Source organism: Stylophora pistillata, chromosome 5, assembly GCF_964205215.1.
Source record: "Stylophora pistillata chromosome 5, jaStyPist1.2, whole genome shotgun sequence".
Lineage (NCBI taxonomy): Eukaryota > Metazoa > Cnidaria > Anthozoa > Scleractinia > Pocilloporidae > Stylophora > Stylophora pistillata.
The window spans coordinates 10084067-10212771 of record NC_142523.1 but is presented as its reverse complement, the minus strand read 5'-3'; the positions used below and the strand labels follow the sequence as shown (position 1 = coordinate 10212771).

Genomic DNA, 128705 nt, shown 5'->3' with positions numbered 1-128705 from the left:
TTACTAATGAGTGAGCTCTGTTGTGATAAGGCTATTTCTTTGATCTCACATAGCAATTGAGGTTCCTTTAATTTCCAAAGAGTGGCCCATTTAATTAATCGAACTCTGTCCTTAGAGACCAATGTGAGAATGTTCTGTCCATGAACATGAAAGGGAGTGTTCTCTGACTTTTCTTTTTGATTTTCAGATCTGACTGGAACTCCAAGAAGCTTTAAAACCGAATGCCAGAATTGACTTTGGTATCTCTGATCAGCTCCCATTCCAAACAACTTCGGAAAAGTTAACCACTCTGCTCCATGATCTTTGATGACTTTAAGTGCTTCGTGTAACATTGGCCTCTGCACTTGTTTGTGGTGGCTATGTGATTTTGGCAATCTTTGAAGGAGACGCTCAGAAAGCTGTAAACAAGCTTTTCCATACCTAAGATACCACTGGAGAGTCTCATGATAATATGTCCACCTTGTGTCAATGAGTGTCTGAGGAAGGGGTGGCTCTTTACTAAGAATACCTAGAGAAACATACATAAGTTTGTATTGGCTTGGACGCTCATGATGGAGCCAAGATATTTTATATAGCAATTGTAAAACATGGGGGTTACTCATGTCACCCTTTGCTCCAAACCCAGCCTGGCACATTCTTCTCAGCATGATGTTTAGTACATGTGGGTAGCATCCTACAAAGAACATTTCTTTTCCAAAAATTTTGGTGTTGTTTGCTTAGAGACCATTTACTTTTCCCTTTTGGGTAGAGGCATTGTCCCCAACCAACCCCGAAACATTGGTGATGTCATATTCATTTTTCACAACATGATAATCCACATCAGACTGGTGTTTTCCAGACCCGCATGCTGTAAGGCTGTTTGCTAAGACATAAGCTCGGGGCTTGCTCTCTCTAGGGCACCAGGTGTGAACATCCACTATGTGCCTCTCTTCTCCTCCTTTGCGGGAGTCATCGCTCCAGAGATGAAAATCATACTTGAAGTTTGAGAAGCACTTGCGTAAAATTAGTTTGTCTGCCTCACCTAAGAGAACATTCCAGTCAGAAAGTGTACTTGGGGAGACAACAAAGTTTGTCGGGGGGGGGGGGGGGCGGGGCTACAATCAAACAAAATATTGAAAATCAGATGTAATGCCACAGGTGTCTTTTGATAAGATAACAAAGATGCATGTTGCATGTATCTGACACAAGCCATAAACATCAAAGTTCTTTGGTTGTATCCATTGTTACCATGTGCAAATGTCTCCACAAGAGAATATCCCTTTTTGACAAACTCATTGTTCCCCTGCAATTTCTTTTTTAGTTTTGAGGAAGCAGATCTTGTCCCTCTTAACTTGTTGCTGACTTGTTTTTCTTTTTTTTCAGTAGACGTAAGTTTGTTTTGACACTTTTTGAGTTGAATTTGGAGCCTCAGCACGTCCTTTTTCAATTGGATGTTCCTTCCTTTTACAAATACTGAAATTATGAAGAGGTGACAATTGAAATTAGTCAAATATAACTCACGGATTTCACATGATAGAGTATGGAAACAAAGAATGCAAAGTAAAAATATCCGACTAGAAATCCTATCAATGAGGTATGTTTAGAAACTCTCGATACTGTATGACACTTAAAGATACGCGTCGTTATGATTTGCTGACCGAAAAATTAACTTGCCTGTACATTTTATTACTGACCATGCGGCCATATCGACTACTCTATCTTAACATTCAAGAGGTTTTTTTTTCGGCTTCTGTTTGGTGGGAGTGTTATCGGTTTATGATTAAAACCATTTAAAAGTGGTGTCAACTACGATCGCGCAAGTTGCAACCGGCGAAAATTCAGAATGGGAATGAAAATCAGTTACCGTAATTGGTGGCTCAGACAATCTGCAGTAGTATTCGTAGACATTTGCAAGTGTTTGCATTTCCATTCCCTCCTTAAAAACACTTACATAGACTGCGTCTTAGGGTTTTGACTGTTCCTTTTAGATTGGCGTTTTCGGACCTCAAACCCTTACACTCTCTCTCGAGTCGATCGAGTTTTTCTTCACTTAAAAAGCTGCACACTTGCACTGCAATGCTGCTTTTTTCTATTTCTTCGGAATAATTCACATATTTTCTCGGCTTCTTTTTGACTGGTGGCTGATTTTTGCAAGAAAACTGGCTGCCGTGAGCTCTTTTACGTGCTATCAGGTCTCACCGTCGGCGAGTCGGCCGGAGATTAATTAACAAAAATCAGTAACTTTGATGTAAACAACTCACGGCACGAGCCCGCGTTCCTTTTCTCACGCAGTGCTACAAAGTAATGTAATTTGCGCATGTCTTAAAATTTCATGGGGTTACGGTTTCCATGGGTGGGGTACCTTTCCGTGAGGCCTAAAAATGGGGGCTCCGATCGTTAATGCGCAGTTATTAAAAAAAATTGTCCATTAATCACAGTCAGCTAACACCAGAATAATAGCACAATGATATCTTTTTTTTTCCTGCCAACAAGTTAATTTAGATGTCCTTTACATTACAATGGCGTTGCACACCACCTGTCAATAGGGAGCTTAAGCAACGACGACGTCAAGTAATCGCGGAGGGTCTGGAACGAGGACGTCGTTTTTAGCGGGAAAATGAAACTTAAGCAGTGAAGTTGCTCAAGGACGACGACGTCTGAAATCTTGTTTATTCTCGCTTCGTCAGTTTAAGAAATGACAGCGTTCATAGACGTCCAAAACCTTCTTCTTCTCACTCATGGATCAAATTTCCACATATATATCGAAAGTTCGAGAGTAGGTTATTCAATTCTTGAACATCAACAGTCAAAGGAATTATTAAGCTTTAGCTTTATTTACAATAATTTACGCATCGCAAAAGTTTAAAATATTAAATTTTACGCAAGTTGTTTGAGATTTCAACTCAGTTGTAAGTGTTGCTGATATAAACAAATCTATTTTGCACAAGGTTTGTCTGATTTTCAACATGCTTAAGCCTGATATGTTCTACCTTTGATGCTCCTTCCTTTGGCGAGCAAACGACGTAAGTCTGTCAATTTAATCAATGCTAGCTAGCGATCGGCACAGATAGCAGTCGTAGCGCTTCACCTAAGAATACTATTTTTTCCCGTGTGATTTTGTCGGAATAATTTTTTATGGCTGTAAATCTATATCAAACATTTTGAAAATAGATTCGGAAAACCTAACAGGTATTCAAGCTCATGTTAACACACCGATCTGAAGAATTCTTTGTTGTTTAAAGCGTCTCGATTGAAGAACAGCAACACGCAAAATTTTTAAGTAGCAATAATCCGGCAGTTCCATACACAGCTTTTGACCGAACGCAAAGGTGTATTACACTGCCATTTAAAACTTTGCATTCAATAAAAATGATAAACAGCACTCTTTCATAAAATATACTCAAATATATTTAAACCTTACGTGGCCGCTTTCACCGCTTGACTTAAACATCTGTCACGGTGAGGAGGAAGGAATATGAGTTGGTGGGTTTTCGAATTTTATTTGCTTAGAAAACTGAACAAGGTGGTTTAAATCAAACGAAGAAGCGAATACAAACTCCAACCAGCCATAGACTGTCTAAAAACTGACAATAAACCCGCACCTTTTGATGAGAAAAACTGCTTTGAAGTTCGGAAGTTCACGACGACGTGAAACAGGTCCTTCTCAAGTCGTCGACGACAAGACGAAGACGGAATTCTAGGTTCGCGCTTGCGCAGTGACGTTCCTGCTACTTCCGGTCGTCGTCCTCCGTTCGTCGTCGTGGTTGCTTAAGCTCCCTATTATGAAAAACATTTCGTAGTAAAACGTACCATCTTATTAACTCAAAATTACTGATAATTGTTTTATGTTTTTCTAAATTGTCTGGGTTTACTTCATGTTGAATAAGATATATATATCAGGCCACTAAAACCTGGACAAATCAAAACAGAAGAGTACATGAGTAACAAAACTGGTTTAGACGCACCAATGGATAAAGATAGCGGGCTTTGCTTGCTGAACCGTGTAACGAATAAAAGTTCGTCGATTGGTTGCGATCTGCTAAGCCAGTTCAATAGTACATTGAATTAATTTTTTTTCTTTCAAAGTTGTCTTTTATAATACAAATGCTCAGGAACCTGGCTTTCCTAATCGTGCGATTAATAATACAATTTAGCTAAAATAGTTTTCCGCGTAAATTTTTTTTTCCTGTAGGCAGTCTTCGAAATTTTCAAAGAAATGTCGAAATTTGCGATAAGACTACCAATGCTAATTTAAATCGATGTCGAGTATTGTTAAGAAATAAAGCTGACTGTGCACACCTGTCGATAAAAACTGCAGATATTTCTCGCCGGAGTACGGAGAATAAATGATTGGGGTTTAGTTGCAGTCTGCTAAACCCAAAAAAAAGCATAATTATTTTTTAACACAAAATATATTATCAAAACATTTACAAATGAGTCTAGAAAAAAGAGTCAGCTCATTTGTCACTTCGACTTTGGTGAAGAAGAGTCTTTTCGTGTTTGATCTTCTGGTCGAACGGTAATTCTGCAGAAAAGATTAAAGGCTTTGTGCTCGCCTTGATTCTTCTTTGCGTTGATTTCACAAAGAATCATTGGGTGCGGCATTTGAACGCAAACTTGGCCCCTGAGCGGGAATTTGAACCAGCCAATCCTCAAAAATTCAAATGCTTCGGGGTTGCTCGGGAAAGGGGGATGTTGAAGCTTTGAATTGATCGAGGCATAATCCTTATTCGTGTGTTATACTCTTCATATATCACAGAGTTACAGAAATTCATATTTTTTTTGAGATAAAAACGGTTGCCTTTTGATTCCATTCTTGATTTTCTTCTTTTAGATGAAAAAGGAGGCTCTTAGAAGGAAGCAGAAAGGGATATCTCAGGTAAATCAGTGCGTCGATGTGAATTGTACCAATTCTAGTCAATTGAGTATTTTACGTAGAGATTAGAAAGATTTCTATCAAGGGAAATTGTGTTCCAAAAGATATAAGATGGGACTGGTCATTATTTAACACCTGAGAGGGGATCGGAAAATTTTGGTTGTGTCGTAATAAAAAAATACCCCTGCCCAGCCTCTATTTTACTCTTATGATCCACGATCCCCTCTTATGAGCAGTTAATTGGAAGTTAATTTTCTGTAGTCCTCCTCTTTATTCTCTGTTGGCGAAGACGGATCACCCCTCTGGTCCCTCTGAGAATCATGTGACCCCCCCCAAAAATTCTCCATTCATATACTTGTGAATTCAAATAGACTTGCGCTGTGCGTTCGTTGACTTTGACATCACGTGCCTGATTTCAGATCAAATTGCGCCCCGCTCTCTTCAATTAACATTATTAGCTCTCCCTCTTTTGGTTACAATGAATATATGAAGTTCATGTATTTTGAACTGCAGTATTAGATACGTCTGATGTACGATCCTCACAGTAGAGAGCGCTATTTATGCAATAGCGTAATAAACCCGTGATTTATCATTACGGGTTTATTACGAATCAACTTAACGGCCTTCTCCCAGTTGGTTTGTTAGCTCAATTGGTAGAGCGCTGCACTAGTATCGCAGAGGTCAGTGGTTCGAATCCCGTACAGGCCTGATTTTTTCAGGTCTGATTTTCGCTATTGCATAAATAGCGCTCTCTACTGCGAGGATCGTACATCAGACGTCTCCCTCTTTTGTATGATTTTCAGAGTAAAATGAAATTCAAATGGACGGATCTATTTTGAGACGCAGTGAACGTAAGTCAAACTTTACCTAACTTTACCTAACATTTTTAGTTTTGATTTTCTACAATCGGTGCATTGTTTATAAAACTTAAACCGCCAATCAGGGCAAAGCTAAAACCAGTCATGAATTGTTCACTTCCTTTTTCCTGCGCCTCAGGAAGTTCGCTCGTATGCTTTGAAAATTGTCTTCGGCTCCTTAATCTGATGGCTGTTGTGACTGCTACGGTTAAATCGATCAATATCAATCGATCAATCTCCTCATTAATCAATCAATATCAGTCAGTCAGTCAGTCAGTCAGTTAATCAATATAATTAATAGACACATTAAATACTTTTATCTGTATTTCAATAATTTGTTTCAGACATTTGTTTTTTTGTGTTTCTTTTACAGCCTGAATCTGCGCTAACTGCACGTCGCTGGGTCCTGGATGATGTTTTATATACAGGTATGACTATTGCTCTGGTTGGGGTTGTCGTACTAGCGGAAAGTGCACTGCTAGTAATTGCGTTTAGTGCTAAAAATAAGCTGAAATTTTTCTTGCAAAATCTGGAGTTTTACTAAGGAAGTGATAAATAGGACTTCTCTTTAATTCATTTTATCAACCGGGAGGGCGGTAGCAGGCAACGGTGATATAGTAGTGTGTTCCTTCACGACAAATCGGAAAGCAATTTACTCAAACTCGAACTCTATTTACGAAGTGCTTTTAGTCAAAGCCAGAAACATGGAGCTCCATTTCTCATTTGCAGACCTCCCCGTACCATTCCTTTAGATCCGCAACGGAAACATTTTCCAGAAAACAGTTTATATAATCATAAAAACTTTTCAGCCAGGAAGAGGAGGTTATCTTGATGTAATGCTACATTCTCATTACGATATAACAAAGAAATGTTCAGCGGATTGAGGAGAGAATTACAAACTGCATCTTAGAAACTAAATGGTTGAGAGTTCTTAAGCGGGGCGTGGTTAGAGTGCTGAATGAGAGTTCAATCGTAGAGTCAAGCTATCTATTTTAAGATATTGACGTTTCGACTGCCTTACTGGAAATCTTAGTCAAAAGAGTGGTACCATTATGGCAGTCGAGACCTCACGACTATAAATTGGTAGCTAAACCATATGAAACCGGCCACCGATATACTTTTACAAAAGACGACGGATGAGTTACTATCAGTATAGTTATCACTGAACTGTCTATAATTGTGATTGCTCTTTACTCTGATATTGGCATGCTCATATCCTTTGTTTTCTCCATCAGGTGCCATTTACGTGATGGAGAAAACAGCCTGATTTCAAGTCTCCTATCAGAGGGAATCGCACTTAGCACCAGCCTGATTGTAGTCGCATTTTGTTTTCAATCTTTGTTTTTTGTTATTTTGTTAGAGAGTTGTAGATCAAGAGATTTTCAATGAAGAGGAACATTAAGAGTGTCTTATTTCAAGGAGTATCTAACAATTTTTCTTCTCAATTTTTTCATTACATTGTATGTATCAAGAAAGGACACCTACCATCGTGGGTAGATAACAACTTAACCAACAACATGTTACGCGTTTTGACTCGTGAGAAAAAATTTCCCACCATAGGCATGAGAGGGGTGAGAGGAGGGGGGGTGGGGGAGAGGGGTCACATACTTGAGTGACACTTTGGGACACAAACATATCATAAATGATGTTATGAAGTATGTTATGAATCAGTCATGCTATAAACTGTAACTTTCTCCTCAGTAGGAGGATCTCACCTTTGAACTCGTCCCCTCCGTTAAGTCTCACTCTTGATTCATGTCATTGAGCGGATTTTCATTGACCGATGGAACATGCTGTATAATTATTGATTTGGTTTCACAGAAAGTGTTGTCTCGTCAAGTTTCCATGTAATCTGCGCTTTCTTCTAACTTCATAGCTCTATAAAGGCTCTGGTCTTTCGCCACTTGAAAGTGTAGGGTGCATGGGGAATTTGAAATTCTAGAGCAACTTTAAAAAAGCGATCACCGTTTTAATTTCAGGTTATATGTTTATCGTGGATTTTTGCAAAGCAGCCATCTATCCTCTCTTGACGATATTTTCCCGTACTTTGCCATTTTTCTCTCCAAGTGTAAAGGAGGTTTCATTTCATTTCTTGGTAATTTGATTAATTTTGGGTGTTTTTGTAGAAAACAGTGGCTTGCCTGAGTCACTGAGGATAGATAAATAAAATCGGGACGAAAATAATTCCAAACTGTACGCCTTTTAGTTGTCCAGTATTTTTTTTAAATCAGCTGATCCAAGTAAGCCCTTACCACTATTATTTGTTACCTGGCAACCTTTGCATGTTATTTATATTGGTCAATTGCAATTTAGAATTGATTAGTTGCGTATAAACTACAATCTTTTCTTTAAAGCACTCTCCAGTTTCTAGACCCCAAGCCAAACAAAATATTTGAACACCAGACCTGTCTGCACACAGCTCTATGGAAAATAAATGGACACAACCTTACTGCTTGTAGCATGTATAAATGCTATTGTTACTCAGGGCTCACTGGGATGAGAATAATTTTGCAAAGTCTAATTTCCTGCTCAGTCATATGTTGCCTCTGGTGGTTTTTGAAAGATGTCACAAAGTACGCTAAAGTACCCTCCCAGAAACGAAATCGCTATCGGACTCAGAAAGCTCGTGCGGTCTGTCTTTGCATTCGGAGACCCTTTTTAGATAAAACTTTCATCAAAACCTCTCCTGACTTAGAGATGCCTTTTTCAGAAGGCGTTTCAGAGATGCTTTTTTCCCTTAACTCGTGCTGGGCCATTTTTCAAAACATTTTCAAAACCTCAATCAGAGCATAATTATTGGTCTGATGTTGATTCTTCATCCTTTTTTATTACTTTGCCTGTAAACTACAACTTTTTCTTTATCAACCCTCGCCAGTTTCTAGAGACCACACGAAACAATATGTTTTAAAAACCGGACTTAGCCAAACACAGCTCCAGAGAGAGAACACAAACCATAACCTTCGGGATTGTTAACTGAGCGCGCGTTGTGACGAGAATAATTATGCATCAGTAAAGAATAAGAAAGATGGTAAGTTTTGAGCTCGGTGAAGAAATATGGAAAAATGTTTTCTGTCCGTCACAAGCGTGGGACAAAGAGAAAATTTCTGAGTCCCCATGAGGAATTGAACGTCAGACCTTCGGATTTCTGCCACTGAGTCACAAAGACTCTATGGTTAGCAAAGCTCATTACGAAATTCATATTTGACACGCGTCCAGCATACTGCTAGGATCAGCAATGTCGGCAGCGCCGGCCATGTTTTATAAAGAATAAGAAGGATGTTAAGTTTTGAGCTCGGCGAATAAATGTAGAAAGATGTTTTCTTTTTTTGTTGCTAGGATCAGCAATTGTCCGTATGTAGGACTGTAGTCAGTATGCCTGTATGCAGGACTGTAGTCAGTATGCCGGTATGCAGGACTGTAGTCAGTATACCGGTATGCAGGACCGTAGACAGTATGCCGGTATGCAGGACTGTAGACAGTATGCCTGTATGCAGGACTGTAGTCAGTATGCCGGTATGCAGGACTGTAGTCAGTATGCCGGTATGCAGGACTGTAGTCAGTATGCCGGTATGCAGGACTGTAGTCAGTATGCCTGTATGCAGGACTGTAGTCAGTATGCCTGTATGCAGGACTGTAGTCAGTATGCCGGTATGCAGGACTGTAGACAGTATGCCGGTATGCAGGACTGTAGACAGTATGCCGGTATGCAGGACTGTAGTCAGTATGCCGGTATGCAGGACTGTAGACAGTATGCCGGTATGCAGGACTGTAGACAGTATGCCTGTATGTAGGACTGTAGTCAGTATGCCTGTATGCAGGACTGTAGTCAGTATGCCTGTATGCAGGACTGTAGTCAGTATGTCGGTATGCAGGACTGTAGTCAGTATGCCGGTATGCAGGACTGTAGACAGTATGCCGGTATGCAGGACTGTAGTCAGTATGCCGGTATGCAGGACTGTAGTCAGTATGCCGGTATGCAGGACTGTAGACAGTATGCCTGTATGCAGGACTGTAGACAGTATGCCTGTATGCAGGACTGTAGACAGTATGCCTGTATGCAGGACTGTAGTCAGTATGCCAGTATGCAGGACTGTAGACAGTATGCCGGTATGCAGGACTGTAGTCAGTATGCCGGTATGCAGGACTGTAGTCAGTATGCCGGTATGCAGGACTGTAGACAGTATGCCTGTATGCAGGACTGTAGTCAGTATGCCAGCATGCAGGACTGTAGACAGTATGCCGGTATGCAGGACTGTAGACAGTATGCCAGTATGCAGGACTGTAGTCAGTATGCCGGTATGCAGGACTGTAGACAGTATGCCGGTATGCAGGACTGTAGTCAGTATGCCGGTATGCAGGACTGTAGTCAGTATGTCGGTATGCAGGACTGTAGTCAGTATGTCGGTATGCAGGACTGTAGTCAGTATGCCGGAATGCAGGACTGTAGTCAGTATGCCGGTATGCAGGACTGTAGTCAGTATGCCGGTATGCAGGACGCGTGTCAAATATCAAATTCGTAACGGGCCTTGCTTACCATAGACTATCTGTGACTCAGAGGTAGAGCATCGGAACGCAAAATACGAGGGTCTGAATTCGATTTCTCATGGGGACTCAGAATTTTTTCTTTGTCCCACGCTCATGACAAAGACAGAAAACATCTCCCTATAAGCATGTAGCTCTTATGTTCCCACTCAATCATATTTTTGCAGTAGCGGTCTTTGAAAGTTTAATTTCTCCATCAAATTTATTTCAGAAGCTTGTTCATGATCCAGAACATACCATGCCTCCCTTCTTTCTTGATCGTCTGAGGGGTGAAAAACATGAAGAAAATCCGCAACAACACTGTCTATATAACGTTGAAGAAAAACACGATGCAGATTCATTTTTGGAGGGGGATTGGTAGTGGAAGAGGGAAAAGAAGGGGCACAGGGCAACCCTCGTGATGGGGGATCGAAGGGAAGTGGAGAGATATAGAAATACACAAGGTTGTAACACCAGATCTTCGGTTCGAATTAAAAACCTTGCAGTGTTGTTTGTTTTGGTATGATTCAAGTGCATTTCCTCTCCAGGGACTAGTAATTTCCGAGATATTTTTGAATGGCATTCATAAACCTACAGTTGAACCAGGATAGCCCTAAGACAGGGAAGGTTTTATCAAACACGGAGGTTGACGGAACAAAATCTATTGGTTTTTTTTTTTAATTAGCTTTGCCCTCCTCCTTCGAGAAAAACTGTCCCCGGATGTCGCCACTCCTGCTGTTCTTAATGCTAACGATTGAAAGACATGCCATAGTATTGCATGGTTCACCCTTCCTGCAAATAATTTGACACATAACTAGCGCACACACATTATAAATTGCGGCTTTTTCTCCATGTTCGGAGCTTACCAGAAGAAAGTGGGCATTTTCTCACCAACGAGCAAGGTGACCAATAACTTTTTTCTCTTTCTTGGAATTGCGCATTGGCGGTTTTTTCCAAAACGGAAATGTAGAAGTATCATTTTGTAACTTTTTAATAATCAGCCTACTTAGTTGAAGATTGTTGTAAGTTTTTTTGCCTTTAATCATAAAATTACAATACCTAGACCACGCCAAAAGCTATTATGGTTCATTATTTACTTGATTTAAGCTATGAACAGTTTTATATATTGTTAAGGATCGCCTCGATATCAAAATTAGAGACTAAACTTACTAGTTTCCCAAGGAACCATACTACGAGAAAATTCCAATGTTCATTGCAACAAAGTCACAGACGACATTTTAAGCAGTCACAATTGATGTCTCCACCCTATGTAAGAATTCTGACCGCAAATGACAGGTTTTGATTCTATATTTCATAGACTGAACTCAATAACATCTGCGCATGTCACATAGATGCCTATAAATCCATATTAATTCATATAGCGTAATTTTTAAAAAAATTGTAAAGCCTTAATATCCTTGATCCATTAAGACTACTTTTTTATGGAAAAAATATAAAAAAAAACTTTCGCTGGGGACCGCCCAGCTCACGTGTCGATATCAACGTAGCAAAACTTACTCAAAATGTATTTTGACAATCGAAATAGAACGGTTAATTTCAGCAAAGATGACACTGTGGTGTGCATATTTCGTGCCCGTTTTGAGAGACACGTGAGGCGAAAGTTTGAAGCTTAATTTCTCTACTAGTGTCGTAATCTAAAGGAAAAACCGAATCGCGTTTCAATTTTTTAAACTATTGTGCCATTTTTAGTCGAGTGTTGCTATGGTTTAAAAAGTGAGCCTGCAAAAGTTCCTGAGATTTGAATATGGTTTTCAGCTCTGCTTTTTTACAGATCGATTTGCCGCACGTACCAAATGTAACTGACCGCACTCTGATTGGCACTGGGATTCTAATCCACAGACATACTCCCCGTAACCCAGCTGCCGGTGAACATACTTCAGGTTGCTGTAAGAGATTGCAACATCAACATCCTCAGACTCAAGCTTTATTAGCCGAACATCCAGTGCTCGCTCGTGCAAGTATTTTGCCAGCATTAGGTCACCTAGCTGCTCGTGAACAACGCCCAGGTTATTGTAAGACATTGCGATATCAACATGCTCAAATCCAAGCTTTCTCAGCGGAACATCCAGCGCTCGCATGTGACAAACTTTTGCCTGCCTCAGGTCACCCAGCTGCTGGTGGACAAGAACCAGGTTATTGTAAGACATTGCGACATCATCATGCTCAGGTCCGAGCTTTTTTAGCCGAATATCCAGCGCTCGTTCGTGACAGCCTTTCGCCTGCTTTAGGTCACACAGCTGCTCGTGGACAACGCCCAGGTTATTGTAAGACATTGCAACATCAACATGCAATGCAAATCAATCATTCCGTTACCTCACTGTTTGTCATCTAAATGACATTGCGACAAGGGTAGGTGTAATTTTTGCTAATGATACTTTTTGCTGCAGTGAACTGTAGTTGTGTCCAGGAAGAGTTACTCCTATGTTACACGGAAAAAGACAAAATGACAGGATTCAAAAAGGGAAGGAAAAAATAAGGGCAAAGACAAAGATAACTTCTTGAAAAACTTTTGAGTAAGAGAGTAGAGATCTGAAGACCTTTTTCCAAAAGCAAGAAAACCAGAAATGCGATAGGTGCAATGTTCACCTGAAAAAGCGCCCAGAATCTAAGTCAAACTTAGTGTTGACTGGCATAATAACTTGTTGAGCATGATGTGAATCTCACAAGACACGGTTTTAACATGATTATAGCACCAGCACTCCACTTAGTTTCAGACATTCCAGTAAACAAAGAAGCTTAAGCAAAAAAAAAATAAAAATAATAATAATAATGTACTACTTTTACTAGCGCAATCTGTAAGGGTCTATACCCTCAAACAAAGGGAAAGGAATACTGTTCGTTACGAAGGAGCTGTTAGCTAAAGAACGGCTGCGAAGGAGATGTGGCATTTTCAGGCCAGCGGAGACAAACATGAGACATGCGCGCAGGAGGATGCTCCGAACCACACGCGACAATCGTCTTTCGAGCACTTACCGACCTCTTCTAGTGCCAGGCTCTGTTCACCTCAAACAAAAGCAGATTTGCTTTGTAGAGCATGACACAAATTCTAAAAACATTATCTTGGTTGAGTGGGCATTGAATATAACAAAGAATTTAGATCAAGAGAAAGCCTTCGATCGCGTTAATCGCACCTTTCTGCAAAGCCTCCTAACCGGTTTTGGTTTTGGCCCGTCTTTTTGTTTTTGGATCAACACTTTATATATGGGGCCAATATGCGTGTTATTGTTAATGAATGGCTAACCAATGCGATTCCTTTGTCTCGTGGGGTAAGACAGGGGGCCTCCCTGTCTCCCCTGCTCTATGTTTTGAGCGTTGAAACTCTCGCATGTAAAATCCGAAATAATCCTGAAATCGAAGGCTTTCTCCTATCGGGCGCACATGGTCTCTGCCTTAAAGTTGGAAATTATGCTGACGATACGACCTGTATAGTGAAATCTTATCGCTCTCTGCAAGTTCTCTTCAACATGATTAATATTTACGAGCGTGGCTCTGGGGCACGCCTTAATGTCACGAGAACAGAGGCCATGTGGTTAGGGGCGTGGCGTACGCGCGACGACCATTCACTTGGCCTCAAATGGGGGACAAAAATTAAAATTCTAGGTGTTGTTTTCGGCTGCGATACTGAATTAGAAAACTGGCAGCCAAAACTAGAGAAACTAGAAAAACATCTCAACTTATGAGAATCCCGCTCTCTTTCTCTTGTCGGTCGATCACTCATCGTTAACACCCTCGGAATTAGCAAGCTCCTAAATCTCTCTACAGTTTTTTATGTTCCAAAATGGGTAATTTCTAAGGTGAACGCTTTGATATGGCCATTTGTCTGGGGTTGTCGAATTAAAACGGTTAGCCGAGCGTCCTGCCACCAATCTCTTAGCAGTGGCGGTCTCGGCATTTTGAATTTCCTGATCAAAGGTAAATCTCTTAAATTAGCCTCAGTAATTTTCAATCTAGATGATCGCGAATCAAAATCCTTTTATTTGGCCAGATATTTTCTAGGCTCTAGGCTTGCCTCCTGTCGCTCGGAGTGGAGCTCTCTTCGAGATAACTCCACCCCGAGTACACAGATCTTGACGCCCTATTATGAGAATGTTCTCTCGGCGCTCACCACTCTACGTGGGATTCTCTCCCACACGGAGTGGTGCGATTTTGAATTTTCTTCCGAGAAATGTTATCGAACTCTCTTGAAGGAAAACTCCACATCTCTAATTCTTCATCGCTTTTGGACTCCCTTCCTTCCGATTGACTTTAATCTTGACAAATTTTGGAATTTAGTGCGAGATGACTTTTCTGAAAATTATAAGAACGACCGTACTCTGGAAAATTGTACCTCGCGGTATTAAGGTCTGCGATTCTCTAAAGAATTGGGGATATATCGACTCAGATAAGTGCCCCTTCTGTTCCCGTAAAGAAACTATAGATCACTGTTTTCTCAATTGCCCCCGTGTGAAATCTGTATGGACCCACTTTTCCCCTATTATCTCCTCTATCCTTGGAACTAGATTTCTCCCATCCTGCATCTATGTTTTCTTTTTTCGTTGGACCCCCGCTAGTCCAAAACAGAATCGTATTGCCCGCTTTCTAATTAAGACAATTCTGTACAGCATCTGGAAATTTCGAAATAAATCTACCTTCCACAATGGGAATGATCCCCCTGAGGGTATAATTCGCTATGCCCTCAGCGAGACCAAAAAAATTATTGCGTGCGACTACTTCCGACTCTCGTTATCTACCTTTAGAAACGGTTGGGAGTCCCCATCAATCTGTACAATTGATGGGGACTCCTATAGAGTACTTTTGTAAATAGATTACCTTAAGCTTTAGTTAACATTTGATTAAATCAACTTGGAATTATTTAAAACTTAGAATTACCATTAAACAATCCTAGAGTTCCATTAATATTAGTCTACGTTAGCCCTAGCCATACCAATATTATAGATTAAGCTTATATTAATATTAGTTTACCTTAAGCTTTAGTTAAAATTTGATTAAATCAAATTGGAATTATTTACAACTTAGAATTAGCATTAAACAATCCTGGAGTTACATTAATATTAGTCTACGTTAGCCCTAGCCATACCAATATTATAGATTAAGCTTATATTAATATTAGACCTAACTATTTTGGAATTATTTATAACCTTACATTGATATTAGTAATATTTAATACTCGTATATAATTAACAACTCTTTAACTTTGGAACTTTGGACTGTTTATTAATAATTAGTTGGGGCCAAGCCCACGTGCGTTAGCACTTTTATTTTGTAACTTATGTGGTTTGTTATGAATAAACCCTTTTTAAAACTTAAAAAATCGAGCAAGCACGGTACTTTCGAAGATGACAGAATATCGTTTTCGACAACCGAAAACCTTTGAGGAGGAGGAAAAGTGTGTCGTTAATGCAGTTCCAAAGTCGACGCAATACAAAAACAAATCGGTGGCTCGTATTTTTGAAGAGTGGGCAAAAGCCCGATTTCCGAGAGTAGCAACTTTGGAACCAGGTGGTCTTTTTAAAGAATATGATCTGCACAGAGTTCAATCGCTGGAAATTCCTTTATTCCAAATGAATGCTTTAAGCGTGAATTATTGGCTGACGAAGTTTGTTCAAGAAGTTGCCAAACCGTCAAAGGAAAGATACCCACCGAAAACGTTATATCAGATTGTGCGTGGATTGCGTCTCTTCATGGAGGAGAAGAATGAGAAGATGGATTTTAATCCTGTCGATGCTTCGGATAAAAGGTGCAGATTTGTTGCTGTATGTAGCACTTATTATTCATTTTACTTTCAATTAATGTCACTAAATAACTAAACTTCTTGTAAATGTCTCGATAGAGAACATTATCTGTAATTATCATTTGTTGTCAATAAAGTTGTTTATCACCACGTGTTTTTCTTGCTTTATCAGTATGCAGATTAAGAAAATTTGCATCCGTGTTTGAAATCGTTTCAAACACGGCCGTATTTTCAACTCGTTTTTCATTGGGTTTCTAAATCCATCCACCTGACCAGAATAAGATGCTCTGGTTGGGTAAGAGCAGCATGAACAATTAATGAGTTTGAGAAGGGGGTGGAAAGTACTACAGTTGCTTGATCTCTCCCCTCCCCCTGAAAAAGGAATACCTGACTGTAGGTCAGGGTTCACTTCGGAATCCGGTCAGTGTAAAACGAAGACTGCGGACTGCAGACCGGGGGTAGAATGCAGACTGAGGGTAAAATGCAGACTGCAGACTGCAGACCAGGGGTAAAATGCAGACTGAGGGTAAAATATTAATAGTAAAAAAACGAGTCTTAAGGATGAAATAAAGAGTGTTCGTACCCGTAAAATAATTTCACGTCAGGACTCACGAAACACACAAAGGCCGCTTCACGCAGTGCAAAAGTCACGTCGTCCCCAAGTCACATGGCACTATAAAATGTCGGAAAACGAGGACGACGATCTCATGGTAATTTTCGATAATTTGCGTTAATGTCTTTCACAAACTATGCTCGATACCTACGAGTTTACCTTGCCTTTTTGTTGTGTTGTCGTGTTTTGCTTGCCTTGTCTTCTAAACAATTCCAAGGCCATATGAAGAATTTGAACGCTGAAAGAGTTACTCGGTCCCAGACCTATTCGCGAAAGCACAATTCAAAATGGCCGACATGTAAACAAAGGTAAGATGCATAGCATTACGATCAGTATGTTCGCTTTTGGGAAACTTGGTTCAACAAAATGGGGATTTCAAGAACTAGAGGTTGATAATATGTTTTACTAAGGCGAATAAACGCCTTTCGGTTTGAGTTTTCGGGATTTTGAAATAAAAATTACGGGTACGGGTAGGAACACTCCCAAGTCTTGTTTTTTATTACTAATACTTTATTTTACCCTCAGTCTGCATTTTAACCCCGGTCTGCAGTCTGTAGTATGCAGTCTGCATTTTACCCCTGGTCTGCAGTCCGCAGTCTTCATTTTACCCTCAGTCTGCATTTTACTCCCGGTCTGCAGTCAGCAGTCTGCAGTCAGCAGTCTGCAGTCAGCAGTCTGCGTTTTACACTGACCGCTTCGGAATCAGCAATTGGCTATCAAGTCCATGGCCCAATCGGGAAAGAGGTCATGAACATATCCGTACATTTTTAATTCGAAGGAAAATAAGAGTTAACCCGCGGCCAAGTAATGCCTTCTCAGGGTTGTCATAAAGAGTTTTAGAAACTGGACTCTGATACTGAAAGCAGGCGGCACCATGAACAAGTTATATTTCCACCGATATCATGCTTCCATGCTGAAAAATTACTTCACAAGCATTCGGAAGGCGAGAAACTAGCGTGGCGTGTATCACCCTCTTCTTGTAGTTTTACTGAGTACTTGTCACCCAATAATAATCCTAATTCCTTTTTTTTTTTATGCAGTCTCTCCAGTAGATATTGAACGAGAAATACTGTCTATTCCTCGAAACAAAACCTACGGTCTTTACTCTTGTCCAATCCATATTTTATCTGGTGAAACATATTATGTCTGGCCCTCTATCTAAAATTTTTAACATCTCTGTGCAAGAAGGTGTCTATCCATCCAAATTAAAGCAAGCGAAAGTTATTCCTGTCTACAGTGACGATGTAACTGAACCCGGGATTATCGGCCTATTTCGCTATTATCTCTTTTTAATAGAATATTTGAAAATTGATGCACCATCAACTTAAAACCTTTCTTGACAAAAACGATATCTTATTTAAATCCCAGTATGGCTTTCGTGAAAAGCATTCGACTCAACACGCTGTTATTGACATTGCGAACATCATACAAAATAATATGGACTTAAAATTATTCACTTGCGGCATCTTCTTAGATCTAAAAAAAGCCTTTGATATCGTTAACCATTTAATCTTACTAAAAAAAACTTGATCATTATGGTATCAGGGGCATCATTAATGACTGGTTTTCCTCGTACCTTCTTGGTCGTACACAAGTGACTGAATTAGATTCTAATCTATCCAACATTAATAAGATCTCGTGTGGTGTCCCTCAAGGCTCTGTTCTTGGCCCTTTGTTATTCTTAATTCATATTAATGATTTTCATCACTCTTCTTCGAAATTCTCGTTTTATCTTTATGCAGAAGACACAAATTTGTTGTATGCCAATAAAAATCTCAAGACCCTTGAATAAACAGTCAATAGCGAATTGGTCAAAGTATCTGACTGGCTCAAAGCAAATAAACTAACTTCAAATGCTAAAAAATCATTTTTCGTCCTTATCAACGTAAACTGGACCTTAGAGTCAATGTTCAAATGTTTGATAATAGTAATCATTCTTTTACCTCTCTTGAATGTAAGGATCATAGAATATTTAGGTGTCTTGTTGGATAGTCATCTGAGTTGAAAATTTCACATTGACAATGTGGCAATAAAAATAAGTAGAATAAATATAATATCTTACGAGACGTTTTGTTGTGTAGTATCGCTGAGTATTTTTACGAGTTGTGCCGTATTTTGACGAGCCCGTAGGGCGAGTCAAAATACAAATAACGAGTAAAAATACTCAGCGATACTACACAATAAAACGTCTAATAAGTTATTTATTATCCAATACGCCAAACTGTTATTTCAGTGCGGGCGAATTTCGCGAATGTTTATTTATGGGGAGTGCGTGACAGAAGTATGCGAAGCGGAACGGAATTGGCCCGTTGTTGTGCTGCTGTTTCTATTTTCTTCATTAAATGAAGAAATTTTCTGGTCGTCAAGCTGTTTTTCTTCGTTCGATTCATCTAATGAACTTGGATCTATATTTGCCAGCCATTCTGACTCTTCGTCGTCGGAAATATGATTCAAATTGTCTGCCATTTGTTTTTTTTTCGCAACTACAATCCAATTCTTCGCTTGCACGATGCGAGAAAACCTGTTTAACCGGTACTCTACAATAGACGAGTACAAATACCGCGTGATATTTGTACTCGTCTATGGCGTTATTTGTACTCGTCTAGGTGTAGTTGGATAATAATTGGAATTATTGCCCGCCTTCGGCATCTCTTACCTTAATAATAATAATAATAATAATAATAATAATTATTATTATTATTATTGTTATTGTTATTATCATTATTAGAGTTATTTTGGATCGTTTTTTACGCTGTTAATATTTTGTATTGTAGAGGATTTTATGGAAATTATTGCTAAATAAAATTGTTATGATAATAATAATAATAATAATGATAATAATAATAATGATAATAATAATCTTTAGACAGGGTGCGTTCTCACAAAAAGTGGTTTTGAGAACGGCCCTGTAGTTTTCAGAACGGCCCTGTAGTTAACGATTTATCGCTCTTTGATCCTCCCTTACCTATCCTATGGCGTGGCTGTTTGGGGCCAAGCTGCTAAATCACATTTACCGTGCGTGATTAAAATCCTCGTCCAACAAAAACGTGTTCTTCGGCTGATATATTTTTCTGAACCCAGAGCACATGCGGTGCCTTTATTTATCTCCTCAAAAATCTTCCCCATAAATATGTTATACGTTGAATTAATCAGTTTCCTCAATTATGTTTGACGTCTCATGTCTAACTGTACCTACCAACATTAGTAATCTTTTAATTAAAGCTACTGGAAAGCATAATCACGATACGAGGTTCTCTTCTTTCAGCAATCTTTATATTAATCCATCGAGACTGAATCAAAGCCAGAGCTCTTTTGCTAGCTTCGGAGCTAAACGTTGGAACTCTATTTCTGATGCTCTTCGTAAACTCCCGAAGACAGCTTTAAAAAAACTCTTCAAGGACATGTTATTTTCGTTCCTAGAGGCTGAGAATACGACTATGTTGAATCGCCCCCTCTATTTCTAAAAATTACTAGTTATAAACTGGCTTTATAATTTATATTCTACATTATAGTGTTACTATTTGCATATGTTTAATGATGCAGTTGTATATACGAGTTTTAAGTGGCTGTCTTTTTCTGGAGATGTTATTAATTTATGTTTAAGCTTTATTTGTACTCTATCACCACTGCTGTATCTCTAATTCTCGCCCGCCTTGACTAGCTCCTGCTATTTGCGGGCGTGAACGGTCTTCATGAACATGAAAGTGTAAATTAGATCAATAATAAAGGCTGATAGTTTCGAAAGAAACTGTTTGGGGCTGCGTCGGTGGGGGTAACGAAATAATTTGGATATATTAACAAAGTTGAAATGGTAAATTGGCCACCGTAACGATCGATGACAAAAGCTGACGTTTCGAGCGCTAGCCCTTCGTCGGAGCGAAGGGCTCCGATGAAGGGCTAACGCTCGAAACGTCAGCTTTTGTAATCGTTATGGTGGCCAATTTACCATCTCAACTTTGTTGATATATCCAAATTATTAGATCAATAATAATCAGATTAATTAAATTAATTAGATTAATTTGTAACTTGTAATTTTCTTATTAAGCTTTCTTTCTTATTTAGCTTCAATAAACTGTATTGTAAACTGTTGTTATTCAAATAGGTGTATAATCAACAAATTTGAATTTTTTTTTAATCGGAGAATCCACTTCAGCTGGTTCTCTTGTTTTCACTGACAATCATTGTGACAATCAATTGTGACAATCAAAGTAATCTTGTTAGTACATGAACAGCACTTCTGACAAGTGCTCAAGGCTTGAACATGACTAAGGTAGAAAATGGTGATTTCAAAAGCAAAGGGGGGAGCTAGCATGAAAGTGGATTGGTTGATCAGCACATTTTAAGCTTTCAAAAACTGATGGATTAGGATAGGATACCATATGTTAGCCAAAACCAGCAAAGGAAGAGGACTATAGTTAAAATATAAGTACCCCAGAGGAAAAAACATGATGTACTCTCAATAAACAGTAAACTTACACCAAAAAAAGAAAAAGAAAAAAAAAAGAAGAATAGCCTGCGCCTTCTTTTTAAAATTGACGGTAAAATGTTTCGAATACCAGCTCATAACAACCCTGCCTTCTGTACAAATCTTCTCTACCATAATTATCTATCACTTTTTACTTCAAACTTTCAAATTCTGAATAAAGACAGAATCAGGGGACGGATTGTCTTACTAGAAGCATACACTTATTGATCAGTCTGGATTCTAGTCTCCCTCGCAGCCGTTTTTTTTCATGTCACGCAACGCTCCCCAAAAAGAACTTTTAGGGGAGCGTTGCGTGACATCCAAAAAAACGGCTGCGAGGGAGACTATCTGGATTCTGAAGCATCTAAATTTCATTACCGGCTCAAAACTTAGAATGCTGATCGGCGTGGCTCGCGTGTTTCGATCCGGCGAGGAATGTGAGTGCGAGTGAGGTCCGCGTAAAGGCAAAACATCACTTTCATTTCCATTCCTCATTCCCCATTTCCTATTCTCGTTCCTGATTTTACCGGCGAGAATTTTTATCCGAGCTTGTCCGATTTTGCCCGATTGATTTCCGACATTCGTGTCGTAGTTGTTTGTTTATCAAAATCGCCCCATGCAGTTCTCCAAGAACACTGCGAGAATCTTGAACTGTTATTAGAGGCTTTTGCATACTGAAATCAGAGTAGAAAAATGCTATGTTTGCAGAAAGTCGAAGGGAAATCCTATGATCCATCTCTGCAACCGAAAAAAATTTTGCTAAAACCGACTGTCACTCGTCTCGGACGCAGTAGTGAACACTCGGATGTTGTTATGGACAGTGCCATGTGTCCTTTAATGATTAGTCGTGTTCACGCTGAAATTCATTTCAACGATGGAAGGTTCAGGATTAATGGTCAAGGACTGAACGGGCTGCTAGTAAACAAAACAAAGCGTAGTTCTGCTGTCCTTTGCGATGGTGATGTAGTTGTCTTTGGAGGTGCAGGAGCTACCCTGGTGAAAATCCTGTCCAGGATCCTGTAGGATCCTGTAGGATCCTGTAGGATCCTATAGGATCTTGAATAGGAACAGGATCCTAAGCAGGATCCTGTATAGGATCCGAATCCTGACTAGGATCCTAAAATGATAACAAATCCTGAATCGGATCCTAAGTAGGATCTTAGAGATATAAAGGATCCTATGTAGGATCACTTTCCTGACTAGGATCCTAGAATGATAACAAATCCTGAATAGGATCCTAAGTAGGATCTTAGAGATATATAGGATCCTATATAGTATCACTTTCCTGATCAGGATCCTGTGCAACAATAAGATACTGGATAAATATAGGATCCTATGGAGGATCACTATCCTGATCAGGATCCTGGGCAAAAATAGGATCCTGAATTATAAATAGGATCCTATGTAGGATCACTATCCTGATCAGGATCTTGGGCAAGAATAGGATCCTGGATATATATAGGATCCTATTTAGGATCACTATCCTGATCAGGATCCTGGGTCAGAATAGGATCCTGGATATATATAGGATCCTATTTGAGATCACTAGCCTGATCAGGATCCATGGAAAGAATAAGATCCTGGATATATATAGGATCCTATTTGGGATCACTATCCTGATAAGGATCCTGGGCAAGAATTAGGATCCTGTATAATTAAATACTAGAGGGATCCCATGTAGGAAGACTATCCTGATCAGGGGTCGAGAATCCATCAGTCTTAGGAGACTATGGAGTTGCGCACTGGGTGGTGATTCTGATGCAGCTTCAGGATTGGGTGTGACTGGACAGGGAACTTGAGCAGAAGTAGGATACACACTAGATTGTTGTAAGGATCCCCAATATTCTTTAATTCAAGATCTGTCTATCCAACTAAGGACTCAGTAAAATAGACTTAGTATTGGTGTCATATTGCTTAATTCTTTGATAATTTTTGATGATCTTTCATACTTACCACTCTTTCCAGAAACATGTGTACAGTTTGTTTTCAATCAGCCAGCACAGTGGAGTGTTTGATTTGTAGAGGGTTTGGGTTAGAACAAAAGGAGCCACGTGAAAGCGTTCTTTATCGAAAACTCTAGCTTCCAAATTTGTGCGATGATATTAAATTAACAGACTACGCATGCGCATGTCAAATGAAATAGTAATTTGCCTCAATTTTACAGGTTTATGGCTGTTTTCAGTGGTTAGGGTTATTTGCTTCAGGTTCGGTGAATATTGTCCAATAATCCCCTTCACTTTGTCTCATGGATTATTCGACGATATTCACCCTGCCTTTAGTGAATAATTGTTAAATACAAAATAACGTTTTGCCTATATTGAATATTGCAACTAGCTTCAGTAATTATCTAAATACATCCAGTTTACATGATATATAAGCTAATCATGTTGATAGCTTTTTAAAACCTCTGATACATAGCCATCGATATTAGGCTCATCACTCTCCACAAAAACCACCCGTGTCTCGATCTGCACACAACGTATCAGTTTAAATCTCCTTGTAAATCGCACTGCAACAAAGTGATGCCCTAAGAAGCCAGATGACCAAAATGTTTGAACAACAGGATCTCTTGGCGGATCAATTCCTGATGAACATACGTTCAAACCAATATTATCAATCACTCTGACAACAGCATAGCCATCACTATGGCAGTCCTTAAGAAAAAACTGGACCTCTCCAAAACAAATGTCAGACTGTGATAAATATTTCACAAGATAGCTTGCTGATTTGGCTTTCCTCTTGTAGCACAGGCTGTGAAACACCTGACCTCTTTTACGCATTCTTTCTGACACACTGACTTCTCTGTCATCATTGAAGTATCCCTCTATTGGATTACCAACATAAGGGACCTTGTGTAGCATTGGTGTGAAGAGCTTGACATCTTCATCATTAACCTCAACAGCCTTAGGGGAGTTTGATGTTAGCATTCCTTGTGCAAACTCACATGCTTCATCATTTCCTGCAACACATTGCTGTATGTATTGCTTAGAATGTTGTGCTCTCGCTAGTCGTTTGCAAATCTGATCTGGAATGCCTCTGGTACCATGGAACATGCGCTTAAGATGAGCCAACATAGACTCAAATACAAAGGTGGAGTGAAGGATCAGTGGACCATGAGCCTTAACCTGTGCTGGTAGGTGATTCAATGAATGAGAGTTGAAAGTACACTCTCGGTTTGAAAACAATGAGGGAATTAATCTTGTGTAACTCTGGATCATGGCTTCAGCTATGCTAATTTCATTTTCTGATATTGAATCAGAGCAGAGCATGGTTACACTAGTGACTAGAAGTGCGTGATGGTAAAACACTTCAGAAGGAAGCAAGAACTTCAAAACAGGAAGTCCAGCATGAAGAAAAAGGGCCTGCTTCTCGCTTGCTTTCCATTTCGAGAACTCTTCCAAAGGCCTAAATTTTCTTTTGAAGTCATGAGGCAGTTTGATGTTAAAAAGAGCCTGGGAAACTTCTTGGTCATTTTTCAGACTTGTTTCACTAGGGCAGCTTCCATTGAGCCACTTTGATATCCTTCTGGTATATTCTCCCTCGAGAACTTGGTGCATGTAATCAAATAACAGCATTTCTGGAATTTGTAAGATTTCATGCACAGGAGAAGGGCCTTTTATTCCAAAAACAGCATCTCCAGTAAGACAAGCTAGTTCAGCATGATTTAAGGAATCTGCATGGTTTCTACTTGGAAATTTACCGGGTAGGTATATTCTTACATTTCCCCTTCCAGGTAATCTTTGTCCAGGGTGTAAGCAGGAACAGCATCCAAACTTCCCATTGAATATCTTAAAATTTATTGATGGACCCTTGGCCATAAGATCAGCTGCTTGTCCATTCACATTAAGTTTGCACTTGGGAGTTTTCTTAATGTCTAAATGAAAACCCTGTTGAAGGTTTTTCACCTCGTTTACGAATGTTTGCTGAAATGATTCCATTTCAGGTTTTTTCTTTCCATACCATAACCCAGACAATATAATGTTTTTGTAGGAATACCGTAAAGCAAGTGGTAACTCGGGAATAAAACTCTGTATAGGCCATAGTGAGACACTTTTGGACTTCAGTGCAGGGGCTCCATCCAAATGCCAATACAGAGAAATGCAAAAACTGCCATCTTTCTTGATTTGAGCACTTTGCTTCTGGTACACTTCTCCATCTATAATGTCTTTATAAATACCACGAGTGTGTTTATATGTTTCAATAAAGTTTTTCACTGCAGACCAGTTTTCTGTAAGTAAAAAAGCTGCTATTGTTATAATGTATTATTTATACTAATTTTTAGAAACTGTAGCCAATACTCTTAAAATGTGCTTAATTAATACACAGGTGTGTAGAGCAAAATATGATATTTTCAAATGACTAAGATGAAGCATGACTTGCTATAACTGAGTTTCATGCCTAAACACTCTTCTGATGAGTACAGCTAAACACGAAACTCAGAGTTACAGAGAATCATGCACGTTTCACCTTCGTCATATTAAATTATAATATATCATATTTTATTACTTCATTAGCCTTAGTGATAAAAATAAGAAAGCTTATATTTTGTGTGTGATTACTGATTAGTTTTGGATTTGCTCAATCCGTCTCTTGGATCCAAACTATTTGATCACACTAACTGTGGTGAACAAGAAGATCCATACCATTTGATACTAAAGTAATGTAAATTTGTTATAAGTGGTAACTTTTGATTTTAAAACTTTGCTTACCAGAAACTACTCTTTTAAGCTCTTGCTCCAGATGAATCACATAAAATGTGCTAGAATTATCTCCAACTGAGTGAGTACCATTTTCAGAACAGATATCATTTATACAAAGATCATTTAGAAGTGGTTGTTGACATTTGTGGCATGTTATATGTTTCACATAACTGTAGCCAATGTCTTTAAGTGACTCGTCAAGCCGATAGGAAGATGAAGGGCATCCATTTCCATTTGGTAAGCACATCTTTATGAGTTTAAGAATGCTATCAGTTGCTTTCGATGACAGATTATGCCTCTGAGAAAGAGCCAGGAAAGCCCCCTTAAAATTTTTTAGGGAAAGAGAGGAACCACTAAAGAGTGGAGAATTTTCAACACTGCTATCCAGATAATGATCATTATTACTATCTGATTCCAAAACAGAATCACTGTCACACGAGGATGCACTGTCATATGAGGATGCACTGTCACATGAGGATGTACTGTCACATGAGGATGCACTGTCACATGAGGATGCACTGTCACTGGAGGTTTCTCTCTGATTAACCTGTGGCAAATCTTGTCGTTCATCTGAAAATAATTGTAAAACCAAAGATAAGCTGGGACTGTTTCATGGCCTAATTGCAGCCTAATGTGCAAAAATGTTTTTGGAATGTTTTAACTTACATTGGGGTTTTCTATTTTGTGGTAACTGATTCTTTAGAAAAAAAATTGTTACCTTCATTAGCTCTAGCTATCTCGCTTTCAAATTCAGAGATTGTGCTGTTAAAATTACTTGTATCCATATCAACTGCTCTCGTGGTTTCTGGTGTTTGTTCATCTGCCGCGTCGATACATAAGCGTTTCGAAGGGGGATAAAACAAGTCATCGGTACACTCTTGATAATAAACTGGACTGCTACACGAAATTCTATCAATGGAACTGTCTGAAGTTGAAGATTCACTGGAGACACCTACAGTACGAACAACCTCAGTGTCAGATTCAAATGAGTCGGAGTTCTTGCTAGAATCGTCGTTAAATTCGCTTCTAAAACGTTTTTGTTCTGTATTTTGCACATTACCAGACATTTTGCTTTTGTCGCCATCGCCAACTTCAATGTCACTGTTTTCAGATTCAAAGGAGTCGGAGTTCTTGCTAGAATCGTCGTTAAATTCGCTTCTAAAACGTTCTTGTTCTGTATTTTGCACAGAACCAGACATTTTGCTTTTGTCGCCATCGCCAACTTCACTGTCACTGTTTTCAGATTCAAGGGAGTCGGAGTTCTTGCTAGAATCGTCGTTAAATTCGCTTCTAAAACGGTCTTGTTCTGTATTTTGCACAGTACCAGACATTTTGCTTTTGTCGCCATCGCCAACTTCAATGTCACTGTTTTCAGATTCAAAGGAGTCAGAGTTCTTGCTAGAATCGTCGTTAAATTCGCTTCTTAAACGGTCTTGTTCTGTATTTCGCACAGTACCAGACATTTTGCTTTTGTCGCCATCGCCAACTTCAATGTCACTGTTTTCAGATTCAAAGGAGTCGGAGTTCTTGCTAGAATCGTCGTTAAATTTGCTTCTTAAACGGTCTTGTTCTGTATTTCGCACAGTACCAGACATTTTGCTTTTGTCGCCATCGCCAACTTCAATGTCACTGTTTTCAGATTCAAAGGAGTCGGAGTTCTTGCTAGAATCGTCGTTAAATTCGCTTCTTAAACGGTCTTGTCCTGTATTTTGCACAGAACCAAACATTTTGCTTTTGTCGCCATCGCCAACTTCAATGTCACTGTTTTCAGATTCAAACGAGTCGGAGTTCTTACCAGAATCGTCGTTAAATTCGCTTCTTAAACGGTCTTGTTCTGCATCTTGCACAGTATCAGACAGTTCGCTATCGTCACTTTCAGCCATAGATCATCATTCTCAGACCACCAAATATAAAATATGAAGATCAACCGCAAATCTAACACTTGTCTAAAAGACAAAGCTCATGATTCCCGCGAAAGAAAAATATTCGCGGCTTTTTTTCATCTTGTTCTGTGAGTGGATAGAGAATAACGTTTGATTGACCAATCAAATACCGTTGAACTTAAACTATGACTGTGATAGGCTAGCGCGTTATTGAGGGCCCGGATGTGTACGTGCACATGTTGGTCAACCTTCCCGCCTCATGTTAACGTTGCCGGCACGTTCCTTCAGCTTTGACGAGTAGTAGCGCGTTTACTCTTGATTACGAACTTTTTAGAAATTTAGTCTCTCAAGTTACTATAAAATGGCAGATTCAATACCAACCAGTTTGCGTCTTCAAAACCAAGCTAATGGCGGACAAATTTCCAGGTAAGTTTTCTTTGATATCTTCATAAAAATCTCTGGTTTTTTTAACAACTTTTTATCCTCACAGTTACTAGTATGAACGAAAAATCTATAACATAAGTCTTCAAATAACTCCCAATAAAACTTATAATTACCAATCTTAAAAAGTAATCGAGATGTGAAAGAGGCCTGAGGGTTTAATGACTATGATCGTGCAAGATTTTTTAGATTTCACACGGCCTTCCATAGTTCCACGTGCTTTGTGGTTATTACTAGTTTAAGCTTTCGATCTCCTTATTTTGAGCAAAAGAGACCTGTTCACTAGGTCGTTTTAACGAGTATAAAAATGTTGTTATTTCAGTACTACTTGAGACTGTTATGTTTTCTATAAGTGAAATCCCGATTTCTCAAACCTCCCGATATCTCGAACCAAACCTTGATTCCCTTGGATTTGCTTCACTTGTAATTTCACCCCCGATTTCTAGAACCAATTTGCGTTTCCCCTGGAGGTTCGAGAAATCGGGAATAGTTTGTGAATCACTCCGAGTGTAGGTTTATAATATTTTAACGTATCTGTCATGGTTGCTGGCATTGAATAAGTGGATTCTTGAAGGTGCTTGCCACGCGCGTTCATTGTATCGCGACTACTTTGTAGTTAGGGTTAGATTTCGTTCTTTTCTATTATTTCGTTATGATAAAGTCAAATAATTTCAAAATTGAAGCATAATCGTTTGCCTCAAACTATAGTTTTACGTTGCTTGGAAAACCTTAGAAAAGCCTAAAATACAGGCCCACTCGGGAAACTTGGAGATCGTTAAGCAAACATTTTTACACTGACAAGGATTCTTTTGATATCATCTCAATGCCTTCACATTCTGGTCAGATGACAGTGTCTCATGAAATTATATTGAAGCAACATCCTTAGATAAAAGTAAAAAACCGTAAGAAGTTCCTCCAGCTAAATTCATCTGGGGAATTCAACGACGTGCACTTGGGCCTGGTTCACGCGCGCCATATAATGACATAGCGTTAAAATGCAAAGAATTCCGAGGAACACAAGATATTACCACCACAGCAACCACAATAATGTAAACTGATTGGCTAAAAAGCCCAGTTATTAGACCGGTTTGGGTGCCTCTCCTTTTAGTTGCCATGGAGTAGTTTAACTTCAAGGGCAAAAAATGGGTTTATGTGGCAGTTTACTTGTGTGACCAGGCTAACAATTGTGCATGACATTGCAATATTTTTTTATAATTTTAGAATTACATCTTCAGAAACTATTTCCTATGATAACTAAATTATCACACACACAAGATTTGCATCATGAATTTCCTTTAAGTCGCATCATCACACCTAACTATTTCCTATGATAACCAAATTATCATACACACAGGATTTGCATCATAAATTTCATTTAGAATAATCACACCTAACTTCCAAAATTTTAGAGAATTTCCTGCTATTGTTCGATTCCTTATAAAAGAAGTACAGTTAGTTTAACTCAGTCGTTCAGAGTGTCAAGACCAGCACTTACAAGCTCAGAACCTCTTGGTCACAGAAAGAGTAACTCCAGTGCATGTAACCTCACGTTAGTGACCTATTTTACAGAGGATTTGGTATGTCACATTTGACCTATAATTGTATGTCTTACAGTTTGAGTTCAAGAATAATATGGTTCATGTGTACTTATCTCAATCCAATTGTTTAGTCTTTGCTTGAATCCATATATTCGTTGATTCATGTTCAAAATGTGTCAAGATTGTATTCAGTTTTCAGAACATTGCATTTATCTGTATACTTGACTTAAAGTTCATCGGTGAAATCAGATATTTCACTAGTCTTCATTGTTTAGTCCATCAGTAATGACAGATGTTGTCCTGTTACTGAATGAGACTTTGCCAGTCTTCCTAGTTTTAAGTCAAAGGAAAATATGAAATTGTGATTGAAATTAGTCTTATCTAATGTTATGTTGTTTTCAGCTATTGCTTTATCAGTATTGACTTGTTTCCAGTCATTTCATGTATGATTCTAAGAATAGCCCACCATTCAATAGTTCTATGTTTAGTTAAGAGGATTAAGTCTTTTAAGTGTCACACAATGATTACTGTTCTGTCATGCAATGCTTTAGGGTTGTCTTGTTAGTGCCTTGCTATTGTATGACAATCGATTGTATTTTTTACTAATTGTTTTATTTCATTATTTTAAATTATTGATTTGTTATTTGTCATTTATTGTTTCTTTTAGCTTGCAATCACCCTTTCTTTTTATCAGTATTATTTCTCTTGTACTTTCCTGTATAAATAAATTGTATTATGGCTATAAGTCTGTCTTATTGTTCAAATAACAACACCAGAACCTGCCTTGGTCACACTAATATGCAGTTTAATTGTCTACATCATATGACTTAGATTCACATTCCAAAAGTCATGCTGTAGTTTACTTTGTGGAAGAGGAGAAGTACTCTGTTGTGCCCTCAAAGGTGATCCAAGAAAAGAACTTCAGAATTAAAGAAAAAGTCGGAGTGAAAGATGCCAGGGGTGTTTGGCCTGGCCTAGTCATGTTTCAAGGTATGCTAACTAAAGCCATACAAATTTGCATAATGTGTCTTGAACTTGTAACAATAAACTATTCCTTTTCCTCTAAAGAATAAAATTAATTTTCACACAGGAACAGAAGATGCATGCAAACAGCGACAAAGTGTCCTCGCAAGAGCTTTAGGGGTAGATATCGAAGAAGAAGATATTCCTCTTCAGCCTAAAAGAAAAGGTGAGTAACTAATGTTAAATATCTTTTGAAAATATTTGTTGATGCCAACTGCAAATGATTACTGTAAACATAATCAAAGGTAGTCTGTCTGTACCAGTTAAAGATCTTCATGCTGTGAGACTAATAGTCCATCTGTTAGAGTAAGAGTGTAGAATAGATCTTGTGTTCACAAAATGTTCAAAGCTCAGTACAAAAGTTTGCTGCAGAGTTTCTACACAATAGTTCTCTGGCAAGTTCATTACTACAGTAACTAGTTTATTATATATTTTAACTTTAACAACCTCTTAGCAAATGAATGTAAAGAAAAGAAAAATAAGAAAAGCAAAGGCTTGCAATCTGACGAGGAGGATGATGATGGCAGTGATTACACTTTTCAAGGTAACATTTTTCCCTTCAATTGCAAAGTGTTGACAGTATGTATGATGGATATATGGATGTATTGATGAAAATGATTTTGACCACTATTGGTCCATAAATTTGGCAATAGTCACCTGATGCAGGACAATTTTATTAATTTCTACTTATTGTAGTATTGGCCAATTGTAGAACTTGATCTAGTTTCATTTTGTTAATTTAATACATTATTTAAACAGATATTGGTGCTGAAAAGGGGGACCTCCTTGAGGAACAAAAAAGAGTAAAGGAGCTTTTGGCTAAAAAACATGAAGTGCAGGTTTGTCTATATCAAATTCAAGGGGACAAGCATCAGTTTAAAACAGTATTTTTATTTGTAGTACCCTGAAAAAACAGCTTAACATCCTAATCCAAACAAAAGGTTTTCTGAGATAGATACAAATGTACTTCACTTTAGCAATAAAATTTTTCCTTACACTACACAGGTTTCCAAATTGGCGTCAACCATTGAGGTTGAAGGGGTTGACGAGAAGCCTAATCAATTCCAAGAAACAGTCTTGAAAGAATTTAAAAAGATTTTCCTAAAATTGGAGGAGATAGAGTCATTGGTGAGAGGAACCTGCGAAACAAATTTGGAAAGCAATAAGGTTTACACAAGGCAGGAAGCAGGGTCTTCTTCACAGGTGCCATGATCTCATTTGTAATTATATTCTATGTACATTTTCTAATATTCAGTGACATATTCTATAATCTTTGATACAATCCAATAAATATTGTCATTATGTTCTCAAACATATAACTGAAAATATTAAATTTGTTTAATCATTTTAGGACAGCCTAAATAGCAGTTTCACTGGAGAAAGCCCGCATCGAGTGAAGTGCGAGTTGCCCTCCAACCCAGAAGAGGAAACTGAAATAGAAATTGTAAGTATTCAGGCACTGAGGGAGGGGAAGGGGTAAGGGGGACTGCAGCCCCATCACTTTAAGTGCACACCACAGGGTCAGTCCTTTGTCTTATGCATTATTATTAACAGTTTTCAGTCATTAGCCCCTCTTACTTTTTCAAATGCTCTGAGGTTCTTGGCATGTGGAGAATCTATGGCAGCCATTGCATACCCAAACTTATCACCCCATTAAGTGGTAGGGATAGTAGTGAATGAAGTTCGTTTTCCTGCCATCATGGTTTTCTTCTTGGTGTTGTGATAAAATAGTGAATTTAGCATTAGTGTGTGATACACATCAACACTCAAAATTTGTCTAAAATAAAGAATTGGTTCTATGGTTTTCCTTGGCCAACATGGGGCATCAGGCCATATGACAGTGGAACCTCGATTTAATGAAGTACCAAGGGACTGGGGAAATTGATTCATTAAATCAAGGTTCTGCGTCATCCATTTTACTGTAATTTTTGCTGGTCAGGAACTGAAGTATTGTATAGAGGCTCGTTAAATCGAGGTTCCACTGTATTGTTGGGAGGATTGTAATTTATTTATTTTTATTTGTTCACAGAAATATAATGGAACAAATCTGCTCTTAGATGTCCAAGCAAAGCAGAAGAAACCAAAACTTTATGCAACAGCTCTCCTCTCTGTGTTATTCACAGATGAGGAGATGAGAAATGGCTGTGTGGAGCCCAAGGATGGTGGGGTAAGGAAGCCCCCACTCGATCAGTCTAAGATAAACATGATAAAGAGTAAGTATTCAGGAATACTCATAACGATGATTATTAAAATATTGTTGACTTCAAACTACTCTACAGTGATACTTTGTCTGTTGAAGTATGAGGGGCACCATGTATGTGACAGATCTGTAGGCTGTGAGACTACTGATTTGCCTGTAACAGTAATAGTGGCATCATATATGTGATAGATCTTTAACTGATTTTCACGTAGAATTCCCCAATAGTTTATGAACATTCTGTGGAATAGGACAATGTAGTAATACACACAACTAATAAATTCTCCATGAATTGCTTATTTGATAGGATGCATAAATGTCAAGTATGGTGCGAAAGTCTTGGATAAAATGTGGAGCGACATTCGAGTATCCCTGAACCAGAAGTGCCTGGACAAACTAAAGTCCTATAAGAGCAAACATTCAGCTGCAGCAAGAAACTCGAATGAAGATCAATTGTAACGGCTAGATTGCAGAATACCCAGCCACTCATTTACATGTCATTGAATTAGAATAGCCTCTATTGTGTTATGCGTCGTTCTTCAGAGTCAGATGGCCACTCATTTACATGTCATTGAATTAGAATAGCCTCTATGGTGTTGTGCTTCATTCTTGAAAGCCGGGTGGCCGGATATTCTGCAATTGCTCCATTGTAACCATGTGTTTCTTTAAAAGTTCAACAAATATTTATTTCTGTAAATGTGCTAATTGTTAAGTTATTTTGAAGGGATGTGGGTTAGCCCACCTCACAATAACCTTACAGTTTGTAAACTGTATATAGTTGTTTGCTAAAGCCTGTGAAAAATGATTCCAGTGTGCTTTGCTACACCTCAGCTGTTTTGCTACTTTTGTCAATACATGAATCTTACTACTTATAACACCAGAACACTTTATTTCATAGGTGTTTGCAAATGACTATGATAAGTAATTATTAAAGGCATGACAACAGCCAATTTCAAGTAGAAAATTTGCAACCTAAATGAAGCATAACTTTTTAATTGGTCTACATAAAAATAGTTGATAAGACATTTTGGTTGGCTGTGTTTTCCCGTGCACTAATTTCACAATATACTTGAATTTAAAGTATGGTTTCCATTGTGGCATCTTTTATATCAATTTGTAGAAAAGATTATTCTCTATGCCAGTGTGTTACTTCTTCCTACTAGAGATGCAATGCTTAATACCACAATTACACAAGTCTAATGCATGATCTATAATTTATAGTTAATAGTTATATAGATTAGGTCACTCATCACTATTGTCATTTCATTGAAATATAGATTATGTCTACAATTAATGTAACAGTTGTAAACATGAGATTAAAATAAATTTACAAGACGCATCTACTTTATTTTTGTGCATTGATATGATCTTGTACAGAATTCGTATATATCCTGTAATTATGTTATATATCCTATAGAAGATCCTGTATGATCCTATAGGATCTTGTACTAGATCCTGTAATATCTCATAGGATCCTATTAAATCTTCAGGATCTTGTAGGATCCTACAGGATCTTGTATAGGATCTTGTACAGGATCCTGCAATATCTCATAGGATCATATACAGGATCCTATTAAATCTTCAGGATCTTGTACAGGATCCTGTACAAGATCCTATATATATAATCCTATACAAGATCCTATAGGATCTTGTACAAAATCTTATAGGATCCTGTACAAGATCCAATAGGATCTTGTGCAAGATCCTGTAGGATCCTGTACAAGATCCTATAGGATCTTGTACAAGATCCTATAGGATCTTATAGGATCTTGCACAAGATCCTATAGGATCCTATAGGATCTTGCACAAGATCCTATAGGATCCTATAGGATCTTGCACAAGATCCTATAGGATCCTATAGGATCTTGCACAAGATCCTATAGGATCCTATAGGATCTTGCGCAAGATCCTATAGGATCCTATAGGATCTTGCACAAGATCCTATAGGATCCTATAGGATCTTGCACAAGATCCTATAGGATCCTATAGGATCTTGTACAGGATCCTATAGGATCTTGTACAAGATCCTGTAGGATCCTATAGGATCTTGTACAAGATCCTGACCAGGATTTCAGGTAGGATCCTAGTAAGGATCCTATCAAGATCTTGAACAGGATCCTGAACAAGATTTTCACCAGGGTAAAACGAAAGAAGGACAGAGTTTGTCAGCGTACGATTCGGAACTTGTTTATGTTTTTAGTGAGGTCTGCCAAAATGATTCTGAAGAAGTGGGCTCCTTTGGAGAAGGAACTAGCGATGGGAGTGTGCGAAGGCGAAGCAAACGGAAAAAGCCTGTATCACCAAGTGAACTACAGAGGTAGGGGTACATAACAGAGAGGTAGGGGTACTTTGAAAGGTGTTAGTAGGGCTACTGGACCCAAGGAAAGGAGTGCGGACTAGAAAGAGAGGTGAAACATTTTAAAGGGGGGGGTTTTCTGGTTTTAGATCCTTGAAATATGCTGGAATAATGAAGTATTATAAGAAGTCATGGAAATAAGGGGAGAAGAATTCATGTACTGTAGTAGAAGGGTACCTGTTTACAAGTTGCCCACAGAGAGGCAATTTTGTTATGTTCGAGGACACGACACATTGTGCTCTCACAGTTCCTCTCCCCACCCAAGAGTGTGAATGGCTAACAGACAAAGCTGTCAGGGGAAGTTGATGAACTACTGAGGGGGGAGGGGAAAGGGACTGAATTGCAATGGAGCAGACTTCTTAGAGAAAGTACCTATACTGTGTTTTCTCTTTTATGTTGAGCATGACAGGTGAAATAAAGTTCCAAACCTGAGGAGTATTCTTCAACCTGTTGAATTTTCAAGAATTTCAAGCAATTTTATAGGACATTTATTACTTTTCTATGGAATTCTACATCAAATTGCACTAAAAAAAACTGACACCATATTGGGTTTAACGGATGGAGGTCTTCTAACATAGTCTTACACTCCATTGGTGCTCTGAACGTGATAGGGTTGGATAAGAATATTACTAGGAACCAAGCCCGTCTTTCTATCTTTCAATCACGTGCTTGATTCAGCTAAAAACTGAAAAGATGATTATAAAGAAAGGATTTAATTACTACAGTAATGATATGAAACAGGGGGTGTATCACAATGCTAGAAAATTACTAAATATTTCGAATCACTAGTGATACCAGCAATAATATCTAACCCAAATCTAACTAAATCGACAAGCATGCACAATAAACTACAAATCATACCTCTTTCTCCAATCTTAACACTTATTCTTTAAGTCTTTTATCCTTTGCTCCGTTCGTTCTGATCGGATGTGGTTATGGAAAAGGCTAATTTGATCTGATTATCTAATGTTCCTTGCGTGACAATGGAAGTTACGTAAACACTCTTAACTATTACCTGTTAATCAGTTATATTGGGTTTCAAGTGCAATTGAAGGCAGAATTCATGAGTGACGAGATGGAATTTCCTTGAATCGCATAATTGACTGCACTACTTACAGTTGTTATGTATACATTGGTGTGAAACATGTAAAAGGTTGAGTTGTGTTTTAATGATTTTCAGTTCTTCTCATGAAAAGAAGGCAAAAGGCAGCATGGAAGGCAAGCAGGTCAATTCTTGACTTTTTATAATTAAAAGGCATCAGTTTTAAAAACAAAATAATGATACTGTGAAATCTTAATTTTTAATTTGTAGCAGATATTTAATAATTTGCAAATCAAAAGGAGGAAGTTCAGTTTTATGCTCCAGAAAAGGACATGATACTATCTCAGTCATCGAAAAGACATTTGAAATTATGATGCTACCTGTTGCGGTATTGAAATAGGAAGACTAATCTAGCCTTCTGAAAATTTTCTCTCAATGTTCTTTAAATGCTCTCATTATAGATGCTAGTTAAGTGTTGTTCAGGACAGTAATGTGTTGTTCAGGACAGTAATGTGTATTTCAGTTAAGTCTGGATACTATTTTTGTCATCTTTTGGCAATCAGTGTTAACAGTAAGGGAAACAGCTGTTTTTGCTTTTTCTTGGAAGCACATTTGAAACCTTTATGGTAGAGATAATTATGTGGTTTGAGGAGCATTCTTCTCCTTTAAAAGAGATAACTTATACAATTATTAATTAAAATTATTTATTCTTTAAGGTATCTGTTTATACTGCACAGTGTTTTTGGTGACTATCATGATCATTAATATATTTTTCAGGTTTTGGAAGGTGATCAAAAGGTTGATCCACTGGAAGAAGTTAAAATGGACAAAGGTACATTGAACTCCAAGAGGTGAATTAAACACAACTTCATGATGTATGATGCAACTCTCCTCAGAAGGCATTCTGTATATTGAAGGAATATGTGGAAAAAAGCCCTTAGTGTCATTTATGGTAAAAGAAGGTAGATTAAGTCTGTACTGGAGCCAAGTGGCCCACCCAGTGGGAGATTATCCTGGTTTCCTTAGCATGACGCAGCTAGGAGTATCACTTAACTCCCCCCTGGATGGGATGCTAGTCCAGTGCAAAGTTATCCCCCAGCATTTCATCACACTTCCCTGTTAACTCTGAACAGTACTCAGTCATTCTCCTCTCAGTTCTGATAGAAAGCTATATTCTCCATTAAAATTGATACCTCAGTGTTTCTCAAATTGAACACAGGGAGAAATGGTTATGGCATCTTATTACACGACTTGGGCAGTCAGAGGGCCAATAACTAAAATCAGCCAATTAAAATGCTCTATTGCCGGTCAATATTCTCTCAGTATTGGACCGGGCACTGTCCTGAATGGTCCCAAATGATACTGCACTTGTGTCCCTCTGAACTTCAGTTGTATAATAAATCTCTTATTAACCAAGCTTGCTTGGGACTGTACTGGAAGAATATCGGCCCTCTGTCTTTTTTTGTACAGACCTCGCTGCGCTCGGTTGGTACTGTCAAGACCTTGGGCCAATATTCTCCCAGTATGGCCCTCTTGCTTGATTATAAGATATATATATTAGTAGTTGTTTAGCCAGGGCTCGTGTTAAATTCTCCCCTCAGTTCTGATAGAATGCTATATTCTCCATCCAAATTGCCGAGTATTCCTCTAAAATAACACACAGGGAGAATTGTTTATGGCATTAACAGGGCTCATGTTAAATTTCCCTTTTAACTGGTAGATGACAGCAGATCAAAGAAGTGCCTGGAAGCTTTAAATGAGGAGTTACTTTGCTGTATCTGTCGCGAACTCATGGTATTGGCACACACTTTGCCTTGCTCACACACGTTCTGTTTTGGTTGTATCAGGGACTGGCTTTGGTAAGACATGTTACAGAACATTTTTGGTTTCAGTTCAAAATTCATCTCAACCCTTTATCCTCAAGAGTGACTAATATCATCCCTGTATCACACATAAATGTCAGGAGAATTAGGAAAATGATCACAAACAAAAGATATAAGCTCTTCAATGTTGAACAAATTCTCCTTATCAGCACCTTAGGTAATGTATTGAGAACAGTATCTATGGAGAATATGCACTGATGTTAGGGTTAAGGTAAATCTATTTACAGTAGTCATGTCAAATTATTTTACAATACATTATTTTATCACTCGCTGCATGGTAAGAGTAGAAATTTTTTATTCAAAAGTATAAAAATAATCATAGGCTAAACAGAGTCATTCATAAAAACTTAATTGTTTACTTGTTTTCTGTGAGGAAAAGAACCAAGGCACAGTTTTTGTGTTCTCTTCAGTTGCAAAGGCATGATGTGTGAACTGTCCAGTTCAGTGCTTTAATTGAGGTGCTAACCAATCACATTTTAGAATTTTGTTTAGGGACCATAAATTGTTGAAGTTATTTTTCCTGTTTCTTGTTAGTCATTCAAAAGACTGTCCAAACTGTAGAGCAAAGGCTCAACTCAAGTCTGCTGTACCAGTGAAGGTGAGGTAACAGTTAAAGAGGTGTAGATTAGACCCCTAAGGTTATTTTTGATGGAACACCAACTTCTCTCTCTTTTTATTTTTTTGTCAGGTAATACATAACAATTTGGAAGGAGAACCTTGTAGTCTATCATAAGTCAGTCAGGCCTTTTTTTCTCTCAACAGTTTTGCTTGCCCAACTAGTGAAAGTCTAAGTGAATTGTACTTGTATCCTATAAGACATTCTCATTAAGTGAAAGTCTAAGTGAATTGTACTTGTATCCTATTAGACATTCTCACGGTCAGCCTTAATGTTTTGACAAAGTGTGACATCCCGGAATAGGGGTGCAGTTTTTAAAATACTGTTTCTGATCTATATGCTCATCTCTCAAGACTACTCTGTTTGTGCATGGTCTTAGGGATTCTATGTGAGTTCAATATGCTGAGCTGCACTTAATTCTTATTCACATGTATACAAACAGTTTTTTTTTCTATTTCTGTGACCTTTCCACTACTTTGCTGACCAGAAACAAGAGTGTAGTTGTTATGACAGTGGGTAATTGTTGAGCTTTCTGTTTGACCCTCCAGGTGCTAGACAATACAATAAACAAAGTAGCAGAAGAAGTTCTTTCTCCAGAGGAACTGGGAGAGAGGCATCTAAAAATTCAGGTAAGCAGTACGTTATTTGAAACAAAAATCTTCAACTTTTGCTGTCCAGGTTAAGTTTTGTATTTAATCTCTGACAAATTCTGGTGAAATGAAACATGTCTTTCTTGTAGCATTTTTCTTCTCTTTCAAACAAAAGTAAAGCAAATACACTTGTAAACAATTAATCACCGTAGTGGAATAGAACAATGGTGGGTCCCTGGTGAAAATCTTTGGAGGATATTTAAGGATCAGTAAAGATCTTCATGAGGACCTTTGAGGTTCTCTTGTGTTTCTTCATGAATATCCCTGAGAATTCTTTGAGGATCTTCACAACGCTTGTTTAAAGATCCTCAAGGATCTTGCATTTTCTTGCCAAAATCTTCAGAGATCTGGCAATTTCTTGCCAAGGTCTTCAAGGATCTTGCATTTTCTTGCCAAGATCTTCAAGGATCTTTCATTTTCTTGTCAAGATCTTTGAGGTTCTTCTATGAATCTTCAAAGATCTCCAAGAAGTCTTGTCAAGAATTTCAAAGATCCTTTAAAGATGTTGGCATGAAAATAAAAGATCCTTGAAGATCTTTACAAGAAAATAGAAGATTCTTAAAGATTTTGGCAAGAAAGTGAAAGATCCTTGGAGATATTAGCAAGAAAATAAAAGATCTTCAAAGATCTTGGCAAGAAAATCGAAGGAAAAAATTAACCAGTAGTACTTTTTAATCTTATTTTACTTTCCTTTATAGGAGATGAGCAAAGAAGCAAAAAAGAAAACTCCAAAGAAAGTTGTGCCTGCTTCATCAACCAGGTCAGGGCTGGTTCAGTTGTGTTTTTTGCGTAAAGGCAACTTTTTGTCTAAACGTAAGATAAATCATAAATAACTTCTTTTAAAATTTGCTTTGATTCTTTTTTCAATTTAGTGATAGTGAATCTGATCAAGGAGGTAGTGACAATGAGAATTATTCAGAAGAGGTACTGTTGATTCAAGTTGTTTTTGTCATCCTGTATTTGGACTATTTGGTAATCTTACACAACGGTCAAAGTCCATCCTTCATATCTCCTCTCAGCCCCACTCTGTACAAGTCGTTAGACCGAGAGGGACTGTGACTGGATCTGGGGAAAGGGCCGAAATATCTCAGCAAGGGTATTTAGAGCTAAACGTTACTAGAATTGTTACGTAGACTGCTTGCTGTTTAGAAGAGACAGAAAGTGTTTTTGTTCACTAAGTTCTTTCTTTTGTCACACTGAAAAAATAACTTGCTGCATAGTTGTTGATTTAGGGTACTGTGCGTTTTCTGAAGTGAAAATATGATTGGTTACGCGTATTTTGCCAGGAAATTGTTTGATCGTGTGGTCTGATAATCCCGGGGGGAGAAGTCCAGATAAAGACTGTTGTAGTTGGTAATGACTGACGTTTCCACGATCTGAGCGTAAGTCGTAGTGAGCGTTGAATGGCTTTGATGTTGACTTCCGCTACCAACAATAGTCATTTGCATGACCATCAGACTACACGATCATATTTTTATTTTGAAAATCAGAATATCGATGATTTAATTGTTTTTCACTTCTTTGTTCAAGGAGTCTGACCACTTTGATTATTCTTACGGTGTCGAGCATGCGCGTAGTGGTCGAGCACAATGCAGAACTTGCGGCAGCCTCATTCCAAACAGGTAATTTGTTGTTCCTAAGAATACGTACCAGCCCCCCTTCCCCTCCCCCACCCGCCTGGTCCATTGCACGAGGTTCTCAATGGTGGCTTTTATGGCTAATGGTTAAAATTTTCGCAAATTTACGGCTGTCACCAGAAATTGTTTTTACGGTTAACTTTTCTTTCCCCTAACGATTAAAACTTGTCAATTTGTACGCCAGACGGCTCACGTTTTAGGCCATTTAACGGCTATCAGTTTACCCTATTGAGATCCTTTCACGCCCGAAAGCCGAAAGCTAACAGTGGAAGGACATTTATTTAATGAAAACATCCTCTTACAGAGAATACTTATGGCTCACTGCTTGGACCGCGGTTTGGGTTGGACCTCGTGTAAATAACTGGCCCTATGTGTTTTAATCACAGGACTCTAAGGTGGGTTGTTTCGTTCACCGATCATGGATATCGTCAGTACAGGCAGAAACATTACCACCATTTGGAGTGTTATTTACCTCCTGACCATGTGACATTTGAGAGGGTAAGTTGATAAGTTTGGTGAGGCGCATCGGAAAAGTACTATATTCTTGATACACTCACGTGAGACATTCAATGTGAAAAGGTTATTTAGAATGAGTCAGTCAGTCTTGCAATATACACATCCTGACACAATCTCAACTTGTGTTCAGTGAAGCTAAGGGCTCTACGAAAAGAACCTTTGCTACGCCAGATACGAAAAACCACTAAAAAATCCACTTTTTAGATGTGCCCAAAAGATAGGTGGAAACATATTCCTCATTCAACACAGCAGCACAATGCCCCGAGGAAAGGGCAAACTAACCTCGTTACACCACTTTTCACCCAAAAAAATTCAAGGATTTAAATGATATTTTACAGGGAGGTCGAAAACGAAAATTACAACAAACACAAAATAATATGGTGGTCAAACGTGGGACTGACCGACCGACCGAGATAGAATTAATTTTCCCGCGAAATGCTTAAATAATCCGTAACTTCCACGATGCCACGAAAACTTCTTCAACGTGCCATCAGAATATAAGTTTCAGACTAATTCGTGCCTATGCCACTCAAACGTCAGATCCTACATTTCTCGGGCACCTCACCCCCAGAGTTCCGTGCGGCGCGCTTAAATCGATTTTTTTCATTTTTTTCACGCTCGAAACGTCAGCTTCGAGATCTGTTTTATGGTGGCCAGCTTCCATTATCAACTCAGGTGATAAATCCAAATTATACTTACGGCTATGTTAGCCCAACGGATAGTGCGCTGGACTGTTATGCGGGAGGTCGAGGGTTCGAGTCCCGGCTGGTCCAACACTCGAGGTCTTAAGTTTTGGTGGTTTTCATCTTTCGAGTGACAAGCGACTAAATACAGGAATGGCTCCGACCTGCAATTGGATGATGAAAATAGTAAAATTTAATTAGTTACATCTTGACTCCTTGCTTTTGAGTATTGTTTAACCGTGTGTCTCGAAGCGGAAGAATGAAATATCATTGCGAGTGAAAACACAGATGTGTCAAACAAGAAATGGTTACTTACACAGCGAAGGGAAGGCAGAGCCTTTCTCGTTCAGCGAGGTCGTTCAGCGATATTCTGGCGATGACTAACTCATCCGCTTACTAGTTTCGCTGACTAACTCATTTGGTCGGTTCAGGCTGAGTTCAGGAGGACGAACAGATTGGAGCCATTCCTGTATCTCACCGCTGACAGGAATGGCTCGACTCATGCGTTTATTAATTTGTTTTTTTTTTCTGGTAAAATAATTTACAAACTGAGATAAAATTGAAAGTATCTTTTATTAGGTTATTCTTAAGTTGAACATTACAATGCTTGTAAATGAAGCCTCCTTAAATTATTACAGGACCATGTAGTGTCTAAGTTTTAAATTAATGCTGCATCTGCATGTCACGTTTCGAGAATAACGCAATGTTATAAGCATCCAGAAAGTTGAAGTCGTGCCTGTAAAAAAACTGAGGTCACGCAACACTAGAAAGGTACCGCGTAAGGTTGCAAATGTGACATGCAGTTGCTGCAAGAAAAGAGTATGCATTTATTAACTGAGTGGGAGGGCCGGACAGTAAAATACCAACCGAGCGCAGCGAGCTCCTTGCGTCACGACTGAGAGCCATTTATTTTCCAGTACGGCCCGAACTTACTCAATCAATAAGAATTTATTGTCACACTGTCTTTTTCTTTCTTTCTACTTTCGCGTCACTCAGGCCCTCACACGGGGATTTTCTTAGAATTGTTTCGATAAAAGCGCCCAGGTGGTCGTACTGGTCATATGATAGATCGACATTATTACAGAAAGTACATGGCCCTGTATTAATAAAAGAGGGCTTCAATTACAATCAGCGTGGAGGTTAAAATAGGAAGAGCGCTCTTTCAGTTTTTTTATCTCAGCGTATAAATTACTAAACGTTCAACATGGGAAGAGCACTCGTTCAGATTTTATCTTAGTGTATAAATAATTTAGCCAAAACGAAAAAAAAAAAACTCCTCCAGCCGAGCATACTGTAAATTGAAAATATCGGTCGCAGCGTCATGTAACACTGCGTGATTTTCGAAACATGTATTTTAATTTTGACACTACGTAGCCCTGTAGTAATTTTAAAGGGCTTCATTTGCAAGCATTGTAATGTTCAACTTAAGAAGAACCTAATAAAAAACACTTTTAAATTTATCTCAGTTTATAAATTACTTAGCCAAAACAAACCAAAAAAAAAAAAACAAACACATGAGTCGGAGCCATTCCTGTCAGCGGTGAAATACAGGAATGGCTCCAGTCTCTGATCTTCGTCCCCCTGAACTGAGCCTGAACCAACTAAATGAATTTGTTCCGCGAAATTGGTCAGCAGATGAGGTAGTCATCGCCGGCATATCGCGGAACGACCTCGCTGAACAATGAAGGCTCTGCCTTCTCTTCGTTAGGTGAGTAACCATTTCGTGTTTGACACATCAGTGTTTTCACTCGCATTGATATTTCACTGTTCCGCTTCGAGACACACGGTTAAACAATACTCACAGGCAAGGAGTTAAGATGTAACTTATTAAATTTTACTATTTTTAACATCCAACTACAGGTCGGAGTCATTGCTGTATTTAGTCGCTAGGTTTTGAGTGTTAAGCCGCCATGTTGGATTCGCTGCAGACTGGGAGAATTGGGACGAGAATGCGAGAATGTCGGAGTGGGTGGGGGGACGGGGAAAGAAAACCCTTCCCCTCCCCCTTTCCCAATTTTTCTCTCTCCCTCCCACTAGCGTAGTAAACTTTTTACCTCGTCCCAACTCTCCACTGTTTCTCTAATTCAAGACGGCGGCCTGAACAGCCGATGGGAATATCCACTCGCCCCGCCAAAATCCGCCTGCACTGCAGGCTATTAAAATAATTGAGAAGAATTAGCTACCTTTCAGTAACTTCAAGAAATGGTTAGATATTTTAGTCTTCTCGGATAGGGACGAATAAATGGAGGTCCCGTCTCCTGCAGGTTTGGGGTAGGAGATGTTAATTCCCCACACATGAGATTACAGTGTGATGGATGTCCTCCCCTGGGGTGGGATGGGTGAGATGTACAGGCCTCCATTTAAACCAGTTTCAAGCTGAATTGGGCTGGCCTGTCTAAATATCGTTAATACAAGTACAAATACAAATACAAATAATACAGTCAGCCACTAAGCTAAGGCTGTAGAATTACCCTCAGCCACCTCAGTTTCGCCATCATTTTAACAACATTCTTTCTTGATCTACTGTAGCTTTCTATCGCCAGTGACCTTTCAAGAGCTGACAGAAGACTTGTGACGGAAAGACTCAGAGAAAGATGAATTTGACATAATGAAAAAGAGAATAATTTATTATTTTTGTATCGAAGTACGGTAAAACCAGCTCAATTGTAAATATGGTAGATAAAGGTAATTGTTTAGCGTTCAGAGAAGTCTTTGTTGAGAGGAAGTCATAAGGACAATGACGTTATTGAATGAAATAAATTTTTAACCACAAACTTCAAATTTTTGTAAGTTTATAAGCCTGTTAAAGAATTGGACTTTACTGCCAAGTCTCTCTCGAAGGACACTTCTGTAAGACACAAAAATGAGAAGATTCCCGCGCCGTCATGATGACAACCTTCTGTCACACCCCATGAGAACTTCTTCGTTAGGATTGCAAACGTCTCAGAACGCTGTTCACACTTTCCTGTGTATTGATTTTATGTTTTCTGATATTTGCGCTGAGCATAACCACTTCCACTGCATGCTGCAAAAAATTATGAGAGAAAATTGAGAAAGTATGCTTGAACCCTAGATTCTCTACAAGAGCTTTCTTTTTTTTTTTCCCTTCGATTTGAAGTTTTTGATACATGAAAAAATAGGCAGTGAATTTCTTCTAACGGTAAAAGTTATAATATAAGTTATGAAAATCTGGTAAGTAGTTGGTAAGACTTTAAACTATAAAAACTAATTCAGTGTCAACTTCTAGAACCTTGCTGCGTGAATTTATTCTGACCTCGTTCTCAAGTTTTAAGTCGTGAGGAGGGAATTAACACTTGTGAATCCCTCAGTTCATTTACATCTTGGTGTTCCTCGTGGTCTGAACTGCTTCACTTCATTGAAAGACGTTAAACACTCGTAAATTAGTAATTTCTAACAGTCAAAGATCGCCTGGAGCACCTAAGAATTGTTTTTTTATTGAAGACTCACCAAGGACTGATCATGATAGCTGGCCAAATCATTTTCTCGACGGACACGGGGTGAGGCTGAGAAGGAGGTTATAACTTGTAGTTTGTTGTTTTATCATAGCACGCTTATTGAGATGAAAGAATGCTACATGAACCGTAATAGATCTTCCCTGGAACACTTTTAAAGGGTAAACTTATCAATGTATTATATTGGCAAGCCGGAGGCGAGTAAATGTTTGGTGGAGAGAGAAATTTTCCTCTTGGCGGTGAATTAAAAGGAGTTGAGTCCTGGGGAGGAATTCTCTATGAATAGGCGTTAATGATATTTACGAAAACCTTCGCATGGCGTTAGGGTGACAACTTCAGTATTGTTCTTTTTTTTTTTTTTTTCGAGGAATTATAAATAAGCTGACTGAACCGCTTTAAAAAAATGGGAAATGAAAGTTTCTTTTTGCCCTTTCAGGTAATAATAATAATAATAGTAATAATAATAATAATAATAATGATAATAATAATGTGGATGCACGCATTGTAAATCATATGTGCAAGAGAGTTGTGACGCTGGAAATGAGCTGCCCGTGGGTTAACAATCGGACAAGAAAGGATGAAGAGAAGACACTGAAGTACGGACCCCTTCGCTGGGAACTAAGGCAGCAGTTCCCAGGCTACGAGGTGAAGCAATATAACATCATTATGGATGCCCTCGGGGGGTGGTCACGGGAGCTGGATGTCATGATGCGCGAGCTGGTGGGAGGCAGAAGCACAGACGTACTGCGAAAGATGCAGAGGGCAGTGCTCTCGGGCACGCTGAATATTGCCCGGAGTTTCAAGGTGGCAGTTTGACTCTCTGTTAAAAGGAGGACCGTAGACACAACGGACAAGCTTTTTAGGATTAGTTAATGTACATTTATTTTTTTTACTCCATGGCTCACAGGTTACGGTTTTCGCCCTGTGCTGCCTGATTAGAATGTAGCATTCAGTTGATTTCTCTGCGACATAACAATAATAATAATAGGGAGAAAGGAGGACGAGGACTACGAGCCATCGAGCAAGAGTATTGAGCAAGAGTATTGATTCTTTTGAAGCTGTATTATAATCTAGTTTTATTGTATTTATAGTCTTTGAATAGTTACATTGTTCGACTAGTTAGTTCTATTTTTAATCTCTATGGCTTAGAATGCATTACTTACTAACTTTAGTTTTGAGGGCCACTGGTTTATCAGCGCAAGCTGTTATGTATATACCCTCTTTAAATAAAGTCGATTATTATTATTATTATTATTATTATTATTATTATTATTAGTATAGGCTGATCAAGATCACAACAGCAGTTAAACTCTATGAAAGTCCAGACCCCAAGATGAAATCTGTGCAACGGTTTGAAGAATGTGCTATAGTCAGGGATTCTCCTCTCATCACTGACGCGAAGAAGTTTGCAGAAAAACTGGATACAACTCTGAACCTGAATACCACTGAACCATCATGTAGCCCAACAGAAGAACCAGAGATAACTACCAAAGATCTGCACATCAAGAAGCATATAAAGAAAGTGGTAAATGAGAAACTTGTCAAAAAAGTCGAAGATCAACAGTGGCAAGGAAGTCTTTAAAAGCAAGATAGCAAGATGGCAAGATGATCAACTGAGCCTTGAAAATTGTTTTGCATGGCTCAGTAAATGGCAATGTGCTCCTACCCACTGTATCGCAGGCATCATGGAACTGTACGAACAGCTCACACCAACATAGGTCTACATGGCCTACAAGACTGGAAAAACGGACAAGAACGATGTCAAATGTAGAATGTGTGGCGAAGGTCCTGAGAGCATGACACATGTACTTGCTGGATGTCCATCATTAGCTCAGTCCAAGTACTTAGAAAGGCACAATTTTGTTTTGAAAGTGTTCTTCTTTGAGATGCTCAAAGACCTAGAGCTCGCTGATAGTACTCCGCCATGGTTCTCAGATGTGATGCCCAAACCTCTTTATAAATCACATGATGCTGAGGCATACTGGGATGTACCAGTATAGGCTGATCGTACATATGTACGATCTAATCGTGTGGATGCACGTTTCATCTACCACAAAAACAAGAAGGTACTTCTGGTGGAAATGAGCTGCCCTTGGATCAACAAAAGAGACAAAAAAGACAAAGAAAAGACTAAGAAGTATGGAGCACTTAGACTTGAGCTGACAAAACAACACCCAGGATACAAGATCTCACAAGTAAACGTCATTATAGATGTACTTGGAGGATGGTCTAAAGCTCTGGAAACTGAAATGAAGGGCATCTTTGGTATAAGATACAAAGAAATATTGCTGAGAATGCAGAAAGCTGTATTAAATAGCACTCTGAACATTGCAAGAACATTTAAACTGGTTACATCGTAAGAACTTTAAGGACATTATGATTTGGCTTTTATGAACAGTATTTTCTGAACATTTTAAGTTAAGGATATTTTAAGAGCTGAACAGTACATCATGATTATTTGAAAAAAAACATCTTAGTATTGGGCCAATCGACACTTTAATTGCTTTATATTGATCATTTATATTTAAGTAGTATTAGATATTGTTATAGTTAACAGTCCTGTCATGCAGATAGGCTACGAATTTTCGCCCTATCTTGCTCAGCTCACTAGCATCCAAACGTGTATACTGCATAATAATAATAATAAAAAAAAACTTTATTTAAGTGTCAAATGTATTTAGCTGTACAAGCACAAGCTAATTGGAGACACTAGTCTAATCAGTGATTATTAATCAATTAACAATATAAATTCTAAAATCTAAAAATCTAACATAAATATGTAACATAAATATCACAGTAAAGCATAGGAATGAATGGTGAAGGAAAACAATGCAAGCAAAGAATTGCACCAAGGTACGAAATAGCATCCAGTTAGTCAAAATAGGTCTTTGTAAATGTGTAAATGTCGCTGAACATCTCAAGGCAATGTATTGACCTACACCCCAACCCTGTTGATCAATAACGCCAAAATTACGCGTATGTTAGGAAAGTGCTGTCTTTATCAGTCACTGGTGGTTTCTCATGTAATCTCATACAACAACAGTTAAGCAGCAAAATATTTTCACAAGAAGTATATTGATTTTCAAGAAGTATTTTTCTTGTCTGTTCTAATTTTTTAAGTTTCAAGAAGTCAATATTGAGAAGTACGACTTCCTGAGCTATTTTGTGAAAGAGAACTTGTTACATTAAATTTCAAAAGGCCATGTTCAAACAAATACCTTGCCATCGACGAAAACTGCGCGAAGTACTAAATTGGTGTGGGAAAGATTTCCATAATAACCTCATAACTATCAAAAACAGAGCCGTAGTCCCAAAGGTGATCTGTGGTTTGGCCTCTGCTTTTATTTTGTATAATGAAGTATGGGTTTCTACGGAAGTCTGGCTCATCCTCGGTGTAAAAACCTGTGAAGCTTACGAGTGACGTAAAACAAAGACTAAAAAACATGATAAACAATAGCGTACAGCAAAACAATACCTCATGAAACAAAGAAGACCTCGTCAGGTTTTTACACCAAGGATGACCCCGTAATTTCAAGCTGTTTGGCCTACTTATAAACCATCTTAAAGTTTCAAGTTTTGAAGTTCTGGAAAACTTTGTCAAGACGAAACTTTGCGGTTTTCATTCGCAAGAGTCTTAATCATCGCGAGACGACGAAATGATCGGCTTGCAAGTATAAATAAATTTTTAACGTACATCACGACGAAATGGATGAAGAAACACGCCAAGGATTTCAAAACTCTCGCGAATCAATTGATACGTATGATGCACGATCCTCGCAGTAGAGAGCGCTTTTTATGCAATAGCGAAAATCAGACCTGAAAAAAATCAGGCCTGTACGGGATTGGAACCACTGACCTCTGCGATAATAGTGCAGCGCTCTACCAATTGAGCTAACAAGCCAACTGGGAGCAGGCCGTTAAGTTAATTCGTAATAAACCCGTGATGATAAATCAGATACAATGAGCTTCTCAGATTTCACATGGTGAGTTGAAAGAAAAATTTTATGGGCATTAGCTCTCTTAACAAAGAAAAATAAACCTTTTTTTTTTTTACAGACTCTGTTAATAAAAAAGAAAAAGAACAACAAAAGTAACCATAGAATGCATGCCTAAACAACGTTTTGTAAAAAGTGTTTTGTGTAATATACTAGTATGGTGTTTGAAGGTTGTTTTAGTAAATGTGAAAGTCTTTGCTAAATTTATCCTGCCAAACCCGTTTTCACTGAAATAATATATTTTGCATTTTATAATGTATTTAGTATTAATTTTAAGTTAGAACCACACGCCCTAAAACAACTTTCCCTTTGTGGAATGGGGATGTAAAATTTATTAGATCTTTTCTAACATTCTTTAAGTAAAATAATAGCTGCAATTTTATCATTACTAAAAGGTTTCTGTTCCTTTAAAGTTATATCTGTACCACAATGAGCAAAATCTAGAAAAAGTCTTATAAACAGCCCACAGTTTTAAACTCAACTAATTTCTTCATTTCTGTTCCATATTTCCTCAAAATTTCGGAGATATGTATCAAATGTTTCTCTCACTGAAAATGTTAAACTAGTACTAGTCACCAAACGTATGAAACAGTCTACAAAAAGGCCAATCAACTGATGGACTGATTAGATCGAAAAGAGGGAGTGTAAGGACTACTCTTCTGGTTGCCATGGCAAACAGTTGTCACTAACAGAGATTAAAGGGAGACTATAGAGAATTGATTGCCAATTATGGGGGATCATCTGAATACAACGGAGCCCCAGGGGGGGAGGGGAATTAGATCGAAAAGAGGGAGTGTAAGGACTACTCTTCTGGTTGCTATGGCAAACAGTTGTCACTAACAGAGATTAAAGGGGGACTATAGAGAATTGATTGCCAATTATGGGGGATCATCTGAATACAACGGATCCCCAGGGGGGGAGGGGAATTAGATCGAAAAGAGGGAGTGTAAGGACTACTCTTCTGGTTGCCATGGCAAACAGTTGTCACTAACAGAGATTAAAGGGGAACTATAGAGAATTGATTGCCAATTATGGGGGATCATCTGAATACAACGGAGCCCCAGGGGGGGAGGGGAATTAGATCGAAAAGAGGGAGTGTAAGGACTACTCTTCTGGTTGCTATGGCAAACAGTTGTCACTAACAGAGATTAAAGGGGGACTATAGAGAATTGATTGCCAATTATGGGGGATCATCTGAATACAACGGATCCCCAGCGGGGGAGGGGAATTAGATCGAAAAGAGGGAGTGTAAGGACTACTCTTCTGGTTGCTATGGCAAACAGTTGTCACTAACAGAGATTAAAGGGAGACTATAGAGAATTGATTGCCAATTATGGGGGATCATCTGAATACAACGGATCCCCAGGGGGGGAGGGGAATTAGATCGAAAAGAAGGAGTGTAAGGACTACTCTTCTGGTTGCCATGGCAAACAGTTGTCACTAACAGAGATTAAAGGGGGACTATAGAGAATTGATTGCCAATTATGGGGGATCATCTGAATACAACGGATCCCCAGGGGGGGGAGGGGAATTAGATCGAAAAGAAGGAGTGTAAGGACTACTCTTCTGGTTGCCATGGCAAACAGTTGTCACTAACAGAGATTAAAGGGGGACTATAGAGAATTGATTGCCAATTATGGGGGATCATCTGAATACAACGGATCCCCAGGGGGGGAGGGGAATTAGATCGAAAAGAGGGAGTGTAAGGACTACTCTTCTGGTTGCCATGGCAAACAGTTGTCACTAACAGAGATTAAAGGGGGACTATAGAGAATTGATTGCCAATTATGGGGGATCATCTGAATACAACGGATCCCCAGGGGGGGAGGGGAATTAGATCGAAAAGAAGGAGTGTAAGGACTACTCTTCTGGTTGCCATGGCAAACAGTTGTCACTAACAGAGATTAAAGGGGGACTATAGAGAATTGATTGCCAATTATGGGGGATCATCTGAATACAACGGATCCCCAGGGGGGGAGGGGAATTAGATCGAAAAGAGGGAGTGTAAGGACTACTCTTCTGGTTGCCATGGCAAACAGTTGTCACTAACAGAGATTAAAGGGGGACTATAGAGAATTGATTGCCAATTATGGGGGATCATCTGAATACAACGGATCCCCAGGGGGGGAGGGGAATTAGATCGAAAAGAGGGAGTGTAAGGACTACTCTTCTGGTTGCCATGGCAAACAGTTGTCACTAACAGAGATTAAAGGGGGACTATAGAGAATTGATTGCCAATTATGGGGGATCATCTGAATACAACGGATCCCCAGGGGGGGAGGGGAATTAGGTAGTTTACATGGTGACACAACCAAAATTCACCGACCCACCTAGCCAAAGGATAAATAATGACCGGTTCCTCAATCAAACGAGCAACTTTGGATGCCGGTCAAGTGTCGTATCTCATTACTCGAATTTTGACATACTCTAAATATCCCTTGTTGATTGATTTACTTTGACTGAGTTGCTCCCCTCTGCCATAGTCAGTAGAGGGGACTACTAACTATGCCTCTGCATAATTTGGTAAGTTTGAAATTTTAATTTACTCATATGGCGTTTTGTTTCTCGTTTATGTTCGACTGATTAAGCAGAAAATCGATTTAAAATAATGATTTCCTTGAAAATAAAAACACCTTATTTAAAATAAAGAAGAAACAAACAAACAAATAAACAAACAAATCACGAGAAAAAAAACCAGCACACAAAACAAAGAAGGAAACGAGAAGTAAAAAGGCCACTCACACAAGATAATTCCCGGAAGATGTTTAAGCTGCACAATAACCTGGACACGCCATAAAATCATAAACTAACCTGCGTTAAAGCATCTTTCTCTATTAACTTGATTTTATAAGCTTGTTCATAGTCCATAACGTACGATGTTTCTCTTCTTTCTTGATCGTCTGGTGGGCGATAAACACGAGGGAAATTACAACAGCGTAAATATAACACTGAAGGAAAGAACGATGCAGATTCGTTCGGGGAGGGGAGATCAGGAGGGGAAGAGGGAAAGGGGATATGGAGGGATTATGGGGGATCGGAGGGAAGTGGAGAAATATACGGGTTTTTATCACCAGATCCTCGATTTGGACTAAAAGACCTTTGAAAATTATTCCAATGTTCTTTGGGTATGACTCAAATCCATTTCCTCTTCGAGAAGTAGTAATTTCCAAGATGTTCCTGTAGATGAGTCAGGATAACTCCAGGAAAGGGAGGGTTTGGTTAAAAACGGAGGATAAAGGTACAAAATCAACTGTTTTTTTTCCTTTCGTTCATCTACCTTGTACCTCTGTGGGAGTCTCTTTCTTCGAGAAAAACTGTTTGAAACAAATGCCATAATATTGCATGGAATATCCTTCACATAAATAGCACACGCACATCAACAATTGTGGTTTTTTCAGCTCGGTAAACTATTGCCTTTTTTCTCTTTCTCGGAATTGAGCAATGTCATTCTTCCCCTGAAATAAATTTAAACTCCAATTCTCGGCGAAGGAAAAGGAACAATTTTCGGAAACGCAAATTTAGCCAGTACTCGTAAATTTAATTGTTATGATATTATAGGAATTATATAAGTACTACAGTTCCTAAACGAGCCCCAGGACCCCCCCCCCCCTTTTTTATTTCAAAATTTCACCTCTTTCTTTACTTCAAAAAACTTTCCTCTTTTTTATTTTCAAATTTTCGCTCCTATAAGATAAACAAACAAAAACTAAAGTTTCACAAAAAATCTCAGAGCAGGTTTCAGAGGAATGAAATCAGGGACCGGCCATTATTTATCGCCTGAGGGGGAGGAGGGGTCAGAGAATCTTGACTGTCATAATTACAATTATCTGATCTCCGGTAATCCTTTGTAACATTCTTATGACCCCCCCCCCCCCAAAAAAAAAAAAAAAATCAATGAAAAATAATTGGCAGGCAGTCATTTGCTATAGTTCTCCCCCTTTATACTCAGTCGGCGACGACTAGTTCCCTCTATGTTCTCCCTACAAACCTAATGATCGCCCATAATCCTCCAACCCCTCCCCCTTCAGTCTAGAACTAATGACTCTGGTTCCTGAATAAGAGATCTAAAAAAGTATGGTTTAACATCTTGCTAGGAGTTAAGAAAACTGGTATGGTCCATAAATGATATGAAAAATGCAGACAGCCGTATTTATTGTATTTCAGTCCTTTGAATTCTAAATGAAAGCTTCTGACTCAGTGTTAGAAAGCTAAAACAGTTCCCTTGCCAAAGCAGGGCCGCCGTACAAGGAAAAATAGTAGGAAATTGAACATGGGGGTAAGAGTTCCATAGAACCCCATACATTAATTATGCATAGAGTGTTGCAAAGAAACCTTTATATTTAGTCTTTATGAAATGGAATGCATAATTAATGACGGGGTTATATGGAACTCTTCCGAACATGGGTTTATAAAAGTGTGAGAAGACAGGAAAGTGCGATTGTTAAAGTAAATTAGATCATAATCCTTGTTCAGGGATCGGTCATTATTTATCAAAAGGGAAGGGGTTCGTAGTATTTTGGTTGTGTCACTTTAAAACAATTTCTCTCCCCTCCTTCCCACGCCTTTTTTTATTCTAACGATACCCCCACTAGTGGGCGGTCAATTTCCAGTATTTTTTTAAATTCTATATTGAAGTTTTTGATGCTCTATTATAAGGCTAAAGCAGTTCCTTTGCCAATGCGCAGCTGCCGTACAAGGGAAAAGAGGAGAAAATTAAACCTAGGCTCAAAGTGCAAGAAGATGGCAAGGTGCGATTATTAGAGTAAATAATGTTAGATAACTAATGAGTGGTCCTTTAGAAACTGAAGTTTTAAAGGTTTGCTGATATCATTCGCTGAGGAATAACGTTTTCATGTGCGGGAGATCGATATTTTTCCCGACAAAGCTGATGCATGAAAGGGTTCAGTTATGGAATCTTTGTGGTGATTAGGTGTCGCTAGATTACCATTATTTTCAAATTGCCCTAATTAGTATTGAATTTCCTTTCGGACAAAAACTTGTGCATGCGAAACGTAGTGAATTAGACTTATGAAATATTGCAGCTTTCAATTTCATTCAGTGTTCACATAAATTATACCCGTGACAAGTTTCCGCACACTGTCTGTTTCACCGATAAATTAGAAGAAATGAATCATAGGCGAGACAGGCCCATCGATGCATTATATCTTTTAATATTTAGCCAAGGCTCCAGTAGAGGGCTCAAAATTTTTGGTAACATAATTATTGAGTGTAGGAGAATGAAACTAGATAACTTACTTGAGCTCTTGAAAGACATGATCTTCTGTTACTTCACGTCCTACTCAGTTGGTATGTGGTCTCTGTCCGGTCGCCGGCTGTCCGGCTTTAGAATTACCTGACACATGTTATGAAACTATTTGTCGTACCAAAAAGTCGTAATTTTAAGCCAAATAGGTAATCGAAGCTCGGAGCTCTATGTTCGAAGTTCCTGACAGAACAAAGACAATTATTACTTCATCGAGTGAAAACATATTTGCAATGCAAATCAATCATTCCGTTACCTCACTGTTTGTCATCTAAATGACATTTCGACAAGGGTAGGTGTGATTATTTGCTAATGATACTTTTTGCTGCAGTGAACTGTAGTTGTGTCCAGGAAGAGTTACTCATATGTTATGCGGAAGAAGACAAAATGACAGGATTCAAAATGGGAAGGAAACAATGAGAGTAAAGACAAAGATAACTTCTTGAAAAACTTTTAAGTTTTTTAAGTCCGGCTTTAGAATTACCTGACACATGTTATGAAACTATTTGAAAAACTTTTAAGTAAGAGAGTAGAAATCTGAAGACCTTTTTCTAAAAGCAGGAAACCAGAAATGCGATAAGTGCAATGTTCACCTGAGAAAAGCGTCCAGAATCTAACTCAAACTTAGTGTAGACTGGCATAATATCTTGTTGAGCATGATGTGAATTTCACAAGAGACGGTTTTAACATGATTATAGCACCAGCACTCCCCTTAATTTCAGACTTTCCAGTAAACAAAGGAACTTAAGTGAAGGTGTAGTCTGATCGTCCGGGTGAGAGTAGTCCTGAAAAGGACTGTTGTCGGTGGTAGTGACTGACGTTTCGACAACCTGTGCGGAAGTCATCATCAGAGTCAAGTGAATAGTTGTTGTTAGTAGAGTGTTCTTATTTCAGTTCGTGTAAAATGATGGGTCAGTTTTAACGTGATGTTATTGGCTGTAAGACTCAAGTGGCGTAAGACTGTCGTGATTGGTCTGTTTCGATCCGTCGGTAAAGTTAGGTCGTTCTGTTCGATTAACGTTGGTTAGTAAATTACGTAGTGTGGTGATGGGTTTGTGGGCGACGCGGATATTGAAGGGTAGTAAGATGCGCGAGATGTTTTCAGACATGCTTTTTATGTACGGTATGGTTGCTGTAGTCGTAGGGGTTGCGGTGTCGTTTGTTTCGGTAGTGGTAGTGGGTCGGTAAGTGTTTGGTCGGATGAAGTCGTTGTTGTAGTTGTTCTTCGTAAAAACACGGTGAAGGCATTTGTTCTCGTCGGATAAGCTGTCTGTCGAGTCGCATACTAGTTGCGCGCGTCGTGTCAGAGTTCTGATAGTTGTGGCTTTGGTTACGATACTTTGACGACACATTCACCGCAGTTCGACACGACGAAATTGACGCATTCCACCACCACCTTAACGAACAAAACACTGACATACAATTTACCAGAGAAGTCGAAGAAAATGGCAAACTTCCTCTTCTAGACTGCCTGGTAAGCCACAACGACAACTCATTACGGACCACAGTTTACCGGAAACCGACACACACCGACAGATTACTAGACGAGTCATCCTACAACCCTACATCACACAAAGCAACAACTATCAGAACTCTAACACGACGCGCACAATTAGTATGCGACTCGACAGAAAGCTTATCCGACGAAAGCAAATACCTTCACCGTGTTTTTACGAAGAACAACTACAACAACGACTTCATCCGACGAAACACTCACCGACCCACTACTACTACCAAAACAAACGACATCGCAACCCCTACGACTACAGCAGCCATACCGTAAATAAAAAGCATGTCTGAAAACATCTGGCGCATCTTACTACCCTTCAATATCCGCGTCGCCCAGAAACCCATCACTACACTACGTCAGTTACTAACCAACGTTAAAGACAAAGACGAACCGAGGAACAGACAGGGAACGATTTATAAGATCAATTGTTCCAACTGCCAAGCCTCCTACATCGGTGAGACTGGCAGAAACCTCAAAACAAGACTGACTGAACACAGACGAGCGACGAGGAAAGGTGATGTCAGCAATCACATTGCTGAACACCATCGACTTACCAACCACAACATGGATTGGGACTCTGCGCAATGCCTAACCTACAGTACTGACTATTTTCAACAACTGACTCTGGAAAGATGGTTTACTAACTTAGAACAGACTCCCCTAAACAGATGTCAACACTTACCCGCTCCATACAAACGACTCATTCACGACATAAACATCACAAACGACCGAAAAAGAACGACCTAACTTTACCGACAGATCGAAACAGACCAATCACGACCGACTTACGTCACTTGAGTCTTACAGCCAATAACATCACGGCAAAACCAACCGATCATTTCACACGAACTAGAATAAGAACATTCTACTTACAACAATCATTCACTTGACTCTGATGATGACTTCCGCACAGGTTGTCGAAACGTCAGTCACTACCACCGACAACAGTCCTTTTCAGGACTACACTCACCCGGACGATCAGACTACACCTTCACATGTTACCCCCGGGTTCAAGCCACTTACTGCAAAGGAACTTGAGCAAAAAAAAAAATTTAAAAAAATAATAATAATGTGCCACTTTTACTCGCGCAATCTGTAAGGGTCTATACCCTCAAACAAAGGGAAAGGAATACTGTTCGTTACGAAGGAGCTATTAGCTAAAGAACGGCTGCGAAGGAGACGTGGCATTTTTAGGCCAGCGGAGGCAAACACGAGACATGCGTGCAGGAGGATGCTGTGAACCACACGCGACAATCGTCTTTCGAGCTCTAACCGACCTCCCATAGTGCCAGGCTCTGTTCACCTCAAACAAAAGCAGATTTGCTTAGTAGAGCATTACACAAATTCTCAAACCATTATCTTGGTTGATTGGGCATCGAATATAACAAAGAGCTTTTTTGATGCTTATGGAAACAAGGGCTTTTTAGGTTGGCAAGTAGTGGCGTAGCTAGGATTTCACACATTCGAATTCTGTGCTCCTTACGTAAACTGGCCTACACTCCTGCTTTAGAGCGCTACACTAGTATCGCAGAGGTCAGTGGTTCGATTCCCGTACAGGCCAGAAATTTTTTTTTTCAGGTCTGATTTTCACTATTGCTCAAATAGTGCTTTACTGCGAAGGATCGTGCATATATACGCTTCATAACCGCAGGTCATACATAAGTTTCATATGCTTGTTGTTGTTTGATTTATCATCTACGGGTTTATGTCGAATTAATTTGACGTCCTGCTCCCAGTTGGCTTGTTAGCTCAATTGATAGAGCGCTGCACTAGTATCGCAGAGGTCAGTGGTTCGAATCCCGTGCAGGCCTAAAATGTTTTTTTTTTCAGGTCTGATTTTCACTATTGCTCAAATAGTGCTTTACTGCGAAGGATCGTGCATATATACACTCCTGCTTTATTTTGTGTATCAACAAGCTCGTGTTCACACCGCGAAAATGACTGACAAATAGAGTATGATTAGAGCCATGCGGATTCTGTGCATTCGCGCGGTTTTTCCCATACGGAATTATAGGTTTATCTATTGTTCTAACAACCAATCTTTTCAACCACCAAAACGCAACACCATCGACTGCAGAAGTGCCATTACTTAACTCCTTTAATAATTAGCCTACTTAGTTAAAGATTACAATACGTACAGCACGCCAAAAGTTACTATGGTTGTGATGATTTAAACTATGAACAATTTACAAATTTTAAAGGATTACTTCCATGTCAAAACTACAAATTAAACTTAATAGGTTCTAGAGGGACCATACTCCGAGAAAAGTCCAACGTTCATTGCAATAAAGTAACAGACGATATTTTAAAATCCTGACAGCCAGTGACAGGGTCTAATTCTATATTACATAGACAAAGTTGAATAACATCTGCGCATGTCACATAGACGCCTATAAATCCATAGCAACAGTATGTATTTAACAATTATTCCACTCGCACTTGTTGGATATGAGATGATAGATAGCCAACGAGGCGCGTAGCGCCGAGTTAGCTATAGCCATCTCATATCCAACAAGCGCGAGTGGAATAATTGTTTTATTAAAAACACCCCCACGATATTAGACAAATCTTCTCTTCTCTTCTTTTTAGCTCCCTTTTAATTTTAAGCCAACGCGTACACTTATCATATTTGTAGATTATGGTATATTGGCTCCTATATCATAATGGCTAAGCCCATAAAAAGTCTTGAATTGCATTATCCAACGATCCAGTTTTTAATAATAATTGACATGGCGCAATTTTTAAAACAATTGAAAGGATTAATCCTTGATACTTCAAAACCACTTTTTTTAAAGCAAAATATGATAAAACTATCGCTGAGGACCGTCCAGCTGACGTGTCGAGATCAACGTAGCCGAACTTACTCCAAATGCATTTTGACGATCTAACTTCGATGATAGACCGGTTAATATCAGCAAGGATGAAACTATGGTGTGCAAAAGATATTTTGTGCCCGTTTTGAGAGACATCTGAGGTGAAAGTTTGAAGCGTAGTTTCTCTACTAGTGTCGTTATCTAGGGGGAAAAACCACAGGGCGTTACAATTTTTTAAATGTTGTTCCATTTTTAGTCTAACGTTGCTATCGTTTCAAGAGTGAGCCTGCAAAAGTTCTTGAGATTTGAATGGGGTTTTTAGCTCTGCCTTTTACAAAATGGTTGCGGCACGTGTCAAACGCAACTGACTGCACTCTGACTGCCTCTTTAACTTGTAATGTTGATCGCTAGAAGTCTGGCTTACAGGGAAATCGTCTGTTGTTTCTTAAATTTTCTACATTACAATGCACCACAATTAGGTGTTGCTTGACTTAATCTGTATAAGTATGCTGTAAACTGAAGTCTTGATATCTTTGTTTGAACTCTCAATTCCGATTTGATCTTCGCTGATCTACGAGTAACGAGACTAACGCTTTAAAGAATTACGAATTTATGATTATTGGACTTTATGTGTTACCAATATTCAGTTCTGCTGTACGTAGCTGAGCAAGTGCATTCTCAACAAATCTCACTTTCTCATCTTCAGGGCCAAAGTTCTTGACATAAATCGCCAACGCAAGATCGTAACACCCTTTTGCTTCTTGGCTGAGACCGAGATAATTGTGCACATCGCCCAGGTTTATGTAAGTATCAACAACAACAACAACAACAACAACAAAAACAACAACAACAACAAGAACATATTGGCTACAACATATAACAGCTGCCTGTGGACAGTGCCCGGGTTATTGTAAGTCATTGCGACATCAACATGCTCAGGTCCGAGCTTTTTTAGCTGAACATCCAGCGCTCGCTCGTGACAATCGTTTGCCTGCTTTAGGTCACCCAGCTGCCTGTGGACAAGGCCCAGGTTATGGTAAGACATTGCGACATCAACATGCTCAGTTCCGAGCTTTTTCAGCCGAACATCCAGGGCTCGCTCGTGACAATCTTTTGCTTGCTTTAGGTCACCCAGCTGTGCGAGGACAACGCCCAGGTTATAGTAAGACATTGCGACATCAACATGCTCAGTTCCGAGCTTTTTTAGCTGAACATCCAGCGCTCGCTCGTGACAATCGTTTGCCTGCTTTAGGTCACCCAGCTGCCTGTGGACAAGGCCCAGGTTATGGTAAGACATTGCGACATCAACATGCTCAGGTCCGAGCTTTTTTAGCTGAACATCCAGCGCTGGCTCGAGACAGTCTTTTGCCTGCTTTAGGTCACCCAGCTGTGCGTGGACAACGCCCAGGTTATGGTAAGACTTTGCGACATCAACATGCTCACGTCCGAGCTTTTTCAGCCGAATATCCAGGGCTCGCTCGTGACAATCTTTTGCCTGCTTTAGGTCACCCAGCTGCCTGTGGACAAGACCCAGGTTATTATAAGACGTTGCGACATCAAGATGCTCAGGTCCGAGCTTTTTCAGCCAAACATCCAGCGCTCGCTCGTGACAATCTTTTGCCTGCCTTAGGTCACCCAGCTTCTTGTGGTCAAGGCCCAGGTTATTGTAAGACGCTGCGACATGAACATGCTCAGGTCCGAGCTTTTTCAGCCGAACATCCAGGGCTCGCTTGTGACAATCTTTTGCCTGCTTTAGGTCATCCAGCTGCCAGTGGATATCGCCCAGGTTACTGTAAGACTTTGCGACATCAAGATGCTCAGGTCCGAGCTTTTTCAGCCAAACATCCAGGGCTCGCTTATGAAAGTCTTTTGCCTGCCTTAGGTCACCCAGCTGCTGGTGGAGAATGCCCAGATTATTATAAGACTCAGCGATACGAACATCCTTAGGTCCTAGGTTTTTGCGCCGAACATCTAGGGCTCGCTCGTGAAAGTCTTTTGCCTGCTTTAGGTCACCCAGCTGCTCGTGGACAAGGCCCAGGTTATTATAAGACATTGCGATATCAACATGCTCAGGTCCAAGCTTTTTCAGCCGAACATTTAGTGCTCGCTCGTGACAGTCTTTTGCCTGGTTTAGTTTACCGAACTGCCTGTGGAGAATGCCCAGATTATCGTAAGATATTGCGACATGAACATGCTCAGGTCCGAGCTTTTTCATCCGAATATCCAGGGCTCGCTCGTGAAAGTCTTTTGCCTGCTTTAGGTCACCCAGCTGCTCGTAGACATTGCCCAGGTTATCATACGACGATGCGACATTAACATGCTCAGTTCCGAGCTTTTTCAGCCGAACATCCAGGGCTCGCTCGTGACAATCTTTTGCCTGCTTTAGGTCACCCAGCTGTGCGTGGACAACGCCCAGGTTATAGTAAGACATTGCGACGTCAACATGCTCAGGTCCGAGCTTTTTTAGCTGAACATCCAGCGCTCGCTCGTGACAATCGTTTGCCTGCTTTAGGTCACCCAGCTGCCTGTGGACAAGGCCCAGGTTATGGTAAGACATTGCGACATCAAGATGCTCAGTTCCGAGCTTTTTCAGCCGAACATCCAGGGCTTGCTCGTGACAATCTTTTGCCTGCTTTAGGTCACCCAGCTGTGCGTGGACAACGCCCAGGTTATAGTAAGACATTGCGACATCAACATGCTCAGGTCCGAGCTTTTTTAGCTGAACATCCAGCGCTCGCTCGTGACAATCGTTTGCCTGCTTTAGGTCACCCAGCTGCCTGTGGACAAGGCCCAGGTTATGGTAAGACATTGCGACATCAACATGCTCAGTTCCGAGCTTTTTCAGCCGAACATCCAGCGCTCGCTCGTGACAGTCTTTTGCCTGCTTCAGGTCACCCAGCTGCCGGTGGACATCGCCAAGGTTATTGTAAGACATTGAGACATGAACATGCGAAGGTCCGAGCATTTTAAGCCAAACATTCAGTGCTCGCTCGTGACAGTGTTTTGCCTGCTTTAGATCACCCAGCTGCTGGTGGACAAGGCCCAGGTTATTGTAAGACATTGCGACGTCAACATGCTCAGGTCCGAGCTTTTTCAGCTGAACATCTAGCGCACGCTCGTGGCAGTCTTTAGCCTGCATTAGATCACCCAGCTGCTGGTGGACAAGGCCCAGGTTATTGTAAGACGTTGCGACGTCAACATGCTCCGGTCCGAGCTTTCTCAGCCAAACATCTAGTGCTCGCTCGTTACAGTCTTTTGCCTGCTTTACGTCACCCAACTGCCGGTGGACTTCGCCAAGGTTGTTGTAAGACCTTGCGACATCAACATGCTCAGGCCCGAGCATTTTAAGCCAAACATTCAGTGCTCGCTCGAGACAGTGTTTTGCCTGCTTTAGATCACCCAGCTGCTGGTGGACAAGGCCCAGGTTATTGTAAGACGTTGCGACGTCAACATGCTCCGGTCCGAGCTTTCTCAGCCAAACATCTAGTGCTCGCTCGTTACAGTCTTTTGCCTGCTTTAGGTCACCCAACTGCCGGTGGACTTCGCCAAGGTTGTTGTAAGACCTTGCGACATCAACATGCTCAGGTCCGAGCGTTTTCAGCCAAACATCCAGTGCTCGCTCGACACAGTCTTTTGCCTGCTTTAGGTCACCCAGCTGCCGGTGGACTACGCCAAGGTTGTTGTAAGACGTTGCAACATGAACATGCGAAGGTCCGAGCTTTTTCAGCCGAACATCCAGCGCTCGCTCGTGACAGTCTGCTGCCTGCTTCAGGTCACCCAGCTGCAGGTGGACATCGCCAAGGTTACTGTAAGACATTGCAACATCAACATGCGAAGGTCCGAGCTTTTTCAGCCCAACATTCAGTGCTCGCTCGAGACAGTCTTTTGCCTGCTTTAGATCACCCAAATGCTGGTGAACAAGGCCCAGGTTATTGTAAGATATTGCGACATCAACATGCTCAGGGCCGAGGTTTTTCAGCTGAACATCCAGCGCTCGCTCATGAAAGTCTTTTGCTGGCTTTAGATCACCCAGCTGCCGGTGGACATCGCCAAGGTTATTGTAAGACGTTGCGACGTCAACATGCTCCGGTCCGAGCTTTCTCAGCCAAACATCTAGTGCTCGCTCGTTACAGTCTTTTGCCTGCTTTAGGTCACCCAACTGCCGGTGGACTTCGCCAAGGTTGTTGTAAGACCTTGCAACATCAACATGCTCAGGTCCGAGCTTTTTCAGCCAAACATTCAGTGCTCGCTCGTGACAGTCTTTTGCCTGCTTTAGATCACCCAAATGCTGGTGAACAAGGCCCAGGTTATTGTAAGACGTTGCGACATCAACATGCTCAGTCCCAAGCTTTTTCAGCCGAACATCCAGCGCTCGCTCGTGACAGTCTTTTGCCTCCTTCAGGTCACCCAGCTGCCGGTGGACTTCGCCAAGGTTATTGTAAGACATTGAGACATGAACATGCGAAGGTCCGAGCATTTTAAGCCGAACATTCAGTGCTCGCTCGAGACAGTGTTTTGCCTGCTTTAGATCACCCAGCTGCTGGTGGACAAGGCCCAGGTTATTGTAAGACGTTGCGACGTCAACATGCTCAGGTCCGAGCTTTTTCAGCCAAACATCCAGCGCTAGCTCGTGACAGTCTTTTGCCTGCTTCAGGTCACCCAGCTGCCGGTGGATTTCGCCAAGGTTATTGTAAAACATTGCAACTTGAACATGCGAAGGTCCGAGCTTTTTCAGGCAAACATTCAGTGCTCGCTCCTGATAGTCTTTTGCCTGCTTTAGATCACCCAGCTGCTGGTGGACAAGGCCCAGGTTATTGTAACATGTTGCGACATCAACATGCTCAGGTCCGAGCTTTTTCAGCGAAACATCCAGTGCTCGCTCGGTACAGTCTTTTGCCTGCTTTAGGTTACCAAGCTGCCGGTGGACATCGCCAAGGTTATTGTAAGACACTGCAACTTCATCATGCTCAGGTCCGAGCTTTTTCAGCCGAACATCCAGCGCTCGCTTGTGGCAGTCTTTTGCCTGGTTTAGGTCACCCAGCTGCTGGTGGACAAGGCCCAGGTTATTGTAAGACATTGCGACATCAACATGCTCAGGTCCGTGAGTTTTTAGTCGAACATCCAGTGCTCGCTCGTTACAGTCTTTTGCCTGCTTTAGGTCACCCAGCTGCCGATGGACATCGCCAAGGTTACTGTAAGACGTTGCAACATGAACATGTGAAGGTCCGAGCTTTTTCAAGAAAACATTGAGTGCTCGCTCGTGACAGTCTTTTGCCTGCTTTAGATCACCCAGCTGCTGGTGGACAAAGCCCAGGTTATTGTAAGATATTGCGACATCAACATGCTCAGGGCCGAGGTTTTTCAGCTGAACATCCAGCGCTCGCTCATGAAAGTCTTTTGCTTGCTTTAGATCACCCATATTCAATCAGACCCTTTACAAAAGAGGTGTCTCCATTAGTTAAGTCAGTTAGTTATCTTTTTTAAGGACTTAGAACTTTTAAACTTGTTTAAACATTTACTACGATTATAAGTTGAGTGAGACACCGACAAAGTTTGGGGACGGAGGTTTGACGGGTAAAGTTGTCAAAAGCAATTTTCTTCGTTTGCTAATCAGATCTCAAGAGCTACGCGTCGCCAACTGTCAAATGTGGAAGAGGGTCTCAATGGGATTAACTGTCAACCGTGAAATGGCCAAAATATTAAGACTATTAGCCGTCAACCGTCAAAAACTCAATATTTTTACTGTCAACCGTCAAATAAGCAAGCCAATGTTAGCCGTTAAATGTCTCCGATATCCCTAGTTAAGAACTAAACGATTGCCTTAATTGGGGTTAATTTCTGTTGTTTATGAATAAAAGTTTTGATATATCACAAAAATACATTTATGTAAGTCCTTTAACTCCTAGTCGCAAGTAAAACTGGTCAGCGACAGAACTGACTTCCGGTGTGGTAACACTTCCGCTGTCGTATAACTTTTGTCGCTTCTCACTCAACTGAGAATGGTAGTATACATTTGTTAACTGGTAAGTTTGTGATCACTCTTTATACTCTTTCGCCTCCTACAGAGTATAAAGGGGGGAGGGGAAAGGGGGACTGTAGAAATTCACTGCTAGAGCTTTATGGGGGGAAAAGTCAATTGTATTGTGATAGAATACGGTCATTTTCACTTCCCCACACAGATCAAAGATTTCCTCAACCCATCATGAAAAGAAGAACGGTTTGTAAACACAATTTTTAAGAAAATTTACGAAGCTTTTGTGGCTCTGCATCTCATACAACAACAACAAATATCAAGGCTACACGAAGCAACATGCCCCTTGAGCGACATGTTCCTGGTTCGGCCAATCCCAGCGTTCATTTTGAAGCAGTAATTTCAAGTCCCGTACTGGCAACTCGTTACCACTGATTCATTTAATGGAATCAACATTCTTCAACTGGCGTCAATCGAATACGATTTACATTTCCTAGAATGTTCAAATTCAAATTTAAAAAAATCTGTAAAAACTTTTAAGATATTTTTAGGTAAGAGAAACCTTGTAAGGTTAATTTAAGTCGTCACATATAACACAGTGGTTCATCGTTCTTTTCTTCCGTTTCTGCATCAGTGATCATACTGAGGCCGTTATCACCAACATCTAATCTGCGAAATTGTCTTGAAAAACAACAAATAATAACCGACACTGGCGAGAAACCTTTCTTTCATGGAAAGATAACTTCAGATATTAAAGGTCATGTTTAGACGCCAAACTTTTTACGAAAAATATTAAATATTGTTACATACCTAGACTTTCACTCAACAAAACGAGCACTGTTATTGGTTGATTCTTGGTCAACCTACCCTGATCAAATACAAATTTACCCCGACCGGAATACAATTGCGTAATTATTGCCCGCGCCGAATACAACAGCATGTTTTTGCCATATGATGGTTTAAGGGGAAAGTCTAAATATGTAACAAACCACTTAATGTATCATCCTTCGAAAATCTAGTTAGTTTTCTTTTCGCTCGATTCCAGTGCCCCAAACAGTTCTCACAACAGTTCCACGAAAACTGCTTCCTAAATCCTTGAGAGAATTGCTTTTGCTTCAGCGCAAAAGCCTTTCATCAGAGCCGAAATCAGTCGTTCAAGATTCGTTAAAAGTTTAGCCGAAAAGAGGCTTGGGGCGAATTTTCAATATAGCATAAGAACTATTGGAGAAGCTGTTCTTTAATCTGTACCCGAGGTATTAGGCTCGCTGATGAAAAGTTCGGCGCTCTTAACCGTGTAAAGATCACTTAATCCTTTCACTCTCAAGATCTCATTAGTAATTCTCTTTACTGTCTGCTGCACAATTCTTACAATGTTAGTCAGGAGAATTTGATAGTGGATCAATGAATAGTCCCCCAAATGACTCTGACGTGTCTGCTTGATAGTGTATTAATATGGTATGGAGAAATTCTGTCTTTGTCACTCATGGCAGTTATAAAGGTTAAAAAGCTCTTTACTCGATTTAACAAGCACAGAAACTGGAAAAGTTTACCTTCAGTATCTACGAAAAGTGAAACCGCAAAGTCCAGTCATGTGATCAGAACCTACCACAGATGGAATGAAAAATCAGAGAGGTTGAACGCTTGACAAAAAATTCCTGGAAGGAAAATGACCCGGGGTTTAAATTTCGGGTCAAGATTTCTTACTTTTACAAAGGTTAACGCTGCCCTTCAATGACTTCCCAGGATTTTAAATCTAAACTCTTAACAGCAGCACTCAAATAAAGGTTTTCACACACAAGCTTGTATCGAAACTCTTCCTGTTCCATTCGGTTTTGTTAAAAGAAGTTAAGCGCAGCTACGATCATTCGCGTCTACAACAATGTTCTAAAACAAAAAGCGACACATATTTGATAAACGGCACCGCTGTGCAAAAATCTTCCAACTCGATTGGGATTTAGTATACTAAGCTGTTCGGAGTTGAGTTATCAATCATATTCAGAGCCCCTTGGTGGTGATAAGAGATCCTAGCCAAATCGTGGCGCTGTTCTTTACATGAAACTCAGCATTTAAGTGAATGAACATGCCATGTCGCAACAAAACTCACAGTCGAAATGCCGTGCAAAACACCTCTGTCATTAACATAATTCCAGGATACTATATGAATTGACACATAGGGGCCAAACCACCCCTTAAATGTTTCATCAGAATTTGGGAAAAAAATTTCAAGATGGCGGCCAAACAAGCGCGCAAAGGCCTCTGGGTGTGCTGGTCGTTTCAAGGAGGGCTGCAAAAAGGCAGTTTTTCAGGGGCCTGGTACCGAACACAGCTTACAGGCGGGCATTTTCAACTTGTTCGGCTCACAAGCTTTGCAGTGGTGTGTCATGAAGCCATATTGGTTGTAGTAGCGGCGCACAATTGGAGCATGATTGGAGGAGAAAATACCGAACTTGACGTTCCTGAAGAGTCCCCAAGGTGAGTTTTACCTTTGCAGGTTTCTTTGTTTGTCGAGGTTTATTTGAAAATCGAAAACCATACGATTTTAGTTTGACATCTCGATTTGTCTGTATATTTATTCCCGCGCTTTGTCCTCGTTTAACTGAGAAAAACCAATGCTCTTTTAGGGCACATTTAAAGAAACGCTTCTCATTGGGACTGTACAGTCACCTTAGAAAGGAACAAACGCATAACGAATTGCAAAAGAAATTGGATTGTGATGAGAAAATTAAAGCAATGCAGGCTCAACTTCACCGTACAGAAGAGCGAATTCGTCCTAAGAAACGGAGGTTAATTAGCTTAATTACTGGGGTAGCTAGATGTATGTTTAAAGTCCAGCTAGTGTCAGGGTTTAATGCATGGAAGCTAAGTAGTAAGTTATATTTATTCAGTACTCACTGGCCTCACTTCCTTTCTCATTTACCCACTTCTAATTATTCATGTACTCTATATATGCATAAACACAGTATAACTGTATTGAATTAAATTTACTTTCCAATTTTACCATTTATTTTATTTGTAGGTCTTATTTAATGCTATATAATAAAAATGTTATGGGTGAGAGAAGAAAGCTCTAAGTGATCTCTGATAAACTGTGTAATTCTCCTTTCAAGTTGCCCTTGGTACAGTGCATTTCCATGTGAAGAAAAGGAGAGTTTTACATTACATCAAAAGTCAGTTAAGGCTTTTATTCCGTGCACCCCTTTTTTAAATTTATTATCCCACAGATTGATGAGGTGACAGATCAGAGTGAATGTGAAATAGTGGAAAACAAAAAAGCAAACCTCCCTTACACAACAAGTGAGCTTCATTTGCTGTCAAGTGAGAAACTAAACCTTTCGAGGGCACAGGCTATGCAAAGGAGAAGAAAAACCCTTGAAGTACTGAGGCCAATTCACTGTGGGAGGAAGAAAATATCAAACCATCCTGACAAACCTATCATGGATGGTATGTGGACTACACTGATAAACACTGCCCCCAAACAATGCATGAACGAATACATTAGCAAGTCAAAAACCTGTACAGATTTTATAAAATGTACAGACCAACATCCATGAGTACGAAAACAGTTTGCAAAATAAAGTGGGAAGCATGCCTGTTCTATATGAAGGTGGGCTTCTAAGCCAGAAAAAGTACACCAGTATTCGGAACACCACATAACCGCAGTTCATATATATGTATTTCATATGTTTGTTGTTTGACCACAGAAGTAGTCAAGGAAAGTGGAAACAATTGTAAAAACAAGAAAACTGAATTTATGAAAAATTGTAAAATTCCCAAGATTGTGTCTCACAAGGCCTTGATAAGTTTTACTCAAAGCATTGACACTGGCGAGATGATTGATTTGGAGACATCGGCTGCCAGATTTAATGTTGGGGCATTTCCTGGAGTGTACAGGCCTCTGAAGCCATTTCTCTTACAGCTTGCTGACCTGTGTCTGTTTCTTGATGAGAGAGTACCTTGCCTACATTGGTTTAACAGGGAAAAGAATGTTTTGTACATTGCTATTGGGGCAGATGGGGCTCCTTTCGGAAGGAATGATACTGCGACTGGTAATTTATATCTATCTTGTTACTAAAGCATAGGGCAATGATCATATACCCACTTTGCCTTATTATTACATGTATTACAGTGGCAGATCCAGACCTTAAGATAAGGGGGGGGGGGCGATCTAAAATTGTTTTTTGGCCCTTAGAGCCATAGCCTGCAAAGCATAGCCTCAGTTTGGTCTAAAAGTAATGGGGGGGCCATGGGCCCCACCCTGGATGTGCCACTGTATTACGTGACTGACTGTATGGTTATGAAAATTAATAATAACAAGCACTCAGGAATAGTGTGAATTTTTCTCAGTTTCTATTTGTATTTAATTACTTGCAGCATAGCTTGTTAGTATCCTAAACTTATTACAAAGGGTTCAAAGTTGCAATGATAATCATTTGCTAATGGTTTCAAACTCTCCTGAAGACAGCCCATTAATGAAGCATTACACTGATCATTTGAGAAGAGAGATGGAAGAAGGTGAAGGACAGCAGTTAACTACTCCAAAGAGCTATCAGCTTAAATTCAGAATGAAGCTGATCCCCTGTGACATGAAGTGGGCATCATCAATGTCAGGTGAACTAAACAACTCTGCCAGCTACTTTTCACCATTTGCAAATGTAAACCAGAACACCAAAACAACAATGGATGGGTCAATTGGTGGTCCTAATGACACATGGCAAGAATGGGTGTATGAGAAGAGAATTGCAACAGCCAAAAAAGTTGAAGCTCTGAAGGCAAACTTCGGGATCCCTCAGAAAAGGTAAGAAGTAAGGTCACACAACTGATTTCAAAGGAGAAGTCACGACAGGAGTTTGTCCCTCCTTTCGTTAAGTTTGTCAATCTGGTAAAGGCAGAACCCTTGCATAACACAAATAATGCCTGGCAGCATTGGTTTACTGATCTACTAACAGTAGTTATCCAGTACACTGACAATGCCCAACTTAAATCAGCAACAAGTTTATCAGATGATTCACCAGTGACAAAATTTCTGACACGTGTGAGAGAAACTGCAAAGTGTGTTAGGCTGTATAATTCTTTTGTCAGATGGTTTGGGGAAAAGAGAAAGAAAGCAATTTCTTCACCTAACGATTTACAGGGTTAGAATCCAAGAACTTTTCCTGGTACTTTAATGCCTTAATCCAGGAAGTCGTGTCAATTTTTCCTAGACTTTCACCAGGCTCAGTTCAAAAACTCCATGTTTTGGCATTTATCGGTCTGAAACTTAGGGATGCAGCATCCCTGTATTCAAGAGTAGATATTACAAAGGAACAAGTAGATGAGTTAAAAACCTTGCATGATTATTTCAAAGAAAAATTTGTTGTTTCTCAAGGGTGTGAACCCGACTGTGTGGACCCTGGGGTATGCCATACCTAACCACACCAAGAAGTTATAAGAAGAAATAGGGCATGGCCTTGGACTAAATTCAATGCAAGGCCATGAGGCCAAACATGTAAAGTTGGCAATGTACATTAAGAATACATACAATCTGAAGAAGAAGTCCAGGTGGCCAACTGTATTCAGACATGAGTATGTGTCTTTGATTCGGCGGAAGAAATGGATCCCTATAGCGTGTACTATAAGCGGGGGCAAGGAAAGAGGAGTGAGTCATATTCCAAAGAGTGTGAGAGACTGTATGATGGGAGGTTCTGTCAATGTGGTCTGTTAAAGCACAACAACACCGGATGCAATATCTGCACCAGTTCAGTCACAAATCATATAAGGGAGAGTGTGACTGCTGGAAAGATTGTCTAAAGAGCAGTAGATGTACAGCATTTGTAATGCCGACTGCCAAAATTTCAGTCAACATAAAGTTTTTTCAAGGTGGAAAATACAATATCATTTGTGTTGTCATCCAGCTTGCATTCTCTGATTAAAACAAGATCATTCCTCATCTAAACTGTAAATTGAGTTTTTGTTCAAAGTTATTGTTCCCTGTTTTTTTTTTTTGGGGGGGGGGGTTCTTCACACATTTGAAAGAATCAGTAAAATAATTTATACAGTATACTAAGCATGATAGATTAAAAAGAAACATGCTGGCATGTGATGGTTATATTAAGTAGCTGCATATAAAGTATTTTGCTTTGAAGGGTTTGGTTTAAAAATCATCAATGTAGTGAAAATGGTGCTTTTTACCATCTTGATGTGATATTAGAAAGGTGACCCTATGTGATTTTAGTGGGCATAGAGTTCAGTAATATTGAAAAGTTGTTGTTGGGGATTTTTTTACATTGCTTGGTTTGAAAAACAAGGAAACCGCTGCTTTTGACCAGCTTGCTGTGATATTCTAAGGGCGGCCCTATGAAAGATACTGGGCATAAACTTGAACAATCAGCCTCAGGTCTTAGCATCTGTCATTGAAACCAAGTGGCAAATTCAACAAAAAGTCTGATTCTAACAGACTGAAACAGCAACATTTGATATCAACAACTAAACTATTGCACAAAAGTATCAGTTTTGCTGTACAGTGTATAACTCTGCACTTTGAAAAAGCTCATTAACTGAAGGTATGCTGTTAAATCTGGCTTAGTTTTTGTTAGAAATTTTCAGCTTAAAAGGACAGAATATTCTGTATAATGTGTACAACTTTAAGCGAGTAGTACGAATTTAAACCGCTAATATATCAGCAATAATATTATGTACATTGTTCTTAGTTCCTCACAAAAGGAATAGAAAGATTGTGAGGGAAATACACTTATTATACTGACAGAATTGGGATCTAGAATTACAATTGGGCTCAAAAGCCATCAATATAATGTGTTACTGCTCAATTTGTTATCAAATTGGACCTTAAACATACAGTCAAATCTGAAAAATAGCAACAGCTCAAACAAGATTTCAAACAACTTTTCTTTATTACAAGTGGGCTGCAGTTGCAATCGGGAGAGTGTTCAGCACGATGGAGGTAAGAGTTAAATGATAACCTACAGGTGTAAGTACCGCCACTATTGACATCTGTGGTGAAAAGCGATCTTGCAATATCATATAATATTGTCAGGGTGCAAAGAAAGTCGAGTTTATGGCTTGCCATATAGGCAAGTTATTGCGAGTGTGTACAAGCCCAAGAGTCTTTCAAGATAAGGAGCATTGATTGCAGTTCTCCTGTCATTTGAGTTTCCCAGAAAACTTCACTTGCCTTTCAGGCAAGTTAGAACAGAATTGACTAAGCTTGATTGCAAAACCCATTAGCCCCGCACTATCAGACACGATTTTCTTTGCACGCTGATAACTTTCATTCCATAAAGTATCCATTTCTTTGGGAGCTCCCACTTGAACCTCTGGAACCTAATAAAATCCCAGTTAAACTTCATACTTTTCTTAGGTTTTTGTTTTCAAAAAACCAACTCCCTCCTAGTCCTTTTAAATCCCAATCTTTTCTTGTGGAAGGAGCTTTGAGATTTTCTGGAACTAAACATTAAAGTAATTGTTTATGAACTTAAGGCTGTGGGATACCATACTGGTTCCAGTACTCAGAACAAAATACACAGATAAAACCTCATTGTTCTCGTGGTATTTCAGTACCAGGGGTTTTTCTGCACTGATAACCACCTCGCACCTCTCTGACTCATCAGAGATTCCTAAAGACCTTTTCAGAAGCTTGGTACGGGACATGATAGCACAGTCTACGTTCATTTTGTTAAAAATGAAAACTGCCTTCCTCGTATCTGTAATGGAAACTTTGATGTAGGCTAACGTTTCCTCAAACCGGTGACCGAAATTGTTACTTTGAATGATGTGACGTAAGGTCACTTCAAATACCTCAAGTGGGACGTCCATTGTAAAATCACCCCTCCATGACGTCGCTAGACTTGGTTCAGATCGCAGCCTTCTAACGATCTTGTCATGAATTTTCTTTAACATTCGAAGCACCATTCCTTGGCTCGGCAGGAGCTGCTGTATTTCTCGATCTTTGCTTCATGACACACTGGACGAATACTTTTCTTCTAAAGTGTTGACAGCTACCTCAAGTTGGGAATAAAAACTCAAAATTTGCCTTAATTGAGTAGAATTATCCGTTTGAGACGTATATCGCCCCATATTCCGGCGCAGAAACCTGTTTATTTCCCTCGAAGGAGGATTCTCTTTAAAAAAATGTTCCGCCTTGAATTTTACCAAAGCCGAAAAAAAATCTCCCATGATATACCGCTCGCCTCTGATGAAACATTTAGGGGGTGGTTTGGCCCCTACATGGATTCAGACAGTATCAACTTGGCTTCAGTCCGTTAACCTACTGACAATAGCGTTTGGAACTAGAAATCAACGTATCTATCCACTCAGAAGCAAAAGTATACGTACTGACTGCGTTACTCAATAAACTCACTCAGCAAATACCTCTCTTATCATTCATTTCACTAGATCTTGGAATCTAAAATAGGAATAATTTTAGCCCACTGTTTCAATTTAAGACTTTGGGGGACTGTTGACCTTGAGGCAAGGACAATTTCATCTAAAAGATCAGATGAACAAAGTTTTTCATACCATCACGTGCCGAACCAAGAGTTCTTTTCAGGGTGCAGTGCATTATCATCTCGTGATTTTAGCAATGGCTATTTTTCTGGCGTAACTTCAATACCAAATGACAGATTGGACTAGCTGCAAGGACTAGTCGAGTCCCTTCACGTGTGCCAACCTCAGTTTAAACCAATGAAAACGCCCTTTAGTCTAGTTAGTAAACAAAGAAACAAGTGACTAACCTTTCCACCAACAGGAAAACCACAAAATCCAACCAGATGATCAGCACATACGATGTATGAAATAAAAAAAACATCAAGGTTGAACACCAGACAAGAAGTTCCTAGAAAGAAATGACACCGGGTTTACATTTCGGGTCAAGATTTCCTATTTTTACAGTGTTATATGAAGTGTAAACAATATTTTAAGCAAGAAACAGATTGTAGGTTGCCTTCGAGTGTCCTTTATTTCTTGTTGAATTGCTAATTCGATTTAAGAATTTCTGCTTTGAAGATCGATATCGCCACTAAAAGAGGGTTCTTGCCATTCTGTCACAGGCCGACTTGCGTAACGTTTAATCTTAGTTATTGGAATCAAATTCTCAACTGAGGTCCGCAGTTTAAATTTCCTGTTCTAAAAGAATTATTTGCGATTGGGAAGAATCTTTGCAAAACGTTAATGCTACCGTTCTTGGACTTCCAGATTCTAAATCTAAAGCATTTTTCAAAGGAAAAACTCTTTTGAGTGGCTCTTAAATTGAGGTTTTCACGCGTGAACTTTTATCGAGTCTCTTACTGTTCCATTGGTTTTTGTTGCTATCCGCATTAACACGGTGACACGGCCAAGATCATTCGTGTGTACAAGAATGTTTTAAACAAAGCTGGAAAGCGAGAGATAATTAATGGGTCGTTATTAGCCGGCAGAACTGTACGGAAATTAGCGACTTGACTGGGATTTAATACTAATTAAGCTGTTTGGAGTTGACTCATCTGTCATAATAGCTCCCTGGTGGTAATTAGGGATTCTAGCCAAATCATGGCGCTGTTGTTTACATGAAGCTCAGTATCTGTAGTGAACGAACAGATAGTATCACAACAGAACTGGCAATCGAAATACCGTGAGAAATATTACTGTCACGTACATCGATCAAGTTTTCAGCAATCTGTGTTCAGAAAATGGCGTACTTTGTAATCTTGCATAGTTAATAGAGGGGACTGGTTAGGAGACCCGGCGAACATCAGAGGAGTATCTCTTTGTTTTCGTTTTGGCCCTATGACGTCACCACGAGAGTGCACAGTCAACCAGCTGAATACAGAGCGCATGGGGAAGACATTGACAAGAAGCGATACTTTACGTAGATTTTTGATTACATAGAGATAATTATTGGAGTTTTAAGTAAATAGTTTTATAATATACCATGGCAGGCCGAAACTGTGCGGTATTTGGCTTTGGATCATGTAGGCGGACCAAAGGAATTGGAATTTGGAAACTGCCAAAAGCAGTCGACGCGAAACATCGCGAATGGCGCGAATCTTGGCTCGGACAACTCAAGAAAACTCGGGTAATTGACTCCGATTTTAGAGAGCAAATCAAGAACGATTGAGTCTACACCTAGCCGGCCTGCGAGAAGCATTTTCACCCAAAGATTTCGAGATATGTGAGTATTATCGTCTATATTTTATGTCTCTGTGGTCTGTTTACATCAGACTCCACTGTCAGTACGTCTTGCACGATCTCGTCCCTCTTGAACTTTCGCAATCTCTTCTCTGAAACATCTTTTAATCTTCGATCTTTTGCGTGTTAGTTTCAGTTTCTACTGACAACACAACTCCAAAGAAGCCGAGATTCGGCGCATTATCTAAGCTAAATACGCCGACGAAAAGCATTGAATCTCGCAAGCCAACGCCGAGACCAGAGCGTCGCCATCATCTAGCAGATTCAGTTTGCACTGACGTCAACTCAGATGTATGCTGATGACATTGCATCCCATGTCCTGGTATTTATGGTGCGTTGCATTTGCACTGAACTTAAGTTTGCCTTAGCTAATTTTGCTACCACAGGAATTACATCATATCAGCTCATACCCTTGTTCTGGGAAGCAGTATGCCTATTAGAAATCACACGCAATCTTTGGGTGGTTGCTACCACAGCAGATGGTGCAAGTCCAAATAGAAAGTTCTTTCGTCTTCACAAGGCACTTGGAGATGTGCAATGTGATGTGTGCTACTGCACCAAGAATCTCTCTGCCCAACACAGATATATATACTTTTTTAGTGATGCACCACATCTCATCCAGACAACGAGGTATCATGCATTCAGGGGCAACAAAGGGAACCGGATACACGTGGAATGATGGACAGTATGTCTTGTGGCAGCATATCACAAGCATGGTGAGTGAGGACTTCAACAATGGTCTGAAACTGCTGCCCAAGCTTACATATGAGCATATTAACCTGAATGCTTATTCAGTTATGAGGTTTAATCTTGCTGCACAAGTCTTGAGCTCAACAATGGCAGCAATCCTAAAAGCATTTGGGTCCCCCCGAAGCAGCTGGTACTGCCAAACTCTGTGAAATGGTTGATCGTTTCTTCGACTGCTTAAATGTGAGAAGCAGGATTGAACATGTCTGTAAGCGCAAGCCCTTCCTGGCTCCATATACATCACTTCAGGATGAAAGGTAAACATTTTATCTTTGACTGGTGAAAGGATCTCACAAGCTTTAGTTAGTAAATGAGTGAAGTGAAATATTTACCTCTTGTAATACCCAATTTATCATATAATTAGCCATATGTCCAATTTTACCTTCCTATAGATAAACAGAGCTTGTAGTGTGGATTAGTTAAAATGACAATTTTTTTTAATTCAAAGTAGTAAATATGGATAATTATATGATGAATAAATTATTTCTATGGAAAATATAGAACAAAATAAATTGAAAGTTAATTAATCAGAACCATAATCTTTCTATTATTTTTCCTAGATTTGAATTCCTGATGAAATTTCTGGAGTACCTGAACTCATGGAAAACCAGCACAGAGAACAAACCTGGTAACTACACCCAGAATGCCAGAGCCAAAATGTTCTTATCCTGGCAGACACATGAGGCATTTGAGTGTACAAAGTTCCTTCTCCAGGAAGGAATGGAATTTATTTTGACACAACGCTTCTGTCAAGACCCTGTTGAACAATGTCTTGGACACCAGCGCAAACTTGGCAGGCATTGTGATAATCCAGATATTCACCAATTTGGATATAATGCCAACAACATTCGCATTCAGCAGTCTGTTTCATACCAAAGCGGTAACACCAGGGGGGAGGAAGGATAAGCATCGACAATGGGAACAAGTGACAAATGATAAATTGCCATGCAGAAAGAGAAGAAATGATGATAATTAGATCTTACATTTTGAAAGATATGCTTTAATTTAGTAGTGAATTATTAGATTGATGTCTTTTGGATGATTTTTGAGACATGTGAACAATATGTAAACAAATTTTGATCTAAAAGCCAATAATATCTTGAAACACCAAGACTCAGGGTTCTCGATAAGTTTTGATGTAGACGGCTGAAACATAAAAGTAGGCCGTGGGAGAAGCGAGTACCACAGGCATGAGCCTCTAAGGGGGTCTGGCAGCATGCCCCCTCCCCTCCTCCCCTCCGAAAAACTTCAAAATATAGAAGGTTAGATTTGCCATTTTGAGCCTTTTGGCAAACAAATTTGGTTTTAAGAAATAATTTTTTTATTAGAGACAACCATAAATTTTACTGAACATCTTTCTTTTCTTGGAATCCTAATAATCGGACCAGACTACACCCCAAAAAGGGCAGTAGTTTTCTCACCTTCATCTACCTGGCTTTCTGTTCTTCGAGATTTACAGAAATATCGATCAATTCCAGGCTGACTTGAAGTGGGTTTTCTTTTACTCATGGATACTCTGTAATTAATTACATACTAAGATTTCATGCCTTCTTCTAACACACCGAACGCCATTTCATGCCTTCTTCTAAGGCATGAAAGTAGAAGGCGTGCATTGGCATTGTGTAATACGTTTTGCTGCTGAAAACGGCTTTCAAGTATTACTCGTTCTATTCATGCGATTTTTAACTTCGAAATCTATGTGTAGATACAAAATAAGGAGGCAAGCTTGTCACCGAAAAGTAGGCGGCTCTAAATTTAAGGTAGCCGGTTTTTTAGCCGGCTGCCGGCACTTAATGAGAACCCTGGAGACTGCTGTTGACATCATTATATAGTTACTGATAATTTTATTGCATAACTGGCATGTGTATGTATGTAACTAGAGTAATAATTATAGCTTTCGACAATAAATGATAACATGAAACTACAGTATTTCCCTGTTGTGACCTAAAATTATTTACAAATCAAGCATAAGGTATCTAGCACTGTTCAGTACTTAAGGGTCCCATTCTATGAATTATCCAAAGAAGCTTAAAAGATTAAAACCTTTAGACATAAGCACGGTAAATTCGGAGGTGTTTTCTCTAAGCTTTTCCAATGAATTACCTTCCTTTTCATTTTTTATCGACTCTTTGTACAGCTGAACTGAGAGTATGACTCAATTTTTCGAAGATAGTGATGATGTCTTCTATATCGTTTAGTCCGTTAAGAATGGGTTGAATCCACAAAATAAATACAAAAAAAAAGGTACAAAAGAAGTTCAAATGAAAAAATTGAAAATTAAAGTCTCTGACATTGCAAATTAGACAAAGAAAATATATAAATACCATCTATATATCTATATATAAAAACCATCGATAGGCAATAGAGTAGCGCCAGGAATACCGAGTAAATGTGACCGGGCACAGGATTTCGTACACTAACGCTTTTTCGTTAAAAGGTTGAAAATAAACGGTTTGTAAACGGACAATAAACGGGTAGTAAGAGTGTTTAAACGGTCTGCATATTCATTGAAACGGATAGTCCAAAGCGTTAAACGATAGAGCAAAGTCCTAAAACGGATTCCGTCAACCGTTAAACGGCCGAGAAAAAAAATAAACGGATGGCTTAAAACGTTAAACGGTTTAACAGGATCTATTAATGGATAGCCTAAAACGTAAAACGGATGGACAAAAACCTTGAACGAATCAGGAGGGCTAAAGAAGAGCGGGATAAGCCATGCACGTAACTAACAGAAACCGTTGCGAACAATTATACGAATAATATTGTTCTTGCGGAACACTGACGTTTCATTCTAATATTACATTCGACTGACACCAGTAGAAAACGAAGTAAAATTAAATTACTAGCCTGCAATTAAGCTATCCACTGGCGAGTAAAGCGAGCCGAGAGCGAGTCTCGCACTGGAGGGCTCGCAATGTGTTTGAAAATTTGCATAAAATATAAGCAGAGGAAGCAATCTGTCAATCATACCATGCAGACTGAACATTCTCGACAAAAAAAGAAAAATTAGAATTGAGAAGCAAAGTCAGTTTTTTTTCATGTTCCTACATTGTTTCCGAAACGTATTGACCGAAATGAAATCGCACTATCAAGTGAAAAACCTTAAGAAATGGATTATATGTAGGTAAAAGTAGCCGCCGAATTTGTAGATTTCACCGTCGGTTAACTATCGAAACAATTTTGCTTCTGCAACTTTCTTTCGCTCATGTTTCATCCAGCGTTCGATTTCGTAAAGTAATTTGTAATTATAGCTTTTATAAAGCCATTTTCGTTTCCTTTCAATCGATGGAAATAAAAGATGAGAAAACCTATGGCCACCGATTCGGTAAATAGTTTTGCCGTACACGCCTATCGAAATAAATTTGCATAAGCATGAAAACAAATGTCGCTCTTCTCGTGTTACTTAACGAATATCATTCTGTTTTCGTAAAGTAATGCGAGCTCTCGTGTCTCAATATCTGAGTGAGAATTCTTCTAATCGAAGACCTTCTCATACCAGAGATTTGCAAACAGTAAGTTGTAGCGAACACCAACGTAGCCGCTCGATCGAAGCGTGATTCATTTTCAACGGGTGCTTCTTGAGAGTTTTATACCGTTGCTCTTCAAAAACGTTGAACGGATGCCAGTAACCGTTAAACGGATGGATTTTTTTTAAAACGGATAGGTTAACCGTTTAAACGTTTTGTCGAAAACGTTAAACGGATGAGCAAAGCGTTTAAACGGATGAAGAAAGCATTTAAACGCTTTGATGATCCGTTTTAAACGGATAATAAACGGATAGTAAACGGATTATTCGTTAAACGGTAAAGCGCTAGTGTACGAAATCCTGTGCCCGGTCACAAATATCTTTGTAATTACACCAAATTTTCTTATCAGATGCAAAATATGTACTCACCTGTTTATTGAAGCGTTAAACTACTCTTCGATATCTTTATCTGGCTCAAAAATTCTGGAATTCCGTCCAAGTATTCCCTAATCAAGAGAAAATGTTCCACAATGTCCGCCATCTTTGTTTTTGATGTGCACTCTCGCTGTGACGTCACAGTGCAGTTCAGATACGAAACAATAGGCCGCACCTATGATGTTCGCCGGGTCTCCTAACCAGTCCCCTCTATTAACTGTGAATCTTATTAGCCTTTCTCTGGGCTTTTATAAAGCTCCGAAGTTTATTGATATGTCACACATTGTTTTTCCGACGGTGCGATAGCGGCAACTTTTGGTCGAGATAATAATAGACTTTCAGAAAGCTACCAACACAGACAACTGACTAGATACTATTTTCATGAACTGAGTCAAACAGCAGAAACTTTGCATCAGTCAGTTAAACTACTAGCGTTTGGAACGAGAAGTCGACGTATTTATCTACTCCAAAGCGAAAGTGCTGACTACATTAATCAGTCGGTTAGTTCAGCAAACACTACTATGCTTCGATCATTCGTTCCAATAGACAATGGAAAGATCATTCGTTCCAATAGACAATGGAAAGTAAGATAGGAATGACTTTAACTCACTGTTTCATTTCAAGACTTAAAGAAACTGTTGAATTCGACGCAGGAACAGTTTCATCTAACACATCAGATGAAGAAAATTTTTTAAATCATCAGTTACCGAACCCGCGTTCTTTCCAGAGTGCGGTGCATATTGATCTCGTGATTTTCACAAATGACAGATCGGATTAGTTGCAAGGACAAATCAAGTCCCTTCGTGTGTGGCTGACGCTATATCGAAGGCGTTCGTCGAGGGTCGAACACACAAGTTTATAGTACAGCGGTTAAATTTGAAATATGTCGTGTAAGCTGCAGCACGTGTCCCCCCCCGAAAAGTTCAAACCCGAGGCGTGTAAAATCGTACTGAACAAAGGATGAAGATATACAAAAACGAATGAAAATGTTTTCAGAATGTTTGAGCTATTTACAAGGTTATCAATGCGCCAATAAACCTAACAGAAACGCTTGAATTTTGGACTGTAACTTCGACTCTTAGGAGTAAATTTTGAGGGAGATTCTCCTTGTAGCGTTGAGTCAATTTTTCACTTACTTAACGCGAAAAACTTGTCAACACTTAAGCGTCAAATAATTCATGAAATAAGGGGAATTTCAGGAAATGTACACAGCCTAGTTTAGTCTTAACCCAATAATTTGGATATATCAACAAAGTTGAAATGGTAAATTGGCCACCGTAACGATGACAAAAGCTGACGTTTCGAGCGTTAGCCCTTCGCTCCGACGAAGGGCTAACGCTCGAAACCGGTCAGCTTTTGTCATCGTTACGGTGGCCAATTTACCATTTCAACTTTGTTAATATATCCAGATTATTTCGTTACCCCCACCGATGCAGCCCCAAACAGTTTCTTTCGAAACTATCAGCCTTTATTCATTAGTCTTAACCCAGCCTCACACTGGGAAGAATATTCTCCACCATCAATTTACGTCATTAATCCGCAACGATGTTGTCAAATTAACATGGGCAGACAAAGTAGCTGGAGAGAGTCTGAGGAATCCACTTTGATGCAACTTGCGTGGAAGTACTGGCCACAACTGTTGCATCCCAGCCAATCTTCTCCATCGTCGTCATGGCACACTATGCAGACGTTGATATTTTTCCTACAGCGGACGGAAGAAGTATTTTATCATCATTCACTTAATTATGTCTTCTTTATTATTGGGTCAGGTCTCATACTTTGACTCTTAACTTTATTTCAGGATGAAACCCATTGCTTGGCAAGATTAAAGGATATGCAGTTTGGAAACAAGCTGTGACTTAGGTTACTTACTCGTGGATGTCATCGTAACAACAGCCAAACACCACAGACGTTATTAGTGCGCGTTCGGTTGCTATGTCGAAAGCTGCATCTACGGAGGACTCTTCGCACAAAAATCTAGAAAACTAAAAGAAACGATCGAAAACAACAATCAATCATTGGGGAAAATGAGTGAAGAATATGTAATATTCCGTTAAATTCCTTTTAAGGCAGAAATAACTCAGTGGTTGCTAAGGTATATTTAATCGAATGCACTTTCTTCCTAGTTACCTTATGAGGGTAAATATTTCGTACCTTAACACCTCATGATTTAATGAGAATAGTGACTTCTGTTTTAAACCTGAAAACTAAATGTCGCGTGTGGGTGAGGAGCGTGAGACAAATGAGAATTCCGCACTTGTACCCATCCTTCTGTTTTAAGTGCATCAGCTCGATGCAAGGCCAAGATAGAGAAAGCCAGCCCGTTTTGGCGTCAGCGACCTCATTACAAATATAATGACAGGCAACTAAAGGGTTACTTTATTCTCAACGTGACTGCCGTTTTAAATTGAAGGAACAGCTTTTTTCACTTATGACTTAATAATTTTACATTTGTTATAAGCACTGAAAGTAGACATTGCATGGTTCGTATTAAACCTGCCTATAAATTTGAATAAATGGAAATCGTTTATGTGTACTGCGGTTTCATAAAATAAACGAAAGCGTTCCTCGCTGTAATAAACCCTATTTATCTAGTATTTATCTATGTTCGCTCTTCTGTTGGCAGAACAGGGCAAGTCAATAAGTCATGTCTACAGTACTTAGTCGCTACTAGATAAATAGGGTCAATTTATTACAGCGAGGAACGCTTTCGTATATTTTATGAAACCGCAGTACACATATACGATTTTCATTTATTCAAATTTATTGGCAGGTTTAATACGAACCAACATAATGACCTGCTCCCAGTTGGCTTGTTAGCTCAGTTTGTAGAGCACTGCACCGGTATCGCAGAGGTCATAGGTTCAAATCCCGTACGGACCTAAAATTTTTTCAGGCCTTATTTCCACCTACTAGATAAGTAGGGTTTATTACTGCGAAGAACGCTTTCATACATTTTATGAAAGCGCAGTAAACATATATTATTTTCAAACAACAGCAAACATATGAAACATATGTGTGAGCTGCGGTTATGAGACGTATATGAGCACGATCCTTCGCAGTAAAGCACTATTTGAGCAATAGTGAAAATCAGACCTGAAAAAAGTTTCAGGCCTGTACGGGATTCGAACCACTGACCTCTGCGATACTAGTGCAGCGCTCTACCAATTGAGCTAACAAGTCAACTGGGAGCAGGCCATCAAATTAATTCGACATAAACCCGTAGATGATAAATCAAACAACAACAAACATATGAAACATATGTGTGAACTGCGGTTATGAGACGTATATGAGCACGATCCTTCGCAGTAAAGCACTATTTGAGCAATAGTGAAAATCAGACCTGAAAAAAGTTTCAGGCCTGTACGGGATTCGAACCACTGACCTCTGCGATACTAGTGCAGCGCTCTACCAATTGAGCTAACAAGCTCAAATAGGGCTTTACTGCGAAGGATTGCTCAAATAGTGCTCAAATAGAAGCTATTGCTCAAATAGTGCTTTACTGCGAAGGATCGTGGACATATACGTTTCATAACCGCAGTTCATACAAAATGTTTCATATGTTTGTTGTTGTGTGATTTATCATCTACGGGTTTATGTCGAATTAATTTGATGGCCTGCTCCCAGTTGGCTTGTTAGCTCAATTGGTAGAGCGCTGCACTAGTATCGCAGAGGTCAGTGGTCCGAATCCCGTACAGGCCTGAAATTTTTTTCAGGTCTAATTTTCACTATTGCTCAAATAGTGCTTTACTGCGAAGGATCGTGCACATATACGTTTCATAAGCGCAGTTCATACATATGTTTCATATGTTTGTTGTTGTTTGATTTATCATCTACGGGTTTATGTCGAATTAATTTGATGGCCTGCTCCCAGTTGGCTTGTTAGCTCAATTAGTAGAGCGCTGCACTAGTATCGCAGAGGTCAGTGGTTCGAATCCCGTACAGGCCTGAAATTTTTTTCAGGTCTAATTTTCACTATTGCTCAAATAGTGCTTTACTGCGAAGGATCGTGCACATATATGTTTATATCATATCAGTCAAAAATCAATAATCTCAGAAAAATTGCGCATCACCTTATCAGCTGGAAGACAAAAAAAAGTAAGAGCTGCGTCAATATTCATAAGGAACATCTGCTCTATCAGCTGGGCAGAGGAAGAAATTTGTGTGGACCTTTGTGATGATTCAAACCTCAATTTACTTAACATCGCTACCAAACGTTCTTATAGCAGAGCAGAAAGACAAACTTCTGGGTAGACGCATGTGAGGATTCAAACCTCAGGCTTTTCAATCAATATTCCTGGACAGGAGAAAGATTGTAAGCCTTACATTTAATACGGAGAAAGAAATAAGCCACACGACAAAAGAAAACAAAGGCAAATAATATGAACCAGAAACATTACAAACTTGCCGCAATAGTCTACGAAGGTACTTTCTCAATGGGGCGTCCATTCCCCCACAGCCAGTAGACAACTCCGACCTCAATGGCGTCCATGCCCCCACAGCCAGTAGACAACTCCGACCTCAATGGCGTCCATTCCCCCACAGCCAGTAGACAACTCCGACCTCAAAAAAATCTTCAGGGATTGAGTGCGAGCAAGTTTCAATGTTAATCGTCTCAAGCAACGTTCAATAGCAGTTATGTTCTCATGTAATAATTAAAGACGTAAAGATATATGTAGATATGTAGAAATACATACACATGACTTTTTTTATATTCAAATTAACTAACCTTCATAGTCGGGTGAACTTGAAATTTCGTGAAATCACGGGAATTTGAAGTCGCCACGAAAGTATCTGTTAATTTCTTTCCGTTACCTTTCCGCTTATGTCTTTCGAAAGTTGAACGTGATTCGAAGCCATTAAAGCGCGCGCAGAAAACATTTCCTTTCTTGTCATCGCACTCCATGCAAGGAGTGAAACCGTCGCTTTCAATAAGATGTTTCGACCCCAGAAAGAATTGTGAGCTCACGTTGCTGCACGTAGAACAAAATTTGCTCTTCTGGCTCATCAGTGTAAGTGTTAGCTGATTTGTGATTAATTTTCTGTTGACAGTTCAGATTACAATGAGACTATCTTTAATGCATGAATTAAAGATGTCAGAACGGCTATACTCATTTTAATCTCGCCTTAAAGTCAAATTAAATGTATTTTAATGAAACACCCTCTTTTGTGCCAAAAAAGAAACCATTTAAAGGATACTGAAAGATTTGCGCTAATAAAGTTAAACTTATGTTCAATTAAAGATTCATTAAAGGTTAGAGTTAGCTTTCGGATATTTTATTTGACAATTAAAGACGATTAAAGCTTTACTCAACCTTTAAGACTGCTTTAGATTTTGCCTAAAGGCACTTAAATAAGAACATTCGTCCAGTGGGGGGTACAGGGCAACTATGGGGGGGTCGGAAGGAAATGGAGAAATACAGAAATACACAAGGTTGTATCACCAGATCTTCGGTTCGAATTAAAAACCTTGCAGTTTTTTGGGGTATTATTCAAGTCTATTTCCTCTCCAAGGAGTAGTAATTTCTGAGATCTTTTTGAACCAGGATAACCCTAAGACAGGGAAGTTTTGATCAAACACGGAGGTTAACGGAACAAAATCCACGGAGTATTATTTTTGTATTTTTTTTTTTATCAGATAGTCATCTACCTTGTCCCTCCCCCTTCGAGAAAAACTGTTCCCGAATGTCGCCACTCCAGTTCCTAATGGTACCGATTGAAAGACATGCCATAGTATTGCATGACACACCCTTCCTGTAAATAACTTGACAGATAACTAGCGCACACACATTAAAAATTGCGGCTTTTTCTCCATCTTCGGAGCTTACCAGAAGAAATTCGGCATTTTCTTACAAACGAGCAAATTGACTCATCTTTTTTCTCTTTCTTGGAATTGAGCACTGGCGGTTTTTTGCAAAACGGGATTGTTGAAGTGCCACTACCTAACTTTTTAATAATCAGCCTACTTAGTTGAAGATTGTTATAGGTTTCCGCTTTGCCTTTAATCATAAAATTACAATAACTATAGAGATCAGTAAGGAGAATATGCATACTGATGTTAGGGCGTAAAGGGATAGTTAAAACTTCTGGATGATCAGCAGTTGCGCATTTGCCTTTGGTTTTAGGAGGGGTTAATTAGTAGAAATGCGCTCTATAAGAAAACAGTGTTTTATATCCGTGTGTACATATCATATCAAGTTACTAAGGCAATGTCAGAACTGCAAATAGATTAACTGATAAACTACGAGCTGGCGTTCTCAGCATTTTTTGTTCTTAAAATGTGTTTTAACATTCTCTTTGGTTTAAATATGTAGTCAGTAGCTCTAAGAATAAGCAGAACATTATTTGTACACTGTGGTGTATACGAGTTAATTATACCTCTCAGGATTAAAGAGGAGCAAACGAGTGAGAACTGTTATCAACACTCAAAGGTAAAATTGATATTTACGCGCGGCCAAGTGATGACCTCAGTGATGTCGAAAATATTTTTGAGTTACTGTACTAAAGTACAAAGTGGACAGCACAAAAAAGTTTTATTTCCATCAGTGGTGTGCTTCCATGCTGAAAACTGAACCACAATGATTCGGAATAGCCAGCACCTTTTTTCAGAGTAGATGGTGAAATATGCAGTTGATGTGCAAAGGCGAAGCAAATAGAAAAAGCATGTATCGCTAAATGAGGTACTGAGGTTTGGGTACATGACAGAGAGGTAGGGGTACTTTTAAAAGGTTTTAGTGGGGCTACTGGACTCAGCAGAAGGAGTGCGGACAGAGAGGTGAAAAATTTTAAAGGGGGCTATGTGGTTTTAGATCCTAGAAATATGTTAGAGTGATGAAGTCTTATCACGGAAGTCTTTTGGAAATAAAGGGAGAAGAAGTCATGCACCGTTAGTAGTAGAAAGGTACTTGTTTATAGGTTGCCCATAATTGCTAGAACAAATTGAAGTTTGGAGCCTAATGAGGAAGCAAGTAATGGGTTAACACCCATGAGAGAAATGTGGTGGTGCTAACGGTTAAGAAATTGGAATCTGTGTTTAGAAATGGCCTTTACCCTTTGAGTGACCAGCCTACAATTTCTTCCTACAATCCTTCTAGATGTTTCATGAAGATCATGAGAATGAAAGAAATCATTGCCAACCTAAGGAGATTTTGATTGTTTAACAAATTCTCCTTGTCAATAATAAAGAAAATATACAGAGTAGGGTATGGAGAGTTTGGAAGCTGATCTAAGGGAGTAAAGGATTTGAAAGCCCTGATAGGGCTTTTGTGTTGTGTTCAAAGACAAGATGCAGTGTGCACTCACAGTTCCTCTCCCCACCCAGGTGTGTAAATGGGTAATGGACAAAACTATCAGGGAAACCTGATGAAATGCTAAGGGGGGGGGGAGGGAGGGGGATGTAAACTGTAATGGACTGGCATCCCTTCCAGGGAAAGTAGCTATACTGTGTGAGTTAGCTCATAGTACATTATAAAAAGAATTGGGATCAAACTCGATGGAAATCGGATACTGTCCGTGTTAGCAGGGTTTTACTGTTGAAAGCAAGGAATGCATAATTTCTCAAATAAGTTGAAATACGGAATCTTTCAACATGCACTCAGTTGCAACGAGATAATGGCGGACATACTCAGTTGAAAGCGAACAGTGTGAATTTCCATTTTTCCAATCTGTTTTTGAAAATTGATAAATAACAAAAAGGATTTTGAGGGAAAAGTAGATCTTTCTTCGTTAACATTTGGATTCAGAACAGACAAGCATAAAGACTACATTGCTGTATTAATACAGTACTTTAAATTTATCGTAGAAGAAAAGATGATTTACACCTGAAAAAAATTCAAGTTCAAAAGCGCTGACTTGGCCGCCATTCTGTTGTTTTGGTAACCATTATGACCGCCATGACGTAATGAGAACGTCACTTATGACTCACAGTAGTTCCTTCTTGTGAGGGGGTAGGGATACTTCCCCTACCCCCTCAGTTCGCAAGGTATCGTTAACGACGGTGGGTAGCTAGAGAAGGATAAGATAAGAACACAAAGCAGGTGACGCTGAAGGCAAACAAATAACTGGAGCGAGACGTTAAATCTCCGAAAAAGCCCATGAATAACTTATTCATATTTTTATAGCCACTTTTCTTAGTTCCGTTTTACCGTGATCCGTACTGTAAAAAGCTGGACTAATTGAAAGCGCGCGATTTACCAATTACATTCATGAGTTTAATATTCTGGCCTACTGAGATGCTTGGAAAAAAAATCTATGTCTGACCTTGGCAGTTGAAACTAGATGAATATTATTTACTTGGGGCGCGATAGTTTGAAAATAATAAATTTCCCGCCTAACCACATCAGGTTTCTGGTTTTTGAAAGTTACTACGCAAAACGTCAACCTACCGCCCGTAAAATGAAAAATACATGAACTAGCCATTGTTTCTTTAAGTTATTAAGTTTGTATAGGTGTCAAGACGGATATGGTAAGTCTATTGCGGACCGGTTCCACAATAATTGGAAGCAGGTCAGAGTATGTAGTCTGTAGATGAGCGCGACCATTCATAACGATAGTAATTATGTTATAGCAATTGGGTAGTCTTTAACTAAATTGATTTCGTTTCTAAGTTTGAATACATCTTCATACTAAATAGATGATTAATATCATGTCTTCGGACAGGTCCGAATAGGCAACAACATCTAAATCGACACAAAATAGTCATTACAAAGCGAAACTGGTGAGAGGCACAAATCGATTAAAAAAGGGGGCTTTGATAGTCAATGCGTGCACACATAAAAAAAAAAGCGATTAGTCGCAGTCGGCTACACCACAACAATAGTACAATGACATCCCTTTTTTCTAGCCATTTTAATTGGGGTGTCCTTTACATTACAATGGTGTTATACACGACTAGTCAATATGAAAAACATTACGTAGTAGCACTCAATACCTTGGTGGCTCAAAACTACGGATAACTTTCTATATTTTTCTAAACTAGCTGGGTTTACCTCATGCTGGATGAGTAATATATTTCAGATGATTGAAAACTAGATTTGATAAAAAGCAGAAGAGCATATGAGTGACAAAATTGGTTTAGACGCACCGAATGGATAGAAATGGCGCGCTTTGCTCGCTGAACTGTGCAAAGAATAAACAGATTGTGGATTAGTCGCGATCTACCAAACCAGCACAAAAGTACATTGAAATGATTTTTTTCCCTTGAGGATGTCTTTTATACTGAAAATTCTCGGCAAAGATATCGCGCCATTAATATCACAATTGGGCTAATTATAGTTTTCCGCGTAAACGTTTTTTTTTTCCTATACGCATTCCTCAAAATTTACAAAGAAATGTCGGATTTTTAACAAGACTATTTACACTGACGTAAATCGATGTCAAATATCTTTTAGAAATAAAACTGGCTGCTCACACTTGTGAGTAAAAATGGCGGTCATTTCTTGCAGGAGTACGAAGAATAAAAGAATGAGGTTTGGTTGCAGTCCGCTAAACTTATACAAAAGCATGATTATTTTTTAATAAAAAATTTATTTTCAAAACGTACATAAATAAGTTCAGGAAAAAAGAGCTAGCTCAGTTTTCACTTCGACTTTGGTGAAGAAGAGTCTCCTCGCGTTTGATCTTCTGGTCGCACGATTATTCTGCAGAAAAGATGAACGGCTTCGTCATTGCCTTAGTTCTTCACTTTAGCGTCTGCTCGGCCGCTAGAGTGCCATTTCTTCGTGAGACTGAAGGTAAGAACATTTTATTTCGAGTTGGCAGAGTGGTAGATATATTTATAGATCCTCACCCAGCGCGCATAATCAGCCGAGTTGACGCCTTTCGATCAGTAGACTTAAAGTTCGAAAAAAGTTAAAAGGTTCCAAATATTTTGGCACTCTATGAAGGTTTTGAAGATACAATTTTGAATAGTTTTAAAATCCGAAGAAAAAAGTAAAGCCTGCATTTCTGCTCTTCTTTTTCTTCATCCTACCGATATTTAGCTAACATAGGCTGAGACCGTTTTGGCGCGCTTCAAGTTGGTTGAAGAAGAGGAAAGACTCACCACTCTCATCCATTTTCTTAGTTTCTATTTTGACGTAGATGTTAAAATTGTCTCGAAATAACGTTAGCGACGATCAAATAATTTCTCTTAATGTCATGATTGTGTTTTTTCTTTCGAGTTGAGACATTTTGCGCGCGCGCGCGCGCGCAATCGCAGGGGTTTCCGCGCATTTTTTCTTGACATGATTAGGGGCACAAAATGATTCCTAATACTCTTCATTTATCACACAGTTACCAGACATGCATGAATGTTTTGTGATGAAAATGATTGCCTTGACTTGTTTTTCAATTTTTTTGTGAGTTGAGACGTTTTGCGCGCGCTCAAAAATCGATCCAACGAAAACAAATCGATTGGCCACCACCATGTCGATGGTGTACATTTTCGAAGTAGATCTAACTTACCTTCAAATGACGGCTAAGAACAAATTATTTTATTGTAATTTTTTTTTCAGTCGTTGCTGGGATTTGATTTGAATTGTTATCATTTATAGGTAGAAAACTATTCCCGAGGTGTCTTAAGCCAGCCTTCGTAAAATTTCCAAAAAATTAAATATTGTAATGGTCCTCGAGTGAGCAACAAGCCAAAAACAAAACAGCAGCCTCAACAACTAATATGTAACTTTTCTAAATTCTACAGCATTCGGTGGTTTCACACAGAATCATGGTGGGAGGGGGGGGGGGATTGAAAGCAGTTTTGGCCTGAAGAGCGCTGGGGAATTTAAACGAGCGAATCTTCAAAAATGTAAATGCTTAGGAATTGCCCGGGGAGGGGAGGGAGGATTTTGAAGTTTAGAATTGATCGACGCATAGTTCCTAAAAGTGTGTTATACTCTTCATACATCACACAGTTACTACACATGCATCATGAATGGTTTGGGATAAAAATGATTGCCTTTTGATTCCACTGATTTTGATTTTCCGTTTTTAAGATGAAATAAGAGGCTTTCCGAAGGAAACGGAAAGAGATATCTCAGGTAAATCAGTCCGTTGATGTGAATTGAACCCAGTCTAGTCAATTGAGTATTTTAAGTAGAGCGAAACCTGGCAAGTGGGAAAAATTCCTATCAAGGGTAATTTTGTTCCAAAAGATAAACGAAGGGACCGTTCATTATTTTGTGCTTAAGAGGGGATTAGAAGATTTTGGTTGTGTCACGATAAAATTCCCCCCCCCCCGTTCTTTTTTTACTCTTATGATCCTTTCTTATTGGCAGTTGATTGGAAGTCAATTTTCTATAGCCCCCCTCTTTAAACTCTTTTGGCGAAGACGGATCACTCCTCTGGTTCACCTGAAAACCATGTGATCCTCCAAAATCCTTCATTAAAGTACTTGTGATTTCAAATCGACCCACGCTGCGTCTGATTTCGCATCAAATTGAACCCCACTCTCTTTCATTATTTATTCACTATTTATTCTCCTACCTACGTTTGATTTTTCAGAGTTAAATGAAATTCCAATGGACGGATCTGTTTGGAAACGCGGTGAACGTAAGTTGTGGACTCTACCTAACTTTAATATGTTATTCTTGATTTTCTAAAATCGGCGATTTGTCTATAAAACTTACCTCACCAATGAGGTGAAAAGCTAAAACCGGTCATGAATTGTTCACTTCCGTTTTCCTGCGCCTCAGGAAGTTTGCTCGTATGTTTTGAAAACTATCTTCGGCTCCTTAATCTGATGGCTGCTGTAGCTGCTACGGTTCAATCGATCAATCGATGAATCTCGTCATTGATCAATCAATATCAGTTAGTCAGCTTGTCAGTCAGCCAATCAATCATTCATTCAGTGAGTCAGCGAGTCAGTCAGTCAGCGGTCAGTCATTCAGTAAATCAATATAATTAACAAACACATTACGAAGACTTTTATCTCCATATCAATTATTTGTTTCTGTGTTCCTATTTCAGCCAGCATTTGCCCTCACTGCAAGTCGCTAGGTCCTGGATGCTATTGTAGCTACAGGCATGACTATTGCCTTGCTTGGGGTTGTGGTACCAGGGGAAGATGCAATGATGACAACTGAATTTCCAAGTGAAATATTTCTTGACAGAAAGAGTGGTCATGGTCATCTGTCCACTCCATGTTGGATCTATATTTTGAGAAAATATAACTTATATTTAAAAAATCCTGGTGAGTCTGCTAACTGAGCTTCAATTTCAACCACTTAGTTCAGTTCAGAACTCTCTAAAATAAATCAGAGCATTCTTGTTTATGTATGTCGTGGTTCAAATTTTTTTGGTTTAAAAATGCTCAAACGACGTTGATTTTTTGTTTCCCTCTGTCGGTCTTTTGTAATAGATGCGAGACAAAGGACGACCCGAATAAAAACTGGTTTGAAACTTTTAAACACAGGAAAATTTGAATCATAACATGGAAAACAGCATAATACAGGTATAATCTTATCTTGTTCATAAATGTTTAACCAATTTCCAGCAGCAAACTATCAGTTTCACGCCGAATCAAAGACGTTTTTTATGGCTAGAAAAAATTACGGAAACTGTTGATTACGAGAATTTTCTCAGATAAGCCCTGTTGTTAAACTCGAGAAAGGACAAATGGATTAATATCATGCCCATAAATTAAAGCTAGAACAAGTTTACAAATTTTTCATTGAAATAAAGAGAAATAGTGAAATTGTAAAACTTACTGGGTTGCTTTCTTTGTTGACATCGACCCAGTACTAGTGATGAACTGTTAATGAGAAAGGCAAACGAATAAAGTTAAATTTCCTCGAACAAATCGTTTATTTTTGCTCAGCTATTTCACAGACATCTTCTGTTAACAATAGACTGTCAAAATTGCCAACAATTTTCGCTCAAGGTAAGTTAAAATGGCTTTGTTTTGTTAAACTTTACTCACGTTCTAGACGCGACGGCAAAGTGACTTTCTTCACGTCACAGACAAGGCCGCGACGGCGGGAAACTTCAAGACGACGGCAACCAGAAGTAATTCTGGCAGTAACTTCATTTCCGCTTCCCGTCCCAGATGTCTGCCGTCGTAGGATCTTAAGCTCATTATTCCCGGGGGGGGGGGAAGACCTTTAGTTGACAAGCTGTATGATAATTTACCCATACCCTTGCGTGGGGAGAACCTTAGTTGACAAGCTGTATGATAACTTATCCATACCATTACAGGGGGAGAACTTTAGTTGACAAGCTGTATGATAATCTATTCATACCATTGGGGAGACCTTTAGTTGACAAGCTCTATGATAATTTATCCATACCATTGGGGAGAACTATAGTTGACAAGCTGTATGATAATTTATCCATATCATTGAGGAGAACTTTAGTTGACAAGCTGTATGATAATTTATCCATACCATTGGGGAGAACTTTATTTGACAAGCTGTATGATAATGTATCCATGCCATTGCCGGGGGGAAAACTTTAGTTGACAAGCTGTATGATATTTTATCCATGCCATCGCCGGGGGAGAACTTTAGTTGACAAGCTGTATGATAATTTATCCATACCATCGGGGAGAACTTTAGTTGACAAGCTGTATGATAATTTATCCATGCCATTGCCGAGGGGAAAACTTTAGTTGACAAGCTGTATGATAATTTATCCATGCCATCGCCGGGGGAGAACTTTAGTTGACAAGCTGTATGATAATTTATCCATACCATTGGGGAGAACTTTAGTTGACAAGCTGTATGGTAATTTATCCATGCCATTGCCGGGGGGAAAACTTTAGTTGACAAGCTGTATGATAATTTATCCATGCCATTGCCGGGGGGAAAACTTTAGATGACAAGCTGTATGATAATTTATCCATGCTATTGCCGGGGGAGAACTTTAGTTGACAAGCTGTATGATAATTTATCCATGCCATTGCCGGGGAAGAACTTTAGTTGACAAGCTGTATGATAATTTATCCATGCCATTGCCGGGGGAGAACTTTAGTTGACAAGCTGTATGATAATTTATCCATGCCATTGCCGGGGAACTTTAGCTGACAAGCTGTATGATAATTTATCCATGCCATTGGGGAGAACTTTAGTTGACAAGCTGTATGATAATTTATCCATGCCATTGCCGGGGGAGAACTTTAGTTGACAAGCTGTATGATAATTTATCCATGCCATTGGGGAGAACTTTAGCTTACAAGCTGTATGATAACTGATTTGGTTACCGAGAAAGTGTTAAGCTTCAGTGATCTTTTCTTGTGGTGTACGCTTCCTTTAATCTTCAGAGCTATATGAAAGCTCGGGTTTTCGAAACCCTAAAAGTGTAGGGTGCCTCTGGAATCTGAAATGCCTTTCTATCAGGATTAGTTCTGAAAAACTTCAAAATAACCGAACGCCATTTCGTTTCCAGGCAAAACTATTGTGCGTGATGTTCTGCCGACACCTGATTATCCTCCTCTAATAACGAAATTAGAATTTGCTTTACAATTTTTCTCCTTTGCGGATTGTTTTATTATTTCGTTGCTATTTCACCATAAATTGATTCATTCCGATGATATTTTGTGGAAGACATGGCTTGCTGAGGTGAAATTTCTCTTTATATTTGTTGGCGAAGACGGATCACCGCTCTGTTCCCCCTGAAAACCATGTGATCTCCCCAGAATTCTTCATTCATATACTTGTGATTTCAAATGGACTTGCGCTGCGCTTTCGTTCATTTTCAAATCACGTGTCTGATTTCAGATCAAACTGCACCCCTCTCTCACTCATGATGCAGCAGTTGAACGCAACCATTCAAAATGACACAAATTATGTTGAAGCGATGAAAATCTCCATTTAAATCAATTTTTTCATTTTGATTAATTCTACTCTATTCTAAATTAATGATATTTATCAGATCTTTGAAAAGGCTACTAAAACTGAAGTGAATTAACACAAAATAGTTATTAATAGCAGCCATTTATTTGTCTTCGTCAGAGTGAAGTGATAAAATAATTGTCCATTAGTTGTAGTTTGTTAAATGAGAACAAAAAAAAAACATGTTTTAAAAACTGGACCTGACCATACACAGCTCCAGAGAGAGAACACAAATATAACTTTCGAGGTTGTTAACTGGGCGCGCGTTGGAATGAGAATAATTATGCTACTCTTACTTTCCCGCTCATTTACTGCAGTGAATGGTGGTTTTGTCCAGGAAGAGTTGTTCATATGTTTGATGGAAAAAAAAAATGACAGAATAAAAAAGTGAAGGACAAAAATGAGAGTAAAGACAAAGATAACTTCTTAAAAATTTTTCAGTTAGAGATTAGAAATCTGAAAACCACTTCCCAAAAGCAAGAAAACCAGAAATGTGATAGGTGCAATGTTCCCCTGAAAAAATCGACCCGCAATCTAACCCAGACTTGTTGACTTGAGTGATATCTGTTTAGATGGACTTGTTGAGCATGATGTGAATTTCACTTAATTTCAGACTTTCCAGTGTTTAAGGTGGCTCAATAGGGTTATGCAAGATCACGAAGCGCGCGCCAGTGACATCAATCGAACGTTCATATTCTCGTTGTTTTTTCTATTTTTCAAATCAAAGCTACTGAAACATAAAAAAACAAGGACCTAAATTTGCTGTACAACAGTCACCTCTGAAGTCAAGGCTTTTAGTCCCAAATTAAAACTACTCAAATATCGCCATTTTTTGACGTCTGTTTGACTTTGATTTCAATTTTCTTCATTTTCCTTCAGTAAAATTTTCTATTATTCTCCGACCGGGTAGAGTCTGACAAGACGAAACTTTTAAAATCGAAAAAAATAGGGGTTGTCAAGGTAGTTTTTTCGCTTTTAACATTTTTCTTGTTTTTGGCTGAGCGAAAAACTTGTCGTACAAAGTTTTCTGATAAATTCACAGCTAGGAGAGCTAAAAGGGTATAACATCTCTACCAAATTTCAAGGAATTTCACCGAGGGAAATACGAGAAATCTGAGGGGGAACTTTCTATTTTCTCACCTCAAAGACAATCACGTCATCAGAATAGGAACTCGCCAAGATCGCTATTTGAGCATGCGCGAAATTTCAAACCACGCGGTTTTGTCGAGGACGAATGTATAAACACGGGCGGTCATTATCTTTGACGTTTTTGTACAAACTGCTTTTGACCTGAAAGTCAGTTGAGAACATATCTTAATTCACTATGCCGCAGAATCCTTGGAAATCTCTTCGAAGTGTTTCAAAATTGCGGAGACTATTCTCGTCGTATTTGTGACCCTTGGAAGCGATGAGCGACTGGACGATGGCGGTCTCGTCAAAATACACACAAGATCTTTCCGTCCAAATCGTTGGTACAAAATATTAAAATCCTCATATCTTAGGCCACTGCAAGCAATTTTTCGGCAATGCTTTGCTTTATTGGGCTATCCGCATGACCTGGGTTGTACAGCTTTCCTCGAAAAGACAGGAGTCTCTGATGACGGTTGTCAAGATATTTCAGGTCTTCGGCGGCGTCCTTAACAGAGATTACAGAACTTCTGCTCACCAGCATTTCATCAGACAAAGCCAACCTAGGCGAAAGCAAGATTCTTCGAAGAGCGATCACGTCCTCTAGGGCGTCGTGGGCATCAAAGGTGGTTTGAAATAAATGTTCGTAAAAAGAACTCTGCCCAGGCTTTGGAAATTTACCTTCTGCGTTTTGGATGGAAGAGTGCTTGCTTTTGATGAGTGATTTCATCAGTGTCAGAGTGTCTGCAAACAGGATGGAACTGATGGAACTGAGCTCCGTGATAAAATTTTCGCCACCGTTTCGAAGAAGTATTGGAATATCAAATGTGGCGGCGTTGTGTCCAGCCAAGATTGTGCAAACAGGCTTTGTGGATCGTGTTGAAGCTGTATCTATGCTGGCCCTCAAAAAAGTTGAGAACTGCCTAAGTACTTGCGATAACTCAAAGGCTTCTACTACTCGATTATCTTTGAAAAGTCGGCGGATTCCATTGACAGTTTTAACTGTAAGTTTTTTGACCTTTGACGCGTGAGGATCTGTCTCTGGTTGGTAGAATATAGCATGAGAATTGTTTACCTGACCTATCCACGGCAGTGAGCTGACATACTTCTGCTGATTTTCCCGTTGAATTTGTCTCGATGTCAAATAAAACAAAGTGATAAAATTTACTGTCATCAAATTTTTCCTTTTGAACTGTGGGTCTCGAAGTGTATTTCGGAACTGCATTTTCGTACTGTTCTTGTTGTTTCGTGACAGCAGCGGTTATATCATAAAGATCAGTGATTGAAAGTTCAGAATTGTTCAACTCCAATGTTGTCGCAGAAGAGGTTAGGTTCAGGCCAATGCCACTTTCATACATGGTACCTTCTTTGCCCTCGTTTTTCGAGGTTTCTGAAATCTGGTGTTTGTGTAATTGTGATCGACGTCGCTTGAATGCAACTGTTGATTTCCTCTGTTTGTCCTTCGAACTTTTCATGTCCATTTTCGTATTATGGTCTACACAGAAAAGACCTGGCTCTATGTTAAGTGACGCTAGAGTTTGAGGAATGTACCTGTAACCTAAATTTACTTGAGAGACACTGCAGGACACTCGATAATCATTGCTTTCACTTCCCCCGTAAAAGCGAATTTTGGGGTTCTTCGAGCCCACCACACTGTTCAGAGACTCGTTACGTTGAGAATTTGCTGCAGGTGCAAGTTTGTTTATAACAATGTCTGTGCTATATTCATCAAAGAGAGATTTCAGGGCTGATTGAAGGCTATCTCCTTGGAGGTCTTTGCCATATGGAAGATCTCTGTGACAATAATGAGAAGGGTCTTTCTTGTATCGACACCATGTTTCTCTACAACCAGTATGGTCACCTAATGCATGAGGCACAATGCTTTGGATCGCAGATGTCATGTTTGCAGTATCCCCCTTATTTTGTGCAATACAGTATGTAAAGGATTTGATAAGGTAATTTATGACTTTCTGTAACAACACTGAACTGTTGGGGAACTTACTTCGTTGGCTCAAGTTGTATAGGCGTGTTGTAAGGGATCTTTTTATGTGAACCGTATCACTCCATTTTTCCACACCATAGGGTACCTTTTGCTTTAGGTGAGATTCAGTCATTGAATCATCATCCCCAGTGTAAATTGAAAATTTGACATTTAATTTAGTTACCTTATTGAAAAGTTCAACTGCAGCTAAAGGCTCCATTGACTTTGAAGAGCCTGAATGATTTCTTCTGCAGTCGTGGTCATTTGGTTGTTTTCCTCCCTTTTTAGCTTCATCACAGGAGCGGCACATTTTATTTTTTGTTGTGTAGTCAAGGACCTTACCAGTTGAAAGGCCCATGACTGCAGCATGTCCGGTCTTAGAGTTGAAACCTCGCCCCCGTTTCTGCCACCCCGTGTCGTAAGAACAGGCAATAGGTACCAAACTGTTCTGATCAGGCCTGTTACCATTTTCAATTGCCTTCTCTCGTTCAAGGTTTAGGAATTGCTGGCAACTACTTTTTGCTACTAGCTCTATTGCCTTTCCAGCTTCCCTTTCCCGATTTTTAAAAGTTGATGTGTTCAGTGCAGGCACATTGAGGATTGAAAGTAAATTGTTTAAATGGGTGTTGCCCACTCCAGTGTGTAAACAGCCAAGGGCAGCTCTCGTGTTCACATCAAAGGTCAATGGACCACGTGCACCAGATCTGTGCTCTTTTGATGTTTTAATGGTGTTTTCCGCATTGCATTGGCTGCATATAACAGTAAACGTGCTTGCCAAGCCACTGTGCTGTTCTTCAATAACATTGCCAAGAGACAAAAAGCCTAGAAATATTGTAAAATACACTGTAAACTAACAGGGAAAAAAGACTCCATCCACAATATTTGTTATGTTGCACGATCCTTCGCAGTAAAGCACTATTTAAGCAATAGTGAAAATCAGACCTGAAAAAAATATGCTATAGTGCAGTTAAAAATAGTGAGAATTTACCGTAATGACAAAATAAGCATTCCTTCAGACCATCTGTAAGGGTTTATAAGTCCACCAGTCTGGATCCTTGTGGCAGGTTCGCCTTCCTCTTAGCTTTATTCTGCTGATGGGAATCAGGGTTGGAGTCACCAGAACAGGTAGGCCGATAATTAGGACAAGCTTGACAGGAAAATCTTACCAAAAATTAAGACTCCCGAATAAAGAAAAATGTGCTGACCTCGAGTGCCCGTGTCATTCGTTTTGCTGGGGGTTCGTTTTCCTTGGATATGTTATCATGCTGAAGCTTCCTTTTGGCATTCCACGTCTTGAACCCTCCGTGTAACCTTTTTATTTTTGTTTCTTTTCTGGTTTCGATCGCTTCCACTTTCCGAAAGCGACCTGACCCATTACGAAAGTTGTGTAGGCGTTGTGTAAACTTCTGGTCTTTCACTGTCAATATTGTGCTCATTACTGGAAAGTATCGATGCCGTTTCACTCTCGTCAAGTAAACTTCGCGATTATGAGACATAAATTGTGCACTCGCGTGAATCCGCCATGTTTGTTTACATATTTGATGCCATTTAAAAGCTCGCGCCATTTTCGTACCCATTCTTCGCCCGGCCAAAAAACCCTATTGAGCCATCTTAAAGGAACTTCAGCAAGAAAAAAACAATAATAGTAATAATAATAACGTGCCACTTTTACTAGAGCAATCTGTAAGGGCCTATATCCTCAAACAAAGGGAACGGAGTATTGTTCGTTAGGAAGCAGCTGTTAGCTAGAGAACGGCCTGAAGGATACTTGCCATTTTCAGGTCAGCGGAGACAAACACGACACATGCACGCGGGAGAATGCGGCGAACCAATAGCGACAATCGTCCTTCGGAGCTCAAGCCGACTTCCTCTGGTGCCAGGCTCTGTTCACCTCAAACTTAAGTACAATTGCTCTCCAGAGAATGCGCTACAAGACACAAAATTAAACCATTTCTTGGTTGATTGGGCATCGAATATGAGAAAGAGCTTTTTTACGCTCATGGAAACAAGGGCTATTTAGGTTGGCAAGTAGTGGCGTAGCTAGGATTTCACATGTACGGATTTCTGTGCCCCTTACGTGAGGTGGCTTACACCTCTGCTTTATTTTGTGTATCAGCAAGCTCGTGTTTATGCCGCGAAAATGATTAACACATGGAGTATGATAAGAGCCATGTAGATTCTATGAATTTGTGCGGTTTTTGCAAAATGGAATTAATAGGTTTATCTATTGTTCTAAAAACAAATCTTTTCAACCACCAAAACGCAACACCATCAACTACAGAAGTGCCATTACATAACGCCTTTAATAATCAGTCTACATAGTTGAAGAGTGTTGTAGGCTTCTTCGCCTTTAATCATAAAATTACAATACCTGAAGCACGCCAAAAGCTACTATTGTTCATGATTTATATGAATTAGACTATGAAAATAAATTCAGTTTTAAAGCATTACTTGGATATTAAAAACTGAAAATTAAACTTACTATGTCCTAACAGACGACTTTTTAAGTAATCACAACTGATGTCTCCACGTTATGCAAAAATCCTGAGAGCGAGTTAGATTCTGATCCTATATTACATAAACAGAGCTGAATAACATCTACGCATGTCATATAGACATCTATAAATCCATAGCAACAATTTATATTAATTGATATGGCGCACTTTTTAAACATTTGAAAGCTTTAATATCCTTGATCCATTAATACTAGTTTTTTTAGGGAAAAAAAATTAAAAAAAAAAAACTATCGCTCAGGCCTGCCCAGCTCACGTGTCGATATAAATGAAGCCGAACTTACTCAAAATGCATTTTGACGAGAACGGTTAATTTCAGCAAGGATGAAACTATGGTGTGCAAAAAGATATTTCGTGCCCCTTTTGAGAGAAATCTGAGGCGACAGTTTGAAGCTTAATTTCTCTACTAGTATCGTAATCTAGGGGAAAAACCGCACCGCGTTTCAATTCTTTTTAAATAATCTGCCATTTTAGTCTAGTGTTGCTATGGTTTAAAGAGTGAGCCTGCAAAAGTCCCTGAGATTTGAATGTGGTAACTGACCGCACTCTAATTGGCTCTTTAACATGCAATGTTAATTGATGGAAGTCTGGCTTACAGAAAAATTATCTGTTGTTTCTTAAATTTTCTACATTACAATGCAATACAATTTGGTGTTGTTTGGCTTAATCCCTATAACTATGCATTAGACTGAAGCCTTGATATCTTTGTTTGAACACTCAGATCCGATTCGATCTTCACCGAACTACGAGTAACGAGACTGACGCCCTAAGAAATTACAAATTTATGATTATTGAACTTTTTGTGTTACTAGTCTTCAGTTCTGTTGTATGTAGCTCAGCAAGTGCAATCTGAACAAATTTCACCACGTCACCTTCCAGGCTAAGGTTTATACTTTCAGAATGTTGTCCAGGCAAGTTAAAAATTACGAGAATATTTTCTTTTTACAAAAAGGTCCAGGGCTATTTGTTCTCTCTCTTTCCTGCTGTAGCCGAGCAAGCACATCCTGAACGAATCTCACGTACTTGGTCATCGTCCAGGCCAAAGTTCTTGACATAAATCGCCAAGGCATGATCATAACACTCTATTGCTTCTTGAATGAGGCCAAGATAATTGTACACAGCACCCAGGTTTTTGTAAGTATCCGCAACATAGACATGTTCCGAACCGAGCACTTTAAGACAAACATCCAGCGTTCACTCGTTACAGTCTTTTGCCTGCTTTAAGTCATCCAGCTGCGAGTGGACAAGGCCTAGGTTACTGTAAGACATTGCGACAGAAACATGCTCAGGTCCGAGCTTTTTCAGCTTAACATCCAGCGCTCGCTAGTGAAAGTCTTTTGCCTGCCTTAGGTTACCCAGCTGCTCGTGGACAAGGCCCAGGTTATCATAAGGCATTGCGACAGAAACATGCTCAGGTGCGAGCTTTTTCAGCCGAACATCCAGCGCTCCCTCGTGAAAATGTTTCGCCTACTTTAGGTCACCCAGCAGCCAGTGGACAAGGCCGAGGTTATTGTAAGACATTGCGCAGAAACATGCTCAGGTCCGAGCTTTTTCAGCTGAACATCCAGCGCTCGCTCGCGAAAGTCTTTTTCCTGCTTTAGGTCACCCAGCTGCGACAGGACAAGGCCCAGGTTAATATGAGACATCGCGACAGAAAAATGCTTAGGTCAGATCTTTTTCAGCTTAACATCCAGCGCTCGCTCTTGAAAGTGTTTTGCCTGCTTTAGGTCACCCAGCTGCTTGTGGACAGTGCTTAGGTTATTGTAAGACATTGCGACAGAAACATGCCCAGGTCCGAGCTTTTTCAGCCAAACATCCAGCGCTCGCTCGTGACAGTCTTTTGCCTGCTTTAGGTCACCTAGCTGCTGGTCGACAAGGCCCAGGTTATTGTAAGATCTTGCGACAGAAACATGCTTAGGTCCGAGCTTTTTTAGCTTAACATCCAGCGCTCGCTCGTGAAAGTGTTTTGCCTGCTTTAGGTCACCCAGCTGTCGGTGGACATGGCCCAGGTTATTGTAAGATATTGCGACATCAGCATGGCCAGGTCCGAGCTTCTTCAGCTTAATATCCAACGCTCGCTCGTGACAGTCTTTTGCCTGCTTTAGGTCACCCATCAGCTCGTGGACAAGGCCCAGGTTATTGTAAGACATTGCGACAGAAACATGGCTAGGTCCGAGCTTTTTCAGTCCAACATCCAGCGCTCGCTCGTGACAGTCTTTTGCCTGCTTTAGGTCACCCAGCTGCTCGTGGACAAGGCCCAGGTTATTGTAAGATATTGCGACATCAACATGCGCAGGTCCGAGCTTTTTTAGCTGAATATCCATCGCTTGCTCGTGACAGTCTTTTGCCTGCTTTAGGTCACCCATCAGCTCGTGGACAAGGCCCAGGTTATTGTAAGACATTGCGACATTAACATGTTCAGGTCCGAGCTTTTTCAGCTGAACATCCAGCGGTCTCTCGTGACAGTCTTTTGCCTGCTTTAGGTCACCCAGCTGCTGGTGGACAAGGCCTAGGTTATTGTAAGACATTGCGACAGAAATATGCCCAGGTCCGAGTTTTTTCAGCTCAATATCCAGCGCCCGCTCTTGACAGTCTTTTGCCTGCTTTAGGTCACCCAGCTGCTCGTGGACAGTGCCCAGTTTATTGTAAGACACTGCGACATCAACATGCTCAGGTCCGAGCTTTTTCAGCCAAACATTCAGTGCTCGCTCGTAACAGTCTTTTGCCTGCTTTAGGTCACCCAGCTGCTGGTGGACAGTGCCCAGTTTATGATAAATAATTGTTTTTGCTAATTCATTACTCTGGTTTCTTAACTCGATGATTGCTAGGACTGCTGAAAAGTAGCTTCTTGCCGCTAGATATTGGGAGTGCTCCCGGCACATATTTCCGAGAGTTGTAAAGACTTAAGAATGGTCCTGGAAAGTCAGTTATCAATTTGAGCCATTTGAGATATTCTTTCTTCAAAAAAAAAAATCTTCAAAGTCTTTAATCACTTTTACCAAATGAGGAACAATTTTTTGTGCCAACGACTAAAGAATCTTGATCCTCGAATTTGGAGAATGATGAAGCAGCTCTTAGTATACATTTAATTTGCTTATCCTTTGCAGATTTCTTTGTTACTGAATTAATAACGTAATGGACGACTCCGTGCACTCTAATGTAAACACCGCTCTCCTCTTCGTCAAACAATAACAGTGGGCATCGACTTATCTTTACCCCAATCGCATCTTTATCTTCCAATTCATTTTCCATTTCCATGATGTAGTCGACGACAACATCCTTTAGTATTGGGTGTGGTGAACAAAGAGAGAGAAAAATGAACAAGTGATCTAGAACTCTGTCGGATTTCATTACCTTTTCCAAGGTCAGTGTTGTCGCTGTGGTCATTGTTTTTGGGTGACTTGGGTTTCTTTCGGCAAGAATGTCTATAATTGTACCTCGCTGGCCTTTTTCAAGTTTCTTCAGAAAGTCAGTCCAGCGGAATTTTAAAGCTATTTTACTTTCTCGAACTTTTTTTACATATATGGCGTCGCTGGCCAAGGCCAGTGGCTGGTAGTCCAAAGTTCGTGCAAGTTTTTTTTCTACCTCGTTATCAGTGACACCAGAAAGGAGCCTTAACAAGGAGCTGGCATCATCAGGCAGCATTCCTTTGCTTACTGAGATGTGCTGAATGAAAGAGCTTTCTAAAGAAATAGAGTTGGTGTCTTGTGTCGTTATCAGCAACTAGCCCCTTGCCCATTGTTGGTTTCCTGGACCTGGCAAGTACTTATATACATGAGACGAAATAGTTACATTGTCAATTACCAGCAACCACGACGTGTAATGCCCAGTTTTTGCGCTTATTAGCGTCTTGAGACTTGCAATTTTTTCGTCTGTACTGACTCAGATCTTTGGAATTACGGGCCAGCTGAGATTTTCCACTTCCAGGGTTTCCGGATAAGTACAAGGTGCTTAAGCTGTCTTTGTTGGCATCTTTGAGTTCTATGAGGTGTTGTGTGATTCTATCAACCTCTGATCTGCGAGGGAAGACGTCATGTGTAGGTTCAGGAGGGAGAATTCAAAATGGGAAGACTTTGGTTTGCAAATGTTCTTCAAGGGTCTGTCGTTGATTCTCTTTTTCTTCAAGTTTTGCTTCCTTCTCCATAACCTGTTGTTGAAACTTTCTTCAGAACATTTCTTAACTCTTCCGTTGGGAAATTTTGTCTGAGTTTGGATTTGATGGATTTGTTGAGTTGGAAGACAGAGTGCATGAAATGCAGTCTTCACCTTTAAAACCGCATTTTGAAAATTTCCACTAGAAAAGTGGCCTCTTAGTATATGCGCAAAGTCTTCATTACGAAATTTTCTGAGATCATCTACATTTGACCGAACAGCTGGATGGAGACTGCAGATGCAATCGGAATAAAGAATGGCATAAAACAGCATGGTACAATCCCATTCTGCTCTGTCACCATTGACTTTGGTTGCCAAGAGATGGGCGTTTCTCTTTCTGACTTAGCTCGTAAAGTCCTTTCCATTTTTCGATTCATCTTTCCATTCTCCCAGGGTTGCCTTGTAGCGATTGTCCCATTCTTGATTGAAGATTGTTCGAAGGCCTTCAGCTAGTACATCGGTGACAATGTAACAAATCCTGTAGTAGTTCAATTGCTCTGCAGTGTATTCCATTGAGGCATCCGCATTTAATCCGACCCTTTACAAAAGCAGTGTCTCCATTAGTCAAGTCAGTCAGTTGTAACACTTTGTTTATCTTTTTTTTTTGAGGATTTCGAACTTTTAAGCTTGGTTAAACATTTACTACGATTATAAGCTGAGTGAGAAACCGACGAAGTTTGGGGACTGAGCAGGCGGTGTACGCACTCCAATTGCATTGCATTGTGGTAGCGTTATTTCCAATATGGCAGTAAAAGCGGCAGAAATCGGCAGATTTTGACTGAACATTCCTAACAGTTAGGCCGTTTCTTTTTTCTTTCAATATAGGTAAATATAATATGATATATTCTGAGTATTTAAAAGCATTTTTCCTACGTATTTGTCCCGTCTTCGATCGTTCTAAAGGACAGACGCAAGCACTGCTTTTTAGCATGTAATTTCAGGCCGGTTTTCGAGAAGGTCAAATTCGTTGTACGTCGTAGTTTGAAGCCTTTCAAAGATTTACATGGCCACTTTGATCCTTCATCAACAGCTCTGACCAAACGCGCTCAAATGCGCCCCAACGGTACAAATGTCTTATGCATTTTAAGTGATAGTGTCTGAGACCCTTTTACGTAGCGAGGAGGCCCACTGTTGCGTTTAGTGTGTTGCGTTACATAGTGTTACTACTACAAGGAAATTTGTAAATCTACTTTCCTAAGTGAAGGAAAATTAACTAATCGCAAGCGTTGTGTGGTAAATCTTCTATCTTGATCATTGAATGAAGGACAGTTTAATTAGAGCAATAAAAAGAGTCACTTGATCCACGAAAACCTCTACCTTGCGTGAGGCGACACGCCGGAAAGCCGAAAGCAAAAGGCAGTCGACCGTTGAAAGGTGTTGATAGGCATGTGCGTCTCCTACCATTCGCTAGCTCTTTTAAATCTTCTACCCTCAAAGTTTAGCTCTTATTAGGATATCTCTTGATGAATTTCCTTTGCGATGTGATAATAAGGGTCAGTTTTGAGGTGTCATTTCCCCATGTGTATGTCCTTGAGGTTTAAATTGGCAAAGCCGGATAAGATTGTGCTACTAAAGGCAATATTTTCTTCTGTGCGCCCGCTATTTTCTCATGGTTCTCTCCTGCAGAAATAACTCCGGAGATATGTTTCTCAAAACGCTCATCTAGGTTTCCTTTACTCTTGAAGGGTATTTCGAAACTGTGTACATTTTTAACTAAACATAGCGCGAGAAAAATTTGTTCTTAGGTGGCGTGGGGCTTCTCCTTTTACAAATCCCGTATTTATTCTTGGGTAAAAAGTTCGTGTATTTTATAAACTACACTCCAAAACATTAACCGTCAGCCGTTAAATGACTTAAAATTTAACCGTCAACCGTCAAAAGGGTTTCTTTTTTTTTTTTAACAGTCAACCGTCAAAGTTATCTCTCTGTTAAAAGGTCGCCAAAAGAAGTCAAACGACACTTCGCCTCTAACAAAAACAACAAAAACATAAACACGGTTTTAACCTCAAAACTTGATCGCCAAACTTTCGTTGCTTCTCACTCAACTGAAAATGGTAGTATGCATTTGTTAACTGGTAAGTTTGTGCTCACTCTTTATACTATTTCGCCTTCGACAGAGTATTAAACGGGGGGGGGGGGGGAGTGAAGGGAAGGGGGACTGTAGAAAATTCACCGCCAGAGCTATATGCGGGGATAAAGTAAATCGTATTGTGATAAAATACGGTCATTTTCACATTCCCACACAGATCAAAGATTTCCTCCCCCCCATTATGAATGAGAAGAACGGTTTGCAAGCACACAATTTATAAGTGAGTTTATGAAGCTTTTCTGGCTCTGCATCTAATAAAACAACAAAAAAGATTGAGGCCGCGAAACAACATGCCCCTTGAGCGACCTGGTACTGGCTCGGTCAATCTCAGCGTTCATTTAGACGCAGTATTAGCCAATTGGGGTACTGGCAACTCGTTACCACTAATTCGTGATCATTTTAATTGATTGAGCATTCTTTAACTGACGTCAATCGGATACGATTTACATTTCCTAGAATGTTCAAATTCAAATTTAAAAAATCCAAACAAAACTTTTGAAATATTTTAAGGTAAGAAAGAGCTTGTAAGAACAATTTCAGTCGTCACGTACATTTAACACAGTGGTTTATCGTTCTTTTCTTCCGTTTCTGCACCAGTGATCATACCGAGGCCGTTATCAACAATATCTAATCTGCGAAATTGTCTTGAAAAGCAAAAAAATAATAACCGACACTCGCGAGAAACCTTCCTCTCACAAAAGATAACGTAACATATTAAGGGTCATGTTTAGACGCAAAAATTTTTACGATAATTTTAAATATTGTCATATACCTAGACTTTCACTCAACTAAACGAGCGCTGTTATTGGCTGATTCTTGGTCAACGTGCCCCTGATCAAATATAAATGTATCCCGACCGCGATACAATTGCGCAGTTGTTTCCCGCGCGCCGCGTGCAACAGCAAATTTTTGCCATATCATTGTTTAAGGGAAATCCTAAAAATATGCAACAAAGCACTTAATGTATCTTCCATTGGAAATCTACCTAGTTTTGTTTTCCCTCGAGTCCTGATGTTCTCCGTGAAGAAGTCGAGGAAAAAATCAGGACTCTCGGCTAGAGATAACTGTTTCCCTTGGGACCATACATTAAGTGTATAATGTAGGCCTGTTTATACAGGCGCTGATATGAAGTAATGTCCCAAAGCAGTTCTCTCAACAGTTCCAGGAAAACTGCTTCCTAAATCCTTGAAAGAATTTTTTTTTGCTTCAGCACAAAAGCCTTTCCATCAGAGTCGAAATCGAGACACATGAAATGTTTAGTGAAAAAGAGGCTTGGGGCCGGAATTTTCAATATAGCATAAGAACTATTGAAGAATCTGGTCTTGACCTTGAGCAGATCACTCAATCCTTCACTTCCAAGATATCATTAGTAATTCTCCTTACTATCTGCCACGCAATTCCTACGATGTTAGTTGGGAGAATTTGATATTTGGTATTGGATCAACTAATAGTCCTCTAAATGACTATAACGTCTCTGCTTTATACAGTATTGTTATTGTATGGAGAAATTCTGTCTTGGTCACTCATAATAGCTCATAATAAAAAGCTCTTTACTCTAGTTGATAAGCAAAGAAACAGAAAAATTTTACCCTTAATATCCACGAAAAGTGAAAACGCAAAATCCAACCAGGTGACCAGCATATACTACAGGTGAAATAAAAAAACAACGAGGTTGAACGCTTGACAATTAATTACTAGAAAGAAATGCCCCAGGGTTTTAAGTTTCGGGTCAAGATTTCTTACTTTTACAATCTTATGAGGTGTAAAAAGCATTGCACACGAGTAGAAGACTGTAGAAAATTGCCGGTAGGTACTTGGTGAAATCCCTCATACATGCATCAATACAGAAGAACATATGGGAAAACATGGTTATGTGGATACATTAACATACATTAAGGATTACACCAAGTACTTACCAAATTGCCAGCGAACAACCGCTGACAAGGGGTTGGGCATTGAGCATTGAGTCCTGAGGCCGGTTTTAAACTTTTAACTGTGTTACTGACACTTCTATAAAGCACTGAACACTGCATAACTTTAACAGTGCAAGATAAACCTATATTATTACCAATGAAATCACCGGAATTACCATTTAGCTTAATGACGTCACAGTATCGATATTGAAGAAAAACGTTAATATCTTACTCGGTATCGTATCGATTCGGAAAATTCGTATCGGCCTATCCTTAGTGCCGTGTATCAAGGCGAAACAACTAAGACGCAAAGAAAGCGCATGGAGTGATATTGTGACACGACTGATGAATTAAGCAAAATTTTAAAAAACTATCCGCAAGTAAAAAGATTAACGAAACACAAGTTGAGAGGTCAAAAAAATATTTTCCAGGTGGAAGTAATTTCTGAAGACCAACCTTCCTCTAAAAATATCTAGTATGTCGGTATAAATTCTTGAACATTCTTGCATGGGTTGGTATTTAAGGACATGATAAATATATATTTTGGATACTCGCCAAATCTAGCCGTGCACGTGCGCAGTAAGACGAATACTCCTGAAGTCTCGAACACAATTAAGTTTTTCACGCTACTAGAGGGTCCCTTATAGTTTTTACGTGAAGCGTAATTGAACATTTTTTTCTCGTGAATCGTGATTTGACTATTTCTTCATTCGTTAATCGTGATTTAAGGTAATGAGATCATTTCATGTCCACGTGAACGATTTTTTCACTTAAATGTGACCCGCAAATTAAGAGCTGAATAAACACGATTCATGAACTTTTTTTTTTTTTTTATGAATTTCCGGCTATTTTATTGCTGTGGAAATGTACGCATTGTTATCGAACGGCTGTGGTTAGGTGCTGACAAGAGATGGAATTCATGTCGATCAATAAAAGTCAGAAAACAGACAGCTAATAGTTTTTGAACAACTAAGATGATTATTTGTTTACTAACCTAGCAATTACTCTTTATTGTTAATATCTAGTGGATTCACTCTTTTGTTATTAAGGGGGTGTTTTCTCTTGAATGGGCACAGCAGATGGCTGGTTTATCAAAAATGTCTACTCACCCTCTGGTTTCTTCGATGGTTAACGCATCTCTGAGAATTTTGGGTAGGCCAAAGGTCGAAAAGGATCCTGTGACCCCTGAGATCGTGAAATCCAAGATAACAGATAAATTTCAAAGTTTCTGTCTCTTTCTGATCTTAGATTAGTCGCCTATGCTTAATTGGTTACCGGGGTTTTTCCGTTTTAGTGAATCATGTCACATAAAGGCCTGCGAAGTAAAGTTTTTCCCCTTGTACGTTTTTATTTTCTTAGAATCTTTCAAGACAGACCAATTCCGAATTGGGTCGTGGATTATTATTATTGCAAGGTCAGACCTTGCAACTTGTCCTGTCAAGGCTTTAAAGAACTACATAACAGCTTCACAAATTGAGCTCTTTGAAGATTTACCTGTGTTCAAAGCCAGAGCCCTTGCTACTCCTCGTTCTAAGCAGAAAGTACGGAGCCGGGGGATTAGTAACTCGAGAACCAGAGAACTTATTAAAGAAGCATATTAGAGAACTCACAGACGTCTCTAAAATTGATATCCATAGCCTTAAGAGCTGGAGGAACCACCTCTGCAGCTAACGCTGAAGTTCCCAATCGGCTTTTTAAGCGACAGGGTCGTTAGGCCAACGAAAACGCTAAGGATGGCTATGCTAAAGACAATTTAAATTCTCGTTTATTAGTGACACAATCTTAAGGAATCTAAATAACACGTTTAGTATTTTAAGACTGTGCCCGGTCGCTCGGGAGAGTGCTATCCATTGGGCCGGGATTTTTTCCTCCCCCCCCCCCTCTTTTACTGCAGCGAGCTCGGTGGGGTTTTTCATCCAATGGATGCTCGTTGGTTTTCTCCCAGGTTCTGTCTTTTCGTAGACTATCTTTCTTATATTCACCTCTTATAACTGCTGTGTTGGTTTTTATTCATTATATATGCAGCCTCCAATGAGCACGCGATAGCAAACATGCGGTTATGTTTTTCTGTTGATGTCACGCACGGTTACAGTGGTATGAGGGAATTTAGACGAGAGCATCAATATCTAATCTGCGAAATTGTCTTGAAAAACAACAAATAACAGCCGGCACTAGTCTCCAGAAATTTTCGCATCTTTACTTTGTTCAGTGTAAGAACGTTTAGTTTTGAAAGTTTAGCTGAATGTGTTACGTTTTCATATATGTTACCACGTTAGCATCGATCGCGATTAAAGGTTGGGACGTGTCAATCAGCCATGTACTGACGACTTGACCTTGTTCGAATGACGTTTTTTACTTTCAGTTCGAGTTATCAGGGTAAGTTTGAGACAAAGGAAGGAAAAATTAGTTCGAGGTTAACCGAGCCTTAAGTCCTTGAAGTGGATGACCATTAAAATAGTCAAATCGAAGGGAAATCGGATCATGCTCGAGTTAGCGGGTGATTGGAGTTAACCGGGTTCGAGTAAGCGGGTATTTATTGCATTAAAAAAGCAATGCATAATTTCTCGACTTGGTCGTAAAACCAAAGTTTCATCATTGCAACACGTTCAGTTGAGAGCAGTGAGAATAGTTAAATCAACGCGAAACAGTATGAACTTTATTTTTGTCCGATCCTTTTTATGAAAAAGTCAGGTTGGTGATTGAAAACTGATAAAGACAAAGTGTTTAAGAGTTTTAAGAAAGAAATAAATCTGTTGGCTTTGTCATTTGAAGTTCGGATCGAACAGACAAGCAGAAAGACTACTGCATTATTTGAAAGTAATGGTACTTCGCCAAACTCGTCCAAGCGTTCCCTTCGATTTCTTGATACGTTATGAGAATTCATGAAACATACCGAGGCCAAGAAGTTTCAACATGTTTTTACTGATAACTCAAGCTCCTAATTTTTACCGAAGAGAAGAAAAGTGGTTCAGTCTTGAAATCATCGATAGAAACGCGAAGGAGAACCAAATATTTCGAAAACAGAGAGGCGTGTTTATATCGTGATATCCTCTACAACGCTTCTATTTCTACAACGTCAAGTAATTAGGAGAAGATGGTTCATACAATAGATCATTTTGACTCACATGACTACCAGCTATACAAATTTATTCAAACAGAAAAGAAAAATTTGCAGCAATGTACGAGTTTAGGTGGACAGGGATGAAATAGAGACACAAAGCGTGTGATGCTCAGTGCAGAAAAGGAGCTGAAGCGAGAAAAAAAAGAGTTAAAAAGTCCACTAATTCTTGTTTCAAACAAATCCAGATTAGCATCTCATGAAATGGTTTTGCCTGTTTTCGAGAGTAAGCTGTCACCTATCAGGTTTATTCAATATCTCTTGCCTGGCGTGAAATTCAAATCTAATTTAACTGAATCTACATTCTTCCACTGACGTTAAATTAATGATGCGATTAACGTTTCCTACAAGGTTCGAGTTCAAATTGGAAAAAAACATCCAAACTAAACGTCATCTGTATGGGAGTAATTTAATAAGACGGCAACTGGAATTTGAAACATTTAAAGAGAAGAAAAATTTTGTAAGACCAATTTGATTAACTCATAACATGTAACACCGTGGCTCATCGTTTCTTCCTTCGATTTCAGCATCACTGACCATATCAAGGCCATAATCAGCGATGGATACTCTGTGAAAAAATGTTATGAGAACCAACAGATAATAGTCGATCTCGAACTACAAGAAACGTTTTTGAATGCTATCTACCATATTTGATATGTATAAAGGGGTACTTTTGTCGGATCCTTTTTATGTGAAAAGTCAGTTTGTTCTTTGAAAACCTAAATGTTTTGAGAAAAAAATAAATCTATTGGCTTTATCATTTGCAGTTCGGATTGAACAGACAAGTAGAAAGACTACTGCATTATTTCACAGTAACTTCACCAAACTCGTCCAAGCGTTCCCTTTGATTTCTTGATACGTTATGAGAATTCATGAAACATACCGAGGCCAAAAATATTCAACAACTGATGAGTCAAGCTCCTTACTTTTTACCGAACAGAAGAAAACTGGTTCAGTTCGCAAATGATCGACAGAAACGCGAAGGGGAATCAAATATTTCGAATGCAGCGAGACGTGTTCGTCTCTTTATGTCTACCACAACACTTCCACTGAAACACAAAAAGAAAAATTTGTAGCAATGTACGAGCGTGGGTGGATAGGAATGAAATAGGGACACAAAGAGTGTGATGCTAAGCGAAGAAAAGAAGCTGGAGCGAGACAAAAAAATATTAAAAAGCCCACTAATCCTTATTTCAAACAAATCCAGATTAGCTTCTCATGAAATGGGTTTGCCAGTTTTTGAGGGTATGCTGTAACTCGTCAGGTTTAATCGCCATCTCTAACCTAGCGTGAAATTCAAATCTAATTTAATTGAATCTACATTATTCGACTGACGCTAAATAAATACGTGTAACATTCCCCAGAATGTTCGAATCCAAATTGAAAAAGAAAACATCTGAACTAAACGTCTTTTGTACAAGTTATAGAGTAATTTCAAAAGATCACAACTGAGATTTTTGAAAACATTTTAAGAGCCTGAAGAAAAAGTTTGTAAGTGCATTTTTCAATTTAAGTGGTTCATTGTTCCTTTCTTCCGTTTTCGCATCGCTGATCCTATCAATTCCATATTCAGCGATGGATTATCCGTAAAAAATGTTTTGAGAACCAATAGATAATAGTCGACGTAAAACTACAAGAATCGTTTCTGAACTCGATTTGTCATAAATGATATGTATCCGGCGGTAATTTGATATTTCTTTTTATAAAGTTGCACTTGTGAGATCTTGTTTTCAATTCGACCTAGCATGGCAGGTAACTTACTTCAGTAAAGATGAATAAATTGAATAACTGTGTAATTTCATACTTCTAACAACTGTTCCAGTTACCAATCTACAGTAAAGCTTAGGCAAGTCGAGCTTCCAAAGGAGACGAAAAAAATGGTTCAAGCCAGAGGAGGTCCGAGCTATCATTATTGGTGTTGGAATTTTAATCATCCCGTTGATAATTTATAAAGAATCATGTACATGCCATTCGTGCTCAATTTTCATACAATACGTTTGTTGAATAAGAACATTCAAAGTAGATAGTTCATCTAGCTGTGTCAGGTTCACATTCATATTACCACATTCATAAAAATCGCGATTAACAGGATGGGACGTGCCAATCAGCTATGTTTTGACACTTTGACGTTCATCGAACGACGTTATCAGGGTAAATTTGAGCCAAGCATGAGTAAAATTATTCACGCTAACCGATCTCAAATCCAAGGGAAGTCGGGTCCTGTTCGAGTTAACGAAAGTGGGGTTCTACCGTATTGAGGAAGAAAAACAGAATCTTCTATTACAACGAAACTTTTTGCAATGAGGGAACAGTCAGCATGTTTAGTTCAAAGCGAAACAGCATGGACTCTAATTTTCTCAGTCTATTTTTTAAGTTTAAGAAAAATCAGTTTTTGCCTTTTAAAATTGACAAAGATCAAAATCTGTGAGTATTGTGAAAGCAGTGAATCTATCCGTTTTAACATTTTCAGTTTGAACAGACAAACATAGAACAATGCAAAGTATTTTCCCAAAATCGTCCGAGCATTCCATCGAATTTCTTATTATTATAAATCGATAAAAGTTACCGCTTTAGAAGTTTAGGGGACTGATGAGACGTGCTTCCAAATTCTCAGTAAACAGAAGAAAAGTAGCAAAAGTTTTGCAATCTTCGGCGGAAACGCAAAGGTGAATCAAATGTTATCTAAACCAGCCATGCGTGTTCATCTCGTGATTGCCATTACAATGCCTCTATTTTTGAAACTTTAAGGTGGCTCGTACTAGTTTCCTCACGCGGGAAACAGACAACTCTTGCGTCAAGCACGAGAGAAACGTCCGAGAGAAGCGCGAGGACTATCAAGAATTAGCTGTCAATTAACTTCCAATGAGGGGGGAGGGATCATAAGAATACTGCAGAGCCTGATGGGAGGATCAGATAAATTTTTCGTGATACAACTAAAATCCTCTAACCCCCCTCCCCCCCCAGGCAATAAATAACGACCGGTTCCTGATCATAACCCGTGTTTACATCATTCTTTCATTTGTCAATAATTTGAAAAAACTAATTGCAAATCAATTTGGTCCTCTTGAATTTCCGCAGTCAGGCTTAAAGTGATCCATGTTCCCTTAGAACTATATTTGATTATTTGCCTCAACCATTGAAAAAATTGTGATTGTATAACCCTGCATTTGCTCTCGATATGACTAAAATTAAGGCCAATTTTGCGTTTCTGAGCAGCACAGCGAAGCATAATGGTGGTTGTTTGTATAGGTAGATACCAAACCTTTCGGGAAAGACATGGTTGCCATGGCAATCTAGAGAGAGGCCACACCCTACTAGTGACTAAATCAGTTTTTGTTCGAAGCTTCTCAGATTACACAAGGCTTTAAAAAAAATCTCATGGCGACGACCTCTCTCAACAAAGAAAAAACATTTGGAAACATTTGTTAAAGGGGTTTTGACGGACCCGGCTAATAAAAAACGAAAAAGAACAGCAAAAGTAGACGTAGAATGGATGCTTAAAAAGTGTTAAAAAGAGTTTTCTGTGTGATATGCTAAGATAGCGTTTGAAGGTTGCTTTTAAGTAAGTGTGAAAGTCTGCTGAATTTATCCTGCCACGCACATTTTCACTGAAATATATATTTTTTGCGTTTATATCGTACTGAGTGTTAATTTTCAATCAAAACCACATGTCCCTAAAAAAAACTTCCCCACTGCGGAATGGGGATATAAAAATTATTAGATCTTTTCAAAGGTTCTTTTAGTAAAATAGTAGCCGCAGTTTTCTCTTTACTACAAGGTTTCTCAACGTTTCCTTTGATAATAGTTATCTCTGTACCACGATGAGCATAATCAAGAAAAACTCCTGTAAACAGCACACAGTTTAAACTCAACTGATTTCTTCATTTTTGGTCCATATTTCCTCAGAATGCCAGAGATATGTATTAAATGTTTCTCTCACCAAAAGAGTTATAAGTGTATGCTCAAACGCATAACAGGGTCTACAAAATTTGCTTAGCCCAATCGAAAAGCTAACTTGTATCTAAAAAAAAGTTATTTTAAAACAGCTGTTTTTAAGTTACTGGACTGAATAGATAGAAAAGGGGGAGTGGAAGGACCCCTCTTCTGGTTGCCATGGCAAACAGTCATCGCAAGTACAAACTGGGAGTATGGAGAATTTACTGCCCATTAGGGAGGATCGTTTGAATACAACAGGGTCGTTGGGGGGGGGGGGGGGGAGAGAGGAAACCGGTAAATTGTGACACAACCAAAATCCGCCAACCCACATATCCAGATGATAAATTATGACCGGTCCTTCAATCAAACTAGTAACTATGCATGTCAATCAAGAGTCCTGAGATAGTTTATTAGATAGATAGTTTATTACCAAATAAAATACATTGCAGCCATAGACTGAATTGCGCGCTTTTCACAATCTTTGATTATATAAGACTATATTAGACAACCAATTACAAAAATGCTAAGACTTAAACAAAATTACTAATATAACAAAAAAGGGAAGGAAACAATGAGTAAAGACAAAGATAACTTCTTGAAACTTGAAAAAATTTTGAGTAAGAGAGTAGAAATCTGAAGACCTTTTTCCAAAAGCAAGAAACCAGAAATGCGATAAGTGCAATGTTCACCTGAGAAAAGCTTCCAGAATCTAACTCAAACTTAGTGTAGACTGGCATAATATCTTGTTGAGCATGATGTGAATTTCACAAGACACGGTTTTAACATGATTATAGCACCAGCACTCCACTTAATTTCAGACTTTCCAGTAAACAAAGGAACTTAAGTGAAGGTGTAGTCTGATCGTCCGGGTGAGTGTAGTCCTGAAAAGAACTGTTGTCGGTGGTAGTGACTGACGTTTCGACAACCTGTGCGGAAGTTATCATCAGAGTCAAGTGAATAGTTGTTGTGAGTAGAGTGTTCTTATTTCAGTGCTTGTAAAATGATGGGTCAGTTTTGCCGTGATGTTATTGGCTGTAAGACTCAAGTGGCGTAAGACTGTCGTGATTGGTCTGTTTCGATCCGTAGGTAAAGTTAGGTCGTTCTGTTCGGTCGTTCTGTTCGGTTAACGTTGGTTAGTAAATGACGTAGTGTGGTGATGGGTTTGTAGGCGACGCGGATATTGAAGGGTAGTAAGATGCGCGAGATGTTTTCAGACGTGCCTTTTATGTACGGTATGGTTGCTGTAGTCGTAGGGGTTGCGGTGTCGTTTGTTTCGGTAGTGGTAGTGGGTCGTTGAGTGTTTCGTCGGATGAAGTCGTTGTTGTAGTTGTTCTTCGTAAAAACACGGTGAAGGTATTTGTTCTCGTCGGATAAGCTGTCTGTCGAGTCGCATACTAGTTTCGCGCGTCGTGTTAGACTTCTGATAGCTGTGGCTTTGGTTACGATACGTTGACGACACATTCACCGCCGTTCGACACAACGAAATTGACGCATTCCACCACCACCTTAACGAACAAAACACTGACATACAGTTTACCAGAGAAGTCGAAGAAAATGGCTAACTTCCTTTTCTAGACTGCCTGGTAAGCCACAACGACAACTCATTTCGGACGACTGTTTACAGGAAACCGACACACACCGACAGATTACTAGACGAGTCATCTTAGACGAGTCTTCCAATTTGATCTGGAACAGTGGACAAGAATAGCCACCCAGTGGATGTCCATTGTTAAATCATTATTTATTTATTTATTTATTTATCTTACAACCCTACATCACACACAGCCACAACTATCAGAACTCTAACACGACGCGCACAACTAGTATGCTACTCGACAGACAGCTTATCCGACGAAAACAAATACCTTCACCGCGTTTTTACGAAGAACAACTACAACAACGACTTCATCCGACGAAACACTCACCGACCCACTACTACTACCGAAACAAACGACACCGCAACCCCTACGACTACAGCAGCCATACCGTACATAAAAGGCATGTCTGAAAACATCTCACGCATCTTACTACCCTTCAATATTCGCGTCGCCCACAAACCCATCACCACACTACGTCAGTTACTAACCAACGTTAAAGACAAAGACGAACCGAGGAACAGACAGGGAACGATTTATAAGATCAATTGTTCCGACTGCCAAGCCTCCTACATCGGTGAGACTGTCAGAAACCTCACAACAAGACTGACTAAACACAGACGGGCGACGAGGAAAGGTGATGTCAGCAATCACATTGCTGAACACCATCGACTTACCAACCACAACATTGACTGGGACTCTGCACAATGCCTAACCTACAGCACTGACTATTTTCAACGACTAGCTCAGGAAAGCTGGTTTACTAACTTAGAACAGACTCCCCTAAACAGATGTTAACACTTACCCGCTCCATACAAACGACTCATTCACGCATAAACATCACAAACGACCGAAAAAGAACGACCTAACTTTACCGACAGATCGAAACAGACCAATCACGACCGACTTACGTCACTTGAGTCATCACGGCAAAACCAACCGATCATTTCACACAAACTGGAATAAGAACATTCTACTGACAACAATCATTCACTTGACTCTGATGATGACTTCCGCACAGGTTGTCGAAACGTCAGTCACTACCACCGACAACAGTCCTTCTCAGGACTACACTCACCCGGAGGATCAGACTACACCTTCACATATTACCCCCGGGTTCAAGCCATTTACTGCAAAGGAAGTTGAGCAAAAAAAAAAATTTAAAAAATAATAATGTGCCACTTTTACTAGCACAATCTGTAAGGGTCTATAACCTCAAAGAAAGGGAAAGGAATACTGTTCGTTACGAAGGAGCTTTTAGCTAAAGAACGGCTGCGAAGGAGAAGTGGCATTTTCAGGCCAGCGGAGGCAAACACGAGAAATGCGCGCAGGAGGATGCTGCGAACCACACGCGACAATCGTCTTTCGAGCTCTAACCGACCTCCCATAGTGCCAGGCTCTGTTCCCCTCGAACAAAAGCAGATTTGCTTTGTAGAGCATTACACAAATTCTCAAACCATTATCTTGATTGATTGGGCATCGAATATAACAAAGAGCTTTTTTGATGCTTATGGAAACAAGGGCTTTTTAGGTTGGCAAGTAGTGGCGTAGCTAGGATTTCACACATTCGAATTCTGTGCTCCTTACGTAAACTGGCCTACACTCCTGCTTTATTTTGTGTATCAACAAGCACGTGTTCACACCGCGAAAATGACTGACAAATAGAGTATGATTCTGTGCATTCGCGCGGTTTTTGCCAAACGGAATTATAGGTTTTATCTATTGTTCTAACAACCAATCTTTTCAACCACCAAAACGCAACACCATCGACTGCAGAAGTGCCATTACTTAACTCCTTTAATAATTAGCCTACTTAGTTAAAGATTACAATACGTAAAGCACGCCAAAAATTACTATGGTTGTCATGACTTAAACTATGAACAATTTTCAAATTTTAAAGGATTACTTCGATGTCAAAACTAGAAATTAAACTTAATAGGTTCTAGGGGAACCATACTCCGAGAAAAGTCCAACGTTCATTGCAATAAAGTCACAGACGATATTTTCAAATACTGACAGCCAGTGACAGGGTCTAATTCTATATTACATAGACAAAGTTTAATAACATCTGCGCATGTCACATAGACGGCTATAAATCCATAGCAACAGTATGTATTTAACAATTATTCCACTCGCGCTTGTTGTATATGAGATGATAGATAGCCAACGAGGCGCGTAGCGCCGAGTTAGCTATAGTCATCTCATATCCAACAAGCGCGAGTGGAATAATTGTTTTATTAAAAACACCCCCACGATATTAGACAAATCTTCTCTTCTCTTCTTTTTAGCTCCCTTTTGATTTTAAGCCAACGCGTACACTTATCATATTTGTAGATTATGGTATATTGGCTCCTATATCATAATGGCTAAGCCCATAAAGTCTTGAATTGCATTATCCAACGATCCAGTTTTTAATAATAATTGATATGGCGCAATTTTTAAAACAATTGAAAGGATTAATCCTTGATACTTCAAAACCACTTTTTTTAAAGTAAAACATGATAAAACTATCGCTGAGGACCGTCCAGCCGACGTGTCGAGATCAACGTAGCTGAACTTACTCCAAATGCATTTTGACGATCGAACTTCGATGATAGACCGGTTAATATCAGCAAGGATGAAACTATGGTGTGCAAAAGATAATTTGTGCCCGTTTTGAGAGACATCTGAGGTGAAATTTTGAAGCGTAATGTCTCTACTAGTGTCGTGATCTAGGGGGAAAAAACCACAGGGCGTTTCAATTTTTTAAATATTCTGCCATTTTTAGTCTAACGTTGCTATGGTTTCAAGAGTGAGCCTGCAAAAGTTTTTGAGATTTGAATGGGGTTTTTAGCTCTGCCTTTTACAGATCGGTTGCAGCACGTGTCAAACGCAACTGACTGCACTCTGACTGGCTCTTTAACTTGTAATGTTGATCGCAAGAAGTCTGGCTTATAAGGAAATTGTCTGTTGTTTCTTAAATTTTCTACATTACAATGCACCACAATTAGGTGTTGCTTGACTTAATCTGTATAAGTATGCTGTAAACTGAAGTCTTGATATCTTTGTTTGAACTCTCAATTCCGATTTGACCTTCGCTGATCTACGAGTAACAAACCTAACGCTTTAAAGAATTACGAATTTATGAATATTGAACTTTATGTGTTACCAATATTCAGTTCTGCTGTACGTAGCTGAGCAAGTGCATTCTGAACAAATCTCACTTTCTCATCTTCAGGGCCAAAGTTCTTGACATAAATCGCCAACGCAAGATCATTACACCCTTTTGCTTCTTGGCTGAGACCTAGATAATTGTGCACATCGCCCAGGTTTATATAAGTTTCTGCTACCTTGACGTGTTCCGGACCGAATATCTTAAGGCGAATATCCAGCTCTCGCTCGTGACAGTCTTTGGCCTGCTTTAGGTCACCCAGCTGCCTGTGGACAGTGCCCAGGATATTGTAAGACTTTGCGACATGAACATGCTCAGGTCCGAGCTTTTTCAGCCGAACATCCAGCGCTCGCTCGAGACAGTCTTTTGCCTGCTTTAGGTCACCCAGCTGCTCGTGGACAAGGCCCAGGTTATTATAAGACGTTGCGACATAAACATGGTCAGGTCCGAACTTTTTCAGCAAAACATCCAGGGCTCGCTCGTGACAGTCTTTTGCCTTCTTTAGGTCACCCAGCTGCTCGTAGACAAGGCCCAGGTTATTATAAGACGTTGCGACATGAACATGCTCAGGTCCGAGCTTTTTCAGCCTAACATCCAGCGCTCGCTCGTGACAGTCTTTTGCCTGCTTTAGGTCACCCAGCTGCCTGTGGACAGTGCCCAGGTTATTGTAAGACATTGCGACATCAACATGCTCAGGTCCGAGCTTTTTCAGCCGAACATCCAGCGCTCGCTCGTGAAAGTCTTTGGCCTGCCTTAGGTCACCCAGCTGTTCGTGGACAGTGCCCAGGTTATTGTAAGACATTGCCACATCAACATGCTCAGGTACGAGCCTTTTTAGCCGAACATCCAGCGCACGCTCGTGACAGTCGTTTGCCTGATTTAGGTCACCCAACCGCTCGTGGACAATGCCCAGGTTATTGTAAGACATTGCAACATCAACATGCTCAGATCCGAGCTTTTTCAGCCGAACATCCAGCGCTCGCTCGAGACAATCTTTTGCCTGCCTAAGGTCACCCATCTGCCAGTGGACAACGCCCAGGTTATTGTAAGACGTTGCGACATGAACATGCTCAGGTCCGAGCTTTTTCAGCCGAACATCCAGCGCTCGCTCGCGACAGTCTTTTGCCTGCTTTAGATCACCCAGCTTCCCGTGGACAGTGCCCAGGTTATTATAAGACATTGCGACATGAACATGCTCAGGTCCGAGCCTTTTCAGCATAACATCCAGTGCTCGCTCGTGACAGTCTTTTGCTTTACTCAGGCGACCCATCTTTTCGTGGACATCGCCAAGGTTATTGTAAGACATTGCGACATGAACATGCCCAGGTCCAAGCTTTTTCAGCCAAACATCCAGCGCTCGCTCGTGAAAATCTTTTCCCTGCTTTAGGTCACCCAGCTGCTCGTGGACAGCGCCCAGGTTATTGTAAGACATTGCGACATGAACATGCTCAGGTCCGAGCTTTTTCAGCCGAACATCCAGGGCTCGCTCGTGAAAGTCTTTTGCCTGCTTTAGGTCACCCAGCTGCTCGTGGACAGCGCCCAGGTTATTATAAGACGTTGCGACATCAACATGCTCAGGTCCGAGCTTTTTCAGCCGAACATCCAGGGCTCGCTCGTGACAGTCTTTTGCCTGCTTTAGGTCACCCAGCTGCTTGTGGACAAGGCCCAGGTTATTATAAGACGTTGCGACATCAACATGCTTAGGTCCGAGCTTTTCCAGCCGAACATCCAGGGCTCGCTCGTGACAGTCTTTTGCCTGCTTTAGATCACCCAGCTGCCCGTGGACAAGGCCCAGGTTATCATAAGACGTTGCGACATCAACATGCTCAGGTCCGATCTTTTTCAGCCAAACATCCAGGGCTCGCTCGTGACTGTCTTTTGCCTGCTTTAGGTCACCCAGCTGCTCGTGGACAAGGCCCAGGTTATTGTAAGATGCTGCGACATCAACATGGTTAGGTCCGAGTTTTTTTAGCTGAACATCCAGCGCTTGCTCGAGACAATCTTTTGCCTGCTTTAGGGCACCCATGTGGCTGTGGACAATACCCAGGTGACTATAAACATGTATAATTCGTAATTCATTACTTGGGTTTCTCAACTTAACAATTGCTAAGACTGCTGTAAAGTAGCTTCTCGCCGCTGGATATTGAGAGTGCTCGCGGCACATATTTCCGAGGGTTGTAAAGACGTTAGAATAGTCCTCCAGAGTCAATGTATCAATTTGAGAAACTTGAGACAATCCGTCTTCAGAAAACAAATGTTCGGCTTCTGTAATCACTTTTGCTAGGTGAGGAACAATTTTTGTGCCAATAACTAGAGAATCTAGATCCTCGAATTTGGAAAAGGATGAAACAGCCCCTAGTATGGATTTTATTTGCTTATCATTGGCAGATTTCTTTGTTACTGAATTAACAACGTAATGGACGACTCCATGCACTCGAATGTAAACACCGCTCTCCTCTTTGTCAAACAACAAGAATGGGCATCGACTTATCTTTACCCCAATCGCATCTTTATCTTCCAATTTCTTTTCCATTTCCATAATGTAGTTGGCGACAATATCTTTTAGTATTGGTTGTGGCGCACAAAGAGAGAGAAAAGTAAACAAGTGATCTACAACTGTGTCGGATCTCATTATCTTTTCCAAGGCGAGTGTTGTCGCTGTGGTCATTGTTTTTGAGTAACTTGGGTTTGTCTCGGCAAGAATGTTCTCAGTTGTACTTCGGTCCCCTTTTTCAAGTTTCTTTAGAAAGTCAGTCCAGCCGAATTTTGAAGCTATTTTACTATCCCGAACTTGTCTTACATAGATAGCGGCGCTGGCTAAAGCCAGTGGCTGGTAGTCCAAAGTTCGTGCAATTTCTTTTTCTACCTCGTTATCAGTGACACCAGAAAGGAGCCTTAACAAGGAGCTGGCATCATCAGGTAGCATTCCTTTGCTTACAGAGATGTGCTGAATGAAAGAGCTTTCTAAAGGAATAGAGTTGGTGTCTTGTGTTGTTATCAGCGACTGCCCCTCGCCCATTGTTGGTTTCCTGGACCTGGCAAGTAAGTGTGTACGTGAGACAAACTAGTGACATTATCAACAACTAACAACCACGACGTGAAAAGCCCGATTTTCGCGCTTACCAGGGTATTGAGAATTGCAATTTTCTCGTCTGCGTTCAGATATTTGGAATTACGAGTGTCTGTAACTGAGTAATCTGGACATTTACACTGTCGAGCGAAGGAGACATACGATTCCAAAAGTGTTTCTGAACTTTCGGCATTAAGTGTCGTGACAAATGAAATCGCAGAGGGAGTTTTTTTGCCTTCGTCGAAAAATTGCTTGGCTACTAGTCGGGCCAGCTGAGATTTTCCACTTCCGGGGTTCCCGGATAAGTACAAGGTGCTTAAGCTGTCATTGTTGTCATCTTTGAGTGCTTTGAGGTCTTGTGTGATTTTATCAACCTCCGATCTGCGAGGGAAGACATCATGTGTGGGTTCAGGAGGAAGAATACAAAATGGGAAGACTTCGGTTTGCAACTGTTCTTCAAGTGTCTGTCGTTGATTCTCTTTTTCTTCTAGTTGTGTTTCTTTTTCAACAAGTTCTTCGTATTTTTCTTGAAGTTTTGTTTCCTTTTCTATGACGTCTTGTTGAAGTTTGTTAACTTTCTTTGGAACATATCTCAACTCTTCCGTTGGGAAACTTGCCTGAGTTTGGATTTCATAGATTTTTAAAAGCGCAAGCCCGAGTGCGTGAAATGCAGTATTGACCTTTGAAATCGCATTTTGAAAATCTCTGTTGGAGAGTTGGCCTCGTGGCATGTGCGCAAATTCTTCATTGCGAAATATCCTGAGGTCATCTACATTTGATTTTACAGTTGGATGGAGACCGCGGATGCAATCGGAATGAAGAATGGCATAAAACAGCATGGTACATTCCCATTCCGCTCTGTCACCATTGGTCATAGTTGTCAAGAGACGGGCGTTTCTACTTCTGTTTCGTGGGGACTCACCGTTCCAAAAGTCCAATCCATTTTTCGGTTCATCTTTCCATTCTCCCAGGGTTGCCTTGTAGCGATTGTCCCATTCTCGTTTGAAGATTGTTCGAAGGCCTTCAGTTAGCACATCGGTGACAATGTAACAGATCCTGTAGTAATTCAATTGCTCCTCAGTATATTCCATTGGAGTGGCCATATTCAACCAGACCTTATACAAAGGCAGTGTCTCCATTAGTCAAGTCATTCAGTTGTAAAACTTAATTAATCCTCTTTGCAATTGAGTACTTAGAAATTTTCAACTTTGTCTAACATTTACTACGATTAATAGTTGAGTTAGATGCGGGAAAGGTTTGGGGACGTGGGTTTGACCGTAAAGTTGCCACGTCAGAATTTTATTCGTTTGATAACTAGTCAAGAGTTTAGCGTCGCTAACGGCCAAACTTAGAAGGCCGCCAAAGAAAGAAATCAAGCGACAGCTCGTCTCTGGAAATGGAGCTGGTTTCCCATGAAAACAACATGATCTTAACCTCAAAAGTTTGTCACCAAACTTTTATCGCTTCTCACTCAACTGAAAATTGTAGTATGTATTTATTAACTAATAAGTTTGTGTTCGCTATGGAATCAGGAAAAAAGGAATAAGAAATATATACTTTATTGATGGGTTCAGTTTCATGACGTTTTTGCACGATCTTTAAAAGGGCAAGTCTTGAAATGGAATCTTGAAGGAAAAAAAGACAAGAAGACGCCCATAAAACGCCTCACAGCAAGATGTTCTGGCTGAGAGGAAACACTGGGACTACATCTGGTGGCATGGACCACCCTTGTAGGCTAACTCAGGATTGTACGAGTTGAAGCAGGGAGATTGTCAATGGCCTATGCTCGAGGAGGAGCCCGGACACAAACTATTTGTTTAAAGAGAGTATCTGATCAACTGCGCAGCTACCCCTCCTTTAACCCAACAACAGTCGACTGATGAGAAGTTAAGGTTAATGTTGGCTTAGGGGAGGGGTAGGTGCGCAGTTGTTCAGGTACTCACATTGATCCAAACCAACGCGAGATTTAGGGATGAACTAGACTAAATTGAAGATATCGGCGACATATTATGACTTTGAGAAACATATAACTGTGTATGTATAGTTACGAAATTTAGTGTTTTAGTGGTCCTGGGGACAATTCTCACTCATCGTCTAAGGGAGGGGAGGGTGGATAATCTTGGAAGATTGCGTGGTTTTTAGGGAGGAACAATCGTCTCCGATGGAGTATAAAGCGGAAACTGTAGAAAATTTATTTCCAATTCATCGCTAATCAAAGTGAGGATCATTGCCAGGGTTAAAGAAACTATACACCCACCCTTCCCAACAACAGTCAACTCGTAACAAGTAAGAGTGACTGAAAGGTTCATTGGGGGAGGGGTAACCTCGAAGTTGCTCACATTGATCCAAACAGATGCGAGATTTAAGGCCCGTTTAAACGGTTTTAACATTTCACTAACATTCGCTCTAGAAATGTTAAACGGATGTTGAGCAAATGTTGAACGCAAAAACAAATTTATTCCCAGGCCTTTCAGAGTCCCTTACAAGTTCTTCAAGTGGTTTTATAAAGGAAAAATTGAGTCGAGGTTGAATGAAAGTTTGAACTGATTTAAACCTGATTCAGCACGCTTTTAACAGTTTTAACACGTTTTACGTTTTCAACAATGTTGGACAACCTGTTCAAACGCACCGAACATTTGGTTCAACAAGGTGTTAAGTGCATGTCGAAGCAGATTTTGAAACCATGCATTCAACGGGCCTTTACAGGTGAATTAGACCAAAATTGAAACTATCGGTCACATACTTATACTTTAAGAAACACCTAATTGTGAATTTATAGTCACAAAGTTTAGTTTTTGAGGGGGGTCCGACAGAGTATGAAGGGAGGGCTATATAAAATTGACTTCCAGTTTCTCGCTGATGAGGGGAGTGGGGATCATAAGAATATTGTAAAGCTTTATGCGGGGATAAGGTAAATTTTATTGTGATACAATACGGTCATTTTCACATTCCCATACAGATGAACGATTTCCTTGGCCCATCACGGAAAGAAGAAAGGTTTGAAAACACACAACTTTAAGAAAATTAAGGAAGCTTTTCTGGCTCTGCATTTTATAAAACAAAGATCGAGGCCGCGCGAGACAACATGCCGCTTGAACGACCTGGTACTGGCTCGGCCGATCCCAGCATTCATTTGGACGCAGTATTAGCCAAGTCGAGTAATTACTGGCAACGCATTACCATTAATTAATTTAATGGAATCGACATTCTTCAAATGACGTCATTTGAATGCGATTTACATTTCCTAGAATGTTCAAATTCAAATTAAAAAGAAAATTCCGAGCAAAACTTTTAAAATATTTTAAGGTAAGAAAAAGCTTTTAAGAGCAATTTAAGTCGTCACATATAACACTGTGGTTCATCGATCTTTTCTTCCTTTCCGCGCGTCAGTGATCATACCGAGGCCGTTATCATCAATATCTTATCTGCAAAATGTCTTGAAAAACAACAAATAAGAGCCGGCACTAGTCTGCAGAAATCGTTTCTGAATTTTATTTATCATATCCAGTAACTATCGACTACTAATTTAACCTAGCGTGAAATTCAAATGTAATTTAATTGAATCTACATTATTCGACTGACGCTAAATAAATACGTGTAACATTCCCCAGAATGTTCGAACTCAAACTGAAAAAGAAAACATCTGAACTAAACGTCTTCTGTACAAGTTATAGAGTAATTACATAAGATCACAACTGAAATTTTTGAAAACATTTTAAGAGCCTGAAGAAAACGTTTGTAAGAGCATTTTTCAATTTAAGTGGTTCATTGTTCCGTTCTTCCATTTTCGCATCGCTGATGCTATCAATTCCATATTCAGCGATGGATTATCCGTAAAAAATGTTTTGAGAACCAACAGATAATAGTCTACGTCAAACTACAAGAATCGTTTCGGAATTCGATTTGTCATAAATGATATGTATCCGGCGGTAATTTGATATTTCTTTTTATAAAGTTGCACTTGTGAGATCTTGTTTTCAATTCGACCTAGCATGGCAGGCAACTTACTTCAGTAAAGATGAATAAATTAAATAACTGTGTGATTTCATACTTCTAACAACTGTTCCAGTTACCAATCTACAGTAAAGCTTAGGCAAGTCGAGCTTCCAAAGGAGACGAAAAAAATGGTTCAAGCCAGAGGAGGTCCGAGCTATCATTATTGGTGTTGAAATTTCAATCATCCCGTTGATAATTTTAAAGAATCATGTACATGCCATTCGTGCTCAATTTTCATACAATACGTTTGTTGAATAAGAACGTTCAAAGAAGATAGTTCATCTAGGTGTGTCACGTTCACATTCATATTACCACGTTCATAAAAATCGCGATTAACAGGATGGGACGTGCCAATCAGCTATGTTCTGACACTTTGACGTTCATCGAACGACGTTATCAGGGTAAATTTGAGCCAAGAATGAGTAAAATTATTCAAGTTAACCGATTTCAAATCCAAGGTAAGTCGGATCCTGTTCGAGTTAACGAAAGTGGGGTTCTACCGTATTGAGAAAGAAAAACAGAATCTCCTATTGCAACGAAACTTTTTGCAGTGAGAGAACAGTCAGCATGTTTAGTTCAAAGCGAAACAGCATGGACTCTAATTTTCTCCAGTCTACTTTTTAAGTTTAAGAGAAATCAGTTTTTGCCTTTCAAATTTGACAGAGATCAAAATCTGTGAGTATTGGGAAAGCAGTGAATCTATCCGTTTTAACATTTTCAGTTTGAACAGACAAACATAGAACAATGCAAAGTATTTTCCCAAATCGTCCGAGCATTCCATCGGATTTCTTATTATTATAAATCGATAAAAGTTACCGCTTTAGAAGTTTAGGGGACTGATGAGACGTGCTTCCAAATTCTCAGTAAACAGAAGAAAAGTAGTGAAAGTTTTGCAATTTTCGGCGGAAACGAAAAGGTGAATCAAATGTTATCCAAACCAGCCATGCCTGTTCATCTCGTGATTGCCATTACGATGCCTCTGTTTTTGAAACTTTAAGGTGGCTCGTACTAGTTTCCTCGCGCGGGAAACAGACAACTCTTGCGTCACGCACAAGAGAAACTTCCAAGAGAAGCGCGAGGACTATCAAAAATTAGCTGTCAATTAACTTCCAATGGAGGAGGGGAGGGGTCATAAGAATACTGCAGAGCCTGATGGGAGGATCAGATAAATTTTTCGTGATACAACTAAAATCCTCTAAC

At 39.6% G+C, this 128705-nt stretch overlaps 4 protein-coding genes, 2 long non-coding RNA genes and 4 pseudogenes across 8 annotated transcripts; 6 read left to right on the top strand and 4 right to left on the bottom strand.

Annotated features, from left to right (window-relative positions):
• The first annotated feature begins 1089 nt into the window (after positions 1 to 1089).
• On the top strand, positions 1090 to 7119 carry LOC148730196 (uncharacterized). The gene is made up of 2 exons (XR_016001916.1): positions 1090 to 1468; positions 6948 to 7119. It is a non-coding gene; the product is annotated as an uncharacterized LOC148730196 (long non-coding RNA).
• An 8449-nt stretch (positions 7120 to 15568) lies between these two features.
• Positions 15569 to 16315, top strand: LOC148730195 (uncharacterized; annotated as a pseudogene).
• A 14124-nt stretch (positions 16316 to 30439) lies between these two features.
• LOC148730194 (uncharacterized) lies at positions 30440 to 34193 on the top strand. The gene is made up of 8 exons (XM_088761661.1): positions 30440 to 30615; positions 30716 to 30814; positions 31103 to 31192; positions 31408 to 31487; positions 31654 to 31851; positions 32000 to 32092; positions 32678 to 32861; positions 33153 to 34193. The coding sequence occupies exons 1-8, from the start codon at positions 30606 to 30608 to the stop codon at positions 33302 to 33304; spliced, it is 906 nt and encodes a 301-aa protein (XP_088617787.1). The 5' UTR covers positions 30440 to 30605; the 3' UTR covers positions 33305 to 34193.
• Positions 34126 to 37191, top strand: LOC148730193 (uncharacterized). The gene is made up of 4 exons (XM_088761767.1): positions 34126 to 34140; positions 34960 to 35162; positions 36382 to 36427; positions 37021 to 37191. Exons 1-4 carry the CDS (start codon positions 34126 to 34128, stop codon positions 37096 to 37098), a joined length of 342 nt encoding a protein of 113 aa, XP_088617893.1. The 3' UTR covers positions 37099 to 37191.
• Positions 37192 to 37994: 803 nt separating this feature from the next.
• On the top strand, positions 37995 to 45009 carry LOC148730192 (uncharacterized). The gene is made up of 8 exons (XM_088761659.1): positions 37995 to 38102; positions 38661 to 38724; positions 39291 to 39371; positions 40091 to 40152; positions 40265 to 40316; positions 40923 to 41014; positions 41416 to 41527; positions 44758 to 45009. The coding sequence occupies exons 1-8, from the start codon at positions 38035 to 38037 to the stop codon at positions 44824 to 44826; spliced, it is 600 nt and encodes a 199-aa protein (XP_088617785.1). The 5' UTR covers positions 37995 to 38034; the 3' UTR covers positions 44827 to 45009.
• Positions 44828 to 54226, bottom strand: LOC148730191 (uncharacterized). The gene is made up of 2 exons (XR_016001914.1): positions 52508 to 54226; positions 44828 to 45253 (listed from the first exon to the last, which is right to left on the bottom strand). It is a non-coding gene; the product is annotated as an uncharacterized LOC148730191 (long non-coding RNA).
• Positions 54227 to 58549: 4323 nt separating this feature from the next.
• Positions 58550 to 80270, bottom strand: LOC148730189 (uncharacterized). Of its 3 annotated transcripts, XM_088761655.1 has the most exons (4): positions 80054 to 80270; positions 73980 to 74080; positions 66804 to 66855; positions 58550 to 64714 (listed from the first exon to the last, which is right to left on the bottom strand). In XM_088761655.1, the coding sequence occupies exon 4, from the start codon at positions 64699 to 64701 to the stop codon at positions 60082 to 60084; it is 4620 nt and encodes a 1539-aa protein (XP_088617781.1). In that variant the 5' UTR covers positions 64702 to 64714; positions 66804 to 66855; positions 73980 to 74080; positions 80054 to 80270; the 3' UTR covers positions 58550 to 60081. The 3 variants fall into 3 exon arrangements, with proteins under 3 accessions (XP_088617781.1, XP_088617783.1, XP_088617784.1); XM_088761657.1 differs by lacking the exon at positions 66804 to 66855; XM_088761658.1 differs by lacking the exons at positions 66804 to 66855; positions 73980 to 74080.
• LOC148730190 (uncharacterized) lies at positions 68839 to 71577 on the top strand (annotated as a pseudogene).
• Positions 80271 to 96158: 15888 nt separating the features above from the next.
• On the bottom strand, positions 96159 to 98207 carry LOC148730188 (uncharacterized; annotated as a pseudogene).
• A 22218-nt stretch (positions 98208 to 120425) lies between these two features.
• On the bottom strand, positions 120426 to 124883 carry LOC148730187 (uncharacterized; annotated as a pseudogene).
• Positions 124884 to 128705: the final 3822 nt, after the last annotated feature.

What these genes read in the sequence shown, in the direction of transcription:
- LOC148730194 (XM_088761661.1), top strand. An exon ending in CAGTGATTACACTTTTCAAG is followed by an intron (nt 31,193 to 31,407) that starts GTAACATTTTTC and finishes TTATTTAAACAG; the next exon opens with ATATTGGTGCTGAAAAGGGG. An exon ending in TAAGATAAACATGATAAAGA is followed by an intron (nt 32,862 to 33,152) that starts GTAAGTATTCAG and finishes CTTATTTGATAG; the next exon opens with GATGCATAAATGTCAAGTAT.
- LOC148730193 (XM_088761767.1), top strand. An exon ending in TCACCAAGTGAACTACAGAG is followed by an intron (nt 35,163 to 36,381) that starts GTAGGGGTACAT and finishes AATGATTTTCAG; the next exon opens with TTCTTCTCATGAAAAGAAGG. An exon ending in GCAGCATGGAAGGCAAGCAG is followed by an intron (nt 36,428 to 37,020) that starts GTCAATTCTTGA and finishes TATATTTTTCAG; the next exon opens with GTTTTGGAAGGTGATCAAAA.
- LOC148730192 (XM_088761659.1), top strand. Translation starts at nt 38,035, where the DNA reads ATGGTATTGGCACACACTTTGCCTTGCTCACACACGTTCTGTTTTGGT. An exon ending in GGCAGCCTCATTCCAAACAG is followed by an intron (nt 41,015 to 41,415) that starts GTAATTTGTTGT and finishes TTTTAATCACAG; the next exon opens with GACTCTAAGGTGGGTTGTTT. An exon ending in ACCATGTGACATTTGAGAGG is followed by an intron (nt 41,528 to 44,757) that starts GTAAGTTGATAA and finishes GATCTACTGTAG; the next exon opens with CTTTCTATCGCCAGTGACCT.
- LOC148730189 (XM_088761655.1), bottom strand. Translation starts at nt 64,701, where the DNA reads ATGGGTGATCTAAAGCAAGCAAAAGACTTTCATGAGCGAGCGCTGGAT.